Source organism: Mercenaria mercenaria, chromosome 10 (assembly GCF_021730395.1).
Source record: "Mercenaria mercenaria strain notata chromosome 10, MADL_Memer_1, whole genome shotgun sequence".
In the NCBI taxonomy this organism is placed as follows: domain Eukaryota; kingdom Metazoa; phylum Mollusca; class Bivalvia; order Venerida; family Veneridae; genus Mercenaria; species Mercenaria mercenaria.
The window spans coordinates 6,414,725-6,558,903 of NC_069370.1; the positions used below are offsets into that span (position 1 = coordinate 6,414,725).

At 35.8% G+C, this 144,179-nt stretch overlaps 3 protein-coding genes across 3 annotated transcripts; all 3 read right to left on the reverse strand.

Moving 5' to 3' along the window:
* Window positions 1-1,390: 1,390 nt before the first annotated feature.
* LOC128559757 (macrophage mannose receptor 1-like) lies at window positions 1,391-22,483 on the reverse strand. The gene is made up of 19 exons (XM_053552209.1): window positions 21,889-22,483; window positions 21,148-21,362; window positions 20,079-20,188; window positions 19,377-19,432; window positions 18,581-18,748; window positions 16,454-16,498; window positions 15,884-16,056; window positions 15,480-15,544; window positions 12,730-12,827; window positions 11,327-11,467; window positions 8,994-9,110; window positions 7,894-8,057; window positions 7,548-7,647; window positions 6,860-7,092; window positions 6,061-6,205; window positions 4,929-5,234; window positions 3,757-3,927; window positions 3,135-3,245; window positions 1,391-1,856 (listed from the first exon to the last, which is right to left on the reverse strand). Exons 1-19 carry the CDS (start codon window positions 21,914-21,916, stop codon window positions 1,654-1,656), a joined length of 2,649 nt encoding a protein of 882 aa, XP_053408184.1. The 5' UTR covers window positions 21,917-22,483; the 3' UTR covers window positions 1,391-1,653.
* Window positions 22,484-22,681: 198 nt separating this feature from the next.
* On the reverse strand, window positions 22,682-50,724 carry LOC123559962 (secretory phospholipase A2 receptor-like). The gene is made up of 28 exons (XM_053516671.1): window positions 50,543-50,724; window positions 50,056-50,123; window positions 49,603-49,773; window positions 47,985-48,104; window positions 47,230-47,352; window positions 46,398-46,508; window positions 45,833-45,991; window positions 45,329-45,466; window positions 44,639-44,773; window positions 44,031-44,198; window positions 41,721-41,837; window positions 40,697-40,825; window positions 39,215-39,294; window positions 37,862-37,943; window positions 35,181-35,396; window positions 34,423-34,554; window positions 33,900-34,058; window positions 29,906-30,028; window positions 29,084-29,233; window positions 28,759-28,806; window positions 27,154-27,436; window positions 26,010-26,170; window positions 25,619-25,801; window positions 25,219-25,360; window positions 24,293-24,402; window positions 23,385-23,542; window positions 22,943-23,059; window positions 22,682-22,729 (listed from the first exon to the last, which is right to left on the reverse strand). The coding sequence occupies exons 1-28, from the start codon at window positions 50,722-50,724 to the stop codon at window positions 22,682-22,684; spliced, it is 3,813 nt and encodes a 1,270-aa protein (XP_053372646.1).
* A 345-nt stretch (window positions 50,725-51,069) lies between these two features.
* LOC123559963 (uncharacterized) lies at window positions 51,070-107,646 on the reverse strand. The gene is made up of 28 exons (XM_053552208.1): window positions 107,342-107,646; window positions 93,548-93,714; window positions 92,504-92,637; window positions 90,784-90,908; window positions 89,771-89,870; window positions 89,104-89,236; window positions 87,510-87,595; window positions 81,927-82,042; window positions 81,348-81,477; window positions 80,251-80,336; window positions 78,387-78,530; window positions 75,810-75,908; window positions 74,557-74,718; window positions 73,501-73,583; window positions 72,880-73,048; window positions 70,705-70,980; window positions 69,627-69,783; window positions 68,513-68,580; window positions 66,809-66,844; window positions 66,048-66,293; window positions 65,568-65,615; window positions 63,093-63,248; window positions 62,377-62,493; window positions 60,586-60,690; window positions 58,607-59,092; window positions 58,005-58,037; window positions 56,453-56,662; window positions 51,070-51,411 (listed from the first exon to the last, which is right to left on the reverse strand). The coding sequence occupies exons 1-28, from the start codon at window positions 107,385-107,387 to the stop codon at window positions 51,392-51,394; spliced, it is 3,738 nt and encodes a 1,245-aa protein (XP_053408183.1). The 5' UTR covers window positions 107,388-107,646; the 3' UTR covers window positions 51,070-51,391.
* Window positions 107,647-144,179: the final 36,533 nt, after the last annotated feature.

Genomic DNA, 144,179 nt, shown 5'->3' on the forward strand with positions numbered 1-144,179 from the left:
CTAAAGAACTCAAAAAGTGGTAAAAGGAAACGCTGTCTCTGTTACTTTTGAATTCATCGTTACACTTATTCTGCTAGGTTATATTGTATTGAAAGTTTCAGTCATTTTGGGCATAAAAAAAGTTAAAATTATCTACCTTGTTTATATCCGACTCTTGATTGTTGTAAAGTCAGCAATTTCGTAGTTAAAATTTTGTAAAATATTGAAAAAAATGCATTTTTCATTGGCAAGACATTTACATTGGGAACAAATCTTTTTTTATATAAAATCGACATAATTCAATTTAAGTTTTCGAGTTAAAAAAGTCCGGCTAACATCCTATATATATCTTTAAAATGTAAATTACACATGCTTATCCTGCATAACAAAGCCCACATTCAACAAATATACTTAATGTCTTAAACAAATGTCAATAATGGGTGGATTTCATCCATTTTTTATGTTATCGTTCCATGTAGATATGCACAAATGCACAAACATACATGTATAGTTTAGAAATTTCTTCAGTTATGTTATCAATATACATTTTGATTCTTTGGTATGGTTTAAAGGCGTACGCTAGAATTCCCTGTATATGGGATGGGCGAACGTTTTGCTAATGATAGAATTTCTTCAAACTTTGGATATTGAAGGACAATCATCTAAGAAACAAAAATATGCAATAAAAATATTGGGTCACTGATACTGAAAAAAAGAGTTATCTGCCCATGAAAACAGCAGTTATGGGGAACGCCTTTGCGTACACTTTTAAAATGTTGGCGTGAATAAAAATATACTAAAACTTCAAATAAGCAGTTGGCATGTCAACCATTCAAAAATAAAAGACAATTAAAAATTAGCGAATATTTTTTGTGGATTTTTATGAAATACTCATAAATGAGTTTATTTTGTATCAGTGATTTCGTAAGAAGTGAAGTGAAAGCTTCAAGGAAAACATAAGAAGACAAAATCATTAATGAGCCGAGCCATGAGAAAACCAACATAGTGCATTTCCGCGCAGTCTGGTCAGGATTCATGCTGTTCGCTAACAATTTCTCTAATTGTAATAGGCTTTGAAAGCGAACAGCATGGTCCTGACCAGTCTGCGCGGACGCACTATGTTGGTTTTTTCATGGCGCGGCTCATTTGTTAAAATTTCAAGGTTTCAATAAGTACCTTAGGTAAATGATACTTAATTATTTTAGATCGTTTATGATTTTCATTTTATAACGCCATTCTGCATAAATATTCAGTAATCGTAATATAGCTTGAAGCTCAATGTTCTTGAAATTAAGCAGATTTCGACCGGGGACTACAGAGTTTTTGGCCATATTCAAAAGAAAATAGTGTGTTTACTACTGGACAGTTTAGCTATTATCTTTTTCAAATAACAAAAGACATAACAAAGTAATTACATATTTGGTAACAATTTTATTTTGATGTATCTACTCACAATACATGCTACATGCACGTTGTTATTTCGTGTAACAATGCAAACTGACTCCCGCAATAGATTTTGCACGATAAAATTGTTATTTACCTTCAAAATATAAACTAATTGTAACTCACATTTAAGTAACATATGGTATCTTAATAATTTAAGAAAACGGATGTTAGTCTTTGGCTTTTCCAACCTATGGACATTTACTCAGCAGGTGAGGCATCGAAACAACTTCAGTTAATATCGATGGTGTCTTGATTTTTAACAAACAATGCATTGTCAAAGCCAAGTGAAGGAGCTTCAAACGTGTATTCTGGTTTTTTATATTTCCAAGACCTAAGGATATATACCACCACACCAATCATCACCAGGAGGCCTAGCACACCTATAACAACACCAGCAACCTGTCCACCACTCAGACCCTCTTTCTCTGCAACTAAATAAAATAAAATCAAGGTTAACCTTATTACATTTTCAAGATAGGTCCTTCCGAACAATATCAACAATGACACACATAAAATTACTGTATTAAAAAACGTATAGCACTTATTTCAGTCGAAATTGTATATTTATTAAGCAATGTTTTCAGATATTTAAAGTTCGAGCATAGATGTTTTTCCTGACCATGTAGGTAATAAAATGCATAAAACATGCAACATTACAATGGTTTAGATGTTGATCTGGTGAGAGAATATTTGCTCGCGCTTGTTTAACCTTCCGGTTTATTTCGCCTTTGTTACTTTTTTTCGAACGAAAAGCGACTGATAATAATATCTAAATTTAATTCAGGATCATATTTCAAAAACTTTTCCAAAACGTTGTTTTTTATTTTCTTTACTTAAATAGTTATCAATACATAACTGATGAGACATATACGCACAGACACGAATTTTCAATTATGCCCGCACAATTCTCATTATGTTCAACCTTGTGCATTTTAGCAGATTTAACCTTGTATATGAAATTATAGGTAACAAAACAATTTATCACAACTATCATCAAAGCGTGATACGACCATAACAGATTCATTTTTATTAAAACAATGCTTGTCTTATATACCTAACTAATGTAGTTACATTTAGTGGTATACGTGCATGATTTACACAGGATACAAGTGTTCGCAGAGTTATGTCCTCTATCCATAAATATGGAAGCATATCTTTTTCAGATCTATAATATGACCAACTATACTGCTATCAGTTTATGAATTGGAAGCACATAAATATAATAGGGTTATTATAACAGTAGCTGGATCTGGGATGCAGTATTCGGCTCGAGTGGATTTTGCTAGATCGGATCTCACGAGGCGCGCAAGCGCCGAGTGTGATCCGACCTTGCAAAATCCACGAGAGCCGCATACAAAGTCCCAGATCCAGCTACTGTTATAATGACCCTTTTATTATATACATTTACCATTTTGATTCTTGTTTTGTTCTTGAACGAAATCTTCAATGTTTATCGATATTAATTGGAACTTAGTGAAGTTTTTATGTGCGCTATTTATAGAAATGTGTCGTGTCATGCATATTAATGAAAATAGTCCGGCAGCATAAAATACGGAAGGTACAATACGGAATTCAAAAGGTACAATACGGAATTTTTGTCTGTGTGTTCATATTTAATTGTAAAATACAAGCTGATTTTTTACAGAACTTATTTAGGTATATAATAAATATATATATCTTATATATGTGAAATGAAGAGTTGTATATACCTCTTGTCATTTTCTGCCCATGATGAAATGGTGGAAGTTGAAATGTTGTTGATGTTGTGTTTCCATCATACGAATATGTTGTACTTGACGGCGTGAGAGTCGTAACAACATCTTTAATTTCAAAAGCAAAGTAATATTACATTAAGACAGTAGTACAGATAGCATTATTATGGAAACTTAAACTTATTTAAACTACCCTCAATCTTGATTAAGGCGTTTAATTCACCCGTCCCACATTGGTAGAAAGTATCATAAACATTATGTGTGTAACACGAATAGAAAGAGTTATTTTGAAGAGGGGAGAATGGGTGTTAAGGAGAGGGGTTGGAACAGGTGAACAACAAGAGAAAATCAAGGCAAATATGAACACGTTACGGCCAATGCGAGAAAATAGGGCATTTGTTTTCTGTAGAAATTGAGGAAGCCAAAACGGGAGTTGAATAACGAAATAATCAGGAATAACATGATTTTATATCATTCTTTCAATAGTCCTTTGGCAGTGGTATTTGCGCTTGGTCTTAAACCACACTTAGCCAAATAACAAGGCCAACAAAACATCATTTCATTAATAAAATAATTACATTAGTGTACCATAAGACCATATGAAATCTAAACACCATACCCGCACGTCCTTTGCAGACATAGAAATGTTTGTCTGTACATGACACCACTTGCCATTGGCCCGTGAAAAGCATCAAGATAACGCAACCTTGTTTAGTTCCGCCATTGTCTGTATCTATGTTTGAATATACAATGCTACTCCCGTCTGTCCACATATTGACCGGTACGTCACCTATGTATAAAACACGTACATTTTAAGCCACATATGCATAATGTTAAAAAAAAACATTCAAGAAAATAGTATCAAAAGACAGTGCGATGAAAGTGCAATGTCCTACGCACGAATATTCATGTGTTAGAACATTTCATCCTGAACATATTTGTGCGACATATATTCAAGAAAGTTAAGTTTCCACTTTGCTCTATTTTAAAATCACAACACTAATTTATGAAAAGTATTTCATTCTTGCAACTGGTATCCAGACTATTTTGATGAACATCCGTTATTAGAAATTCAATTTGATCTAATATTGTAATTTTTTTTGTAATTCTTGAAGCTCTAAAACTGTCACCTATGCACTAAGACAGAACTCGCGTTGTTATCTCATAAATCTTGTGATATTACACCACAAGACTAGTTTCCATTCAGTTATTCCGCGTAATCATAGTAGTAAATCAGGCGGACTGCGGCACATGAACCGCCTATGACATTAACATGTTAACGTGTTTAATTAATTACGTCAACTTTACTAAAATGAATAGCAAAGTATACTTCAACTGATACTGTTTGGCAAATTTATTCACCATTTAACTGTATTCCAACTTTACGGATATTAATTACCGACGATCGGATCTCTGTACTTCCGAATAAAAATTATCCGAATACAAGTTTGACGAGCCGTAGTCAAGCTTCAAATAGCACAGAAAAATATCCAGTATTCGTTATGTAAATATGACTAATAAACCAATAACGAATGTCCTCCTGAATCCAACTTATTCATTCAATCATTAATTAGGCGTTTAATATTTCTTGATTTTAAAATAACTGAATGGCGGCTCAAGTATTCAAGTTTTGAACTAAGAAAAGATAGTAATGAATTGATATTTAAAAGTGTACACATTCGTTATAAATGTAATGTTAAATTGTAAAAATGGGGTAAGATTTTACAATCCCTTTGTGATACATGTATATAAAATATGTAAAAATGAATTGTTTTTAAAGGAGATATTTACCTGTTTGTAAGGACAGACCAATCCAAAAATAAGGATAAACATTGAGAGAGTTAGACCATCGTTTTTGTAAAATCCAGCTTATAATCTTGAAATTTTCTTTAGCACTATTTATACTGGCCAGATCCATCCCATACTTGGAACACTTTGTATTCGGGAAAGTTTTCATATCAAAAACAGTAGTGTAGCAAAAGCCATTGTAGAGGAGCCAGGAACTGTTGCGACAGGTGAACGTGTGTGTTGTTGCAACCGTTGAACTGAGAGCAGATTTGACAGTTGAAGAAGTAGTTGAAGAGACACTGTCCGACTCTGTAAAAACATAAGATTGGGATATAGATTCTTGTTTTGTGTGATCTGTTGGCAAATAAAACACGGTTTTATGTTTGTATGTGTAGAAATCAAATCAAGAAGGCCGAATGCCTGAGCGATTAATTACGACGTATCTGAATTTGCCAACAAAGCACGCAAAACTATAAATTCTATTTCCATTCTAATACGTTCGAATCACACCAGGAAGGGATACTAATCTGAAATCTTTTTTAGGCGTAAATAGACGCATTACTTCCCTTGACGCTAAAAGTAGGTCATTTAATGAAACGTTTTCTAATCGACAAGACAATACACGGTAATACCCTTCTTTGTTTATATAAAAGAAAATCTTAAAGTGTTAGAATTGGCTAAATGGAGATAAATGGAAAAAACAAGTGACCGAGTACTGCAGTGACAATACAGAAGTCCCCTACCTGTAGAAAACTGTAAGTGTAAACGGCAGCAGACTTATTATTCTGAAACACGAGACAGAGCCAAGCCATTCTGGCATTTTGTACCGGGTTATATTGAAATGCATTCATAAATGACAACGTAACAGACTGGAAATGAAATCCGGCGTACCAACTGATGGACGAACCGTCTATATGCTGCCTCCAAGCGGGATGGGGACATTGACAGTTTACTTAGTGGTTATATGTGGCATTGAAAGTTTACTTAGTGGTTATATGTTGGCTAACACAATTAATAAAAGACATTCCAATGAAAAATGAGACGCAAACGAATACAGTATAAGGAGTAGGGCGATACAGAAACTAGGAACGATAACGTTGTTCTTGAAACTACTGACAAATTTTAAAAAGTTTACCTTTTCTGATCACGCAAATAGATGCACGTGTTTCACTGCAGGGAACACTATACCAATTCGATTCGGAGCTATAAAGACATCCTGACCATACAGAATCTGGGACGGGTAATGGTGACTTTGATCCATCATTCCATTGCACATTACCCTAAAATGAATATAATTGTTTTGTTACAAAATATTTGAAAAGATCCTTTGGATGCATAGATCTCAACCAAGCAACACGATAGTATTATTGCGTCTTCTTGTTAGAAGCAGTGCAATATGCAATGTTCGTCATGCCCCTTAGCAATTCTAGTAATATTTAAAGTACGTGGACACATTTTACAGCCGCAACACGGAAGTTTAAGACTGCTGTTGCGATAGTTTATAAAATTTATGAAAATATTATTTGAAAGCACAGTGCGCAACAAAGCAACACAATAACAGAGTCGGTGTCTTGGGTCTCTTTATGAAATACGTAACACCCCTTGCGAACTCTAGCACCTGTTTGAGCGGACTTACAGTAACAGGATTCGAATGGATCAAAAACACAGTCTAAGTACGGTGAGGCTTTTTACAGCCGTTACACGGCACTTACTCTTTTTTTCTGAACAATAACCGTATGTCAAATGACAAATTTGCCTTCAGTAAACTTCAAGTTCCCCATACGTGTAATTTCGGAGGCGCAGTTTGCTATTCATATTGTGTTTAATATCATCCTGTGGACATTTCCTTCTAAGTTACTAATTAATTACTAGTTCGAGATCTGTATTTTCGAAAGCGCTTTAAAGAAAAAAAAAAGAATTTGACCAATGCATACCTCAAACGCAACGCCTCCAAGCCATACTTCATATTGGTCTATCGAAGCTTGTAGCACTCGAATAATTAACATGTCTGAAAAGTCTAGAAGAGATATCATGTGTCCCCCGTCGGTTGAACATGAGTCTAAACTTTGATTCCATGACTGCTTTGTGGTTACAATCTTGTAACACGATTGTCTCATTAATGTATATCCTTCCGGGCAATCATTGTTCAAAATTGGTCTTGACGAATCTGAAATAATTTTATTTATTTATTTATTTTGTTGGGTTTAATGTCGCACCGGCACAATTATAGGTCATATGGCGACTTTCGAGCTTTGATGATGGAGGAAGACCCCAGGTGCCACTCCGTGCATTATTTCATCACAAGCGAGCACCTGGGTAGAACCACCGACCTACCGTAAGCCCGCTGGATGGCTTCCTGACATGAAGAATTCAATGCCCCAAGTAAGACTCGAACCCATATCGATGATGGGCAAGTGATTTTAAGTCAGCGACCTTAACCACTCGGCTACGGAGGCCCCATCTGAAATAATTTACATTCAAAGGAATATAACTTATGTATAGCGCAATTTTAAAAAAAAACAGTAACACTTTATCACTGATGTTATATAAAGATGTATGATATAGATTTAGGAGATTCATGATGTTCTACAGAATCAACACTGAAATCACTGGTGAAAATACCTTTAAATGCTGAACATATGTAGCCCCTGGAAGCATAACATTTCACATCATTCCAGAATCCAAGAGAAGGTAAATTAGTCAAAATTTCTACACATGGCTCCTGAAAAGAGACCAACCGGATATTCAGGTAATGGGACAACCACTACTTCATCAACGATTATTTTGCAATTATTACAAGAACTATGCTAAAATGCATTATTTGAACATCAAACATTCAGATCCATGTAGCTATTTCCTGAAAAGAGTTGAAATAGGAGTTCATGGTGAAAAGGCGTAAAATATTACATTATTCTACTACTTTTGAAAACAGTTTGATAAAATGAGACTGAGATGTTACTGCTGATACCTTTTCAAAGGTGTCGTACACATTACTAGAAGGTTCGTTCGGAGCCCAGTTGGAATAATCAAGCGGGGAGTTGTCTGACCAATCAAACTGTCTATCATCATCGAGGTCTTGCATGCCTAGCCACATGCCATGGGATATTCCATACACGTTCAACGCTATAAAATCTGAAGCAAGTTTGAAATATGATAATGAGCTTTGTCAATATATATATATATATATATATATATATAAACATATTAAAATGATCACTGTAAACGATTATTGGATGATTGTCTTCTGAAGACCTGGAAATTTTGGAAAAACTGTCTCAATGAAAATCTGAAATTTACGAGGGAGAAAAAGCAGAACTGAATAAATCTCATTAGTGTTCTTGTAAAAACATTAGACACTTGCGTAGAAACAGATGTTTACTATAAACCAACCAAGAACATATTCCGTTTTGTCTTTCACGAAGGATATGTGTCATAGTTTTGAAGACATCCCAGCGTGATAATCGGCTTTCAGATCTTTGAAAGTACCTTATTCTTCATAGATACCTTTTGTCACTTGTTGAAAATGACATTTGAATGGCGCAAAGAATCAGAAAAAGTAAATTACGACAAGTAAAAGAAATAGATGACACTCAAATAATTCCATTCATGTCAATACACAATCCAAGAAATACAGTTGTTTTTAACATCAAAACTAATCTACCAACTTTAAAAACAAAACAGACGAGAAAATGATAGAAAATATAGACAAACACAAGTCAATGAAGAGTGAAAGACGACAACATAATCTAATGAAATTATTAACATTCGCGATGTTTTACGACACAAAACAAGATCACCGAATTAAGAAATGTGGCCGACGGAACTGTTGATTATGCCCTAGTCTTTAGAAGGGAAACACATGACTTTAAAATATCTTACCGGTATGTGAAAAGCTGCTCTGGTTGTTAAACAAAGATTAGATAGGAGAAACAATCAATCTAAGAAACAAGATGCCACTTCATAATCAACATGTAAGACAAGCAGGTAAGTAGACATATAAACTCCAGCTGGGCTACAATAAAATGTTTTGCTATGAATGGTTTAAAATTAGTCCGGAACAATTCTTACCTTTTTCCGGTTTACTGTGAATACTGACAAGGTGCCCTCCTAAAATTCCACACCTGTCCTTAGCAGCGCCCCAATACTCTGTGTTGCCATCAGCGCTAAAGTAGTAGCATTTGTTACCTAAAATATAATAAGCAATACAAATTTTAAGGACTCAAAAAGTTGTTAAAAACTGCCTGATGATATAAGGCATTAATTAATCAGTAAAACTGCAGTTTGACCTTTATAGATACAATTCGATTCTTTTTTTGTATATCACACAGGAGAAATCAAACAATACGACTGACTTTTTCCATGAAAGCGTATTTCAAACAAGCACGTTTCACCTGTGTAAAACAACATAGAGGTCCAGTTAAATGTTATCTTATGTAGTGTAACGTAACGTATTTCAATTATTCATAATTTTAACATGTCCGAGACATTGCGGAATGATACTAAATTCACTTGGGTAATGATTACATTTTACTCGGACTTTATCATAGACTTCTTGTGTGAAATCTCTAACTTTAAACTAAAATCAAACCATTAAATCCATAAAATATTTCGATGAAACATAGAAGTTTCGTAGTTTGTAGCATCAACTGGGGCATGTGCAGTCAAAAATCTAATTTGATTCCGAAATAGTGTGATATTTACTTCTGAAGTCACTATATGTTTTTTGTAAAAATACCTCGTTTTAGGTTATAATGCAGTAATTCGGTCCAAAATGTGCTTCCGTGATGTAGTCGAAAGAAGTTCCTAATAAATAGATCCTAATTTTTCCATTTTCGCGCATTTGCGCGTAAATCGGGGGCCAAATGGGCATTATTTCACTCGTGGAATAAATTTTACATAAAATATGACACGTTTCATGCGAATACTCGCATGTTTTCCAGTTGTTTACTTGAAAACGAAAGTAGGGTGTTTATTCTGCGGACCGCTTTCTGAAATGCGGCAATATGAGGGTACCTGCCTTCAGTTGACTTGCATTTCACTGCATACTATTCAACACCCCTTTTTCTTTTCGTTTTCTCGAAGCAAATGTATTTATATATTGTGGAAAATAGGTCTACGACGGAGTGCCTTTGGAGCCTTTACCAAAGTGGAAACTGGCAGGTACTTGAAAATGCAGCGCTCTGATTGGTCAGTTAAAACTCCTGATGTCATGATAAAGTTATGAATAATCTCCATTTATAAGGAGATTATACTGTAAGGAACAGTCACTGGTTTTACAGAATACCTAATACCTATTACATAAATGTAGCTCATTATGGTGTCATTAACAGCAACGGTGAAAACACCGGAAACTCCTGTCAAGTAGGCAAGAATAAATCCTTTTCCAAGAAACTAAACTTTACATAGTACAAAAAGGGTCATAATTCTAACATGATTAGGAAATCTGTGGTTCTTGGCCTGCATACTCAAAATATAATGATGATAAAGAAACAAGTTTAAAGGTAAATCTTTGTTACTTTTTAAAGCAAAACTGAACCGAAAACAAATAACTTTAATCCAGACATCAATGTTATTTAAAGTGTCAAAATTCTGGTCAAGTGCAAGGACACGTTATAACTTCGAGCAAACTATACGCGTTAACTGTTTATAAATAAGTGTCTCTAATTGTAACGTTAACATTGAACTGAACCGTTGATGAAGACCATGTGGAAACAATGCCATGTTTTTTTTTGTTGTTGTTGGTTTTTTGTTGTTTTTTTTTTAAACAAACAAAACCAAACTGAAGCTACAAAATCTATGCATCCCAATCTTCTAAAATGTGGGACTGAAAGTAAATAAAGAATGCTAGGAATATTGTTAAACTTCATTAGGCCAGAATTTGTGGATGTTTTCTTTAAAAGATTATTTAATTTTACATTTTAACAATTTATTTTTCATTTTGGTGACATTTCTTGAGGAAATATTTCTTGTTTTAGAAAAGACTTACAATGTTTTGCAATGCCAGTACAAATTATATGGCATATAAATTGTTCTCATGTGAACAGCAGTGCCACAAACATGCCAGACAAATGCAGATAATGGTCATCCTCTTAATGTAAATACAATTAATGTCATAGGAAGTAAAGCCCACGTATACAGTATATTTTGTAGCAAGTGTCGACAGTTGCTAAACTGCCATTAAAGGACAACACGTCCGCGCTATTGGCAGTTCTTCTTCACTTGTGAAAAGGTAACGTGAACTGAAGGAATTAGCACTTCCGCTCAGATTATACTACATGTCCTTTGAAAAGACAATTACATACGTTCCTTGAAAAGGGTCGAAATTTAAGAGTGATAATGTACATAGAAGTGTTCATTATTTCCTTTCAAAAATTGTTGAAAGACAATAGAATAAGGTATACCAAAGGTATAATTGAATCCCGATGGACAACCTCCTTTGATGCTTTTTGTTGTTGGTGCAGTAGTTGTCATGGTGTTACCATCTTTTCTTTTCTTGCAAATGAAAGGTTTTCGGTCATTACACGGATAGTCATGCCATGTTCCTGTGTATGAAAATAATACAAAAAGCATTCGTGAAAATACGTTGAATTATCAGAATTATCAAGTAAAGCATGAAACACTAAAATAATTATCAAATGTCTTTGTTTACCGTTGGTTGTATGACAAAAAATATCAAATTTTATTTATTTATTTATTTAAAGTCTCGCCATTTACAAACATATAAAATACACATATAAAATACACAGACATAGAAGTATGTATAAACAATAAAACATGTAAATGGTCATTCAAAGTGAATTATACGAGACTGTATATTCCACATTCTTCAATACTATTCACTATTCTAATATTATAAAACTGTTTCTGTAAAAGATATATGCTCCTTTTGCTCTGTCACATATCAGATCATAACATTAAAGTTTATTCATTACGACTCAATGCAAATTTAATCTACAGGGGCTACTTCCAGCGGATCAAACCCTCAGCAAACCACCCCAACCACCAGGCAAGTAACCGAGGCCTAAGAATAAACATTTCAAGTTTTAGAAAAAAAAAATTCTAAGTTACAAAGGGGCTTAACTCTGTCAAAACACAAATCCGCTATTAAGGGGATTGTTTTCCCTGGTGTTGACCCTAATAGTAAATAATTACCTTAAGTTTTAAGTCTATAGTAGGGACATCTGACTTTATCAAACACTTTTAATATTAAAACAAAAACAAACAAAAAAAACAAAAACAAAAAAATCCGAAGTTAAAAAAGGGCATAAATGACGGCAAGTGCAGCTAAATTTCCTATATTTCACATGAAACATTCTATAGCATGACCTACACTTTTGAAAGTTTGCCTCATATTTTATCATTTAGAGAGGTAGAGTTGATACAAATCTTTCAAAAAGCGCGGAATTACTCAAGATAATTAAATTTTTCACTATGGAAACCTTTTTCGAAATCTATAATATAAATAGAGCAAGATGTCTGGAGAAATTCCATTTTAAAGTAAGTTCAGTAAAATATTACTTTATCAAAACTATTTAAACAATATATTTGTTATGCTTACCCCTCAATCCTATCACATAAATATATTAATATGTGTGTATGAAATGCATATTTTGAAAATAGATATTGTTTAAACCAATATATTTGTAAATTTGGTTTCATCTAAATGAAAATATTGATAACCAAGTATTTTAATTTCATTATGTTTTCATTACAAACAATCATTTATTCTTTAACAAATTCTAAGTCATGTATTATTGAAAATATAAATAGTAAACAAAAGTATCCTATATATTTTTCATTATACCGTCGGTGTAGATAGGAACACACTTCTCGCCGCCCAATATGTCATTAGGCTGTCCGCTAGCCCAGGCTATAAAATCTACGACGGACCCGTCACTCCAGCTAAAAAAGTGTAACATTCGTAATTATGATGATTATCCGCAACATTAAACCCGTCGTTTGCCCTTAATTTTCATAAATATATATTAACAATTAACCAAAAGTTTCTTTTAAAATCAAAGTAATCCTTTTTCATATTTTTCTGTCCGATATTTTAACTTTAGCTGAGAAAACCTGAAATTGGATATTAAGAAACTCATTTTTAATTTTAACTGATAGGAATGTTTATGAATCGTATATTATTTTGATGTAGATGACGAACGTGATATCTATATTGAAAATAAATCATATGAAATATATCTTAACTTACCATTTCACTACCTAAATTACTACATACTTACTTACACATGTACTTACCCTTTTACTACCTTAATTACTACCTACTTAGTTACACATGTACTTCCACTATTACTACCTCAATTACTACCTACACACTTACATATGTACTTACCCTGTTACTACCTTAATTTCTACTTTCTTACACATGTAATTTACAAAACAGAGTTTAAATTACATTATGATAAACTGATATTCGCATTTTTCTGTGCAATTTGTGAAATAAGGAGCTAATATGCAACATGATAAAACAATCTCCAGTAATTTTTTAAGAGTATACAAAAATGCATAAACAAGTCTCTTACCTGGACAAAGTATTGCGTTATGCTATTTCAAATTGATTACTGTGAAATCATTAATATTCGTGGGGGGCTAACTTTCGTGGATTTCGTGATTAAGTAAATCCACGAAATTTAATCCCAACGAACAAATAAAATTCCCATTCAATATATGTTCAAAAGTTGAAATCCACGAATTCATATCCCCACGAAATTGCCGTTTTGACCAAAACCACGAAATTTCATGCCCACGAAATAAAATGATTTTACAGTATTTGGAATTATCTCACTAACACTTTCATCTTTTCGAGTAAAAAATAAATTTCACCTACTCGCATGTAAAGATAACAAGTATTATATATAGAGTAATAATAGTAAACTGATCAGTGAATGACAGAACCTGTTAAAAGCATGACCCTATTTTGGTTGGAAATATTCCTTCTCTTTTGAAGCAATTCAGGTTTATACTCCTTTCACATTTTTTTCAGAACTGTTAAGTAAAGGAATACCGTATTGAATTTTATTATTTTAATCTACAGCAATGGTAAATACAGGAATACAGGCTGGTGCAAACAGAACTGTTATTTGTAAATAAAATGTTATTGTTTTCTGTTTAGCCTAATGTCGCACCAACACCTTTATGGGTCATATGTTGATTTTCAAGATTAAGATTGAGAGGAAGGCCCCAGGTGCCCCGGGTATTGTTCCATCACGGACGAACAGCTGAGTAGAACCACAGATCTATCATAAGCAAGCTTGATGTCCTCCTCGAATAAGATTTCTACGATTCAAGCGAGATTGAAACCAACATCGGTGAGAGGAAAGTGATTTGAAGTCAGATGTCTTAACCACTCGGGCATGGACGCTCAAATAACATAAAGGTAGTTCTGCACGTTAGGATCAATTTTTTTCTACAATGCAGATTTTCAATAAACCCTGATTTTTCAAAACTTCAGAATACACTTAAAAAAGTCGGACAATAAAAAGATAGGGTCGTGTGCACGATTGTTTGGTAGACTGATTTGAAAAATGCGGACCTCGCCCAAGTTTTCGTAATGGAATCTAAAGGAAAATCTCAATTTTGATACCATTTTCACGAACAGAAATGTTTCTACATTTGCTTTATGTAGAGTTTCACGAAACTTTTCACAGTCGTAAATAAGCATATATCCCACAATATGTTAAAATAACATGTCATGTACAGGTCCCTGTGCTTTTTGGGGACGAAATGACCAATTTTGGGGGACGAAATGACCAAATCGGGGACGAGTTGACTGGGGGACGAGTTGACTAGGGGACGAGTTGACTTGATACCGAGTTTTGCCTAGGAGTAAAGAGATCAACATACTTAAAGCTGATTGTAAGAATCTGTTCAGAATATATTTAACTTGTGAAATGCTGATATATCATGTATTTTACATAGGACAAAAAGAAACGTTAACGTTCTGATATATTTTCTCATAGGTTGCAATTTATTCATAAAATGGTTTTTTCATTTCCGTACGCCGAGTCAAGTGCTTATTCTACGTTTTCCGGATAAATGACGTCACGCCATTACTTCCGCTTTATCAAACGTGCAGAACTACACCTAACTTTCAAGGTATGTTTGTTAGATCGTTTGGCTTCGTTCTATGCCTCCAACAGATTTTCTTATACATTTTATCTAATATCCCAACAGCTATATCTAAGTGCCCTGTGGTGACGGTAAAACATCTCCCCGTACGGGAACTCAGTGTTGTTATTTTTTCTGTCCCATTGGGAATGACGGAGCCGGTTAACTGATTTTGAAAAACAGAATGCCCTTGCACAGTTAAACCAGATCTGTGTTTAGTTTGCTAGGTTGTGTTTTCTGTTTCCAAATGATATTCCTTTAGATTTTATAAGTCACAATGTTTTAGATTTTAGACCAGAAAAATGAAACGTGTAACATTGAAATAGGTATGTAATAGCATAAACCCGTGTCAGTCTGATGTAAGAAAAATGTTCTTTTTATAAAACCGTATGATTTTTTTTTTGTCCGAAACTCATCGTGTATACCTACCTAAACCTGTTGTCAAGATCAAGATCGTTAAACCCTATCCAAGAGACATCTCCACTTTTCGAATTCTAAAAGATCAAGAGAGAAAAATGTTACAATCGTATATTAGAATACGCAGCAATTGTATATAACATTAATATTACAATATTTAAAATACGTATTTGAACTAATATGTGAATACATATAACAACTGTGGTTGTGGTCATTTAGGTGTCTCACATACTTAATGCATGAATAAAGTTCAAGTTCATAATGCTTCTTCAACCGATATATGTATTGCACTTTCACAATATAACAATTTGAACTCCAGATCAAGGGCATGATGGCATGACGGCTGTGATTATTCCAATACGACAAACAGTTGTGATTTATAACAGTTTATTAAAACAGAAATAAGGGCTACCAACCAGACCAAATAAAAAGCGCTGCTCTTCTTCAGAGTGAACACTTGCAAGTGTACTCCCTTTGTTTCTGCAATACATTTTGGCAGCGTGCCAAGTAAGTGATTCTTCTTTGCCAAGAAAGTAACAGTATTCCCCGTAAGTTACCCATCCATCATCCGGACTGTTTTCATCACAGGCTAATATATGCAAAAATGAATAAATTGCTTCTGATTTCATTGGTTTTTTAAACAATTTATTCATAAAAAATGACATCATGCATGTTTTTTTTCCGTTTACTTTTCAGAAGAACTGCATATCGCTGTATCAAAATTTCATGGGAATCAGTTACCACATGAATTACCATGAAATTAAGAGTACCATAAAAGAATGTAGAGTCATTATATCATTACTGTTCACACCGAAAGCGTTGAAAAAGTATTGTGTAAAAACCATCGGGGAAAAAATTGTAATTTATATATAGAACCAAACATTTTATCAGGATCTTGGCTCTCACTTGGGAGATATGTCAGTTTTGGGGATTATTGTTCATAATGCCTACCATAGGTTGCTGTATTTAGAAAATGAAGGAAATACCTGGGAAGGAATCAATCGTAGGAAGTACCTCATTAACAGCTTTGCCTAAAATGAAATATGTGACATTCCGTTAAACAATGATGATAATGTTCTTATATTGTAAAAAATCGAAGATCGTTTACTTAACTCAAAATCGTATGTTATAGGCTTAGATACCTCATTTACCGATTGGAAAAAAGTGATTCAGATCGAACGACTATTGTTTACATAATGCAGGACTAGGAATTATTATGCATGGCTTAGAAAGCATTACTGCTTGGTTTCAGGTATCGTGTAAAAATGTAAGTATTAAATATTTGCTGAAGTGAACCTGAACGGGCTGGTACATGTGCCAAGCTCACTTTTTGAATGAATATCGTTCACATGCATTTAACACTGCTTCGACCTACTGCTTTTTGTAATTTAGACAATTCTCTATGTAACAGTCTAGCACCGTACTCTAGACCTAGCACCTTTTCAAAGCATGATAAAAGTCAATTATCTCACTAAGTATTAGATTTTGTTGTGTTATTTGATACATTTCTGTAATGTGTTACATGTTGCATTCAACATGTTTACTTCAGACTGATCTGTTCTTTTATTATTATCACGAATGAGATATTTTTCAATGGCCTGTTAAGTATAGAATTTTACGAGCACGGAATTTAGGTAAGCTATAATAGAAAATGTTAAACAAGACGCTTAAAAATGGATATATTTAAATTCCAGGCTTATACTCGGCAATAATTTATTATATATACCCTTATCATTTCTCCCACATGTCGTCTGTCTGTCAGTCTGCCTATTACAAAATCTGTCCAGGCAACTCTTCCGACATCACAAGGCGGATTTACGTCAAACTTCTCAAAAAGAGATCAATGCAAAGCCTAGTTCTGCATGGCTTCTGCATGTTTAGGTTCCATGATTTTCAGTGGAGTTATGGCCCTTGATTTGTCATATTTTTATCATGATTTGTCCACTTCCCTTATACAGATTTCCACCATACCTTACAGGAGAGATCAGTGCAAAGGCTCCTTGTGCATATTGGCGGCATGTTCCGGTTCGGTGTTTTCGTGGGGGCATTTGCCCTAGATTAGTTGTTTTTTACCTTGTCCACGCAACTGCTCTGATACCACCACCAGAAATTACATCAAGCTTCACCAAAATAATCGCTGCCAAGACTAACTGTGCATATCCAGTTCAGTAATTTTCAGCAAAGTTAAGGCCTCCATGCACGGACTTTTATGATGCTTCGGCCATTTTTCATATATTTTTGGATGGATTTCCCCTAAACCTTACAGAAGTGTCCAGTGCTAAGCCTCATTATGCATACTGTCGGCATGTTCCGGATCTTTGATTTTCAGCGGCGATATTTGATTTGCTGTATTTCACAGGGTCAACACTAATTGACGAATACCATTGGACTAAAGTTCGCCAAACTTCACGGCTGTTTTGTTTTTGTTTTTTTTGGTTTGTTTGTTTTTGATAAGTGTAACGTCGCTACGACTCCATTATAGGTCATATGGCGGCTTTCCAGCTAATCGTGGTAGAAGACGACCCCAGGTGCCCCTCCAGGCAATTTTTCATCACGGGCGGGCACCTGGGTAGAACCAACGACCATCCGTAAGCCAGATGGATGGCTTCCTCACATGAAGAATTCTATGCCCCAAGCGAGGATCGAACCCACATCGATGAAGGGTAAGTAATTGTAAATCAGTGACATTAACTACTCAGCCACGGAGGACCCCAAACTTCACGAGTGATCCGTGTAAAGTGTAGTTGTGCATATCATCTAATGATTTTCAGCGAAGTTATGGCCCTTGATTTGTCAAACTCTATAATGTACGCGTTATTTCTCCTATACCAAAAGCTGGAATTTCACTCAACTTCACAGGAGTAAACAGTGCCAAGTCTAGTTGTATACGTCGTTGGAGTGATATGGTTCAGTGATTTTTATTGGAGATATGACCCTTAATTTGTGGCATTTTACAACGTGGTGGGAGACTTACGTTGTTTTTTTTTTTTTTTTTTGCGAAAAACAATATTTGTTATCATATTAACTTATATGACCTAAAATCTTACGTAAGATGCCCGAGAAATATTTTTCACAATAAACGGAGTAAGGTAAGAAAAATAAAACTTACGTACCTCTTGGTATTTTACAAACGTAACGTTTAGCTCCATAGCAATCTGCATCGTTCCACAGTTTGTTCCCAGTTAAAAGTTCGGTACAGTCCTCGCCATTGTTAGCATTGTTGGGTTCATAAGTATTCCAAGAAAAAAAGTCCATAAGAGAACCGTCTTCCCACTTGAAGACTGAAATTTATATAAAATATGTCCCTTAAATGGACAGAACTATTAATTTTTTAAAGTAGTACTATTCATAATTAGCACAATATTATTTCCATATAATCTACCTCTTTAAAATTAACAATACAATACTGTCAGTTTATTTTGATACTATATAATTACGTGTATATGCAAAAGTTATATATTTCAAATTTCCATTATTAGTCGAATTTCACATAACCGTGTGTACACAAAACTAGCTCTTAGAAATCTGTCAAAATCATCAAGTGTTAACTACGGATCTTCGATACCAGCTGAATAACAAATGATTTGTCACCGTGTACTTTTTAGGAACCCGTATGGAAAATATACTATTCCTGATTTATTGGATCAAACAAAAGTTTAGAATTGCAACTTCTTATTTCATATGTATATTTGTATCTGTATATATTAATATAATTGCACTGAAAGGGAATCAGCTTTATACAGGCTGAAATAAAAATTTATAACTCATAATACTAATGTGAAGTTATATACTTTAACGATAACCAGAATCAGGTGAGACATAATATATCAGCTACATTGTCATATTCAAATGCATGTAAATAAAACTCATCTTGCATCATAGAAAAAGAATAACCATATTTTCATTTACCTCCCTCTATCTCTGTATCATGTAGCCCTATCCAGAACACGTCACTTTGTCCAGCCCTAAATAAGAATCAGACATAATAGGAAATATCTGTAGAGTAATTTCATACTTGTTCTTTTCATAGCGTACAAAAATGTCAACATGTACAGTAGATCATTTTACTTTGAGAAACTTCTAGATTTGGAAATATCTTTTAGCGAATTTCCATATTTAAGAAATACATTTTCCAGCGTATTATTCATAAACCTTGAAACATATTTATTTGAGCAGCGAAAATAACTACGTGAGAAATGCTAAGTGAAGAGTCATTCACAACAATCATTTTGACAAGAAAACGGATAAAAACACTGTTATTCTTCAAGGACCGTTTTAATATTTGTTAATAAATTGTAGTCAAATATATAACGGACGGAGCGGGTAAATCAATGTCCTGACCCTCTAAAAATCTTTAAAAATGATAATGTTGCTCTGATGTCTGATAAGTAATTCCCTTTATGCGTTTATTAATTGAGCTAATTCAACCTTTCTCGTTAACGTTATGTTAAAGCTTAAGTTTAAGCTTTCCGCCCCACCCCACCAAATACCGCACAAAAATAACGTTAAACATGGTGCCTCTCCTACGAGTATAAGCGTCGAATGTTTACGATCATAACAAATTATCAGCAAAGTACATCGCAACAAAGAAAGTGCAAATATAACAGTTACATTTCGGCGACAGCAGTGTTTTCCCCGTTGTCGTGAATGCTGGCCAATGAGCTCCCGTAATGTGTACATATTTGCTGGGCCACGTGCCACTGCTGCGTTTCATCAGCTATCTAAAATAATATCATGAGTGATAGACAAAATAATAGAAACAAATGTTACACCACTGCCACTAAATACATAAAGAGGTCAAAAACTCATTTCAAAATTTAAATACCTGTCAATAGAAAGGTAAAATATTTAACAAATTTCGTTTGTACAAAAATTTAATACAAACCAAATGTAAACATATTTTAACTATAGCACATTTAGAGAACAATAAACAATCATATATTATAACAGTTACATTGTCACAGATAAATGTGATTTTGTTTCTTTTCTAGTTTTGGGTTTACGTTCTTTTTTCAACAGTTTTTCAGATATGTAACGGCGGGCCGTTAAAACGTAACCAGTGTTCCTGGGTTCTGTACCAGTACAAATCATGTTCTCCGCAAGTAACAGCCAACTTCCCTACATGAATCAGAAGGGAAGGAAGAATGATTTCAGACACAATGTCTTTAATCAAATCGTCACGGAGAACATACGCCCCGCTCGGGGATCGAACTCACGGCCCCGCCATCCGCCGTATATCTGCGCTCTCCCTATTGAGTTAAGCGGGTGGGTTAAACAGTTTTATATACGATGGTTATATCAAACTTGTGCTGAGAAAAGGTATATCTATTTACTTCATTGTTATTTTGTTTTATAAAACATACTACAGTGCTACGATTAAATTCTTTAATAAAGAAATAAATTTTTAACTTTTTTTACGGAAATTATGCCAAATATGAAACTACCAAATATGGTCTTGTTACTGAGACTCTATGCCTTACATATGCTTTATATATCAACGCCTAATTTTGAACATAACTGTCCAATAAAATGTAAGTTTTTTTTCCAGATTTTAAAAGTTGTTTCTTTTATGCAGAATGATATTTGCTTTGTACAGAATAAAGGAGGCAACAATTAATAGTGTATATTCTGTCTTACTAACTCAACATCCATTTCATGCTATTGTGATTATAATTCATACCTTATAACAATATTGTCCGTAGGGTTGCCATGTGTCCGCGCATGGAGGAAGAGGGGTTGTAGATGACAAGGTTGTTGTGGGTGACGTGGTAGTGAATCCCTCTCTCGGTATCTGACAAATCGAAGGTAACGTGACAGAACAATCTGGGTACAACTTCCATAACCCAACTGGTTTATGAGTAGACATTGCGAAACAGCCGCCTGTTACTTCATCAACTTAATAACAGAAAAACAACTAGTAAATAATTTAGATAAAACGAAAAATTTTCTTCGTTTGCGTTGATGAATTAAAATTGGAACTTTATTATTTTTATGTCATAGTTAAAACATATTGTCTAAAATTAAATGTCTCAATTCGTTTAACTGTCCTTCGCCACTTATTAATAAGAAGAATATATTAACTACTTATTGTACGTGCAAGTAACGATAATTGTTTTATAACATTATTTAACTTATTCAAAATTTAACTAATTATACTGATTTGATCAAACCATTGATTCTAAAAGTAAACACAAATTTTATACTGTATCAACCTATTATTATCCAAATGAAAAAAGTTTTGCAGCTGAAACTTGCACGATAAATATGTGCTAAACGCAGATATGTAATTGCCAACAACAATATAAAAACAACGAACGAAGAATGTAAATCAGTTCACTACAAATACATTGTAAATGGTGATTCGTCATCTCGTATAAAATCTTATTTCAGGGCGACTATGTAGCAAGTAAAGAATACATACCTTTAATGCTTTTGTCAAAATGTGTCATTGTTAATTTTGATTGTTCTTTACCATCCCAAGTCCAGTTGCCTTTGGTAATGGACAACCCTATCCAATAGTCTTGCAACAGATTTTGTAGCTCGCTAGCCACAAAGGCCTGAGTATATCTGGTTTTCCACACAAAAAAAAAATAAATTATAAGACTCCGAAGCAAATATTATGTATAAAAATTGCAAGGGTCTTGTCGCTTTCATAATGCTAGCCCATAAATATTTTATCAGTGGCAGATGCTGATAAACTCAAACAAGAAGACTATTAAACAAAGCTCCGTCCTTCACCTTACAATAACCAACCAGATGTGGCTATTTATTTAACATAGAACTAATAACAGTGGCCAGGAAAAACACAAGGGCAAGTGTGAAACGAGAAAGTCAAGAAGTATTTTACTGCCATAAAATAAGATATCCATAGTTTTCATTGTCGTTGAATCGGTGACATGGGTAAAGTTTGTTAGTTGTATTAGAGTTTCAGAGTTTCACTTTGCAAGTTAATGTCTATTTTTGAAAAGGACTAGCAAATATGTATTATACCAACTATATTTATTAAAGTATTCTAGTCATATAAAGCAACAAATACGTTACTACCATTAAAATAATATTAATAATTGATATATTCATATGTAAAATAATGCTCTAAATTTTGCATTAACAATACTAACGCCTCGTCCTCTCCAAACAATAAGCTTCAAAAGATATCCGACCTAAGCAATTTACAAACAGTTTTTTCTGTGATACTGTCAGACTAATATTTATTCTCATTTGACAACACTATAGCAATAAGCGCAATTTCCGTAGCCATTCTCCTATTAGAAACTAAGAAACAAAATGCTATTTCCGTTCAAAGAGTTAATATTGCTTAAAATGGTTAACATTTGAATCAAACCATTGTATGTGACCTAACATTTTTATTGCATGTTTGTTTTTAAATTATCCTTCAACAACAGAAACAATATACTAAGGATTAATTTCCTCATTCTTACAGGATACATCTTTAACTATAATAAAACATAACTTACCATTGAGCAACCTATCTCAAAAGGCGATTTAGTTGTAATTGGTATAACCATTTTCGCTTGTTTACATATAAAACCAGAAAGAGGATCTGAGCACCCGCCATCGTTCCATTTTCCATTCTATATATGACATAAACATCGATTATAGTTGACATCTAAGGGCGTTAGATATAAAACGGGCGTATTGCGCGAGAAAATGTAGACATTTAATAACTTAAGGAAAATTTGAGTCCAGTTATTTGCAAGCTGTTTTCAATATTCCTTTTATCTTGTGACTCATAGTTCCATTAAATAAAAAAACATTTCTAGTCGATGATTCAAGCGAATAATTCGGTATTGTTTTAAATTCTATACATTCTAAATATTCGTATAAACATATTCAAAGACTACCGTACTGTGAAGTGCAAATGAAATTTATATTTGTAGTTATTTTAATTATAATTACTTGTAAATACATCGCTACGCAGCTCCGAGGTCGCAGGTTAAACCAAAGCGGTTGGTGACTGTTCCAGTTGGTAAACCTCACATTACTGCGGTCTGACCATCTATAACTCTGATCCATTCCACTACTTTGCAAACCAATCCAGTAACCACGCGTTGGAGCTTGCAATAACAAACATAATGTCTTAGATAACTGTCCAGTAACCACGTGTTGGAGCTTGTAATAACAAACAAAATATCTTAGACTACTGTCCAGTAACCACGTGCTGGAGCTTGCAATAACAAACATAATGTCTTAGATAACTGTCCAGTAACCACGCAATCTTGTAATAACAAACATAATGTGCTAGATAACATGTATAAAACAAGAACAGGTAAACATTAGTGTCTACCTTTTCCGAAAAAAGTTAAATGTATATAAATCCAAAAATTAGTTGCTTTTGAGAAAAGCGCGTGTCTCCCACAACTGCCTAATCATCTAAATAGTAAGTCAGTCTTTATATACTGTTTACTTTATCCACATGTGACTGCGCTTTCTTGACACAAAAAGGACGCCTATACTACAAATAGTATAGGCGTCGGTTTTGGGGTAAAACTGTGCAAGAAATCTGAGTGTTTTTGGTAATTCAAGGGCCATAATTCCGAAGTGCCTGGGCCGATTTGGCTAGTTATCGAACTTGGCCGAGCATTTATTGGTAGACACATTTTGTTGAAGTTTGGTGAAGATCGGATGAGAAATGTTCGACTTAGAGTGCGGACAACCTTTGTGACACACGCACACACACACACACACACAGACTGGAGTAAATCAATATGTCCCCCACACCATTGTGTGGTGGGAGACATAATTACCTAGAATCTACAGCATAATATGCATATATATATTTGCAAAGGTCATACATGTTTATTTACCTCCTTCGCAAACCCCACATGACATTGCACAGTTTGGAATCATCCACTTTGGATTTTTCTCACATTCACCAAGCCTGGTCCATTCTAAACACTTTGTGCTGCTTTGATATCTGAAGTATTTACTTGCATATTTATTTTCGCATTACGGGCATTGTGTCATAATTATATCATAATAATATAATCAAACATGTACGTATTAATGTTTGTGTAATGTAATTCACTTTTTAAACAAGAGTGCCAGACTGTCACAAAATACGCCCGTCTAAATATTCAGTTACGTATCATAAAGGTAATAATGTTAATATTGTATGCCTTGTAAACCCAAAAAAGAGTGAGAAGGAATCAAAGTATTTGTGAGGTTCCATATGGGATAAAATTGACAATAGGATCAAAATTGTTTGAATGGACAAGGCTTATTTCGCAGATTTCGAGTAATTCAAAGGCCATAATCCAAGAATGCCTGGGGCGATTTGGGTGGTTATCGAACTTGGCAAAGATATTATGCCCACAAACATTGTCACCAAGTTTGCTGAAGATCGGATGAAAACTGTTGACTTAGATAGCGGACATGCTTTTGGATGCCGACCGCCTGTCCGCCACGGGTGTTCACATAATACGCCCCGCTCTTTCAGAGACGGGCGTATAAAAACAAATATGTTAGTAAATATGGAAGCACAGAACAAAACAATGCAAAATATTCACAGATTCGATTAAACTGAGTGCCGTATCAAATATAATGTGTTAATAAGAGATAATGAATTGTACATCTGCTGAAGGAAAGGTATACAGTAACACTGAAGAAATTAATTTTTTGCTGGCAAGTTAATTTCGGTTTCCAGTATGTTTCTTCTATAAGTATCGCTACCCCTGTTGAATTTTCGCCCTTGTCTATAAGTCTCAAGAACAAAACTAAAATTACAACTCACTTGTCCCTGCAGTTGTGCATGCAATGTTTGCAAGCGAGGTGACAATGTGTAGCCATCCAGACAGGGTTTCTTTCACACTCCCCACGCTCCGCCCAAATATTACACTTTGTATCATTTTGAAAGGCATTAAAGCAATAACTATCTGTGCAAATATACATAATGTGTAAAGTCAATAGATTTCATATATAATGCATACGCTTGCTACAAGGCGATTCAAATATATTACTAATATTTAATCGACTATATCAGCTGAACCTGTATTCATACTAGAGCACTGATTCGAAAAGTTAAATAAAACGAAAGAAAAAATTATTGCCTTCAGATCGGAACGTTTAGAAAAAATCCATACTTTATATGATGATATCCTATAAGAAAGAAAGAACAGTCCATTTATATTCACCTTGAGGCAGTTGACTGAACAAAAATCTTTGTTCCTGTTCATCTGTAACACTAGCGAGTTCTGCACCTTCTTTATGACAGTAACTATTTGCTTCATTCCAGTCTTTTTTCTCTTCAACAACAAGAAAACACGCATCTCTATATCCCAACCAGCCAGCGCCTGAACATCCGTAATACTTATCACCTTAAATGATCACATGAAGAAAGGTGGAAATATTGTGGTATGTAATATTTCACGTATTTGAATATTAAAAAAATATGACAATTATGGTGACAACTATTTATGTTGCACAATAAGCCACCTTTCACAGTATAAGGTGACGCAATTTTAGTTAAATAATTAAAAGTGTTGTCAAGAGGATTACCCATTAAAGTCCACAGTTTTTTAATACCTTTTGGAATCCTCCAGTAAGCATCTGTATACTGTGCTGTACCTACGGACACGTAATTTATGTCATCGATTTCGCCGCTATAACTGAGAAACACATTACTCCCGGCTTGGTCCGACTTTCCAACTTCGATGGTAGTTTTGTTCCACGATATCCAAAACCACCTTTGAATCAAATGTCATATTTTTACTACTGACAGTCTGCACATGGTATTGTTCGAATAATTATTCAGTACCTTATGATACGTTACTTGTTATCTAGATGTTTGACTGATAAAAATACATAGAACTTGAATTTATAAAGGAATTATTTGAAATAAGACCTTAATGGATTCACTGCGACATCCCTTGAAACAACTCTACAGAGTAACGACCCTTACCAAAATAGATGACGTCGTTTCCAACTTAATTAAATAGCTACTACTATTACCAGATTTCGGACAATTATACGAGAAATCAAAACTAAAAATATGGTAATCTTAACTAAATCCGCTCGGCTTGATTATATTTAATTTCAAATTATTTCATATTCTGTTAAGTACAGAAGTGTAGTTCCGAGCAAGAAAATGCTTTAAAGTTTATCAATTTAGTTTAAAGGCTTTTAAAGTGTTCTTTTGGCATTTTAATAAGTTTTGAAATGGAGACATCCTACTGAAGGTGAATGGTAGTAGTTTACAATCGTCTTCTGACCAAGTAAAAATAGTAAGAAAAGGATTTCGAAATGCATTTTAAAACATCCCACAAGACATCTAAAACCACTGACTGAATAACAAAACTCTGTCACACCAGTTTTAAAAATAATAAGATATTTAAAACATTGCATCATTGTATGACACGAAAGTACCCCGTTCATGCAATAACCTTTTTAAAATTAGAAGAATAAGTATTTCTGCGAAAAATCATCATGCAAGTAAAATATTGCACGTAAAATTGATACGACTTTGTAACTCACCTATACTCATATTGTGACAACAATCATGTTTGTTCGAAACGGACTCGGTGGCTACCATGCTTTATTTGTGACTTAGTCCCATGCCATCCACCAATGGCCACATGGTAAACACTGTCGGTAAAGTCTGTTTTCTTATTTTGCAGTCTATTAAGCTTTTCTGCACTTCATACGATTGTCTGTACAATGTATTACTCACCTATATTCATATTGTGACAACAATCCTGTTTGTTCGTAATAGATAATATCGCTAGCACGGCTTACTGTTGATTTAGTCCCACCCCATCCACCAATGATTACCAAGTAAACATCGTCGGTAAAGTCTGTTTTCTTATTCTGCAGCAATATATGAGCATCATGTTTTGTCTTCACGGAAAACTTAAATGTATCTATAGGTCTTACTCCCATTTCGTACAGATCATGTGATTTGAAATCAGGATTCGTGGCTTCTGGCTTTTGGTGAATTTCTATAAATCCTGTATCTGTAATATACAGAAATAAGCACGCATAACTTCTGTAATCAAATATTCTATGTCCATATTTAGTTTATAAACAAAGCGATAGATGACTAACTGCAAGTCACAGAAAGTAAATTGGTGCCATATATGTACCTAAATGAGAAGGTTAAAAAGCACATTGTACCATATGGAATATGGATGCAGCAACTGACAGATACTAACCTAAAATCTGATCAGCAGTCAATGTTTTAAATTACAGTGTTCTCCAGTCATATCTTGCAGCAGCCTGACTGGAATATAACACCGTAGACATGTGATCCATTTACTTACATTAAGTAGAAACCGGGCTGACCAGTGCTACAACTATCCCCTATATACTGAGAAAACCAAGGGCCCTCCGAACTCGAACCAAGCGCTCTAACACAAGGTCGGTCTGTGATGCTGTATTCGGCTCGAGTGGATTTTTTGCTAGATCGGATCTTACGAGAGTGTGATCCGACTTTGCAAAATCCACGACAGCCCAATACAAAATCCCAGATCTAGCTACTGTTATAATGACCGTTTTTGTTATATACCTCCACCTTTTTGTTTGTAGTTTTGTTTTTGAAAGAAATCTTCAATGTTTATCGATATTAAAATGGAATTACGTGATGTTTTTATGAGCGCTATTTATAGAAGTGTGTCAGGTCATGCATATTAATGAAAGTAGTCTAGCAGCATACAATACGAAAGGTACAATATGGAATTTAAAAGGTACAATACGGAATCTTTGTTTGCCAGTTCATATTTTATTGTTAAATACAAGCCGAATTTTTACAGAATTTATATAGTTATATAATAAAGGAAAATATCGTACATGGTACACTAACTTATCGTTTATCTCTTACTAAAACATACATGTACCGCTAGCGATGTCATGGTGCTTGAGACAGATACCTCAATACTTACAGGTTTTGCAGCGAAAATATTGCGCGGCTTCAGGAGCGCAATATTATTCCGCGAAAGAACAAGTGCATATGTTCTAATGTAAAGCTAATAACCCTTTTATTACATACGTATCTACACATAAATATAATGTAAATATTATCAATTTGTTCAAAAGAATTAATGCAACGGCACACATTAAATGACGCTATGCACCCGATATGAAATTCAGGAGTCAATATGGACAAATATTGACGTTTCTGGTTACATTATAATTTAACATGGAATATAACGAGTATGTAATAAAAGCAATATCGAAGTAGCTGTACACAAATACATGTATGCCTCGCTTTGAAACTCGTGTTATTTCAATCATTCATTTAAGCAACGTTACTAGGAACATCAAAATGAAGTTTTCTTACCTTCAATATCAGGTACAGGTTTTGATGTTGTTTTTACCTCGTTATCGACTGAAAACATAACAAAAATCATAAGTCATAATAGTATGTCAATCCGCAAAATGAAATCACGCCAAGTAAGCAAGTATTTAATTCATTTAATTTAATGGGGTTTTTTGTGGGTTTTTTTTTGGAAAAGATCGAATAGCTGTTTTTGTGAAACTACGAAATATATATGCCCAAGAAATTAAATCGCTTCGCTTCAAAATAATGCTTAAATTTAGAGGCAAGTGATTTACATTAGAGTCTAGCTAAAGGGGAAATCTTTACTAGAAATATTTATATTCACCTTTTCTCTTGCATATGTATCCTCTTTTTCCGGAACAGGGTAGGTCATTCCACTGACCAAAAAGTTGTTTATCAGCAGTAACAATTGCCGCGCAGTCTTCGCCTTCTTCTGTACCAGCACTATTGTCAACTTCATAATAGTTAGGTTCGCCTGTTTCAGATTATATGACATATTAATGGCATGTAATTGTATAAAGTAAATAGTCAAAAATAATATTTCATGCGCAACTGGCGACTGATTGTTGTTATTGTTTATAAAATAGATATACTAGTACCCAACACGAGAATGAAACTTACCTGGCTGGAAACCAGACTCTGGATAAACAGTGGGAAACAAGAAACATACATGTATAAAAACACTGAAATCAATAATATCTAAATTAAGGAAATTTATGCGATGAATTCACTGCCATGCAAGACAAACAAAAGCTAATGTCATTGAATATCGCAATATTAAATTTATATTGTGAAGAACATCTGCTTCAGATCAAATTGCATATATTGTATAATTGTTGACACCATTTTCGCACAGCAACCCAAAACGCCTTGCTCTGCTTAATTAAGTCACGTTTTTTTTTTCGCCCCGTTAAAATCTCCCATGGATGATCAGATTTGTCTGGTCTTACGTACACTAGTACATATATGTCTAATAACAAACCTATTGTTGTTACCTCACTTGGAACGTCAAATTGTGAAATCATCGGTTTCTCTACTGAGCAAAGACGTTAATTTGATAAATCACTGGTAAAAATCTAGTGAGGCAAATGTTACCAATTCGAGGAAACCAATTGGTCAAGACAGATATTTGGTCATAAAATCATACCACGAGCCCAGTTCAGATAGGCAAACGGTTGCCCATCTATCCATTTCCAGCCTGCTTCAAAATCTGTGTCACTTGCACCTATCCACATAGCTTCAGGGAGCATTGTAATGCCTTGTAATCTACCTGAAAATGGTAGCACAATATCCAATGGCAGAGAAAATAGAAATGAAATTATTATATTGTTACATTTATTATAACATACTGGTTTAATGAAACATTTATTTAAATAAACCGTTGAGAATAAAATTAAAACACTGGAAACCTTAAAGCAGCACCACTAAATTAGTGCGACCGCATGTTTAACACCTCGCAGCTAGCACAGTTTAATGACTATCTACACCCCGTGTACGCAAGTAATACGACAGCGCTGACGGTTGACGGCAAAAGCGATAGACATCGGGGTAGGTAATAAATTACATATTTTAAAATATATAATGAATCGTAAGATGTGAAACTTAGAGCCAGTTTTGTGACACCAACCTCTGACCTCACATTTACATTCACATTCACGCGTCTTTATTTTTGTAATATTACCACGTTTGACCAAGTTATATGGATTTTGACTCCGGGATTAGACAATTTGCTCGTAACTTGTCGATATATTTTAAATCTGAGAACACTTGTGGCGTTCTTTTCACAAAAGGAGACCAGTTCAATATACCGGTAGATTAATCATTACCCTACCCATGGTAGCTGTATTTGACTACCGTTAATGAAGTATGAACCCTATATCGCGTACTTTCTGAGAGCAGGGGCATGTTAGTATGGATAAGACTACGGCGGTCTTAAAAATATTTGGATACGGTTATCAGCAAGGCTGGATAAGGTTATCAGTATCTAATTTCTATACATTAAGTCAATTTTAAATTCCTTTTCGGAGTATTATAAGTTGTCTGTTAAGTTGAAGTAAACAAATATACTTAACTTTAATATAAATCGATGAAGTCCGCAAAACTTCCCAATTAAGGTCAAACATTTTATTCTCTATGTAGCGCAGAGATCGAAAAAAAATCCACATGCAGATGAAAATGCTACAGTAATTACGACGTACAAGGTTAAACTAGCATTTTGGAATTCCAGGGACTATAACCGATGCCACTTTGGTTCGAATAAGCCCATCATCGAATTTCACCGAACTCTTGTCACCCTATACATTGTATCAAAGTTTGATTAAAATTGCTTGTGAAATGTGGATGCTATAGTGGTCACAGACTGAAAGACCGGCTATACATTCATCGGCATGTCCATTTATTGATCGAGTGAGCTAAAATTACACAAGCACACACGCACACTCACGCACGCACATTAATTTTGAAAACCAGCAGCGCGTAATTTGTGCAGCAAATAACACGATTACGTGTCCTGCCGTGTAGGTTCATTGTAATTGCAAACTTCAATCATGTTATAAGTTATCAGTTTCAAAGTAAACCTGACAAGCTCGTAGGTCATAAATGCATTACTTATTGAATAATATGAGGGGTGTTCCAAAAATAATGTCATTTGTGTTTTATTTCGCGGAAATCGTGTCATGTGTACACAAAACCACCTCGTGTCGATAGAATGATCATTGAATCGTAACATAGGTAAATATCTCGCTCACACGTTCACTGACCTTGGTACAATATACATTGCTTTATAGCGTATTCATTACACTTTACACAAAATGACTGGGAAAAGAGCTGAAAATGTGCTTGAAATTAGGGCCTACATAAAAGGTAGGTCGCAACTCGGCATGAAGCTTGTAGATATTCACGTTGAGGTGTGCGACATTTATGGGGAGGGTCAAATGTCTCATAGGGCTATTTGTAGGTGGGCAGCTAAAATTAGGACCGGACAGCAGCAACTCAAAGATGCTGCTCGCACAGATCGTCCTGCAACAACTACGTCGAAAGGTAACATCGAAAATATCTTCAATTTGCTAAAAAGGGATGCCCGATTCACCGTAAGACAATTGGCCCAAATGACAAACTTGTCGTTAGCACGAGATCATGGAATTATGAAGAAACACTTAGAAAAATAAATGCAAGATGGATACCACATTGGTTAACAGATGAACAAAAGAGGACCCGTGTAACAATTGCAAAAAAGCTTAAGAACATGTACCCAAATTTCAGCAAAAATGTTTTTGATAATATAGTTACTGGTGATGAAACCTGGGTTTATTATTTTGAACCAAAGCGGAAGTATTCCAACCGAACTTGGGTCACCAAAATTGCGAGACGCCCAAGTATTGCCAAACGAATACGAACGGTAAAGAAGGTTTTGTATGTATTTTTTTCACTCATAAGGGTCCAATCATTCAAATTCCGGTACCAAAAGGCAGTACGGTCACAGGAAAATTCTATAAAAAAAGTTGTTCTAAGAAAATTGAAGAACTACTACAAAAGTCGCCGCCCCAAAACAGGGCATAAGTACCTCCGACTTTTGCATGATAATGCACCCGCTCACAAGGCACGCATTGAGACCGAGATTTTGGAGTCGGAGAAGGTTACCGTCCTTCCACACCCTCCGTTTTCGCCAGACCTGGCCCCCTGCGACTATTTTCTGTATCCCAGACTTAAATATCATCTGTCTGGAAAGAGATACAAATCGAGAAATGCCCCTGGACCTGCTGTTTATCAGTATCTGATGGGTGTTCCCATAGAAGAGTATGAATAATGCTTCCAAAAGAGGACTGACCGGCTCAAAAGGTGTATTCAGGCTGACGGAGAGTATTTTGAAGGGCAAAGCAAGTTAAAATTGTCATAACATTTGCAGTATAGGAGAACCGATGCAAATGACATTACTTTTGGAACACCCCTCGTATGTTTCAATTCATTTTTATCAGTTTGGCATTTCACAGCGTCAAGTTTGAGAAGGGCGTTCTCAAATGCCCGGCTAGGTTTTATTAGATTAGACACGTGTATTTTTAAGAATTAAAAAGTCCTTATTGAACTGTATTGCTTTCCTATTAATTATTTCAAAATACCAACTTTACAGATATATAAATCGAGAAATTACTGGGACAAAATACCACTATGTTGAAACTTGCCTTAAGAGTAAGAAATTCAATGAAAAAATGAGGTAGTTCTCTTTATTTTTCAGCATGTTTGATCATAGACTGGTTCACTGGATCCTTTTTATAGGATAGCTGACGTGAAGGGCCTGTTGATATCGCCTTATAGAGTCCTTCAACCATCAATCTGATCAAAGATGCACTAAACATTATATAAAGTGAACCGCTGACGTACTTATCAACTCTTTTTAACATTGGCTTTCATACTTATCAATGACCGTCGTAGTTATCCATACTAACATGCCCCTGCTCTCAGAAAGTACGCGATATAGGGTTCATACTTCATTAACGGTAGTCAAATACAGCTACCATGGGTAGGGTAATGATTAATTCATATGGAACTGGTCTCTTTTTGTGAAAAGAACGCCACAAGTGTTGTCAGATTTAAAATATACCGACAGATTACGAGCAAATTGTCTAATCCCGGAGTCAAAATCCATATAACTTTGTCAAACGTGGTAATATTACAAAAATAAAGACGCCAATGTGAGGTCAGAGGTTAGTATCATAAAACTGGTTCTAAGTTTCACATCTTACGATTCATTATAAATTTTAAAATCTTCCCCATTGCCTATCGCTTTTGCCGTCAACCGTCGATTACCTTATCCAACCACTGTCGTATTACTTGCGTACACGGGGTGATCTAGTTCACTTAAGGAAACATGAAAAGAGTTTTGCTATTGAAATGGTAGAAATGAAATAAAGTATCTACTTGACTGTATGTACAAATTGATACATAACATAGGGGTATTATTACACGGTCAGTGTTATCAATCATCGGCTGGTTCTTGATTTATAGTGTGTACTGATCTCTTAGTTTGTACATGTAACAGTATCTGAAACAAAAAGCTGTGAAATTTCATGAAATTCATACAGGGAAAGAATGGGGCCGGATTGTATTGCCTATTCCTCATCATTGTATAGTCCAAATCAATTTACCTGCAATGTATGCTTGTTCTTGGTCCGAAATAATGCTTACAAGTTGTCCGGCCTCCTCCAAACATTTCGTCTGTGCTTCAGTCCAGCTTGCATGTTCAATAACAAACTTATAGCATGTTGCAGAAGCAGGGTCTTTGTCCCAGCCAATCCCACACTTTCCTTAAAATGAAATCGAATATAATTGGATTTGTATCGTTGTTTGCGCATTTGTTAGGAATGTTGTGTCACTGCCTTCATATATATAAACAAACTGAGAAATCTAAATTGTTTCTTCCTGTGATAAGATGATAGTTATTCCTTATTTACCAAATTGTGAATAACATAAATGTAATAAAAGTTTCTTCGGTTCGCAGTCGGTTTTCTACTTCAGTAGATGCTTGTTTTACGCTGTCTTTGAGGTCTGCATTCTATTATACATATCAAGCTCCTGAATACTCAAGGTAAATAACCATCATATTTAAACTCAGTTTCTTGTGCTCCTGAATGAACATCATGAGACAAAACCAAGAACCAAAATTGTTACCTGTTTGCGTCGTCTGGGTTATTGTTGTTGAAGTTGAAGTTGGTGTTGGTGATGTTGTTGTCTGTACAGCCAATGTTGTTGATGATGTAACCGACATCGTCGGCTCGGTAAGACCAGCTCCAGATATACTGACTGTGAAAATGAGTGTGCACGTTACTGTCATGTTATGTTAGGAAATGCTATGGATTATCTGTCAGTACTAACTTGTTGTGTGTGATTTTTGGAATGAAAATAAGCCGCGCCATGTGAAAACCAACATAGTGGCTTTGCGACCAGCATGGATCCAGACCAGCCTGCGCATCTGCGCAGACTGGTCAGGATCCATGCTATTCGCTAACGGTTTCTCTAATTGCATTAGGCTTTGAAAGCGAACAGCATGGATCCTGACCAGACTGCGCGGATGCGCAGGCTGGTCTGGATCCATGCTGGTCGCAAAGCCAATATGTAGGTTTTCTCATGGCGCGGCTCAAATGATTTTTTCAGATACATACCGTGTTATCACTGAAATCGACAGAGAGATTGATTTTTTATCCGTGAAATCACATTTGCAACCAATTAATTGGCAGTTTTCCACCTATTGATCAAACTGAGCAAACTCTATAATCAAGACGCTTTTTCTACGTAGGTATACTGATAATTCTCTAAGACGTACAACTTTGTATTACCTTTCGATGTTACGTTAGACAAAACAAAACTTAAAAAAAAAAACAACAACATAAAACTGACATTTTTTATTCAAACATACTTATTATATTTACCCTTTTCGCATATGAAAGGTCCCTTCGTATTAACACAATCATGATGGGAATTCCACAAATAATCTACACTGTCAAGATAGTCCACGCATCCTCTGACTGAGCCAGGTCTACCAGGAGCCCATCCATCAACCGTCACAGCGGAACCGTCTATCCACCGATGTTCACCATATGTGGAATCATAGCGAGCGCCTATCCACATATAAGGCACCTTTAAACCTTTAAATATTCGAATATCAAAATATTTGAAGGTCAAAATAATAATCTGAATTGTTATCAATTCGTTCATTCAAAACCCATTTATTTACGACAATTATTGAATATGGCATTTCAAACTCGACTGCTGACATGAATTTTTATAACCAAAAAGTTCATTTTGTTAGAATTATTTGTGCAATCAAATAATAAAGGAAAAAATATTGAAAAATGAAGTTTTCCAACAGTGAAGCACTTTGAACATAAAAGTATTTAGACCTGTCTCAGATTGCGTCAGCTGTGTCACTGGTCTGTTTTAAAACTACGAGCATCAAACAATTAGAATCTAGAGATTTGACAGTTTTATAGTTTATAATCTCAGATACTCGAAACGAAACGATGTTTGTATACGAAAAATAATAGAAAAGAGAATTCTACATGTCCTTTAAAATACGTTTTTATTATGCATTTTCTTTTATGAAGGTACCAAATTTAAAATCAGATGCCGCTATCCAGTGCCCGTTCGAAGCCTCCATTGGGATGTAAGATTGATTGATCCAGTTGGCTTACGGAAGGTCTGTGGTTCTACCCATTTACCTGGCACCTTATGTCTTCCGTAACCAACAAAAGCAAACCTAAAAAGTCGCCTTACTGCCTACTTCAATCTGCACTCTCATTCATCAGATGTTCGACATGGTACCCGAGACGAACTACCAGGGAATCATGGTAAACATCTGGTATACGAGAATGTACTATTGTCGGTTTGACTTTATTTAATACATCAAGAAAACAAGAGGGCTAAGATAGCCCTAGGTCGCTCACCTGAGAAACACACCATAACAGTGTAAACATGTTTGACCTGGTGATTTCATGGAAACAAATATTCTGACGAATTTTCATTAAAATTGGAACAAAATCATGAATGTAAACAAGTATTTTCTTTGATTTGACCTAGTGACCTAGTTTTTGACTCCAGATGATCCATATTCAATCTTGACCTAGATTTCATCAAGGCTATCATTCTGACCACATTTCATGAAGATCAATTGAAGAATACAGCCTCTATCGCATACACAAGGTTTTTCTTTTATTTGACATAGTGACCTAGTTTTTGACCCCAGATGACACGTATTCGAACTTGACCTAGATTTCATCAAGGCAACTATTCTGACTAAATTTTATGAAAATCCAGTGTAAAATGCAGCCCCTATTGCATACACAAGGTCTTTCCTTGATTTGACGTAATGACCTAGAGTTTTACCCCAGATGACCCATTTTTGCACTTGACCTAGATTTCATCACGGCAACCATTCTGACTAAATTCTATGAAAATCCAGTGTAAAATGCAGCCCCTATTGCATACACAAAGTTTTTCTTTGATTTGAACTAGTGACCTAGTTTTTGACCCCAGATGACCCGTATTCAACCTTGACCTAGATTCCATCAAGGCTATCATTCTGATCAAACTTTATGAATATCCAGTGTAAAATGCAGCCCCTATTGCGTACACAAGGTTTTTCTTTAATTTGACCGGATGACCTAGTTTTTAAACTAGATGACCCACATTCGAAAGTGACCTAGACTTCATCCAGACAAACATTCTGATTAAATTTCAGGAAGATTCGAACTTGACCTAGATTTCATCAAGGCAATCATTCTGATTCAAATTCATGAAGATCAATTGAAAAATACAGAATACACAAGGTTTTTCTTTAATTTGACCTAGTGACCTAGTTTTTGACCCCAGATGACCCATTTACAAAGTTGGACTAGATTTCATCAACTTGAAGGTAATCATTCTGACCAAAATTCACGAAGATCATTGAAAAATACAGCCTCTATCGCATACACAAGGTTTTTCTTTAGATTTGACCTAGTGACCTAGTTTTTGACCCCTGATGACCCATTTTCGAACTCGACCTAGAATTCATCAAGGTAATCATTCTGACCAAAATTCATGAAGATTAATTGAAAAATACAGCCTCTATCGCATACACAATGTTTTTATTTGATTTGACCTAGTGACCTAGCTTTTGACCCCAGATGACTCACTTTCAAACTTGGCCTAGATTTCATCAAGGTTATTATTCTGACAAAATATCATGAAGATCAGTTGAAAAATACAGCCTCTATCGCATACACAAGCTAAATTTTGACAGACGACAGACAGACGCCGGGCATTGAGTGATCACAAAAACTCACCTGAGCATTACTCAGGTGAGCTAAAAACAAGAAATTGTGCTCATGCTCGTCAAAAAAGAAGGTGAAATTAACAGATTAGGTATGGATATTATTTTGTTTCTTAGGACCAAACGTCATCCAAATTTTGTATGTGAAATATCGGAAATAATAGAAATTTTGCTATATTGCGGAACAGCAGGTTGGTTACACTTCCCCACTAAATATATCGGTCATTTCTGAAAATATATTCTTCAATCCAGGGCAGTATTTTCGAGTATTTGATAGGCCTGACATTGATGATAGATTACCTCTAACTTTTTGCCTGAGGTAATTGTTTTCTGTCTCATCCTCGACTATAACAAGGCTTGCTCCCTCAGATTCACAGTACGTCTACAATGTGTACATTATATGCATGCAGATTATTGGATCAACATAATATAATGGTGGATTTCAATAGCCGAAAGCATTTGTTATAAATTGCTTTTTAGAATAATTTTCAACAATATTTTGACAGGTTTAAGTTGACATTATTTTAGCACTTCCCTCGTTATTGCAAAAAAACACAGATACTTTAAAAACTGCTTTTGTTAAAAACAATTCATTAGCTATTGAATTAAAGAGATATGGACGGTATGTCTAAATATTCAATAATGAGCCTCACACATTAACATAAAATCTATATACGGTAAAAGAATAATTCTTTGTTTTTTCTTCTCAATGGTGATGGTAAGGGCGCTAACCACGAATAAAGAGTCACACAAAACATATAAACAATCACTTTCATTTTAACTTAACTTTTATAGATATTAACATTCAAGAATAACTTAGACTGTGGTGTCATATTCTTTCAATGTATATATCAACGAGTTCCGTAAAGGTACGATGAGAGTTGTTGTACGCCTTCTTACCTTTAATCAATTTTACAGACTCAATCATACTAAGTCTGTTATCATGCTAAAGCAACCCGTCTGTAATATTTTTCCGTTACAGCTTCTTTTTGTGGGCCTACTTTGCAAATACGTGGCTTTGATGCTGTATTTGTGGTGCTCTGTGCTTCCGAAAAAAATCTACCCTTACCTATTATCCCTGATGCTTTCTATGCCTCTGAATGATCGTCGTATAAATTTTATTTTAACCCTTAACCTGCTAATTTACTTTAGTGAATTCATCTTGCTTTCAATTTGGACAGCACCATTAACTGTCAAATGGGGTGCTTACCAAAGCGATACTGACTGGATGATGAATAGTGCAGACCATGATCAGACAACACGGATGTGCAGGTTGATGATGATCTGCACTGCAAAGGTAGTATCAATCGTGTCCAGCATGATAAGGGCTAATCAACAACAGTTTTAACCCTTTCTACAAGGAAACTTTTCAAATGAGCCACACCATGAGAAAACCAACATAGTGGGTTTGTGACCAGCATGGAACCAGTCCAGCCTGCGCATCTACGCAGTCTGGTCAGGATTCATGCTGTTCGCTTTCAAAGCCTATTGCAATTAGAGAAACTATTAGCGAACAGCATGGATCCTGACCAGACTACGCGGATGTGCAGGCAGGTCAAGATCCATGCTGGTCGCAAAGCCATCATACTGGTTTTCCCATGGCGCGGCTCAAATGATTTAAAGCGAAAATACAACACATTTTAACATTTTAACCTTTGCGTCTTCCCATCCACGATTTGAGAGCGAAAATAAGTAACAGTTTTCCTCAAACTTTTCCCAGCCTGTTTTACAGTCTGAAATATAGTTGATATAAAATATAAATAATGGAAAAACATTTTCAACAGTTCAGCAGGTAGAGGACAGAAAGGTAGGATCAGCAGGTAGAGGACAGAAAAGTAGGATCAGCAGGTAGAGGACAGAAAAGTAGGATCAGCAGGTAGAGGACAGAAAAGTAGGATCAGCAGGTTGAGGACAGAAAAGTAGGATCAGCAGGTAGAGGACAGAAAAGTAGGATCAGCAGGTTGAGGACAGAAAAGTAGGATCAGCATGTAGAGGACAGAAAAGTAGGATCAGCAGGTAGAGGACAGAAAAGTAGGATCAGCAGGTAGAGGACAGAAAAGTAGGATCAGCAGGTTGAGGACAGAAAAGTAGGATCAGCAGGTAGAGGACAGAAAAGTAGGATCAGCAGGTAGAGGACAGAAAAGTAGGATTAGCAGGTTGAGGACAGAAAAGTAGGATCAGCAGGTAGAGGACAGAAAAGTAGGATCAGCATGTAGAGGACAGAAAAGTAGGATCAGCAGGTAGAGGACAGAAAAGTAAGATCAGCAGGTAGAGGACAAGCAGGTAGAGGACAGAAAAGGAGGATCAGCAGGTAGAGGACAGAAAAGTAGGATTAGCAGGTAGAGGACAGAAAAGTAGGATTAGCAGGTAGAGGACAGAAAAGTAGGATAAGTAGGATCAGCAGGTAGAGGACAGAAAAGTAGGATTAGCAGGTAGAGGACAGAAAAGTAGGATCAGCAGGTTGAGGACAGAAAAGTAGGATCAGCAGGTAGATGACAGAAAAGTAGGATCAGCATGTAGATGACAGAAAAGTAGGATCAGCTGGTAGAGGACAGAAAAGTAAGATCAGCAGGTAGAGGACAAGCAGGTAGAGGACATAAAAGTAGGATCAGCAGGTAGAGGACAGAAAAGTAGGATCAGCAGGTAGGGCGGAACAATAGGATAATATCAGCGTCACTGACTCTTTTCTTAATCAAACGTTAAGGTAATTCTGCACTTCCGGATCAATTTTTTTTTCTACAATGTAGATATTTCTTTTAATTTGAGGCCCTCTTAGGGTAACCCTGTTTATTTTATAGTCAACAATTTATAATTAAACAATGGCACAGAAGTAGTAATTGTACAAATCTTTGTAACATGCCAGGGTAGCAAGGTTTTTAAGGGCTTTATTCTACATCTTTTTTCCGGATAAAAGACGTTACGCTATCACTTCCGGCTTATCAAACGTGCAGAACTACCTTAAATATGGTAAAATGAGCATAAAATGTAGCAAATGACTTTCTTATATATATTTTAAATTTAATGTTGAGAATATTTTATTTTTCGTAATAATATCATACAGATATCTGAAGATATGGAAACTTGGTGGCTGAAATAGCAGCATCAAAATATGATTCCACTGACTGCTATACGTACTTCGTATCGCACATATATACGGGTATTTATCTGCACAAAAATCATCTTGTATCAGGCCAAGCGCATCTGGAATAGCATTTACCACAATCATCGCGCAGTTCTGGTTTCCTTTCCAATTATTTGGTTGATCTACAAAAACAATATAGAAAGAAATATATGAGCCGCGCCATGTGAAAACCAACGTAGTGGCTTTGCGACCAGTATGGATCCAGCGCGCAGTCTGGTCAGGATCCATAGTGTTCGCTAAATGTTTCTCTAATATTAATAGGCTTTGAAAGAAAACAGTATGGGTCCTGACCAGACTGCGCGGATGTGCAGGCTGGTCGCAAATCCATTATGTTGACTTTCTCATCGCACGGCTCATATGTTTCCGTAGAAAGTATTTTATATAGAACAATAAGACATACAGAGTTCCGTTGAAACAAGGTCACGGTTTATTGTTTATTTGTTTTTGAGAGGCATAAATACTAATACATGTTCTGTAAAAGGAAGGTCGATTTTTATAAATATACTCGACAATCGACCGTTATACAAACAAAGATAGCTTCTTACAGAGTATTCTTTAACTTTTAACTTGCTGGTGATTCTGCCTTTGCGGCCAGTGCAGACCAAATTAGCCTGCAGATCCGTGCCGTCTGATTATGTTCTTCATTGTCCGCTATTCAGTCAGTAATATTTCAGTAAACAATAACAAATGGTATATTGCCCAAATTGAATGATGGACTAGTTCATTATAGAAATTTAGCAGGATAATGGTTAAAACAGACCCGTTCAGGATATCGCATAAAAAATTGGCCTACATCATTTTTAAGTACCGGAATAGAATAACGAAAGCCGTAACTTATCTAAATATTAATTTCCATTATTGAAATTTCAACACTGGCATGATAACAAAAACACGTGCTCCTGAAAGCCATGTTAAGGTTAGACCAAAACAATATTTCCAATATGATTTTGGGCGGTGCCTTTCGAAAGAACAGATTCAAACCGCTTTAAACTATTTAAGACAACTACAAATACTTACATGGTGCCCAAAGACCTCGGATCCAGGTTGCTCTATCAATCCATTGAAACAATCCATCTTCCTGCATGTCATGGGCACCAACCCATGCTCCTTTTACATTAGAATCAGTAATAACCGCTACAAATATAACATCAATTAAACATAAACTTCATTCATATTCTTACGACATTTGGCCTGAAATAGTGATTTTCCGCACCAAACAAAAAATACAAACACCCGACTCGAACAGGAGTATTTGAGTCTACTGTAGGAAGAGTTCGAACATGGCACGTAACCTGCACACTGTTCATTACTTCTTTATCAACAGAAGAGATTGAGTCATGAATTTCAAAGTAGCAAAACATTTTACTATTCATGAACTGACAAATCGCATGAAACTGGAAACAATTTATGTCGTATGTTCCTATATCAGTCATGGCAACAAAGATTACGTCAAGCCCTGTTCACATGATCCAAAAAATGTTGACTGGGTAATAACTGATTGTTTCTACGAGAGCGGGAAAGAACACACATCGTAAAAACATATGAATAAGTTACAGGTGTCTAAGTCTAAAGGATAAGTAACCTAAAACTGAATAATAAATTCGAATCCCTTTGAATTTTTCCGTACAAAACAGAACCGGTAAAAGTATATAATTCATTTTGTTACATAACGATATAAATGTTCATGCACAAACGATAAAGCATTCAATGAACAAAACAGATATGTTGATATGTTGAAATTATTTTCAGGTAAGAGGAAAATATGAGTTAATAATTAACGCTCACTTAACGTATAGTTCGAACTATCACTTTAACTAACACAATTATTTAAGATGTATGATAACAAGCTCCGTTAAGCTCGCAGTTCTAGATCAGAGGATGACAGTGTGAGTGTTCGCGGGGTAGAGGATATAATGTGGCAGTGGAGGAGGGGGTGGGGGCTAGTTCGGCAACAGTCGTGGAATACAAAGAAACAAGAAACGTTTCGTGATTTTACGGGGTTGGGTGAATGTGTGTGTGTGGGGGGGGGGGGGGGGGGGGGGATTTGGAGAGGGCAGAGGTTAATGTGCGTGAGTGTGGAAAGGGGAGAGTTATTAGTACCGTTGCACTCTTCAAGTCAATTCATCGCCGCCCACCTTAATTCCAAGTTTAAAGTCAACACCTTGAATAATTTGGAAGTTGTGCTCCAGACATAGAATATGGAGGACATATCTGAAATCAAATTGTGATCTTGACTTTGACCTTCCGACCAAGTGCATGTACTTGAATACCAAGGGAAAATAAAAGTGCAAATGATTTTTGTAGTTAGTGGGGTAGAGGGTGGAGCTCGGGAGTTGAAGTGGGGTGCGGGGGTGGGGGGGGGGTAATATGGATGGCTGCATTCCTCAAATCACGTCATCACCACCCAACTGCATTACAAGTTAAAGTCAAAACCTTGGTTACTATGCTGTTGAAACTAAAAAGTACAGAACTGAATTTAATTTGTGACTTTGACCTTTGACCTACAGACAAAGATCATGCACTTTGCATATCGTCTCATCGCCACCTACCTATATGCTAAGTTTGAAGTCAATATTTTAATTGGTTATCAAATTATCCTCTGGACACAAAATATAACAGACATATTTGACCTTAATGTGATCTTGAACTTTGACCAATAGACCTGGATCATACGCTCTGGACATAGTCATTTGCAAACTACCTATATGCCAAGATTAAAGCCAATACCTTGAATAGATATGCTATAGAACAAATTTGACCTTGGAGGTACATTTGTGGCCTTGACTTTTGACTTTCCAACCTTGTTTATCTGCTCTGCATATTTTCTTATCACCAGCTTACTGTATGCAAAGTTTAGAGTCAATACGTTGTATAGTTATTAAGTAATGCTTCGGAAATGAAATATTGGAGTTAGACTTTACCTTTGAGCTCTTATTGTGACCTTGACCTTTTACCAACAGATTTGATTTCTGCGTTTTGCACATTGTCTTATCGTGTTCTACCAATACGCCAAGTATAACCATCACATAATACGTCCGAACGGGCGTATAAAAAGCTCTTTTCAATTACTAATGTTTACATTTTGATTTCGTTTCTTGTTTCGTCCATTCGAGAAGGAATACAGACTCTATTGTATATTTTATTTAATATATTTTAGAATTTCAGCATAGACTATCATACAGTTGCTTTATCTTTAATAAAAGTTCCGAATTCGGACAAACGAATTTTTTTTCAAACGAAAAAATACTATGCTAATTAATACGTTTAAAAGTTAAAACCTTAAGCTGTGTTGGTTAATGACATATGTGCTTTAATATTTCTTTTCACCTTTCATGAACAGTTGCTCTGATTTACTTGCTATGGTTGCTAGTAAACCACCGTCCTCATTACATTTTTTTCTGGCATCATTCCAAGTTTCAGGAGACTCCAGCTCATATCTATAGCATGTGTCAGTCTCTCCATTGTAAATCCATCCATCTTTACACTTCTTTATGTCTAAAATAAATATTTCAATAATGTTTGTAAAGTTCAATAAAATTTACCTGATTTGTACACATGTTATACAACAATTGATCCACAACATGAGAAAACCAACATAGTGCATTTGCGACCAGTATGGATCCAGACCAGCCTGTGCATCCGCGCAGTCTGGTCAGGATCCATGTTGTTCGCTATCAAAGCCTATTGCAATTAGAGAAACCATTAGCGAACAGCATGGATCCTGACCAGGCTGCGCGGATGCGCAGGCTGGTCTGGATCCATGCTGGTCACAAATGCACAATGTTGGTTTTCTCATGGTGCGGATCAATTTACTTAAGCCTTGCAGACATTATTTCTAACATTTTAATACATCTACATCTAGCAGAGTCTTTGCTGACCTTTTGTTTAAAATGATTATCTAAATCTCAAAATCATATGTTTAGAATGACACTTACTTAAATTGTATTTGCACACATAGCCTTGCACAATATTCAATACATCACATGGCGCATCGTTCAACTCCATTATGTTTCCAGACGATGTACGGATCATAGCACAATTTTCTCCGAGTCCTGAATTACTTGGTTGACCTGTATGTGTGTAAAGCAGGACTTATTAATTGACTGACATACAATATCACAAATATAAACAATGTTTGCCATTAGGATAAAACGTTAATTAATACAATAGGGTTATTAAAACAGTAGCTCGATTTGGGATGCTGTATTCGGCTCCGGTGCATTTTGCCAGATTGGATCTCACGAGGCGCGCAAACGCCGAGTGTGATCCGTCCTTGCAAGATCCACAAGAGCCGAATAGAAAATCCCAGACCTAGCAACTGTTGTAATGACCCTTTTATTATATACCTGTACCTCCATCGTTTTGTTTGTTTATTTGTAATCGAACGAAATCTTAAATGTTTGTTGTTAAAATGAAATGAGTTATGTTTGTGTGTGCGCTATTTACATGTATATCGCGATTCTGTTGACGGTCATTTTAAAAAATTCGGGGAACACGAAATTAAGCATGCAACAGTGGAAAAGAATAGTTAACCTGTGCATATGAATGAATTAAACTCCACATTTGTAGTATAAGACTTTTGTAGGAATATTTCAAACATGTGTGACTATTGTTGCTGTTTTTACCTGGAGACCATTTGATACTCGAATGCCAGTCGATACTGTCCATCAACCATTGCCAGTTTCCTTCTTCATGTTCATCTATACCGGCACACCATAAACCTTCCCATCCCGTACCAACTACATTTTCCTTTTTTATCATCTCTGAAAACATCAGTTTCTTTTTTTCTCACACAGCAGAGTTATACATATCTTTGTTTACAGTAAAAGCTATTCTTTACAGGATTTGCCTAACTTAGACACAAAACACAATAAATATACAAATGAGCCGCATGATGAGAAAACCAACATAATGCGTTTGCGACCAGCATGGATCCAGACCAGCCTGCGCATTCGCGCAGTCTGGTCAGGATCCATGCTGTTCGATTTCAAAGCCTACTGCAATTAGAGAAACGGTTGGCGAACAGCATGGATCCAGACCAGACTTTGCGGATGCGCAGGTTGGTCTGGATCCATGCTGGTCGCAAACGCACTATGTTGGTTTTCACATGACGCGGCGCAACTACATACCAGCAATAAGAAGTTGCTCAATGTTGTTTTCAATGCTCGCTAAGCGGGAGTTACTTTTTATACACTTTCCTGTCGCGCCATAAAAATCTACTGTTCGATCCAGAAAAACTCTTAGACAAGACGATGATACTGGACTGAACACCCATCCAGAATCACATGCTGAAATAGAAAATTTAAACTGTACTGAAGTAGTGTCAATCAGAATTTCTATGTGTGCCAACTCAACTTTTCTCGATAAATGAAACGCAGAAAAAATAGATTAAGCTTACATGTACCCTTCCCGATCTTTAATATTTGTTTTGGTGTTTTTCTATTTAACAAGATTAAGCAGTACATAGATGTCTATCCTGTGTTGGTCGAGAACAAATAAATTGGAAAACATCGAAATATATGAGACTATAACTGTAGATGGTATTAAAAATACTTTAGTTACTAGTAAATGCAACATTCTTTTTAAAGTAACAAGCAATATTAGTTTTGGTGATTCGTGCCAAACATGGAGGAAACAGAATATTATAATACAATTCCGAAAAAAGAAAAAAAACCATGATAACATTTAAAGTACCTCCTTGGGAAATAGTTATCGGGTTTTCAGTGACGGTCGTTGTTGTTGTTATGGCCGTCGTCGTCGTCGTCGTCGACGTTGTTGTTGTCGTTGAAGTTGTTGTTGGTAGTTCTGAAAAGTTTTAACAGGATTAAATATCCACAGGCCTTTCAAATATTAGAAACGTACTAACATCACATGTTGTCTTCATAAAAGGTTTGTATGTATTAGATTTACTTTCTTAGGTATATGACTCAACATGATCGTTATCATCATGTAAGAATGAAAGAGAATAATGCCTTCGAATGAATTATCGTCTGGATTACAAACTGTATCGTTCAGGTATTTGGATATTTAAACATGAGGGCGTAATCTCAACTTGAACCGTTGTCAATCAGACATTAAACAACGTGAAGGCATTTATTATAGTTTTAAAGAATAGCTGCATGACATTGATTACATATACAACTAAATTTTTATGGCTGTGACTAAATGATACGTTGGTCACCATGTGATATATTACAGACTCGAAAATGATTAACTAAATTTGAACAAAAAATCTAATGTATATATTTTGAAACCATAGTGTTCACCCAACCTTTAGTCAGTATTTATGCCATATTATACATAATGCGGCACTGCAAAAAAATGATATTTTTGGTGGTTCATTTGATAATAATTCCGCGCTTGCGCAGAACGGCTGCACCAACTCTGCAATGAGAAACATTCAATTTTTATAGGTTTGGTAAAATGTATTAACGCTTTACTTACACCATGAAATAACAAATATGAGACATTCGAAAAATATATCAGCTAAAATGCCTCTTGACATAATAAAAGTATGATATGATACCCGCTTTTTTGCATACAGCTCTAAAGCTAACGTCACAGTTTTTATCATTCCATCTTCCTGAGTAGGCTGACATGTCCATTCGTAGAGATGCACAGTCTTCGTTACCGATATTGTTCGGTTCATCTGGAATATAAGGCATCATTATTTTTTATTTTTTTTTTTTTGGGTGGGTTTAACGTCGCACCGACACATTTTAGGTCATATGGCGACTTTCCAGCTTTGATGGTGGAGGAAGACCCCAGATGCCCCTCCGTGCATTATTTCATCACGAGCGGGCACCTGGGTAGAACCACCGACCTTCCGTAAGCCAGCTGGATGGCTTCCTCACATGGAGAATTCAACGCCCCGAGTGAGGCTCGAACCCACATCGATGAGGGGCAAGTGATTTGAAGTCAGCGACCATAACCACTCGGCCACGGAGGCCCCTATATAAGGCATATTACGTTTACCTGATGTGTAACACGGATTAAATTATAGCTGAATGACAGAAAACTTACTTTGTAAAAAAGGTGAAATTCGAAACTTAAGGCTATACCAACGTCTTGTAAGAGTTCACAGAATACAAACTGGTGTAATTAAATTCCTCTGAAGTATGTATTCTATCAAAATATAACTGCGATAATGTTTGTGTATTGACTAATAAATAATAGGCTTATTCCATTAGAAATTTGATATGCAGCATGAGAAAAACAAACGGTATATTCTAAATAATCGTAATCCAAAAGGAGGAATCACAGTTAGTTACTTAAACTTACTATTTCCCCAATCGGTGTATACTAGAGGTGATCCATCGTTGGTCACAAACGTGCCCTCAGAATTCATATCATGTAGTCCAAGCCAAACACTCCGAGGTTTAGAAATGGGTAGCGAGAGTTCTTTGAACAGAGTAATGAATTAGTACAATACGTAGTTCATTCATTAATTCACATACCCATCACAAAAGAAACGAGTTCTAATAATATTGTGCTTCATTTTTATGTGATGCGAGATATATTGATTTTCAAACCTATCAGCAGTATACCGTCATATAAAAGAAAAAGACAGAACAAAAATGACGACATTTCTAAACACATGTGAATAACAAATGCTGTTCAATGCATTTATACTTTTGTCAATAGTGATAAAGTACAAGAAATCTGGAAATGAAAGTCCGAAGTTTGATTAAAAAAGTAACACCAAACGCCCATTAAATAGAGGATTTGCAAAATGTTCAAAATGGGGATATATATTGTTGCGGAGACATTGCATATAAATAACTGATTAGGGCAATAGTTTTAATAATTTATATAAATTGTGTTGTTAAGGCTCTGCAGAATCTCTTGATCGTTGTTTATGACTGCTGTAATTTTGTAATTTCAAATGCAATAAAATACGTATAAAATCATATTATGTTATCTAAAATGCTTTATAAGTCAGCTTACATTGTATTCTTTCTTGCAGGTTAATCAGTAATGGTAAATTCAACACAATTTTCTGTAATTATAATGTATCTATTGTTTGCTGGAGCTGAAGTCCTACAGACATCCAGTGCCGTAGTATTTACGCTAGAATATTATGTCTATCAACAAGCATGTCTGTTAGAAGAAGAAAACGACAGCCCCCTCCCCCCCCCCCCCCCCCCCCCCCCGCCCCCCCCCACTCTTATGGCACAAACAGACATCTATGTATGGAACTGACTATCCGTACCTCATTTAAATGGTTTCCTCACAGCAAAGAACACGGCTAGAATTTGTCAAGTTATGACTGGTCCTTAAACATGGTAGTGTTTACATTCTCGTATCAAGAAATCGCTTATTGTGCATGCTCGCGTTCTATGCTTCCAACAGAGGATCTCATGAATTATATTAACTTTGACAAGAACAGATTATAGATATGTGCTGTTGTGCTGTTTAAGCTCCAAATACTTTGACTAAGTGCTGGGTTTTTTGACGTGTTAAGGGTGCTAAAGTCCATTCCATACTTTTAATAATAGAATTCCGCTTAAACCTGTACTAGTAGGATGAAAGTGATGTAGCAAATTATTACCTTTCATGAAAAGATTCAATCAAGCCAGACATATTATTTTGCACCATTTCGTTGTTTTCTTCAAAAAGGTATTTTTGTACACGCTATTTAAAATACAATTGTACGTGTATAACGCGCGGTGTATTCTACAACGGTTAAAGGGCGTGATATGATTAATCATATATATATATATATATATATATATATATATATATATATATATATATATATATATATATATATATATATTTCTTTACATTTATACTAGCAATGTTAATTTTACCTATAACTAGTCATCATTTTGATTAACAATGATTTCCAGAGTTCAATTTAAAATTTGGACTGTTATTAGTAATCTTCTCCAATTACCATACAAAAATAACTGTTCCGCCGGTGTTTTTGGTACAACCATTGCAGAGTTAAAACCGTCACAGAATTCCTTGGCAGTCTTCCAACTCATATCAACTTCACTGAACTGATAACAAGAGGAATCAACCGTATAGTCCAGCCAACCAGGTCCACATCTTGAGGCGCCAAGGTCTACGAAAGAACAACAGACTTTGCTTATAGTATTCACACCATGAAAAAATATTACCTTAATTTGTTTTTGTAGCAACTCGCTTCCAACACTGGGTCAGTAAAAATATTTTTTGAATTAGTGAATGCGTTGGAAGTTTTTCCAAATCAGAACAGTGTGTTTTATACAGCAGTTGCTTAATTCCTAATTGCTGCATTCATATTATCAATATTACAATTAGATATCACATTATGCTGGTACGTGTTGCAAATGTTCAGGTATTAGATATACTATAAGAAGCTTACCTTCGTACACTTCAACTTCCGCTAGTTCTAAAAATTCCTTCCTTTCGGGTATGTCGATTTTTACGTACCTGATATTTATAAAAAGAATGTACCGGTTTAGTGCAAGTCACGAACGTATAATATTATATGATAGGACGAGAAAAAAGCCAAGAAAATCAATATGTACAAAATTTTGTTGACCTCATCAAAGATTATTATAATGACACATCTTTACAATCATCGGTATAATTCAACGTCAATAAGTGAGGCGTGACTTATCCGCTATCCTCCGCGTTTACCACAGTATTGTTAAGAGCTGAAGGTGCAGACACGCCTCGATGCATAAAATTGATCCATAAAAGTGAAATTGTAAACAAACAGAATGTACAAACAAAGGATAAAACTGTCAATTTTACCGTATGTCTTTTGTTAACTAACGTCATTAGCAATTCTATTTTCTTAACGAATGGGCCTGCAAATTATAATTAACAAATTATAATTAACAAACCGTCCGTGTCTTCCTGTTGTCGGAATATTTATAACAAAAGGTGGTTCGTAGTCTTTGCTCTGATAAACAACATCATCTGCAAGTGTTGAATCGCTTAGCATGCTGATGATCAACCGGAAGTACCTCAAACGTTCAGTGCACTGCATATGTACAAGAGCTTCGGAGGACAGCAACGCTCGCATTCAACACTTGTCAATGACAATGAATGAATACGAAGTGCAAAAAAGCATATTTTGTAATGTCAAGAATTGAACCTTGCACTGCATGTCATAGTCTACAGTGAACAAGTGTGTGAAGTTTCAATCCATTCCATTGTGGGTCTAAGTATCAGGCTTACATATAAAAAATTACCAAGCGCTACGTCGAAAAAGGGCATAATTATAATATATTTTAGGTATTTTCATGAATGAAAGTTTAGTTCAATCCATTCATTAGCGAGTACTGAATACAGTTACATACAAAACCTTAACCAAAATTTCTAGTCAAATGGGCATAATTTGTGAAAAAGCAATATAAAATTATGAAACCTATGCTATGTAAGTCAGTTTATCACAGTAAATAAGTGTTTGAAGTTTCAATCCATTCCCACAAATGGTTACTGAGATACCAGCTTACATACAAAACCTGAACCAAAAATTTCTAAGTCGAAAAAGGGGCATAATTTTGTAAAAAAGCAAAACAGAGTTATGGAATCTATGCAATGTAAGTCAGTTTATCACAGCGAATATGTGTGTGAAGTTTCAATCCATTCCCACAAGTGGTTACTGAGATACCAGCTTACATACAAAACCTTAACCAAATCGGGACGCGGACGCGGAGGCCGACGCACGGGCGAGTCCAATAGCTCTACTATTCTATGAAAAGTCGAGCTAAAAACGGTAAAGAAAAATTTTATGAAATCACATATCCCATACAGTGCTTTGCCGTTGAATAAAAACATAGCTTGGAATTCAGATTCAAAGGGATTAGAGGGCACACCCAATCGATATTTTAAAACGCAACTAAACAACAAGCAATGATTTCATTCAAATGCAAAGTACTGTTTGAGATATATATCATTTCGACACCAACACGTTATCAAGGTATAGTATCTACATCTGTTCAAATATTCACCACATTTGCCTGTTCTGCGTGGGTTTCCTTTCCAACGCGCCAATGTGGTGAGTAGTATAGGCGCCGGTTTGGCGCCACGACTGCGCATGCGTGAAATTGACGTCATGCGCAGCGGCCAGTTTGAATTTTATTTTTAGAATGACATCATTTTTCTATTTAAAAATGACTTCACAATGTTATAAATAGAAACAATTGTAATAAATCTATTTTAAGACTGTCATACTGAAAAGTACTTTATGTTCTATGAATAGAAATTTCTCCCGGAAGTATACAGAGCTGACTTGTATACACACTTTAGGGCGTGATCGCGCACATTGAGGGTCAGGTGCTCAGCCCTAGACGGGGAGATAACATGAAAACAAAAAACTATACATTAATTATGTTCAATTAATAATCATATAGATTTATCTATAACATAAATGAATAAATAGAGTGTATGGTAAACAAAGAACTTATTAATAATAAGCAAAGTAATTATTATATTTTTAATTAAAAACATTAAGCTTTATTTAAGATAGTTACGTTAGAAGTAACGTTAACTGAAAATTAAATACTACTTTTTTGCTTACGATGTTTCCTCCTCGGCGTCCACTGACAAAATGACTCCAATCATAAGTGTACTATTCCTAAATGCGCATGCTCGGACCTATTTTTCACAATGATTTCGTATGCTATATTTAGATAAGATCATGAGTGGATCAAACGTGATCATGGTCAGAATGTCTAGCGTGTGCTGATTTAAGGCCGGATGGACGGACAATAAGAAGTAAACATGTCAAAGTTAATCCCTTTAAAGTTGCCATAATGTCTGGCGTGTATTTATTTAAGAGCGGATGCGTTAACAATAGCATATTCAACTGTCAAAGTTAATCCCTTGAAAGTCGCCACAAGGTCTAGCGTCTATTTACTTATGGACGGATGTGTTAACAAAGGCCTATTGATCTGTCCAAGTTAATCCGTGTATTGAGTACGGGAAGGGAGGCGACATCAGGTCTGGGTCACATACGGACCGAGGTGCCTCTTTCATACCATCAATAATATGATGTTAAATAACATTTTGATAGTTTTCTAAAAACATTTGGCACATTTTCAATGACCATCTAGAGTTTTAGAACAAGTAAGGTACTTTTTGAGAAGGTTGCTAAAAATCATCAAAAATAAGACGTTTTAGGGTCCATTTTTACATTTTGGTTATCTGATATTTTTGAAAAGCCTATAGGGTGCACTTTACCATAACCTAGGTGCCCACCGGAAATGAAGTCAATAAATTTCAAAGTCATCGTACAGGCTCAAGACCGGTACCGTTAGAAAGATCTTTTCTAGTAGGTTCCAAAAATATATACAATTATAAGTCTATCTCTATCCGTTTTCCAGATATTAAGGTTTAAACCGGAATCATTCCTCCGGAAAACACCCGGTCTCACGTCTTTACTATTAAAGATAACCTAGGCATGTTGGGTATCTAACCGAAGGTCTCGACGAGTACTATAAGTTGGTACACTCAAACCAGAAGTGAGATCAATCACGCGTAAAATTCACGTTTTCTGTGCGTTCCTAGACTCGAACCTGGTCAAGTGAGGTATCGTAGGAAAGGTCTTGTCAAGAAGATTCGGAAAATGTATACTTTGACAATCGTATTTCCAAAAGGGACCGAAAAAATGAGCCGAAATCACTCAAGCGTTAAAACCCTGCTAACTCCTTCATAATTCAATTAAAGCTAGGCATATAGGGTATCTAACCAAAGGTCTCGATAAGTACTATAAGGCAAGAAACTTAAACCTCATGTGAAATCACTCATGCATAAAATAGAACACTTTGTATAAAAAGAACCATTTGAGAGAAAATGTTTAATAATGATATAATTACGTACTGTCTATGGCTTGATCAATCATTAAAATAAAAAGCATCAAAACAATATGAGAATAATTGATATTCTATTTATAAAATGAAATCATAAGATAAGATATTACCTACTCCTCGATATCTCGCGCTAAAATGAAACCAACACGTGTCTGACACTCTTGATACCTAAAGCAAGTCTGTGCAGGATTGTACAAGACCATACATAAAATTCAACCTTTTTAAATGCCAGCGGACATTAAGTATTAATATTTTTTGACTTGAGATCAGCTTAAGATAATATATGAAAGGGAGCTAGCCAATGTTGACCCTAATACTTCGAAAAGATGCTGAGCATTACTTTTTTCAATGTCCAACTTTTAACGAACAACATAAATCTATTTAGGTTGACACGACATTTTCATCCTTTGAACTTGGACTGTTTGTTATTGGGGAAACATGTGCTGTTACCAGAGGAAAATGAAGAACTATTCATCGAAGTTCAAAATTATATAAAACATACTAATCGTTTTGAATAGTGATTGGATGTGTATCATTAATAGTCCTTAATTACATCCCTCGTGACTCTAAAACTCGTTTTTAATCCTTGTGGAAACTGGCATCAACTTCTTCAATCTGTCCGAGCTATTTTCTTCTTTCTTATAAGGTCTTAAAAAAATCAAAACATAAATGTTGCTCATTTACATTGTATTTTGCTCCTTTAGGTTATGATTGTCAGCCGATCAACTTTTATATGTTTTTTGTTAGGGGAGGGCATTCATTAATGTTGCAAGAACTTGTTGCCCAACCCTTTTTGCTTTACTTCTTTATGCTATGTATATGTTCTGTTATTGTAAATATGTATAGAGCAAATAAAATATGATTAAACTAAAAACTAATACTTTGAAAACTGTAAAAGCGTTTTAAATTTCAGTCAATTTTTTTTTACTTTTAGGAGGAACTTATAGAAACGAGTATTTTGTGTTATAAAACTTTCGTAGTCCTTTAGGATGCTGTCTTAAGTACAGATAGGCTCTAGAAAGCCTATTATGACTATTCTAGGAAATCGCCAAGATTTTCAATGAACAGAAATACAGTTAACATTGAATAATCAGTTTTTCCCATTTCGTGACACACTTTCTATTCATCAATTCTGAGATGTTAATTTCATGTGATAGAATTCATAAAAATCGTTCACTGATGTACGATGACTTTGAAATTTAACGACTTCATTTCCGGTGGGCACCTAGGTTATGGTAAAGAGCACCCTATAGGCTTTTCAAAAATGTCAGATAACCAAAATGTAAAAATGGACCCTAGAACGTCTTATTTTTGATGATTTTTAGCAACCTTCTCAAAAAGTACCTTACTTGTTCTAAAACTCTAGATGGTCATTGAAAATGTTGCCAAATGTTTTTAGAAAACTATCAAAATGTTCTTTAACATCATATTATTGATGGTATAAAAGAGGCACCTCGGTCCGTATGTGAACCAGACCTGATGTCGCCTCCCTTTCCGTACTCAATACACGGATTAACTTGGACAGATCAATAGGCCTTTGTTAATGCATCCGTCCATAAGTAAATAGACGCTAGACCTTGTGGCGACTTTAAAGGGATTAACTTTGACAGTTGAATATGCTATTGTTAACGCATCCGCTCTTAAATAAATACACGCCAGACATTGTGGCAACTTTAAAGGGATTAACTTTGACATGTTGACTTCTTATTGTCCGTCCATCCGGCCTTAAATCAGCACACGCTAGACATTCTGACCATGATCACGTTTGATTCACTCATGATCGTATCTAAATATAGCATATGAAGTCATTGTGAAAAATAGGTCCGAGCATGTGCGCATTTAGGAATAATACACTTATGATTGGAGTCATTTTGTCAGTGGACGCCGAGGAGGAAACATCGTAAGCAAAAAAGTAGTCTTTTATTTTCAGTTAACGTTACTTCTAACGTAGCTATCTTAAATAAAGCTTAATGTTTTTAATTAAAAATATAATAAATACATTTGTATTTTGCTTATTATTAATAAGTTCTTTGTTTACTATACACTCTTTTTATTTATTTACGTTACAGATAAATCTATATCATTACTAATTGAACCTAATTAATGTATTGTTTTTTGTTTTCATGTTATCTCCCCGTCTAGGGCTGAGCACCTGACCCTCAATGTGCGCGACCACGCCCTAAAGTGTGTATACAAGTCAGCTCTATATACTTCCGGGAGAAATTTCTATTCATAGAACATAAAGTACTTTTCAGTATGACAGTCTTAAAATAGATTTATTACAATTGTTTCTATTTATAACATTGTGAAGTCATTCTTTAATTAGAAAAATAATGTCATTCTAAAAATAAAATTCAAAATGGCCGCTGCGCATGACGTCATTTTCACGCATGCGCAGTCGTAGCGCCAAACCAGCGCCTATACTACTGTGGTGCTTGACGCTAGGACGTAATAACTGTGACGTAAAAACTGTGTGTGATACATTATATAATACACATATTTAGTCTTCTATGATAAATAGAGACATAGAGCGGTCCGTGGTAGAATAAATCATATTACCCAAACATTTGTAACATTATCAGGTTTTACTTTTAAACACAGTCAAAAGCCCATGTAAAAAAGCAATCAAGTAGGGTTAACTATGTTAAAAGCAACTACATATACAAACCAAGTGTACTTAATGTTCATGTAAAGAACAATTTCATCTTGAAATCATGCAAGGCTTCGCCTATTAGAGAAACTCTTGATATAGTGTAAATGGCACATGATTCAACTAGGTATATTTTGAAATTAAACTTTGGACATGTGTTCAGGCTACACCCGAAATAAACGAAAGAAACGACAGTTTAGACACTGTGGATAAAATATCTCTTATGACACGTCTAATCCAAACTATTTATCAGTTACATAGTTACAACATATTGTAAATAAACTTACATTCAGGGCCGCGTCTATAAATCACCACCTTACGGATTGGATACACCTTCCCGAGGTCCACCTCCCACCACGGCTCAAAATTTTCACGTGAATGTGTTATACACTGACTGTTGTATGTGTTGCTCTTGCACCCGTCCACGGCTTTCTCAGGCCCGCTGTGATACGAGAAGGTACTGGACTGCTTCGTTGGTTTACCTAAAGCCAGGTTTACTTGAAAAGAAAAAAAGGGCAATTACTTTTCCAATTATAGGATGTCGTTCAATCATTAAACTTGATTACATTTCCTTTGCAAGTGTAAGACTTGCTTAGTTATTACGTGAAAATATTTTTAGTTTAAGAATAATGTTGAATGTCGTTTAATGTTGACACTTAATCTTATTAAGACATTTATTTCTATCTGGATCTGTCACATCACCATGTCAACCGACAACAACTTAACGCGTACATATACAATGTGGCAATAACGAACTCAAATGTTTGTTAGTGCAAAACAAAATTTGGTCCGCACGTGTTCATACATACAAATTATTGCAGCCAAAAACTTTAAGAATTTTTTTCTAATAATAACAGTGTAAATTTAAGCGAAAATGTTAAAGTTTGGTATTAATTTATATATTTTTATTGGGGTTAACGTCACACCGACACAGTTATAAGTCATATGGCGACTTTTCAGCTTTAATTGCGGAAGTAGACCCCAGATGCCCCTCCGTGCATTATTTCAATAATCACGAGAGGGCACCTGGGTAAAACTATCGCCCTTCCTGAAATGAAGAATTCAACGCTTCGGGTGAGGCACGGACCCATCAATACAGGGCAAGTGATTTACAGTCAGGGACCTTGGAAGGGATAAGGACAGAAACACTACTTGGGTAGTTAAACCGTTGCGCCAAGCCCAGCGACGAGAATGACACAAGTTAAAACAAAATGTCATATTTCCAGAATCATTATACATACAATTTCAATTTAGACACATTTTGAGAAGATGATTGAAATGATTGTTTTTTGTGATAAAGCAGTTTCATCAATACTTAAGACCCCACCCCCAACCTCCAACAAAATAACTGTATTTTTTTGTACTTCCAAGATGTCATTTATACATGATTAGGATGAAAAAAAGTTAACAGTACAAGTATCTACTAACAAATATACTGTGATTTATATAAGGCCAAGACAATGTGTTTAATGTCTAAACCTGTTATTGTATTTAATGTAGCATTAAGAACAATATTTAGTATTTTAAACTGACTTATCCACTTTGTTTCTACAGGGTCAGATAGTTATTTATCTATGTTTTATACCTCTACTGTAAAGCGATTGACTGAATTCGATTGTAGATGAAGTTATGAAATTGTCCACATGTCATTATGTAATATAGCTGTATTATACCAGTATTGTAAGAAAGATTTTCAAAAAGTTCTAACTGGAAAAAGTACGTCACAATTTTCCGTCATATGGCGACTTCTACAGTCAATATGAATGAGCCTTGAAATCATTCCGGTAAATGTTGTACAATTAGTAGAGTTTGATAAAAAATACTAACAACAGTACATACCTTCTGCTTTAGCTTGTTCATTTTTCTTACTGGCTGAAACACATAAACACATATTGTATATATTATATTTCCGCTAGTAGTATTGGTCACACACACAGCAGCCACATTTAACTCCTTCAAAGCCTGTTGTCACTGTGTCTGTTCTAACATCTGCCCTCAATCTTTCAAAAGCGATCAGTGAAATAAGTCTTGTAATTATGTAAAATTGACATATGAAGAAATTTAATATGTAAATAAAAACACAATTAAAACTTTATCCGGTGCCTTCACATAAACTTGAATGTAGTAACTAGAAGAAGCAGAATAAAAAGTACACGTATATTTTTTGAAACAGTCTTTTAAACACTTTATTGATAAAAATATTTACCCATTGTTATCTAAAAAGCAAAGTCAAATACATAATGCCTTTAATTAAAGGTAGACATAACAACCTTGTTAATATTTATAACGAATCAGTTTTAACACAATACATATCTGAAGCGTTACTTACAGAAAAAGAATAGCAGTTTGTCCCGCCTGAGAATCAGATGGCTGTTTTCTTTTTGTCTAAAATTAGGGAAAAAATGTTTCTATTCACATAAATGGTCAGTTTAAAATCGTACCTTTCTGAAATCTCCAGTATCCTTGGTACACGGCCGATGTTTTCGTTATTGTAGCAACCGACACAGACGAAGCTGAAATACCGTCTGGATCACTCCATTGCATAAACATATTACGCCCAATATCTGACCCACGACCGACCTCTATCAGGTCTCCATCACTCTTACCGCTTGTCCACCGTATCCAGAATTGCTTGTATTCGTTTTCATCACATAAATTTGGTATGAACGTGGAATGTTCTGGATTATCAGAGCCTTTTTTGGAAATCGACGACTTTGGAGAAATATTACCACCAATATGAATCGTGTATCCATCATTTAACTGTACATCTGTTATTTGATTTAACAACACAGACGCACCATCATATCCCTTGAATTCAAATTTTATTGTAAATGTGGTAATAGAACCATCCTTTATAGTTTCAATTATGCTCTTAGGTACTTGTTTATATAGCTCGTCTGAACTTGTTCGGTATTTGATGAAAGGACCTAAAATATATAAAGATGCAACATTTTATCTTTGATTCTAATTTTGACATAAATTTCTCCTGTTTCTAATTTGCAAGTGTGTTTGTTTTAAGTCATACGTAACAAAGAATGGCTGTATGGTAACGTTCTTGCTCTAACGATGGGAGACTATCCCCAGGAACTCTTCACGAAATCATTTCAGGCAGACATGCCACCAGAGAGGTACAATATAACTCCTTCAAGCACACTTGAGACGTCCTCACTCCAAGAATTCTACTAAATATTTATGTATGGATTACTTAAGGCCCAATACATTCCAGATATTATTTCTTTAAAATACGTTAACTTTGTTTTAATCTATATCAAAGGTTCAACTGCAAATTGCTTAACTAAGCGATTTGGAAAAAAAATACATGAAAATAACAAAACATGAAACAAACTGAAATCAGAAGGTTGAAAAAGCTACATAAATGACTGCTGAATCTGACATTTTGCCAAAACTATGAAAAACGACGTAATGATATTGATTTAGATCTTGCATTTTTTCTGTGTCGACTTCTGGCTAGCACCAGATATATCTACAACAAAATAAAGGACATTGTTATGACTTACAATAAACCAGGAGGCACTGAACGACTTCACTGCCTAGCGATGTATAACTTATTTGTAATAAGAATCTTTACTTCTGATATATTGTCTCCTGACACAGATGCGAAATGTGTCTTTGATACTGACCGATACTCAGTATACGTTCTTTGGTACTCGTTAAAAATCTTTATGAATTTAGGATTCGTGTCCTTGGTTGTAACGACACAAATACACAAGTGCCTAGCACTAACGTTACAAGAACGTCTCAAAATTTAACGACATAGCGATTTGTCTCATAAGTTTTCGCATACCCCTAAATCGCTATGTATTTAAATTTTGAGACGAACCTGTAAATTACAATCTGTAATATTGATTCTTTGTTCGTGCAGCAGAGATTTGTAAGTTTGCTGTTGTGGGCATAATTTTTGATAATAATCGAAGACAGGGTGTTCATGAGGATATCGACCAACACTTACATATGTTCCTTTGTCTTTGGTAATCTGTGCTGCTGGCAACCTTTTGTAGATATCCATGTAATTAATTTTCTTCTTGAAAGTCCTCTCAAATACATACCTGACTTTACACAACTGTACGCGTTCCTCTCAAAAACATACCTGGCTTTACACAAGTGCACGCATTCCTCTCAAATACATACCTGACTTTACACAACTGTATGCGTTCCTCTCAAATACATACCTGACTTTACACAACTGTACGCGTTCCTCTCAAATACATACCTGACTTTGTACGCGTTCCTCTCAAATACATACCTGACTTTACACAACTGTACGCGTTCCTCTCAACTACATACCTGACTTTGTACGCGTTCCTTTCAAATACATATCTGACTTTACACAACTGTACGCGTTCCTCTCAAATACATACCTGACTTTACACAACTGTACGCGTTCCTCTCAAATACATACCTGACTTTACACAACTGTACGCGTTCCTCTCATAGCAGCTTTTTGACTGAATGTTTCCGTAGTTTTCAGCAGTCGCACACATTGTTGTTGACGGTGATGACGTTCCTAAGTTATGGACATTCGTACAATTATTTAAGTGTGATATATAACCTTTTGAAAACTAGACTAAATGTCATTATTTTCAACATCATCATCATGAATATGCAAATCGAAACTTCTTAAGCACGCCCCCTCTCGATATTCATAATTGTAATATATTAATGAAGATTCTTCTACCTTGGACAAATATGAAATTTCAACAAAATCAAATTTAGCAAGCATTTAATTTATTTTACGCCCCCACTCCCCTACAAATTTTTAAAAAGTAACAAAAACATACATAAAAGTAGTACTTGTATAAAAACAAAGAAGCAACTATCCGTTATAAGAACAAACAGAGGTGAATATATTGACTTTTTACTGTTATATTGTCAAATATCAAACCAATTTTAGAATTATTTCCAAATCATTTTTGTAGAACTTGTCTTGCCTTATAATGAAATTCGCTGATTGTATATTGCAGACTTTTATGTGTATTTCGTGACTTTTTAGAATTGGGTTGAGCTCATAGAATACTAATAAATAAAACTGTATCATGTCAATCTCTTGATTTTTGTTTTCATTTTCATTTTTTTTTTTCATAATGAACATATGTTTCTAAATATGTGATATGTTCCAATATGTACTTCAATGGATTCATTGTTGTTATATTTTCTGGTCCTTTGGTATCATGGAATCCATTCAATATCTTTGTAACAGAGTTCCGCTTTTAAAAGCCGGAGCTAGGGGGCGTGAGGGGTGTTGCACTTTCCATTACCTGTCATGAACAGATTCAGTCAAACCGAGTCTGCTATTATTTTGCTTCGTTGCATTTTGTGCTTCCAAAGGATCTTCTTACAGATTTTTTTTTTTTTTTTTTTTTTTTTTTTGGTTGGGTTTAACGTCGCACCGACTCATTTAAGGTCATATGGCGACTTTCCAGCTTTGATACAGATTTTATTATTCAGTAATATGAAATATATCCGCAAAGACACCGAGGGATCGTTAAAAGTTTCGTGAAATGTATAAACAAATAAATAAAATGTATTCCATGCAATACATAGACTACTTCTGGTTTAAAGGCAATCCTTAAATTGATGTGAAACACAGTGTTTATTGGTAACAAATGCTACTTTGTTTCGTTATAGTGAATGTGTCTTCCAATGTATTTGAATATCTATCCATTTGCCAAGATAAGAATATTTGACCTTTACATATTAATTTGGCCTTTGACCTAGAGGTGCCAAAGTATAATGTCAAGTGATTTAAATGAAATGCATGTGTAAAAACGGCAACAAAGAAAAAGACTGCACATTTAACTTAAAAGTACAAAAATTAAAATTGAGGTACGGTCTATCTAGTTATGATGAATATTCGTGCCGAAGCATTCTTAAGTAATAGACTTTTTCTATCAGCTTTGCAATGTTACATGGAACTCATTTTCATTGGTATCAAACTAACTAAAATATCTTAAAATCAATAGTCTCTATATATGAAATGTTTGCTCAGCAAGGCGATGCTATTTCGTTTAACATTTAAAAATATGTCTTATGAAGAAAGGAATACATAAGCACTCTATCGAATCAAAGGTCATGACTTACTTTGTATTTAAAAGGATAGTTAACTCACACTTTGTAAACAAACAGCATTTCCATTTATGGCTATACTGTGTAGCAATAATAGGTTATTTTAAATATGTTTTAAAAACATTACCGAGTTTTTCAAGAATAAAACTTGGTACATCGTCCTTGGCTGACACCCAGCTGCTCTCTACTATCTCATAGTACACATCAAGCCAAAACAACCCACTCTGTTGGTCAAGTAATTTGCCTTCAATTGGGAAAAAATAGTATTATTTTATCAAAACAGAAAGAGGTCCGGAATTTATATATTAATATATTAACCCTTATCATGCTAAACACGACTGATTCTGCCTTTTGCGACCAAAGTAGATCATTACCAGCCTGCACATCCATGCATCCCATCTGTACTAAAATTTTCGTAATTCGAGGGAAATTCTTCATCTGCACTGTTCGCTATTCAGCCAGTATCTTTTTGGTAAGCACACGTTTTAACAGTTAATGGTACTGTCCAAACTGGAAGATGGACAAGTTCATTATAGAAATTTAGCAGAGAAGGTATTAAATAAAACGGCACACATGTTCTTCTTCCTCATGGTCCAAGTGTTGTTTTCTACAGTATTCAACTGATGAATCGCTAAACAATTAACTTCTCGTGTTTGAGTTATGAAACCTGATTCTATGAGATCATTTGGTGATGCTGAATAAAATCTTTCCTTAACAACATTAACGTGCAGTCGGACACCATTTAACTCAGATGCTGCTGAAAACCCTGATTACATGCAAAACTGTCTCCAACATTTCTGCCTGAATAAGCATTAATTCTACATAAAATGATTGAGAACAAACCTGTGAGCAAAGTAATATCTTCTTTACTTTCGGGTAGTGGAAGACTTGCTCCAACGCTTTCACAGACGGATTTTGCGTCTGCCCAAGTTAGTGTTTCATCACCTAACCAATAGCAGTCACCTGTGTTTGGATCTTCCTCCCATCCAAATTTACAGTCTGATGAATATAAAATATTCTCTTACCTTCTTTGCTTAGTATCTTTAACTAAAAGCCGAAAGTATCGAAAACTAGCCCATATCTCAGTCTGCAGAAGATTGTGTTATAAACATTTGTTGCTAAAAGGTATTCATCTGCCAAAGAACGGATACACATAGAGGATAACAGTTTGATTTGTCTTTAGGCGGGGATTAAGAAAGTGCTAAAATTTGAATTTGAAGAAGCTGGTGTTGGCAATATATTTCGTGAACAGCATTTACAGAAAATCCATTGCGTTTTAATAATTGTGAATGTCAACGATTAGACGCTTAATCAGATAAATATGTCGTTGTCTTGGCTGTCAAAGAAAGTTCACGAGTTTTCACAATTCCGTAAATGATTGTTTTCAAGTAAATACAAGAAGCTTTTCGAAAGCTAAAAGACTAAACTGAACAAATTACTGTGAATTCTTAAGCTCCGACAACAACTATCATAGTGACAATGTATACCACTTCGAGGCGTGTTTCACTTATAACGTTCGATACTGATAAATGCTGCTTATCATATGTAATAAATCTTTGCAATCTGGGGAAAATTCTTCACTTTATAGTACTGGAAACTTGAGACGGAAGTAACTCCAGTCTATTAATGTTTTGCTTGGCTGTGTTCTATGATTCAAACTTATCTGCTTTAGTTAATATTTTATTATGGCTCACAACAGCAGCCTTGTTGTACTGTGCGGTGGTCGTTAACGGTCTATCTGTGCTTCGAAACTGGGTTGCTATTTTTTCTGGTTCTATGGGATCATACAGTCCATTTAATGTACAAGTCAAATGGTTTATCGCGGCCAGAAATTTGTACAAACCGGACAGAAGTTGCGAAATTGTCATTTGTGCAGGAAAGAAGCGTTTACCATAATGTCCAGTACTGGACAGGTATAATAATGACTATGCACGGACACAGCCAATTTTCTCAGAGGGGGTCCGATCCCCTGACCCCCTGCCGCCCCCCACCCCCTGGAAATTTTGAAATTTAGCACTTCATTTTTTGCATTCTGTGACAGTTTTATGGACTAACCTGTTAAGTTTGGGAAAAATGATAAAATCAAGCTTTCTTGAAGGTAAAATTCTTAGTTTCTTTTAGATAAATAATATGAATTATGTCGGGGTCGTATGTAGCAGCAACCGCATATACTTTACATGCAGTCCTAATGTTGCCTTTTTCGAAAAATATTTTCTTTCCTTCTTGTCTTCTTTCCTTTTTTTAAAGATTTTCCAGAGGGGGTCCGGACCCCCGGTCCCCATCCCCCCCTCTGGATCCGCGAATGGTGACATATCATGCTTTCTGTTTATGCAGATTTTCCAGAGGGGGTCCGGACCCCCGGTCCCCCCCCCCCCCCTCTGGATCCGCGCATGGTGACATATCATGCTTTCTGTTTATGCAGGTAAACTTGTGTTTGGTTAAATTTCAACAGAGCACAATTGTCTGAACAGTGTACAAACTCATTACTGTTTTTTCAGGCAAGGGTGAAAAAAGTGGTAGAAAATGAAAACAGTAACATTTTTATTAAAAAAAATAAACAATGAGACAAACATTTCCAACATCTTTGGACGGTTCAAAAATCCAATGTTAAACATACGATAAAGCCCGAAACGCGTGAAAATGTTCCGAATGTAAATCGGACGAAGTAAGCGCTCTATGTATGCGTCTGGATTGATTAAACTGGGCGAGTCTACTTACTTATTACCTGAGGATGAAAAAAACGTGTTTTTTAAATGTTGCTCTTAAACAAGGGTGGCGGTTGAACTACTAAAAGTACAACAACAGTTAATTCACAACAAATCGTACGGTATGTTTTATAATCAGTAGAAGCTAGTCGTAATTACGCTTATGAGACCTGTTTCACCCACAAGTAAAGAATTCACAGGTCCATCATGAAATATTTTCCCCAGCGCACATATACTTGTCCTATTCAAAATGATCGCGGCCTCGGCCGCGATCAATCAAATTGAATATAGTCCCGCTTAAGCTGGTGCTCGACAGCGTAAGTCTGCTATCGTGTTGACTGGCTGTGTACCATGTTTGAAAGGACATCGTAAAAGATTTTGAATTTCTGATGTACTTTTTCTATGCTGGCGTTCCAACATTTCAAGCTGCTTAAGGTAAACCTTACAGTTTATGTTTCAGGATAGGTTTTTAAATGATACAATTATTGTATATAAAAGCAAGTACATGCTGGGAGATATTTTCTACTGAAATAAACACATCTTAACAACAAAATATTTTATTCTAAGCATGTTTTATCTTTTGCCTTTGTTTAAACTTTCTTTTTTCACTTACCTGAATCTTTGCCTCCTTCAACTTCCGAGTCAAATGAACCTACTTCACCTGTAAATTAATCAGAAAAGTATCTATTTCTCGGCATTACATCCCACCTATAATACTTCTATAAATCTATCACAAAGTTTAAGTACCTAGTATTGCGTGATAAGTCTATTTTATAAAAGCAGTCTTCGCTAGTGAATTAATCGCTAGTGAATTACTTGTGTATTTACAAATACAAAGCACAAAGCAGTCTCGATGTGTGACCATGTTTGCGCTTGTGAACATCTAAATATATAGTATAAAAACAATCCCAATATATAAACATGGGTCAGCCAGATAACTTATATATTTAACGAGTGTATTGCATAAAAGCAATTTCGATATGAACATGTTTGCCCTTGAGAGCTTATAATGTATAGAGTAAAACTTGTTTAGTTAAGATAACGTGTTTGCGATAGAAGAACTTAACAAATAATACAGAAATTATCGACCTACTTATACAATGAGGCACGGGACAGAATTCCCAACGAACATCCGGGTCGGTTGTATAGCACCAAGGTTGGCCTTCACCTAATGGGTCCCTGCAGAGGTTTTCAGCGTCTTTTTCAGTTCCGTCAGGAAATGTTTTGTCATGGTATCCATGGTTATGAGGTATATTTTCTACCCAGCGTTGACAAGTTCTTCCGCTCACAGTATGCCTGATATCACCAATCCATTTTGTAGAGTCAGTAATACAGTTTGCTACGGATAAAGAAAACAACATTTATGATAAAATCTAACACCTTTACATTTTTTAATTTATGAATTAGAACATATTTTTATTCAAATTAAGGATTGTGTCACATCATAACTTTAAAGGTAAAATCAAATATTGGTGCTTCTATAAACATAGAAGGAACGTATGAAACAAAATGTTCACTTCTAGTGAATTCAACTTATTTCATCCTTATCTAAAATTGATTACGTTGCAAAAAAGAAATGCATTCACATGTGTACATAGTATAGGAATATTTGACAGTTTCCCCTTTCTGACATAAAGCAGTCAGACAGTTGTAATAATTCCCTTTATTATATATACCAATTACTGATTTTAGTGTTTCAAACAACCTAAGAGCCGGAAGAAAAAATCTAAATCTAAATCTTGTAAGTAAGGTTGGTGCTAAATGTAAACAACTCGCAAAACCGAATACTACTCTAAGATTCTTTCTTCTCGATAACTATTTCAAGAACTAACACGAACAGTAGAAGGCACTTACAGTTTGTAGGATCGATGGCTTTCTGTAAACTTTTACCTATAAATAAAAAGGAAAGCATAATGGACATCATCAATTTGCGGAGCGATTTAGTGTTTCATCACGTTCCATGGAGTATCTCTACTGAATTCATGTATTGATTTCTCAAAACAGTGTTTTGACAGATAAAAAGAATGATAAAGCACTTCAGTTCACGTCTTTCCCTTTCTTACTCGTTTTATTATTGCAAATACAGTAAAACCTGCTTTAGTGTTTACCTCTATTAAGCAGCCAACATGTCTTAAACAGCCAGTGTCTCATTTCCCAAAATGGTCATTCATTCTATAAAGCCACCTGCTGTAAGCAGCCACTTTTTCCCACTCCCTTGGCTGGCTGCTTTAGACAGGTTTTACTCTATGCGCAAAAACATTGCAAATAAGGACGTTATAAATATTCTAAATAAAGTTTAAGCAGCAAATCGAACTTTTATAAGGTCTTCATCAAGGTAATTCTTCAAGCAGTTTTAAAATATGTAAGGCTTTTGTTAACTATTTATATAATAATGTTTGTTTGTTTTGGGTTTAACGCCGCTTTTCAACAGTTTTTCAGTTATGTAATGGCGGGCAGTTAACATAACCAGTGTTCCTGGATTCTGTACCAGTACAAACCTGTTCCCCGCAAGTAACTGCCAACTTCCCTACATGAATCAGAGATGGAGGACGAATGATCGTCACGGAGAACATACGCCCCGCCCAGGAATCGAACTCACGACCCCACAATCCGTAAACCAACTTTCTCCCTATTGAGGTAAGCGGACGGGACATTTACATAATAAATTAGTTAATAAACATGTTTAATAATTTTCACTAATTTACAGATTTGTTTTATTTTTCCCGCTCGCTTAGCTCAATAAGAGCGTTGATCTACTGATCGTGGGGTTGTGAGTTCGTTACCATGGCGGGGCGTTTGTTTTCCGTGATGATTTGAAAACAGAATGTGTCTGAAATCATTTTTCCTCAAACTGTGGTTCATGTGGGGAAGTTTGTAATTACTTGCGAAGTACAGGTTAGTACTTGCACATAATTCAGGAACACTGGTTAGGCTAACTGCCCGCTGTTACATACCTGAAAGACTGTTGAAATCCAAAACAAACGAACAAATCAAAATGCAGACTTAACTAAGGAAATAGCCATGTAATCTAGTGCATAGAAAATCTTGCAAGTCTTCGTGTGTAAGCACATACTTATCCTGCTCTAAGTTGTAAGTATGTACAGTTGAAACCCTATGCCTCGAACTCGCTTATCTCAACGAAATATCATTTGAGCCGTGCCATGGGAAAACCAACAAAGTGGCTTTGCGACCAGCATGGATCCAGACCAGCCTGCGCATCCGCGCAGTCTGGTCAGGATCCATGCTATTCGCTAACGGATTCTCTAATTGCAATAGGCTTTGAAAGCGAACAGCATGGATCCTGACCAGACTGCGCGGATGCGTAGGCTGGTCTGGATCCATGCTGGTCGCAAAGCCACTATGTTGGTTTTTTCATGGCGCGGCTCAATTTTTAAGTCGAACCTCTGTTATCTCGAAATAAAACGCTCGATCCCTTAGGATTCGGGGTACCGAGTTTCTACTGTATTGTATAAACCTTATGAAGGTTTCCAAACAAGGTGTTTGTCAATTATATTACCCCGAAGTTGTAAAATAAGCTCGTTTGTTACCGTTACATACCTTCATATATTTTTACTTCGCACAATGCTAATGTTGCCGCTTTTGTTGGTATATCTATTCTTATGTACCTAAAATGAAACATTACGTAATCTTTGTCCTGCAGTTGTGAAAAAAGAAGACGTACATTCTGTGATCTATATATAAAAAGTAAACAATCAATGCATGATAAAGATTAAATGCTTCTACAATTTACAATACGGCCTTCTCTGTAAAAGTACAGAAAGGATAAAAAAGATACATCATACAATACCGCCATCGCCCCCTCCAATGTCGTCCCCTTGCATTTGCGCTCCCTTGCATTTGCACCCCAACCATCCTCCTTTTATAATGAGTAAGTTATCGTGCCCATCATAACTTTGCCCGCCGGCCATCCTTAGGCGGTGCCCGACTGTTGTTTTTCCTAATTGTGCCTGCGTGTGTGTGTCTTGGGCGATGCGCTACAGTGTTGTTTTATCTAACTTGTCTGTTTGTTTGTGTACGTTAGTTGTGTGTGTGTTTTTGTCTTTTGTACGTGGGTGTCTGTGCTACTGTGGTTTACGGTGTAGGGCTACTACGTTTAAGGAACGTGGCTTTCCTCCTAGCTCCACATTCCCCCACCACCGACCCTTTTTCTACCACTTACGCCCGCACCCACCCCCACACCCCTTCCCACCTTCTCTGTATTTTGCATATAATTAAAATGTACTTGTTTGATTTTTAAGCAACCCATTTACAATATTTTCCGTTACAGCTGCTTTTTGTTGTGGGTCTACTTTGCGACGTATGGCTTCATGGCTGTGTCTGGGGTGCTCTGTGCTTTCAGGAAATCTACCCTTACCTTTTATCTTTGTGATTTATACACGGTACAAATAAAGTTTGATCAACAACAACAGAAGTCACATATCAGAAACAAGCGTATAGAGGTTATTGATTATCAAATATTTGTTCGAAAGTAAATAAACATGTCGATTGTGTGATAGGTAAGTGTAGGAAATTCCAAGCTTCGTTGCAGATTGCACCAAGACTTAATGAACACATTTTCTTTTCATGCAGATAACGTGTATTATATTCTATTTTGAAGAAGGTCGTAATTAACTGAAATTGTTTCGAGTTCGAAAGTATGTGAAAATATTACCTTCCAACTGTGACGTTGCTCAGATTTAGAACTATAATAGCAGGTATATGATCCCTTTGTTCCTGATAGACCATGTCTGAATCGTCCGTGCTACTGTCCATAGAAGTATTGCTTATAAACAAACGGAAGTTTTGAAACTGTGCCATACAGTCGGTGCCTGTAAGAAAATGATTTTTCTTCAAATTGAACAGCAGCCGCTTATCAAAGAAATACATTTTTATTCTGAGATATATTTAGCTATTGAGACACAATTGATGATTTCAGTGTAAACTAGGTATCTATGAACACATAAAAATTCAGTCAACAGGATCGTTTAGCTTTGCTCCGATCTAATTTTCAAATATAACATTTTATTTAAGAATTATGTCGGTATAATATTTATGTGCAGATTTCCTATTGATTAATGTAATTATTACTAAAATAATTTTATCATTGTAATTTTTATTAGGCATATTCAAGTTTTTCTCATGAAATTAATCCATGTTTTATTCCCTCAGTTTAAAGGGAAAATAAGGTCGTTTGATCGAATTATATCTTGCTAAAATTTCGGTTTATGGATATATGAGAAGTCGCGGAAATATGTGACGAATCGTCACATAAAGAATCTGTCGGACAATCAAGTTATAATCATCTTACCTACATGTGCAAAAAGTTATTATATTTTGTTACATCTTTCAGTTGTGATCCGAACCTGTTACTAATAGGCCCCGTTAGCAAAATCATGACGTCGAATAAACCTTTACCCTGCTAAATTTTTTAAATGGACTGGTCCATCATTCAATTTTGGCAGTACCATTTATCATTGGAAGGGGTGTTCACTGAAAATTTCCTGACTGAATAGCGAACAATACAGACCATGATCAGCCTGACGGACTTGCAGGCTGATTATGGTCTGCACTGATCGCTAAGGCAGAATCACTTGCTGCCAGCAGGCTAAAGGTTAAGGTTTTACCTATTTTTTTAACTGTGTATGTCAATAAAATGTAATACATGTAGTTATCGTTAACATAATAATTAATATTCGTATATCCCTTTAACATCATCTTTATGAAAAAGATATATATTACAAAGAACTTACAGGTTTCTTCAGACCGGCGATGTATGACGATTTTTCCGACTGGGTAATATGTTCCTAGGTCAAGCATCCACCAAGGGTTATCTTCACTGTCTGTGCGAGCACAACATGCACTGGATTGTACGGAACGGGTAGTGCACTCATCGATTGCTTTATGTGCAACGTCGTTACTATCTTCTGTACCGTAGTCATAAGCATACTCGTAACTAGAGTATCTGTAGATGTCCACTTGACGAATACTTGATTGGGTTGCTATTTTACCAAGAGCTATATTCCACTCTGCAAGGCGGTTAAACATTAACGTATATTTTTTCATTTGGTACCTCTGTCTAATAGACAGCTGTATTAGGCAAAAATACTTGTTTTGATGTAATATCACATGTAAGCTGTTAACGGTATTGACAGAACTTCCTGCTTTAACCCTGAGGAAAGACTCCTTAGTGCATATCTTGTCATTATTTAAGGTTTAAGGGGACATATGGCACAACTACAAACTTTCCGCAAGAAACTAGAAAAATTCAAAGACTTGATTTAAGGTCACGAAGTAAGCTTACCGTATACTTTACAGACACATCAACATATATATTATTGCCAACTCATACCAGTTTTTAAGATTTCCTAGTAAAATTTAGTATGATTTGGGGTTTTTGCAAGAAGGGTAATAGCAGAAAATACTTAATGTAGAGTAACCTACTGTATTGTAGTAGTTTTACCTGCAGGTGTTTGGCAAACAAATCCTGCTTCCGTTATAGTTTTACCTGCAGGTTTCTGACAAACAAATTCTGCTTTAGTTATAGTTTTACAAGTGTTTGATCTGCAGGTGTTTGACAAGCAAATACTGCTTTTATTATAGTTTTACCTGCAGGTGTTTGACAAGCAAATTCTGCTTTTATTATAGTTTTACCTGCAGGTGTTTGACAAACAAATTCTGCTTTAGTTATAGTTTTACCTGCAGGTGTTTGACAAACAAGTCATCCTGCTTTAGTATAGTTTTACCTGCAGGTGTTTGACAAACATATCCTGTTTCAGTTATAGTTTTACCTGCAGGTGTTTGACAAACATATCCTGTTTCAGTTATAGTTTTACCTGCAGGTGTTTGACAAAAGCAAATTCTGCGTTAGTTATAGTTTTACCTGCAGATGTTTGACAAACAAGTCATCCTGCTTTAGTATAGTTTTACCTGCAGGTGTTTGACAAACAAATCCTACTAGAAAATTATTTTACCTGCAGGTGTTTGACAAACAAATCCTGCTTTACTTATAGTTTTACCTGCAGGTGTTTGACAAAAGCAAATTCTGCTTTAGTTATAGTTTTACCTGCAGGTGTTTGACAAACAATCATCCTGCTTTAGTACAGTTTTACCTGCAGGTGTTTGACAAACAAGTCATCCTGCTTTAGTACAGTTTTACCTGCAGGTGTTTGACAAACAAATCCTGCTTTAGTTATAGTTTTACCTGCAGGTGTTTGACAAACAAATCATCCTGCTTTAGTATAGTTTTACCTGCAGGTGTTTGACAAACAAATCATGCTTTAGTTATAGTTTTACCTGCAGGTGTATGACAAGCAAATCCTGCTTTTATTACAGTTTTACCTGCAGGTGTTTAACAAAAAATCCTGCTTTAGTTATAGTTTTACCTGCAGGTGTTTGACAAACAAATCCTGCTTAAGTTATAGTTTTACCTGCAGGTGTTTGACAAAGGCAAATTCTGCTTTAGTTATAGTTTTACCTGCAGGTGTTTGACAAACAATTCATCCTGCTTTAGTATAGTTTTACCTGCAGGTGTTTGACAAACATATCCTGTTTTAGTTATATTTTTACTTGCATGTGTTTGACAAACAAATCCTGCTTTAGTTATAGTTTTACCTGCAGGTTTTTGACAAGCACACCCTACTTTAATTATAGTTTTACCTGCAGGTATGTGTTAAACAAATCTTGCTTAAGTTATAGTTTTACCTGCAGGTGTTTGACAAGCACATCCTACTTTAGTTATAGTTTTACCTGCAGGTGTGTGTTAAACAAATCTTGCTTAAGTTATAGTTTTACCTGCAGGTGTTTGACAAACAAATTCTGTTTTAGTTATAGTTTTACCTGCAGGTGTTTGACAAGCACACCCTTCTTTAGTTATAGTTTTACCTGCAGGTATTTGACAAACAAATCCTACTATAAAATAGTTTTACCTGCAGGTGTTTGACAAACAAATTTTGCTTTATAACTGCAAGGGTAGTCAGACCACTTCCCATGATTCTCCTCACCAGGCAAATAAATCATTGAAACACAATTCTCAGAGTACTGACTTCCTATTTGTACATTATTAGGTTCACTTTCAAGCCAATACTGGTAGTTAACCTGGAAATGGAATAAGACAGAGATAAGTAAGTTTTATTGTAAAACAGAAACTTTTGACATGGCTGCCTGTGACTACTTTTAGCTACCCAGATATATTCATAGAAGTATTTCAAAAGAATTTCACAGTCAATTTTTTTTCTGACTTTTGACTGCTTACATTGAAATAGAGAATTGTATGAAAGATCAAATAAATATCATTCAATTTAACAGATGACTCAAAAAGTCAATACCAAATTTAGCTATAACGTTCGCTCTTTAAAGCAATATGTAATCAAGCTGGTTTAGAGTCACATCGACACGGCGAGAATGTAATGGGATACGTATCATGGTCCTCTATGGCAGTTTCTCTAATATACCGTACAACAAAACCTAGTTTCTCTAATATACCGTACTATTTTGTACGGCAATTATGTATGGCTTTATTCGTACCATTTGAACCCATTATTACAAACCTCAGCAGATGTATCTAACCAGCTGAATAATCCTTCCTTCCGTCGATCATTCAGGCCAATCCAAGTTTCACTCTGTATAAAACCTATGAATGTAAATGTTAGAAACTTCTTTTGCAGAATCAAAGCATGGTCACAGTGTACGCTTAAAATGCCATACAAGATATTTTCCTATTTTTTTCTTTTGGAACTCCTTTCCCGTCAAGATCAGGGAAGCTCACACGCTAGCTGCTTTCAAAAGCCTGCTAAAACCACCTTCTTTGAATAATATTTCGTTAATTGACCAATACATTTTATTCTTTTCATAACACAGCATAGAACAGTATTTTATCCAAGAGTCACTCAATTACTTTTCAATATGTATGTATGTTTGTCTTGTTTTATCTATATGTTTTACATTCATGGTTTTTGTTAAAGTGAAATGCATTTTTTTTGTGTTAAATACGTATTTGTTTGTATTGTTTGCAATTTACAATTATTCTGTATTCACTTTCTAACGTGCACATGTGCATGAAAAGATTGCTATATAAATGTGGTATAATAATAATAATATAATAATATATTTTAAATACCATAAAAAAGATTCGCAAATTTACTGCAAGATCTCACTGTATGTGTATTTGAACGTTTCCTTTTTCAATCATGTCCTTTCATAGAATGCTTACATACCTTTCAATCGAAGTATCTCAATACTTAAAAAGCTTGCTTTTGATGTGTCAGACTCTAGTCGAGTTCTGCATCAACCAAATTAACTTGCTAAATACTTTTATATGTCTCCAGTCAAGATATGAGCCACACCATAAGAAAACCAACATAGTGGCTTTGCGACCAGCATGGATCCAGACCAGCCTTCGCATCCGCAGGTTTATCTAATTGCAATAAACTTTGAAAGCGAACAGCGGATGCGCAGGCTGGACTGGATCTATGCTGGTCGCAAACGTACTATGTTGGTTTTCTCATGGCGCGGCTCATATTTGTTTTCAATAACTGCATCAACAAAATCAACTTGCTTTAGTCTTGTTATATCTTAAATCACAGTGAGATGAATACAGAATGTACTTGACAAATATTGTTGTTCTTCCTCTGACTGTATCGTGACAAGGTCTGCTCCTTCATCTGCACATTTTTCACGTGCAGAATACCAGTCGACAGGATCATCAGGGTTCCAGCGGTAACATTTGATACCATTTAAAGTGTAGCCTTCCGGACATTCGTACTTAGCTGAAGGAAAATAACTGCATTTTAAAACTGGATATCTTTCAAAATTACACATGATATATTACCCTTTAGCCTGCTAAATTTCTAAAATGGATGTGCAGGCTGATCTTGGGTCTGCACTGGTAGCAAAGGCAGAATCACTTTCCGCCAGCAGGCTAAAGTATAAGTTTCAAGACTATTTTCCGGCAATGAAAGACCCTACCTGAAGGGACAGTCATCATATGAGCCGTGCCATGAGAAAACCAACATAGTGGCTTTGCGGCCAGCATGGATCCAGACCAGCCTGCCTATCCGCGCAGTCTGGCCAGGATCCATGCTGTTCGCTTTCAAAGCCTAATGGAATTAGAGAAACTAATATCGAACAGCAAGGATCCTGACCAGACTGCGCTGAAGCGCAGGCTGGTTGGGATCCATGCTGGTCGCAAACCCATTATGTTGGTTTTCCCATGGCACGGCTCATATTTGCAGTCATAGAAACACTTTGTTGAAGAACCTGCATAAATTCCGTATAAAGCCTACAATCAGATTTCATGAAAAGAAATTGTACTTTGAAATTCGACAAAGGAGCTATCTTTTGCGACAGATAGACGGACGAACAAAAGAATAAATTAAGAATATAAAAAGATATGTATATTCAAAAACTGTTTTCTATCTATGTCTCAGGTTTCAAGAAAAAATCCCTTTTATATTAAAATAAGGTCAGGCAGATGTTCGAACGAACAAACAAACGGTGAAAATAATATGACGTACATGTACATCTTTCCTAAATTGCCTTCTACCTATTTATCAAATTTCAAGGGAAAAACTTGTATTTTAAGTTATTGTATATATATATATATATATATATATATATATATATATATATATATGGACTTTTTGTTGCTACTGGAAAAAATGGAAGTGTGTGCGTATTCTCCAGTTATCCATTTAACAAGATTCATGAAAACATATGTTATGCTGCTAATGTTATCAAGGGATCCCGATTTGTATAACTGTATGACAGAATGGCTGCCGAACGGGCGAGGACAAACCACAAGATATCTCTGACAAAGCAAGTGTAGGTTACTAATAACTAACGTCGACGATCTACGTACGTTTCTGTGGTGGAGGTGTAGTCACCGGCTTGTCAACCGGAACTGTGCAAATAGCTCCCCTGCTTTCACTGCAATCTCCAAACTTCCACTGACTTCCGTCTGTAATGATAAAAGAAACATCCCAAAATGAAAAAAAAATCATGATAAACTGTATTAATCAGGGTGATTTTTATAGTAATGATAAAAACTATTTTTGGGAGGGGGAGGAGGGCGGGTTTACCCTCTACCAAAGTTATAAGTGTACTTCTGACAATCATAAAAGCTTTATTTTATTTCTAATCGTATCATAAAGATGTTCATGCGTTACACAAAATAGTTCCACGATGCATTATTAAAAATCAGGCAGTCCTAATTTAACCTGTTTCCATTCACACCGACCACTTATATTATATTCGATCTATCAATGTTAAGGTATTCAAGCCAATGGTTACATCATTGCTTTCCAGCTGGCCATATAGGTAACTTCATGCGAGGTCACGGATAGTTCATCTTAGATTTGAGGCACATTTGTACTTGTTCCTCATACATGTATTTTAAAAGTTTGGCTTTTGCGTTGTTACAAATAGAGTGTTATGAATAGACCACAAGTATATTATTTATAGCGCAATTTATAAGTGAGATATTTTTATAAAGTAAATGTGGTGAATTTTAATATTTCACTGAAGTGTTGATTTAGATTTGTATGCAAACTTGTTTTATAAAGTTACATTTTGTACAGGTGACATATTTTTGACAAGACAAAATGTAAATTCAGGTATTGTCTGCTTCATCCTAGCTGTTAATGAATGTCATTGAAGTACAAAATAGTTGCCATATAAAACAGAAAATAAATCTACCAACACCCGCCACCACCAGGCATCTCAAGGCTTTGATTTCTATTGTACATAAAGAAACTAAAGTGTAACTCACATAAATGATACCTTTCCTACATGACTGACTATGTATATATATTTGTCCGAATAACCCCAACAGTAATATCTGTCTGTCTAATAGATACATTTATAAATAAAGTCTGTCAAAAAGATACATTTAGAAATAAAGTTTGTCTAACAGACACATTTAGGTTTGTCTAATAGATACATTTAGAAATAAGGTTTGTCTAACAGACACATTTAGGTTTTCTAATAGATACATTTAGAAATAAAGTTTGTCTAACAGACACATTTAGATATGTCCAATAGATACATTTAGAAATAAAGTATGTCCAACAGACACATTTAGGTTTGTCTTATAGATACATTTATAAATAAAGTATATCTAATAGATACATTTAAGTCTGTCTAATAGATACATCTATAAATAAAGTCCGTCTATAGATACATGTATAAATAAAGTCTGTCTATTAGACACATTTAGAAATACAACCTATCTATTAGATGCATTTAGAAATAAAGTCTGTCTAATAGATACATTTAAATACAAAGTCAGTATATTAGATACATTTAAATGTTAGATTAGATTTTATTTTCAAAAATCTCGCTGTCTACCTTTCTCATTACCTTTTATTGTTAACTATACTGAATCAAAGAGCTAGCCCGCTATTTGCTATTTTGCAAATAGATTGAAAAGTACATGTTTAAGGGGACTGTCATCTATGAATATTAACATACCAAAACTTCAATAGTAGTAAATTACGCAAAAACATAATATCATTCTATTTACTAACAAAGCCTTTTTCAAAAAAAGTAACAAAAAATCACACACGAAAGATGCGTTATCAAAAAACGAATATATTCAATTTATAGAAATAAGGAAGTGTATATTTTGATCTTTTACTCGGAAATGTTTGTATTTTACACAATTATTAAATGCTCTTTTTGGATACGGCATGACTACGCCATTATTTTGTTTTCTTTTATTTATTTTCTTCCCTCATAACGTTTATCGCTATATGTTTGAGACTTTTCAAAGATGGGTTGAAGTCGTTAAATGGGAGAATTTACACCACAGCATAATTTGAATGTTTTGAAATTGTGAATACTTATCAACAGTTATTATTATTTATTATTATTATTTATTATAGTCTCTTCACTGTACAGTACATCAATATACAACATAGGTTAAAGAAACAATAATACAATGTACAATGTCATTCATATATGAATTATAAGAGACTGAGATAAAATTGATTTCTACTATAAAAAGCCAGACAAAAGTTTTTAAACAAGAGGACCATGATGGTCCTGAATCGCTCACCTCTTCCCACATGACCCAGTTGATAAACATTCAGACCAACTTTCATACAGATCACATGAAAAATATGGCCTCCAGAGAGGTCACAACGTTTTTTCATTATTTGACCTACTGACCTCCTTTTGAAGGCACGTGACCCACTTTCGAACTTGACCTAGATATCATCAAGATGAACATTCTGACCAATTTTCATGAAGATCCATTCATAAATATGGCCTCTAGAGATGTCACAAGGTTTTTCTATTTTTAGACCTACTGACCTAGTTTTTGACAGTACATTGTTATAAGCGTAGACTAAATTTCTAAACTGTACGTTCAGTAATTTTTAAATTACTGGCAAAAGAACTAATGGCGGATTAGCTGTTTTGTTCTGTAAAGATTTACCTGCGGTATTAGTGATCTCACTATTGTCTATAAAGCCACACTGCGTATCCGTTGGAGACAGCTTCAGTTTCCCATTCGACTTTGCTTTCTCAAAATCTCCAGTTTCATCGCCACTGTCCCATTTAAGACTATCGACATCTTTACCTGAAAAGATAAACTAAAGTACTTAAGATAAGACTTGAAAGAAGAAACCGTTTCATTTCTTGTTTAAGGACCTTCACAAAAACAATTAATGAATGTACTTAGAAAGCGATAGACCAGGAAGGTGAAATACGGTGCCCGTATTAGTCGTTCCATGATAGACTTATTCTACCAATTAACACTACAAAAGAATCATTGTGTTAACTTTATTCTTAAAGACAATTAAATTAAACTTTACGTGCCTCATGGGACAAACAACTATTAACTTTACTGTATTCAGAATTTACACAAGTGTGTCTACTCAGGGTTTGATACCTAACTGATATAAATCAAGATTTCTAAAAAATATATTACCAGCTTGATAAATGGTTTAACTTTAAAATAAAGCAAATTATCAAATACAAAATGAAATAAAATATTCAAAATGTTATAAAAAGTAAAATATGCGCATGATAATAAAGGGCATAATTAATTTAAACCTGAATAAGTACACTCTTCAAAGTTTGTTTTCTTTTGACTTTAGGAAAGTAGAATATGTTTTTCAACAACAACAAAAAAAAAGAAAAAAAAAGGAGTAAGTCTAACAAAAGTTGAAAGGAGTCTTATGGGCCCATATAATGCTCCAATCCGAATAATGACCCACAGGAGTTTTATACGGAGGGGATGTGTACTTAATCCGCATAAAGCTCCCAGCTTGAAGAAACAACATAGATAATAATAAAATAAAATAATGATAATAGTTACAATCCGCTTAAGGCAAAGTTTGAATCCAAGTTTGATAAAAAACAAGACAAACAATAATAATTAACGAATAATAATTATGAAGAACGTCATCATCTACTTTTACTTCTACTTATTCGATGTAACACATTGCAGACTTGGAGCGGTCTTCTGCGCATGCCCGAAAGTGATTATCAATTGTAGCACACGGCTAAAATATGCATATTTTTGCATGTCCGCATGCATTTAGTGTACAATATGCATAAAATACTGACTAAAGGTTAGGGTTAGTATCACCATGGTTACAAAATATATACATTTAAGATATTTTCGTTCAAATTTAGTTAATCCGGTATGTACTGGATTCTGTAATTTATACCGGCGCTCCAAGTCTGCATTGAGTCACAGTCCTACTTATTTACGTTGTATATTTACCGGTATAAGAGGCACGAACAAGGTCAAAACCCTTGAAGATATGCTCGGTGGAGTACAAACTTCTGACCGGTCGAGTTTGAACCTTTGTATGAGTCAATTTAATGCTTTTGTTAAGCATATATGAGCCGTGCCATGGGAAAACCAACATAGTGGCTTTGCGACCAGCATGGATCCAGACCAGCCTGCGATTCGCGCATTCTGGTTAGGATCCATGCTGTACGCTTTCAAAGTCTATTACAATTAGAGAAACTGTAAGCGAACAGCATGGATCCTGACCAGACTGCGCGGATGCGCAGGCTGGTCTGGATCCATGCTGGTCGCAAAGCCACTATGTTGGTTTTCTCATGGCGCGGCTCATATGATATCGTGTAAGGTGATCGGTAAGCGGAAAATTATTCCATAATGATGTAACATATGCGCTCTGTTGATGTGACGGGAGATATACTATCTCACTAGCGTTATACTATCTCACAAAGGGATCATCAATATAGTTTGTGGCTGTCTCTTTTGCTTTATATAACTCGAACAGAACATGGCCACAAAAGTGACCGTAAGAACTGTTACATACCGGACAATCCAAGCCAGACGGATTTTATTTCAGTCAAACTGTAATGATTCTTAAGCACCGTCAAAATATAGTACCAGTCATTGTCGCTACAAAGTAAAATAAAACAAGTATGTAGAGAATGTTAAACATTTAATGCAACAGATCTAAAAGCTAAAAGGATGTTAAAGTTGTCCTTACATTCAATTAAATATAAGGTCACTATTGAAAGGTTTTCATTTGTATATTCCATGAAATTGAACAAAACACTCTTAGTTTTACATATTTTATCAATATAATAAACAATATCTTTCTGACAGAGACAAAAAGAAAACAACTATAATATCTTATTACTTATGCATCACGATGTAATGTGCAAAATAGGTATAACTTTTCTATAGGTGTTAATAGGACGAACTTCTTATATAAGGGCTTTCATCTATTATTCGACCTTAGTCCTTCATTAACCTTTAACCTGCTGGCGGCAATTTATTCTAGTGATTCTGCCTTTGCGACCAGAGCAGACCAAGATTACTGTTCGCTATTCAGTCGGTAAATTTTCAGTGAACACGCTTTCGATTAAATAAATGGTATTGCCAAAATTGAATAATGGACCAGTCCATTTTAGAAATTTAGCAGGCCAAGGGTTAATACTGATGCTTTGGATTGAATTGTGTCCTCTTTATAACAAGCCAGTTTCACCTTATGTTACTGAATATCATTAGTCTGCTTCCTATGTCAACTGTCTCACAGGGGTATTTCATGTGATGAAAGATAAGATTTCTACGTAGATAGGCTTATCACCCCTTACCCTGCGAAATTTCTAAAATGGACTTGTACATAATTCAATTTGAGCAGTACCATGCATTATTTGAAGGGTGTTTACTGAAAATTTACTGACTAAATAGCGAACTGTGCTGACCATAATCATCCTGCACGGATGTGCAAGTTGTTCTTGGTCTGCACTGATCGCAAAGGCAGAATCACTTGCCGCCGGCAAGCTAAAGGTTATTAGTATCAGATTTTAGAGTGTTATGATAGGCTGAAGCAATCAAACATTAATAACATTACATAAGATCTAAAAAAAACTGAAAACAAAGAAAATAACTTTGGATAATCACTTCTTAATTTCCAATAACTTGGTTGATCTAAGGTTGCAAAAACCTCTGGCTTCATTCCATGTATGAAAATCCTGTGTATTCAGATTATAACACGTTGCCTTGTGCAGGATGTAGCCATATGGGCACGTACCTGTGGTTAAGTAATAGTTTTATATAGTATTAAGGTATTCTCTCTTAAATAAAAGATATATCAATATTATTCTTCCATCGGCGGTTTCACGAGACTTCAATAAAAAGGACTTGTCTATCAGTTTCAGCGTCTTTGCCACTTAAGAACCGGTTATATGTGTCTTTGCAACTTAAAACGCGATCATATGTGTCTTTGCAACTTATAACGCGATCATATGTGTCTTAGCAACTTAAAACCCGATTATATGTGTCTTTCAACTTAAAACCCGAATATATGTGTCTCTGCAACTTAAAACCCGATTATAGGTCTAAAAATGTGGATAATCAATACAGTATAACCAGCCTTAAAACCTTAACTGTTTCTATGCAATTGTAATAGAATGAAGATAACGAAAAGATCACGTTATATTGCAAAAGGAAAAAAAAAAACAAACAATGGTGGTTTTATACCTAGTGGTTTAGAGCACATAAACGAATTGCTGGTGTCACAATTCGCAGGTTTCCAATTCTTAATGCCGACCGCATTGGTGTCAATTACAGAGCACAACGTATCGTTGTGTGCAATACTAGAACATAACAAAATATATTCATTATAACAACACAAGAATAGATCAAAATGTATTATCATACGCAACTCTAGAATATGTTATAGCATGTTCTACGCTAATATAAGAATTAGAAACTAGAATAGGGCAAATTATATCACTATTTGCAAAACTAGAACAGAGGGCAATGTTTCACTGTGCGCAACACTAGAATAGAGGGATATGTATCACTGTGTGCAACACTAGAATAGAGGGAATATGTGTCACTGTGTGCGACACTAGAATAGAGGGAAATGTATCATTGTGTGCAACACTAGAATAGAGGGAAACACTAGAATAGAGGGAAATATATCACTGTGTGCAACACTAGAATAGAGGGATATGTATCATTGTGTGCAACACTAGAATAGAGGGAAATGTATCATTGTGTGCAACACTAGAATAGAGGGAAATGTGTCATTGTGTGCAACACTAGAAAAGAGGGAAATGTGTCATTGTGTGCAACTCTAGAATAGAGGGAAATGCATCATTGTGTGTAACACTAGAATAGAGGGAAATGTGTCATTGCGTGCAACACTAGAATAGAGGGAAATGTATCATTGCGTGTAATACAAGAATAGAGGGAAATGTATCATTGTGTGCAACACTAGAATAGAGGGAAATGTATCATTGTGTGCAACACTAGAATAGAGGGAAATGTATCATTGTGTGCAACACTAGAATAGAGGGAAACGTTTCATTTTGTGCAACTCTAAAATAGAGGGAAATGTATCATTGTGTGCAAAACTAGAATAGATGGAAATGTATCGTTGTGTGCAACTCTAGAATAGAGGGAGATGTATCATTGTGTGCAACACTAGAATAGAGGGAAATGTATCATCGTGTGCAACACTAGAATAGAGGGAAACGTTTCATTTTGTGCAACTCTAAAATAGTTGTCTTCAACACTAGAATAGAGGGAAATGTATCATTGCGTGTAATACGAGAATAAAGGCTTACCAACATGTGCCATTGCGTGCAACACTAAAATAAAGGAAATGTATCATTGCATGCAACACTAGAATAGAAGGAAATGTATCAATGCGTGCAACACTAGAATAGAGGGAAATGTATCGTTGTGTGCAACACTAGAATACAGGGAAATGTTTTATAGTGTGCAACACAAGAAAAGAAGGAAATGTATCATTGTGTGTAATAGAGGGAGATGTATCATTGTGTGTAACGCTAGAATGGAGGGAAATGTACCACTGTGTGCGACACTAGAATAGATGGAAATGTATCATTATGTGCTACACTAGAATAGAGGGAAATGTATCATTGCGTGTAATACAAGAATAGAGGGAAATGTATCATTGTGTGCAACACTAGAATAGAGGGAAATGTATCATTGTGTGCAACACTAGAATAGAGGGAAACGTTTCATTTTGTGCAACTCTAAAATAGAGGGAAATGTATCATTGTGTGCAAAACTAGAATAGATGGAAATGTATCGTTGTGTGCAACTCTAGAATAGAGGGAGATGTATCATTGTGTGCAACACTAGAATAGAGGGAAATGTATCATCGTGTGCAACACTAGAATAGAGGGAAACGTTTCATTTTGTGCAGCTCTAGAATAGAGGGAGATGTATCATTGTGTGTAACGCTAGAATGGAGGGAAATGTATCACTGTGTCCGACACTAGAATAGACGGAAATGTATCATTATGTGCAACACTAGAATAGAGGGAAATTATCATTGTGTGCAACACTAGACTTAAGGGAAACGTTTCATTTTGTGCAACTCCAAAATAGAGGGAAATGTATCATTGTGTGCAACACTAGAATTGATTGAAATGTATCGTTGTTTGCAACACTGAAATAGAGGGAAATGTATCATTGTTTGCAACACTAGAATAGAGGGAAATGTATCATTGTGTGCAACACTAGAAAAGAGGGAAACGTTTCATTTTGTGCAACTCTAAAATAGTTGTCTTCAACACTAGAATAGAGGGAAATGTATCATTGCGTGTAATACGAGAATAAAGACTTACCAACATGTGCCATTGCGTGCAACACTAAAATAAAGGAAATGTATCATTGCATGCAACACTAGAATAGAAGGAAATGTATCATTGCGTGCAACACTAGAATAGAGGGAAATGTATCGTTGAGTGCAACACTAGAATACAGGGAAATGTATTATTGTGTGCAACACAAGAAAAGAGGGAAATGTATCATTGTGTGTAATAAGAGAATAAAGGGAAATGTGTCATTGTGTGCAACACTAGAATAGAGGGAAATACATCATTGTGTAGAACACTAGAATAGAGGGAAATGTATCATTGTGTGTAACACTAGAATAACAGGAAATGAATCATTGCGTGCAACACTAGAATAGAGGGGAATGTGTCATTGTGTGCAATACTAGAATGGAGGGAAATATGTCATTGTGTGCAACACTAGAATTGAGGGAAATGCATCATTCTGTGCAACACTAGAATGGAGGGAAATGTATCATTGTGTGCAACACTAGAATATATGGAAATGTATCATTGTGTGCAACACTAGAATAGAGGAAAATGTATCATTGTGTGCAACACTAGAATATATGGAAATGTATCATTGTGTGCAACACTAGAATGGAGGGAAATGTATCACTGTGTGCGACACTAGAATAGAGGGAATGCATCATTGGGTGCAACACTAGAATAGAGGGAAATGTATCACTGTGTGCGACACTAGAATAAAGGGAAATGTATCACTGTGTGCGACACTAGAATAGAGGGAAAGGTATCACTGTGTGCAACACTAGAATTGAGAAACATATATCACTGTATGCAACACTAGAATGGAGGGAAATGTATCACTGTGTGCAACACAAGAATAGAAGGAAATATTTCACCGTGTGCAACTCTAGAATAGAGGGAAATGTTTCACAGTGTGCAACACTAGAATAGAGGGAAATGTATCACTTTGTGCAACACTAGAATAGAGGAAAATGTTTCACTGTGTGCAAAACTATAAAATAAAGGGAAATGTATTACTGTGTGCAACACTAAAATAGAGGGAAATGCATCAGAGTGTGCAAAACTAGAATAGAGGTAAATGTATCATTGTGTGTAATACGAGAATAAAGGGAAATGTGTCATTGTGTGCAACACTAGAATAGAGGGAAATGTATCATTGTGTGCAACACTAGAATAGAGGGAAATGTGTCACTGTGTGCAACACTAGAATAGAGGGAAATGTATCATTGTGTGCAACACTAGAATAGAGGAAATATCATTGTGTGAACACTAGAATAGAGGAAATGTATCATTGTGTGCAACACTAGAATAAGGGAAATGATCATTGTGTGCAACACTAGAATAGAGGGAAATTGATCTTGGTGCAACACTAGAATAGAGGGAAATGTCATTGTGTGCAACACTAGAATGAGGGAAATGATCATTGTGTGCAACACTAGAATGGAGGGAAATGTATCATGTGTGCAACACTAGAATAGAGGAAAAATTCATTGTGTGCAACACTAGAATAGAGGGAAATGTATCATTGTGTGAACACTAGAATAAGGGAAATGTATCATTGTGTGCAACACTAGAATAGAGGGAAATGTATCACTGTGTGCAACACTAGAATAGAGGGAAATGTATCATTGTGTGCAACACTAGAATAGAGGGAAATGTATCATTGTGTGCAACACTAGAATAGAGGGAAATATATCATTGTGTGCAACACTAGAATAGAGGGAAATGTATCACTGCGTGCAACACTAGAATGGAGGGAAATATATCACTTTGTGCAACACTAGAATAGAGGTAAATGTATCATTGTGTGCAACAATAGAATAGAGGAAAATGTTTCACTGTCTGGAACACTAGAATGGAGGGAAATGTATCACTGTGTGCGACACTAGAATAGAGGGAAATGTATCATTGTGTGCAACACTAGCATGGAGGGAAATGTATCACTGTGTGCGACACTAGAATAGATGGAAATATATCATTGTGTGCAACACTAGAATAGAGGGAATTGTATCATTTTGTGCAACACTAGAATGGAGGGAAATGTATCACTGTGTGCGACACTAGAAAAGAGGGAAATGTATCACTGTATGAAACACTAGAATAGAGGGACATGTATCATTGTGTGCAGCACTAGAATAGAAGGAAATGTATCACTTAGTGTAACACTAGAATAGAGGGAAATGCATCATTGTGTGCAACACTAGAATAGAGGGAAATATATCATTGTGTGCAACACTAGAATAGAGGGAAAATATCATTGTGTGCAACACTAGAATAGTGAGAAATGTATCATTGTGTGCAACACTAGAATAGAGGGAAATGCATCATTGTGTGCAACAGTAGAATAGAGGGAAATTGCATCGTTGTGAACAACACTAGAATAGAGGGAAATGTGTCATTGCGTGCAACACTAGAATAGAGGGAAATGGGTCATTGTGTGCAACACTAGAATGGAGGGAAATACGTCATTGTGAACAACACTAGAATAGAGGAAAACGTGTCATTGCGTGCAACACTAGAATAGAGGGAAATATGTCATTGTGTGCAACACTAGAATGGAGGGAAATGCATCATTGTGTGCAACACTAGAACAGAGGGAAATGCATTATTGTGTATAACTTTAGAATAGAGGGAAATGCATGATTGTGTGCAACACTAGAATAGAGGGAAATTTATCATTGTGTACAACACTAGAATAGAGGAAAATGTGAATAGAGGGAAATGCATTATTGTGTGCAACACTAGAATAGAGGGAAATGCATCATTGTGTGCAACACTAGAATGGAGGGAAATGTGTCATTGTGTGCAACACTATAATGGAGGGAAATGTATCATTGTGTGCAACAATAGAATAGAGGAAAATGTTTCACTGTCTGGAACACTAGAATAGAGGGAAATGTATCATTGTGTGCAACACTAGAATAGAGGGAAATTGCATCATTGTGTACAACACTAGAATAGAGGGAAATGTATCATTGTGTGCAACACTAGAATAAAGGAAATGTATCATTGTATGCAACACGAAAATTGAAGGAAATGTATTATTGTGTGCAATACTAGTATAGAGGGAAATGTATCACCATAGGGCAGCAGCGTAAGACTATAAGACTAACAGGCAATGCGTACTTACTCGAAATATCGAAAGAAATGTTTTATGTCAACAGGTAGAAAACAAATACACATCAGTTATCCAGTTTACTGTTCAAACAAAACATATAGCAACAGTAACATCTTCAGCCTAAATTATTTTTTAATCAGTGTCATTTCAAAAATCAAAAATTGAGACATTAACAAAAACCCGTCAAGCAAATGTGGGTTAAATGTTACACTGTAGTTTTATATTTGACACGCAGAAAGAGATTCGCATTCTTCATTGCTAAACATTTATTACTTTAGCATGCAGAATTACTTCACATGTTCATAATCGAATATAAACATTGCTAATCCGTTGGTTACCATTAATTAACAAAACAAGGCTTACATTTCAGGGTCTGGAGTACCATCAATCCACCAGTTATTCCTCGCCTCAAACCTCGTGATACGCATGCTCAACCAAGAAGAATGGCTCTGTGAGTGAGCATGAAATAAGCACAATAATCTTCACGAAAAAGTATTCATTCTCATTGGTAATTGTCCTTTGAGACAATGTATTTTAATTTATATCACAGTCTGATAGTACACTATCAATGGGTTTAATTACCCACCAGCAGGAGGCGGCGAGTTTATTGGTATGCTAATTCTTTTTTTTTTTTTTTCGCTTGCGGAACATGGAACAAGTCATGTGTCAGGTTTTTAATCCTGTACAGAATTTTTTATTCGTAGATGTGTGATACACATACTTTATTTTTACATTTCTTCTGTTAGGATTCTGGTTAGGAAAGTGTGGTTAGTTTGCATAAACTATGGATATTAGATTTTTAGAGGATATAATTCAATATATTTAGATTGCCATGACCTGTAGATGACCCTATTGTTTTTAAAATCATCAGCTCATAAAACAATGCCCACAATAAAAAAGACATTTATTATGACTGATCTGAATATAAATTTCTGGCGGCGGAAAAACTTTTGACTTGGTTGTTATTGGTAAAAACACAACCCGAAACTCATGTTCTAAATTGATGTAAGTTATTGGCAAGTTAAACAAAGCAAGAAAACTAATGGAAAACGGGATTGACGCACGGTCTATTGAGAGGGCTTTATGCCGTCACATTTAGAAATCTGGCGTCTTTTCATTACTACACAGAGGGGAGATAAGCATTTTTACCGTAACACGTTTATGAAAATAACTAATATTTTTTTGTGGTTTACTGTTAGAGCTATTAAGGATAATATTTCAAACGTGCAGAAATTAGATCACTAGAGTGAGATAGCTCCGGTTATATATTCGCAAATATGAAAGGAATAATTTGCATAAATTAGCAAAAGGTCTCTACTTAATTCTTTAATATTCATACTTTTTTGTTTGATTCTGTTTTAAAGTAAATGTTTCCGAAATCGAGATAATGAATATCTTTTCGCGATTTGATGTTTCACCAAAGAGGCGCTGCAGTCAGTCCGGTCCGGTCCGGTCCGGTCCGGTCCATCAGGTCAGGTCAGGTCAGGTCAGTTAGTCAGTCAGTCAGTCAGTCACACAAAATGGGGTTCTGTGATTATTTTAAACGTTTAAGACAAGCTTTCACGAAACTTTGCACATAAAAAGATGGCAATACGGGGAAGAATATGCACGTCCTTTATGTTGTTGCAACATAAAGTGCGGTTGCTATGGCAACAAACTAGAACTGATCTGTAGAAGTGGAAAAGTGGAAACATCCGATAACTTAATCCAAAATATGCAGAATTGGACCCTGTGATACTTTCATAAAATTTGATAAATAGTTAGAACACGATGTGGAGGACATGCCTATTTGTCTCTCATTTTTCGGTCCGCTTCTTCTGACAGGCACAAATCGAGGACTGAGCGCGAAACTATTGTATCTTGTTCTTTATTTATATACAGTTACAATAGTTTCGCGCTCAGCCCACGAAATGGTCTTAACACTTTTGTTTAGCCAGTCCCCTTTGGTTAAACTTACCGTGTCGAATAGGTACCCTATCCATACAGTAGTCTTGTCCTTATGATCGAGAAAATCCGTGATTCGTTGTTGAGCACTGTCGTCATTTATCAATACCAAAAATGAATCGTAACCGTCTTCTCTACAAGTTGTCCTGAAAAATAGATTAATAGATAACTTTTAAAAAACTTAACAGCTGTATGTAACCGATAATAAGAAAATGCACAAAATCTTTGTAATATTCCAAATCATTTTTTTTTTTTCGTAGGGGTTTATTGACAAAGACCGGTATCTTAGGTCTGATTTTGATGCGGACCAAATTTATTTTGATTTCTTATCAAATATGATAGTCAAATAGGTTTGAAAAATGAAACTGGATTGAAAATAAAATATAAAATATGCGTTTTTGAGATTAACGCATCAGCATCCATAATGTGAAATGGTTTCTTTTTTTTTCAACCCGTTTTATCTGGAAGATATTTACTGGTGGTGTAAAAGGTAACGTTTCGGTCAAAGCGCAGACTTGACACTTACCTAGTTGCATAAGATATAAGAATATAAGACCTAAAAATACCAGATATGTAATTTGCAAAAATCATATTTAATTTGCATTACAAATTCGCGCAATTTTAACATGTTATTTTTAGTATATGGCAAAATGTGCTGTTTGTGTATAATTGGTACTTACACGGCTTGGGTTTGTGTTACTTTATCGCTGAAGTATTTATAACAGTTATCCAAACCAAGGTCATCCCATCCATTATCTGCGTCACATTTCATGGGCAGATCTGAAATCATACATGATATTCATATATTAGAACATTCTATAACATTATCATTTTCGCCGCACCATGAGAAAACCAACATAGTGCGTTTGCGACCAGCAAGGCTGCGCAGTCTGGATCCGCGCAGTCTGGTCAGGATCCATTCTGTTCGCTGTTTCTCTAATTGCAATAGGCTTTAAAAGGGAACAGCATGGATTCTGAACAGACTGCGAGGATGCGCAGGATGCTGGTCTGGATCCATGCTGGTCTCAAACGCACTATTTTGGTTTTCTCATGGCGCGGCTCATTAATAAACAGGTAACATTTCTGTATTTTCCGTAAGGCGGAAAAGAAAACATACAGTTCTTGTATTGCACCGGAAACATTTGATACCTGGACACCGTTCTTTGGTCGAAAAATTAAAATTCAGCTTTATTTCTCAGGATCAAACACTATGGAAGGCCGGTGCCCCATGCTAATTATCAAATGCTAAATATTTAATGCTAAATACCAATTATATAATGCTAAATTCCAAATACTATATGCCATATACTAAATGCTAAATGCCAAATGATAATTGCTTAATCGCAAAATTCTTTATGAGTTAAGGATCTTTATCATATGAAAGGCCGGTGCATGTCAAACGCTAAATGTCAAATAGCAAATGCTATTTGCTAAATGATGAGTGCTAATCAACTAATACTTTAATTGTATGAGTGAATGGTTTTTATCTCTTAATCTACTGAATGTAACTTTTAATTATTTAAGACATACAATATTCTACCTGTCAGACTTGAAAAAATAACATGATCTGTCGGACATAATAATATAGGACCGAAACTGCCAAAGCATTCTTCAGTTATTGATTGACTGACAACTGTTCTCTGAATTTACCATTTCTAGCAAAGACCCTTTACTCTGAAAATTTTCTCATTACCTTTCGGTCGTTCACAGATAAACTGTAGTGGCTGTTCACAGTTTTTGTCATTCAGAAGGTTGTCCCAAATTTCAGCACAGTCCTCTGAATCGCGGTGATTGTTCGGCTCACCAGATCCCCATTGTCTACGAATATATATGATTAAAATGTATTATTTTGTGTGATAAATGAAGAAGGTTACTTACATTTCCATTTTCATCTGTCTTTTATGGTTTCAACCATTTCTTTTAAAGATGAAGTTCACGGTATGGATATTTAGATAAGAAATGCCATATGGATTAAGTCTTTGATTCAGTCTCCTCGGTATTTTTGGCACCATTTCACAGAGGGGGACATGCATATGTATTTACTACCGGGAAAGAAAGCATCCTTTAATATAAAATTAGGTGTTGCCCATTCCATGGAAAAACACCATCATGTGAGGGTAATTTTTGTCCTTTCCGTGGAAAGCTTATTTCGTTTCTTTTATTTGTAAAAGCTTTTCCGTTTCTGATTATGTCGTTTCCGACAGTTATTGTTAGCATTACGTCATTTCTACTCGGCCGACGTCGTTTTGATAAAAAATTGTCTGAACTGAATGTTTAGCAGAGTTGATACCACCTTTATAAGATTACATAGGATATGTTTTATATGAGGACATTCGTTTGTGTCACTATATGAGATCCAAATTATCTTGCAATAAAACAAATCGCCATATGGCATGATTGTGTCGGTGTGACTCAACCAAAAAATAATTAAAAAAATATTTCACTAATTAATGCTCCAAATATCTAATGATAACGGGCGAAATAAAGTTTTGATGATATTTGCTATCTAATGTCGTAAGCCCAATACTCGCCATTAAGTCAGGGCGGCAAAGTATGGAATATTAACTAAACACATCTAGAACTACATGTATAACCGCATCATACTTGCTGAATAACTTAATTCTTATAGCTTTCACACATTCATTTGGCTGTTTAATAAAATATATTATTACATACTGGTTTCTATTCCCCGTTAAGATACACTGGTACCGGAAACGTCAATATTTTTCCATACACTGACGCCTGAATTTCATATCGGGTGCGTGACGTAATTCACTGAGTGTTGTTGCACTATTTTTTTTTAATTTAGTTCAGTATTGTCAATCCTATTCAAGCTATTGAACATATTTATGATATTTACATAATATTCATACATGTAGATGCGCATGTAATAAAAAGGTTATTATCTTTGCATCGGGAAATATGCACTCGTTCTTCAGCGGAAGAATATTGCGCTCCTAAAGTCGCGCAATATTTCCGCTGAAGAACTCGTGCATATTTCCCGATACAAAGCTAATAACCTATAATTATACAAGGGATAAGGTATTTGTAAGGTAGGCCCTACTGATCTGCATTTTTTTCAGGTCAATTGTTGAACAAATAGTCCTTTCTCGTACTACAGTTATCTGCTTACGTTAACATGACTTTTTTTTTTTAATGTCAAGAACAGTTCTCTCAACTAGAAACATCTAACATTGTCGTTTCGTATAAGAGTCCCATGTATGGGTGTTTTACACATGAGATATTTAAAAAAATCGACTAAGTGCTTGAATTGGACAACAGTTGTTTTTTGTATTATCGTCCTACCTACTAAACTCTTAACAACCTTATGGAGGAGCTGTCCTTGTGGTGACTAAAAATAATTATAGTTAAACACTCGTTTCATTTTTTAATGTATACTCTTAAGAGCTTACATGAAGTTGTCAGTTTCGTTCCTTGAAGTACCATCTGTCCACAGCCAGATACTGTCGTTCCCCGGATGCCTCTGAAGCCCTATCCACCATTCATAATTTACAGGGTACTTTTTAACCTCATTGATTATCCACGCCTGGAAATAAAATAAATCGTATTTCAGCAAGAACAAGTTCAAATAGACCAACCACTCATCAAAAACTGAAGCACGTTTTTTTCTCTATAAAACGCAGTTGTTCGGCCAATAAACATGATTATTTGTGACTTCTCATTGGTTGGTAATTCTATAGAAAGAGATAATCACCACCAATAGTGATATTCCTGGAAACAAATTGCCTTCATACAAATTCACGCGAGGAACTAAATATTCATAATATTTGTTTATTGTAAGGCTAAAAGCGGCCCATTTATTTTGCTAATAAATGACAGAGATCTGTGAAATATACAATTATACTAGTTTATCAGTGACCACTTACGCAAAAGGAAACAGCTTCCATTTAGAAATAGTCTCTTTAGGTTTATATATTGCATTAGCTGGTTCTCCGCTTGCCGATGCAATTAAAATTTCTCGCACAGAAAGACAGGTAAAAAAAAGCTTCCATGGGATTCGAAAGATTCGGTCTTCTACGTTGTTCTTTAAAAAAATCTATTGTAATACCGACCCGTCGAATTGGACTTCTGTATGATGTGTATGCTTTTTTTTTCGATGTTTCTCATTACAGATCTGCTGCAGCCGTTCTGCGCATGCCCATAAGTGATTATCAATTGGAGCGCACGGCAAAAAATACGCAAACTTTTGCATGTCCGCACGCATTTAGTGTATAATATGTATAATATACTGACTAAAGGTTAGGGTTAGTATCACCATGGTTGCAACATATATTCCTTTAAGATACTTTTCGTTCAAATTGCTTGAATCCGGTATATACCGGAGTCTGTAATATATCACAGGCGCACCAGATCTGTTTTTAGTCACAGCCCGTTTGTTTTGCCCGCCAGTTAAAAATGTATGTATATAAAATATGAAAGAAAAGTCTAGTTATTACCTTTTCGTGTTTTGAATTTAACTTAAGTAGATCCCCATCACGTGCTTGACACGTGGCACGAGCCTCTTTCCATGATTTCATTCTAGTTGGCCAGAATCGGTAGCACGAGTTGCCCTCTGGTCGTTCCAGCCAACGAACAGGGCATCTTGTTGATACGTAACTGCAAACTGAATATAGATGTACAACGTAAATATGTATATTTAATCATACTTTGCATTAAAAATTAAATTCTGCAATATTTTCGTCTGAAAATGTGTTTTTCTTTCGAAGATATGGCATTATATATATAAAAAAATGAATATCAGCTAGTCATGGATCGGATCTGTGGTAGATAAAAATGTATGTATAATGACATTGCCTTTTAACCCTTACCCTGCTAAATTTCTATAATGAACTTGTCCGTCTTTCAATTTGGACAGTACCATTGACTGTTAAAAGGGGTGCTTCCCAAAAAGATACTGACTGAATGGCGAACAGAGCAGGTAATGATCAGACTGCATGGATGTGCAGGCTGATCATGATCTAAACTGGTCACAAAGGCAAAAATCAATTGTGTCCAGCATGATAAGGGTTAACTAATTCCAAGTTCTTTGCAGATGTATTTTCTTTCAACACCATTACATGAGCCGTGCCATGAGAAAAACCAACATAGTGGGTTTGCGACCAGCATGGATCCAGACCAGCCTGCGCATCCGCGCAGTCTGGTCAGGATCCATGGTGTTCGCAAACAGTTTCTCTAATTCCAATAGGCTTTGAAAGCGAACAGCATGGATCCTGACCAGACTGCGCGGATGCGCAGGCTGGTCTGGATTCATGCTGGTTGAAAACCCACTATGTTGGTTTTCTCATGGCACGGCTCAGTCATGTATTAAGATTATTTATTGTCGCCACTGGAAACCCAATTGGGCGTTTTCTCCAGAAGACTGTTATTGATCTTAGAAGGATAGTGGAAGATACAGAAGACGCTCAAATTCCTGAATCTTCCAAGGTTTTACATAGCGTTCCAAGTGAACAGCACACATCCAGGGGACTCTTCTCCCAATGTTAGTAACATTAGCCTGGCGGAGCGGAATTTCAAACTACCCGTTTCGTAGTCAGGCAGTGCCAACACATGATCACTGCGACCGCACTTACCGGTATATAAATATATTGGTTGAAAAAATAGCATATAAGCAAATTATCATATTCTAGAAATTTGCCAGCTGTAGAAAATAACAAAAGATCAGTTGTAAGTGTTAATCCTTATGACCAAACCCTTGACATGGTTCTAAGACTATTTTACTGCCTTAAGGTACGGACTGAACATTCTGGTTCCAGGATTATGTTTGGTCCGTTACGAGACTCCTGATTAAAACACCTGATCAAGAAGGTAACAAGGCTCAACGATGCGCGAAGCGAGAGATCACCTTGGCAAAGCGCGAAAATTTCACAATTTCGTGCTTCGCAATCGTGATTTGGAATCATGATGGCGGAGTTCGAAATTAAGATGTATATTGTAAGATATCTGGAAATGTTTAAAATCTATTAGAATAAATTCAGATCCACTTTTTAGGCTGAAAATTATACAATATATGTTTTTGACCATACAGTTAGCTAATTTTTCCTTTTAACTGGTGTCATACAGGTGCATCCAGGATTATTATTTGTGTCTAATACTAAATTTGCATTAGGGTGAGCAGATTGCATTTTCCCTCAAAGCTGGGCTTAAGCAACACAAACTCTTGTGTTATCCAGTGAGTGTATGATCGTAATAACGAAGCATGGGAGACCAGACAAATCTGCAAGATTGACATAAAGTAGAAAAATAATTAAAGGATTGAAGCGACAATTGATATATTTCGAGAAATATCACTTTAACGCAAATTAAATATTTAAATCCTATTACACAGATAGCTCTTATAATTGTAGTGATATCCCTTAAATATATAACACTATTGCAAGGCATTTTCAAAAGATATCTCATTATCTTAAAGTGGTAGCTTCAAAACTTGAAGAGATATCTCTAAGTATTTAAAGAGGTCCCTGAAGAAAAACACAGACGTGTACTTTAAGGCTGTATGACTGCTTTGTTAATAACAGAGTATTTTAAAAGTGCATTTAATCTTACGTTACAATCACATGATGTGCAAAATATAAACAAGAGTATTAATAAATGCATCACTTTTTGAGCCGCGCCATGAGAAAACCAACACAGTGCGTTTGCGACCAGCATGGATCCAGACCAGCCTGCGCATCCGCGCAGTCTGGTCAGGATCCATGCTGTTCGCTAACTTTTTCTCCAATGGCAATAGGCTTTGAAAGCGAACAGCATGGATCCTGACCAGACTGGTCTGGATCCATGCTGGTCGCAAAGCCACTATGTTGGTTTTCTCATGGTGCGGCTTATTTTTTCTTTAAAAGTGCAGATGTGAGTTGTACTTTAAAGAAACTACATTTGATTTACGTCAAAAAACAGTTCGCACTTAAACAGATTAGATGCGAACCCGGATAGGGAGTAAATAAACTTAACCACGTGCCGAAATGCATTCACATGACTGTACTTTTGAATCAGAATCCAAATTTGTACATACAGTCAAACCTGGAGTAAAGAACACTTCCTAACAAAGGCCTATAAAGGCCAATTTTTCCAATTCTCGTTAAAGAAACTAGAATTTGTCTGTAGATCACAGGGTGCGCCTCATCTGGTATATTTGTCACAAATAAGGGGCAATAATTCAATGTTTGCTGTCTTAAGCGGGTATAGCCTCCACGAACATTTTATATAAAGGAATTATTATTCTAGGTCATATACTTCTTGAGCTATGAGCATCACAAACAAAAATCCATTATTTTGGCTATTTCAAGGATCGTAACTCTGTAATTAGCACTAATATTTTAAGAAGAATGCCAAGTGTGTAAGGTTACATCATGATAAAGACTCGTGCACTGTTATATGAATTTACATCAAATACTTTTTCCGCTTGGCACATCATTAGGTAAAACTATTCCAGGGGCAATAACTTTAGAAATAGGGGATGGAGCCAGACAAAATATAGGACGAGCCCAAGTTTATATCATGATAAAGACTCGTGCAAGTTTTCATCAATTTATACCAAATACTTTTTGAGCTAGGCGCGTCACAATATGAAAATGTGCATTTTTGACTATTTCAGGGGCCATAACTCTGGAAACAGGGGGCCGGAGCCAGACGAAAAAGGAGGTGCGCAAGTTCATATTATGAATAATACTCATGCAAGGTTTCAACAATTTACATCAAATACTTTCTGAGCTAGGCGCGTCACAATCTTCGGACGGATGGACGGAAACACGGGCGCATGCACAGGACCAAATCTATAGTGTGTATGCTCCTCCACTCAGTGGTTGGGGCACATAAATAGTGTAAATTGACTTGTTTTGGGGAGACCACTTGTCAACAAAGATCACTTTTACATTTCCCACGAGTGTTGACTGTATGCAATAAGTTATATACACTGAAAAAAAAAATAGAAACGCAACATATATTTATGACAAATATTTGAGCCGCGCCATGAGAAAACCAACATAATGGGTTTGCGACCAGCATGGATCCAGACTAGCCTGCGCATCCGCGCAGTCTGGTCAGGATCCATACTGTTCGCTAACGGTTTCTTTAATTGCAATAGGCTTTAACAGCGAACAGCATGGGTCCTGACCAGACTGCGCGGATGCGCAGGCTGGTCTGGATCCATGCTGGTCGCAAACCCACTATGTTGGTTTTCTCATGGCGCGGCTCATTTTATTCTTGCAACTTGTTTACAAAATACTTTGATAGTCATTCTTTATTACTAAAATCCGGTTAAATTTAGTGAAAATTTGCCGTTGATAACTTTACTTAAGTTTTCAGGATATATGATAAGTACAAAAACTAAGGAAAATCATTCTGGAGAAAATTCTTTCAAAAAAACTTCAATATAAATGAGGCGTTTCTTTTATTTTCTTGAGAGAAGGTACACGTGAGAGCTTACGTAAAACAATCTTTTTAAAACTATATTGTGACTGTCTTTTGCTACCAACTTTAATGCATTAACAAAATGGGTCACAATGAGTAAATTTACTTATGAATAAAGTTTTAATGGTATTCTTAAAACTCAAAAAAGCTCTTTGTATTCAAATACGTACGATGAGAAAACTGCGTGTCGGCGAGTACAGTTTGTTATGCAAGAACAAAGATTATACATAACATCTAAAGACTTATTCTTAATTCATTAGGGAGGATTATTGTCCTCGTATTTTATCTTTGTACAAAATACTTAAACAACATCAGAAAGTTTGCAAGGTACTGTGGAATCATTAATATTCGTGGGGGACTAATTTTCGTGGATTTCGTGGTTGAGTCAATCTACGAAATTTAATCCCAACGAACAAGTAAAATTTCCATTCATTTATGTTCAAAAGTTGAAATCCACGAATTCAAATCCCCATGAAACTGCCGTTTTGACCAAAACCACGAAATTTCATGCGTACGAAATTAAATGATTTTACACTAAGTCACTGTTAAACTTTCTGGCAAGCATTAATTAAAAATTAGTGATTATATAGGAATAATACATTTTTCGTGTATTAACGTCTGCAGATCGAAGACCGTGGGAATGTTTGTGACCGTGACCGAAGGTCGAGGTCACAAACATATCCCAAGGGCTTACAACTGTAGACGTTGATACACAAAACAAACGTGCGTGTATTGTTGCTATTTTTGCATAAAAACAAATGTATTGTTTTCACATGCAAAACTATAGGCTTATTGTGTATACTATTTCGAAGGTTTTTTAGCCTTGTAGAAGGCATAGTTTGAATTATTAAGCCTTGGTTAGTTGTTTGTTGTTTTTTACACACCAATACGAGTCATGCTTTATTTGTGTTACTAATATTATTATTTCCTTTAAATATTTTTATTCTGTGATTATTATCTCATGTTTGTGACCCTTGATTGGCATAAAACAATATTCTTTCATTCTTTCTTTCATGTGATGACTTTACGATGCCGGTACTATTTTTTTTAATGTTTTTTTTTTGGAAACGGTAAACATGTTTTAGATATCCGTAACCAAGGCCTACGAATCAACAACACAACCAAAAGCATGTATGGAAAGTTTTCAAAGATTTTTTCCACAGCGTTTATGTAACAAATCCAAGATCACAGGTAGGACACCGCTTTGGTACAGACTGCAGCTAAAACAACTCTATGCAGTTCAAAAAACTTCTCTCAAGCCACACCATGTTTCAAAGTTAACGTTTTTGTTTCTGTCAATTGAAACCCTTACTTAAAATATTCTACCTAAAGGCACTTTGCAAAACATGCACATATAATTGGGCTATTATAACAGTAGCTCGATCTTGGATGCTGTATCCGGCTCGAGTGGAATTTTGCCAGATCGGATCTTACGTGGCGCGCAAGCGCCGAGTGTGATCCGACCTTGTAAAATCCAAGATAGCCGAATACAAAATCCCAGTTCTAGCTACTGTTATAATGGTCCTTTTATTATATACCTCTACCTTTTTGTATGTTGTTTTGTTATTGAACGATATCTTCAATGTTTATCGATATTAAAATGGAACTAAGTGAAGATTTATAGAACCGTTTATATTAAGGTCATACATATTAATGAAAGTAGTTCGGCAGCATACAATACAAAAATATGGAATTTAAAAGGTACAATACAATTTTTTCCTACCTGTTCATATTTAATTGTGAAATACAAGCCGATTTTTTTTACAGAATTTAAATGGGTATATAATAAAAATATATACCGTTTGAATATGAAATTCAGCAGTTAACAGCCACGGGAACGATGCATATTCCGAAAGTGGCAACGGGAGTAAAAATTAACACCGCACATACAGATTGTTTAAAGCGATATTGTTATGGCGAATTTCTAAAATTTGCAAGCTCATCTCTGGGTATCACCCTAAAAATAGTGAAATTGGATGGTATAGGATGCAAGAACCAGATTTCATGATATTCAAGATGGCGTCCAATATGGCCACCGAAAATTGTTAACTTTCTGTATATGGAGATTTATGGAAATACAGGGCCGCTAAAATGTGTAGATCATACTGGAATACACCAAAATGAATCTTGTGTTTACCAGAGGACAATAAAAGGTACATTTCATAAACATTACTAATATAAAAAAATGGGGTCCAAGATGGCGTCAAACTGATTAAGATTCGTGTTTCAAAACTTCGTAGACAAACTGACTGTTTGTAATTTCTTTGGCAAATAATCATTGCTGTCTTATGGAAATGCATAAACACACTTCACTCTTCGCAAAACATATGGCGTTTATTTCAACAGATAAGCAAAATGGGAGATAACTTGCTAAAGATGGACTTATACATTCAACACTTCACAACTGATTCTATCTTATTCAATCTTCTGTCTCTGACTTTTACGAATGTGTGCTTATAACCGACATTAATGTATATGTATTTACATATTGCATGTTTTGAACATGTAACAATACATGGTTGGACATTATAGAAGCACTTGCATACTTCTGGTTGCACAATTACACCCTTATTATTTTGTCATAAAGGGGCAGCTGCAGATTATGTTAACTTTACAGACTGCAAGCATTTTAGTTCATTATTCAATTGATATCATCTTCTATTCAAGCCACAGGACATAAATATTTTGTCAAGTTTTAAAATTACTAGAGTAACACATGAATTTGTCTCGCTGGAAGTTTTTTCCACAAGAAAAAAACAATATCGCTATACATTTTTTTTATCATCAGATCACCTACAGAAAGCAGCATCGCTAAACTTAGAAAGAAGTTATGTCTCAAAACAAACTAATAGGTTTTTATAACACCGGCTGTCTGCTATGCTATGGAACCATTAATTTGTTTACAAAATATAAGGGTGTGTGCACAATCTTCACAGTGCAACTTCATGTTCCTTTATTTTCTCTTTTGATTCCCGTTGTCTAATAGTTTAACACAGGAATTAAAACACAAGTTACAGGTTACACAAAATAAACTTATACGTTTTGTGTTGAATTTAAATCCCATGTCACACATTGGAATTGAGCATTTTTCACGTCTTAACTGGTTACCAGTTTCAAGTAGAGTTAATCAAATAACTCTCTGTCATGTTTATAAAATAAATTCTAATTTTGCTCCTTCATATTTAAGTGAACACTTTACCCCTATCAATACTGTTCATGATTATCCCACAAGGTTCAGAGCAAAGGCAAATGCCTCCCTACAGGTTTTTCAATGACAGATAGTAAGAGATATGCTCTCCCAGTGGTCAAAGGTTTTGGGAAAAAAAACATTTGCTTATAACGGTTGTTGTTTATGGAACAGTCTGCCACAAAATGTTAGGGATGCCACAACCATGTATTCATTTAAACGTAAGGTTAAGGAACATTTTTTAAGCTTAATATGACTTTTAGTTAGAATGCATTATAGATAGATTTTTGCATTGTGTTTTTTTACTAATCAATCATTTTTTATACTAGTCAATCATTTTTAAGCATAGGATTTTTATACAAACTTATCTTCGGGCATTTGCTGTGTTTATTTTTTTACTGTGATAAATTATTCTTCCTATGTCATACAATACTATATCTTAAGGACCACAATGGAAATAAGAGTTTATTTTAACTCTTTTTTTTGTGTTATCCTTAACATATAATGTTGATTGACATGGCTATATTAATTCATACATGTTTGTTTATTGTTTGATTGTATGTTTTAATTATAAGTCGCCATGTAAATTGTACATTTTATGTTGAAATAAATCTATCTATCTATCTATCTATGTTGTCACTTTGTTTAGGTATAGCTGTGCTTTTGTATAATCATTTTATAAATGTATTGCTACGGAGTTACGATTTTTGGAACTGCATTCCTATTTGATATTTTCTTGATTTGTTTTGCAAAAGTTAGCATTTAAATGACACACAACTGAAGTTAGAGTCTATATTTAATCCGTTACTATTGCTTCATATATAGACTCGATAAGAAGATCTTATGAAAGCACAGAACAAAGCATAATAAAACGTGTGACTGAGTTTTCTCAAGAGGTAATAAAATGTGCAACACGCTTAATATATCTCTCTAAAGCGGGCATCTGTCATGCATAAATATCCTTGATTTAAAAGAAACAAAATATATAAGTGAGAGGAAATTTTTTACAGTCTCAACTATGCACTTTTACAAATATGCTCTTGATTTAAAAGGAACAAAATATGTAATTGAGAGGAAATTTTTTACAGTCTCAACTATGCACTTTTGAAAATATCCTCTTCTAGGTCTGTTCAAGCCTTATACTTAAAGGTCAATTATTGGACAGTTTAGAGACAGATATCACCAAGAAACAACGAAACCAAATTAGAAATTATGTTTAATTCCTGTCTTGAAACATGAAGTGTCAAACGTAAAAACATGCGAACTGCAGCGCCCTAGCCTGAAATGATGCTAAACAATTATAGAAGGAATATAACTTGTTAAAACAAATTAAAATCTGTCTGCAAAAAGAGAAAAGGAATTTAATACAGTACAGCAATAGAGACAAACTAATTAGGGTCTCCATGGTCGAATAGTTAAGGTTACTAAATTCAAATCACTTGTCTCCCCCACGTCTCCACACACCAAACACACACCAAATGTAGGCTCTTCCAAGGGGGACAACTCCTGCAAGCTTATGAAAAGTCGATGGTTGTCTGCTCGTGAATGAAATAATCTACTTTGTGTCGTTGTGACTCTAAACCCTAAATATATTCATATTGAAAAGTCAATAGGTGCCCCACCCCTACCCCCAATTATATGAGCCGTGCCATGGGAAAACCAACATAGTGGGTGTGCGACCAGCATGGATCCAGACCAGCCTGCGCATCCGCGCAGTCTGGTCAGGATCCATGCTGTTTGCTAACAGTTTCTCCAATTCCAATAGGCTTTAAAAGCGAACAGCATGGAGCCTGACCAGACTGCGCGGATGCGCAGGCTGGTCTGGATCCATGCTGGTCGCACACCCACTATGTTGGTTTTCCCATGGCACGGCTCATATATAGGAACGATTCAGAAGACTAATCTCCTGTTGAGATTAAATCATTTAAGGAGTGTTCTCACATTATTAAGCGATTTAAACCAAGAAGAAAATGTACAAAAAGTGACCATCATAGAAAACTTTAACTGCTGCTTCCCCCATGAATATCTCAATATTATAAAGAATATGTAGCACTTGCTCATCGCATACATGTCACATGAGGATGACTACACCTCATTTTGGAAACTGCTATTAATAATACTTTCTATTCTTTTTGGAGAACTATCAGCTATTCTCTCTCCTGCGTTTCTTTGAAAAGAAGATCAGCGGTATGGACCCAGCTTAGATAAAGTTTCTGTGAGTTAATCAGTCAGCTAATGGTATACCAAAACTTAATCGGGAGATACACAATAATTGTACAACAATTCAAGATACTAGTATTAAAATGTGCACGCAAGATCTCCAAGTCAAAGGTTGACACACTGGGATTATGTGAGAACCAGAAAATGCCTATATACTTAAATAAATCAGCAGACCATCTGGTAAATACAGCATCACTAGAAGATGAGAAAAATGGAAGACGAAGCACGTTTATCAGACACACATTGAAACTGAATGTCATTCCATGGACGGAGGAAGGCAACAGTATCAACTAAGACCACTGCTTCATAAAATAGAAGAGAAGAGTTGTTCGGCTATTTGTCTTTTCAAAAGAACGACTTCACCTGTGGATGTATTTTGCATACTGCAGATGCACAGGCTTTGACTAAGTGACTCTCCTTTGAGTCAATTTAGTTAGCCAGTGACAGATGATAATTACCTGCAAGACCATCCATGAAGAAAACTCTTTAAAAAACAAAGCATTCATGCTTCAACGGAGAGATTTCTTGTGACAAACGGAAATCATCTTAAAGATAAAACAAGAGCTGTCCGTAAGACAGCTAAGCTCGACTATTCGAAATATTGTCCCAGAAGCAGGAAAATATTACCCAAAATGTTAAATATCAAAAGAGTTTTAAGTTCAAAAAGGGGACATAATTTGACCAAAATGCATATCAGAGTTATGGGACTTGATGCTATCAACTAGTTTTATAATCCCGAAGGCACATGTGAAGTTTCAATTCAATATCTGCATTAGTTTTGGAGATAGTAACTTGCATGCAAACTTTAACCAGAATTTTCTAAGTCCAAAAGGGGGCATAATTTGCCAAAAATACATGTCAGAGTTATGGGAGTTGACCCAGTGAGGTTGGTAATTGATCTAAAAAAAGAAAAAATAAGTTTGAAATCTATATGCCTTTTGGTAATAGCTGTATGTACTTGCAAGCAAAACTTTAACCAGGATTTTCTAAGTCCAAAAGAGGGCATAATTTGATCAAAATACATACAGAGTTATGGAACTTGACCCAGAGAGGTTGGTTATTGATCTAGAAACAGAAAAAATAAGTTTTCAAGCTATATGTCGTTAAATGATAGCTGTATGTATTTGCATGCAAAAACTTAACCAAAGTGTGACACCGACGCCGACGCCAGGGTGAGTAGAATAGCTAAACTATTCTTCGAATAGTCGAGCTTATAAGACCAATTTTAGTTGATGTCCTTGACAAATTTGTCCTGATAACTGAGAGATGCGTGTGAAGCCGTTAGAATCCCATGTTGAGCAAATTTCCCGAGCGTTTCTTAGTTTTTGCAAATTTTCTAAAGGGCTTATAACGTACCTTTAGTACCTTTAAACATTTAAGACAGTTTGGCTCTCAGTTCGAAAGAAAAAATGTTCAAAAGCTTTTATAAATCTTTAAATATGTAACCACTCATTTACAAATACGGGAAAATGGAACAAAGCCCTCCCAGACTTGGGAATTTTAACAACAATGCCTCTGGGCCTAACTAAACTAAAGGAACCAGCGTGGGAGCCATCTGGTCTAGTCGCGTAATGGCTGCCAGGTATTTGAACACTAATTTTTCACTTGGCATGGCAACAGAGATCTAAATTGAGGCTAGTTTTTGTTTAAATTTCATTGTGGATGTATTGTTGACATTTTGGCAGGAAAAATGGGAGAGCAGGTTGTATTTGGTGAAGTCAAGCTCCATTTTAGTATGAGTAGTACTTTCAGGTCACAGCAGTGTGATTTTGATGTCAGTTTACAGTAAGTAAATGTGACCAGAGAAATCTTTCTTAGAAGATACATGACCCCTACTTTTCTCTTCATTTTATATCAGTTTTATCATAACTCTTTAAAATGAGGTAAGGATTTGTTCTCTGAAATGGGTCTAGCTATGTTTGGTAGCTCTTTGAAAAAGGTCAGTTTTATATAGAATATATAGGGGAAACTATTTAGGCTATTGTGACCTATAAGTGTACTTAAATTTCTAAGTTAGTTTGCAAATGTCTTATACTAGTATTTGACTTGCATTTGTACTTCGTATTAGGTTGTATAGATTTAATTGACTGAAAATGGTGGGGTTCTTGTTTATTTTCATCCGGCCAGTTTTGTATGAAAGTCATCTCAAAATAAACATACGCACATTACAGCTTAAAACATTTCCTTTACAAGAAATTATTTATGCGCTTAATACTAAACGGTTGTTTTCGTTCTGAGATTTTCATATGGCGAAATCTGTAACAATGTAAAGAACTTTGAAAACTACAAGGATAAATAACCAGCCGGGAAAGTAAATATGTATATGCACCAAGAAATCAATTTAATGTTAAAGAAATATTAATTAAAGGGACAAGTATCTATTTATGCAATAGGGAATACATATAAAGCAAAATCAGTAGGAAACTGTTATGAAATGTAATACTAGTATATCTGTCTGTATTTGGCCTTAGTTTGCTTAAAATAATTATAGTACTGTTTGTTTCTTTTCATTACATTACTGCAATTATCTAATTTACATCTTTGATCCAGCCAGTACCAGCTTCATAACATAATACATGCTAACGTTTTACACAGAAAAAGCAAACAGATGTAAACATACCAATTTTGGCGGCCATATTGAATATCGGTAGTCTACCACAGAAACTGCAACTGCATCAAGCAGTTCTATAATCTACAGTTCCTTACGAACATTTTGCTATATAAAAACCTTTGTTTACAGGTGTAGACCGGTTACCTCCTTAAGTAAGGAGGCATTATATTGCCTATCATTTGCACTACTATAATTTGTTTTGATACTTGACCATAGATCAGTAAAAAGTTCATTTCCAAACCTCTTTATCATTAATGCAATTTCCTCGATTTGTAAAAGCGCTTCTTTTATGTGTATTTCGTAAAACCCGATTTATTTTCCTTATTAAACAAAGAAGGCTGAAAAACAGAGTGTGTGTTATTACACAACAATTTTTTTTCTGACGTCACAATCATTACGTCATAGCGTAAACGGCATAGCGGCACGCTGGAAAAGAAACCAACAGAAAACGGGCGATGTCTTCAAGGATGTAGGCCTACTTAAAAATCCGTTGTAATGTGGGGCTGGCGTAATGTGTTACAATCGAAATATGTTAATATATCTCATTTAGTGATTTGCTCTTGACTAAAATTATTATTTGTCGTTCAGATGCGTAGATTCTATTATTATATCACTTGGGCTGCACTCTCGTGAAATAATTTCTTCGCATCTGAACTCCGAACGATTATGATATCATTCAATGGCAAATCACAAAATGAGAATGTGTAGTGATCGCAAAATTAGTGAAAAAATGTCTCTGCACGACTCGATTTTGTTGAAATTTTTATATGATTTTAATAACAAATTTGTCTAAAATGTATGAGAAGTTTGCATCCGCGCAGTCTGGTCAGGATCCATGCTGTTCGCTAACGGTTTCTGTAATTGCAATAGGCTTTGGAAGTGAACAGCATAGATCTTGACCAGACTGCGCGGATGCGCAGGCTGGTCTGGATCCATCCTGGTCGCAAACGCACTATAATGGTTTTCACACGGCGCGGCTCATATGTTTTTTCATTCATCATCAATTCAACAAGTACTTTATCCTTACTGATGAATCTTTCTCCGCACAATCATGTGTTTGAAGAGTTTCGTGGTGTGCTGCATCTCAACATGCAAATGAGCATCACGGGTACCGTATTTCGTGGTGGCCTACTTATTTCCTTGCAAACTCGCCCCAAGGGTATAGTGCTCCAAACATACAGCATGAAAGGCTTCGTGGTGTGCTACATCTTTCCATCAGAACACACGCATCAAGAGCCTCGTGTCGTGTTGCACTTTTCGAAGTATTTCTGGATTTGTGCCTTGCACTACCGTCCATACTTCAAAATAATCTTGCACACATTGTAAATAGGATTTAAACTGCTGGATGTCAAACACGGTGCCATTCTTCTTAACTTTGAAGCCAGATGATGTTGTTATATACATTTATTCTGTCGCTTATTGCTATGTATAGTGCGGCATATGTACAGTGTTATGTTATCAATTATATAATGCATAATTTAAAGCTGTACATATGCAAAAACAGAACACATTTGAAAATATTAACAATATAGTAATACTGTCAAAGTATGTAAATGAAACCACATCACTATATTGATTATTGTAGTGAGTGAGTGAGTGGTTGAGTTAGGTTTTACGACGAATCGATGAACATTGTAGTGTGACGGTCTAACGCTACGAGTTAACATATCGTTTTACTCCTTAATAATTGTATAATTATAACGAGTAAGGAAATCGATAAGACTACAAAAAACAACAACATTGAAATGACGTTTAAATCAAGTCAAACAAACAAAACAAAAAATATACTGATTTTGTTAAACATCTTACCTATTCTTCGTAAGAAGAAAAGGAAAATAAAATATCCAATTTTCATCTTTCCCGGCTCCGGTAAATTTGGAAGAAAAATCAACAACAACAACAACTAACTCATAAAAAACTAGAGGCTGCTAAATGACAAGTGGTATTTGAATATTAGATGCAATTTCACCAAGGATGTGAATTTTCTGTGCGGCCAATTATATAGTATAACTTCCACTGAACCATAAAGGCACTTGTAACTTCGTAATTAACTCAAGTGGTACTGTCGCTAGCTTTCATATTAACCTTTACAATAACAGTTGTGTCAGTCCCGACTTAAAAATAAAGTCAAAAACGTCCATCCTTCTGAAAGGCGTTTGATGAAAAACAACAATTAGCAATTCATGATGATTTTATGCTTGTTTGAACAAAGATATTCTCTAGTATACTACTTAAGGATTATTTTTGTGGCGGATGTGAAAATGACTACTTATTATTAGAACATGTACTTTGGACATACATCATTTAATTGCCATTCTGTCATATTTTTGTTTTCCGGATGGGTTTGGCACGCTTAAGGTGCAACATTAATTAAACTCTTTCTTTAAATATACTTTATATTGTTTTCTGACAAAGGACGGGATATGATAATATATGAGAAAGTAGTGTGATAATATCAAAACACTGTAACTAAATTTTTAACTGTTTAAACAGAAGATAATATCATAGTCGTTAAAACTATGACTTAAAATTCAAAACCAAATTATTTGTATGACATTGATTTTTGAATTAGATCCCCTCAATGTCCACAATTTTTACCGTTATTACACGCATTTTATACACTACATGCCTGCCGAACCTGGTGTCAAGCCGAACCTTTGCTGGGTAAAAAAAGCTTACTTTAGAAAAAGTCAGCTTGACACCATTCAAGTTCCGGCTCATGCTGAATTTAAACGTTTTTTTTTCGCAATGTTTAGTCGCACTATTCTTTGAATGAAACATCATAACGCGCGCATTTCTAAGCAGCCGAGCATCAAATAAATACGCTGGAGTTTTGTTTTAATTATGAGTCATATAACTTAGATGTATAAGAATTTTATTTTTTTTAGAGTTTAGAGCCAAGTCAAATGTAAAAGCGAAACTGAAAGTAGACTTCCTGTTTTTACAGGAGAATTGCGTTTCGACATTATATATTTAAAGCAAAAATTGCACTTCTTTTATTTGACGTAGATATTCACGTATGTTGTCTCAAAGTCTAAATACAGATTTGTTTTAAGGACTGTCAATCTCTGATTTAATTAATTAACTGCCTGTCTTCTATTGGAACTGAAATGCAGCTGAATGAAATTGTGTTTCGTTTAACTGTTATAAATCGCAACAGGTTACACAATTGTACTTTAAAATATCTAGCATGTTGAAAGACGCGCTATATTATTTTCTAGCTAACTGAATGAACATATATATAGGTTACAACACACTAAATAGATGTTCTTCTTTATTCTGTATCTTTTCTGCTATCGTAACGTAGTAGAACGTATAAGCGTCTGATGACCCTTTCACGCTTCCGTAGAATCAACACTGGCGAGATTGCATAAAAAAATGTGCCGGTAGTCCTAAGAATATAGAATTGACAAATTTCCAATGACCGCAGCACACATCTGGGCAAATTTTAAATGTTTGTAACATATTTTGTTTTGAAAAATATTATCAGTGATTAAAAAAAAAATCAAAAGAAAAGTGAAGGTCATGTTTGATGCAAGAAAAATATTTACCGTCAGTTTCCATGACAAATTCTGTAATGTGCAGGCTGATCTTGGTCTGCACTGGTCGAAAAGGCAACAACACTTGCCGCAAGCAGGCTAAGGGTTGATTGTTGTTTGTCCGTTCTTTATCACTGCAGCCGTTTCGTTTTCGAATCTAGAAAGCTGAAGTATAAGATATTGAACTCGGGTAACGGAAAGGCAGGGACCTGAGGGTGTTGCACATTTCATTAACCTCTCCGGGACTGACTCTGTAAAGCCGAGTCTGTTGTTGTGTTGCTTGGCAAATCCCAAATATTTAAGCTTTCGGCCTAGAGGTTTTAGACAATAATAATTCTTAAGTTTTTCCTATTTAGGTCTACGTAAAACAGGTGAAACCCTGGTCGGGACTAGTTTGACCCCAATGGCATGATTTGGTAGAGAATGCTACAAACAAAATATAGGCGCTCTTGGCATTGCAATATCGGAGAAGACTTTTTCCCCATTTTGGTTGCCATTGCAGGAAGAACGATGTACGGAATGGACTCCTTTGAACAACTGTAGTTGAGGACCATTCAAAGACCGTCCAGTCCAAGTTTCATCAGTTTCCAGCAAATTGTTTCAGGACATGTCGTTAGGACAGCGTGGATTGAAGGACGACGGACATTGAGTGATCACAATAGCTTACTCGGACATGTAGTGTTCAGGTGAACTAAAAGGTCTAATCCGTGCTTGTGGAAGTAAAAGTTAGGACGCCTGTGACCATGGCCTTTGCAAAAATGCTCTGGCTTTTGCGTGCGACTGTTTTATTTATGCAAATATTCCTAACCGGCTGAAATGGGCCAAAGTCAACGCCCTTTTCACCTTGCATCTGACCAAGTTATGTGAACGTCCATTAAGCAGTTCATTAAAATAGTTTTAAACGTTAGGCACTCAGTAGGATTTGAACCGCAACCCAAAGATCTCCCAAGCCAAACGCTCTGGACCACTTAGCCACAGAGAAACTTTCAACCTCAGCAGCTTAATTAAATTATCTCATTCCAAATTAGAGCTTTAACGTGGAAACCATTTTTCTTAATTAGTGACCTTAGCCCTGGCCCGAGCGACCCCTAAATTCATTCCCAACCTCCGCGTCTACACACCAAGCTTTTCCTTTGATTTAACCTGGTGACCTAGTTTTTGACCCCACCTGACCCAGATTGAATATCTGACCTAAAGATCTTCAAGATAAACATTCTGACCAAGTTTCATTAAGATATGGTTATGAATGTGACCTTTAGAGTGTTAACTAGCTTTTCCTTTGATTTAACCTGGTGACCTAGTTTTTGAGCCCACCTGACCCAGATTTAAACTTGACCTAAAGATCATCAAGGTTAACATTCTGACCAAGTTTTAAGAAGAAACAATCATAAATGTGGCTTCTAGAGTGTTAACAAGCTTCTCGTTTGATTTGACTCGGTGACCTAGTTTTTGACCCCACCCGACCCAGATTCAAAACTGACCTAAAGATCACCAAAATTGACATTCTAATCAACTTTCATTAAGATACAGTGATAAATGTGGCTTATAGAGTGTTAACTAGCTTTTCCTTTGATTTGATCCAGTGACCTAGTTTTTGACCCAACCTAACCCAGATTTGAACTTGACCTAAAGATCATCAAGATTAACATTCTGACCAAGTTGCATGAAGATATATCATAAATGTGGCCTCTAAAGTGTTAACAAGCTTTTACTTTGATTTGACCTAGTGACCTACTTTTTGACCCCACAAGATCCAATATCGAAACTGTCCAAGATTTTACTAAAGGGTAACATTCTGACCAAGTTTCATTAAGATTGGGCCAAAATTGTGACCTCCAGAGTGTTAACAAGCTTTTCCTTTGATTTGACCTGGTGACCTAGTTTTTTAACCTAGATGACCCAATATCGAACTCGTCCAAGATTTTATTGAGGGTAACATTCTGATCAAGTTTCCTCAAGATTGGGCCAAAATTGTGACCTCTAAAGTGTTAAAAAGCTTTTCCTTTGATTTGACCTTGTGACCTAGTTTTTGACCCCAGATGACCCAATATCGATCTCGTCCAAGATTTTATTGAGGGTAACATTCTGACCAAGTTTCATTAAGATTGTGAGGTGAGCTAAAAATAGTTGGGGCTCCGTGGAATCTGAACCGCGACCCATCCTTTAAACAGCACAAATGTAACTTTGGCCCAACGCTCTAGACCGCTCCGCCACGGCTGAATTGCTGACCTTGAACTTGACCCCACTGACACCATAAACAATGCTAACGTTTGTTTTTTCTATAAGCTACCTATAGGTAAATTGTAATTTCAGTACATCAATGCAAACTAGTTATTGGGCGGGAAATATTTTTCCATTTGAACAATTGATGTTACTGACAAATTTGATGAATATCCATCAAATAACTTGACGAGAAGCAATTTTATTCATAGCTCCAGTGCCCCGAAAACAGGCTACGCGTTCCATTTTGTACAAAATGAAGAGACAACCTTAAAACGATACTTCAGATCAGGTTTGCTGAATATCTATAATGTAGTCCATCGTAAGTCAAAAAGAATTTCTATCTTTAGCGCTAGCCGCCCCTCAGAGGGGCCAAGCCCCCTAACTTAACATATTTGGGATAGGATTTTATAGTGATGCTGTAGACTAAGTTATTAAGTTTTTTTTTTTTTTTTAGATCTAGTAATTTCTAGAAGGGGACTAGCATCGAACTACGAACAAAGCTTGGAGAAGAACATACTACGATAATACAGACCTAGTTTGATGGAGATCCATCCAGCACTTCATGAAAAGAAGGTATTTCTTTTTCTTTGCTCTGGCGGCCCCTATAAGGATCCCATTTGAACTACTTTTAATAACGCTACAAATTAAGACTAATGAAGGTCGATAAAGCAATTTATTAAAAGAAGTTGTTCAAACTACTTTTCTATGCATAACTTTTGCGGCCCCTAATTGCTCCTTTAAAGCAAACAAGCTCTTCAACTGGGGTTAGCTATACATAGTCAAAGTAGCATCACTGTTGACACTTTCTGTGAAGTCACGAATGGAAACAGTTTGTAATGGCAACAGAGAAGCCAACACAACTCGAATAATGCTATCTAACAACTTTATTCAAATAATACAAACAATGATTTTATTTTCATTTTGGCACACATAACATAAACAACTACACAAAATAATGCTATTTCTAAGCATGCTGGATAATGAGCATATACTTGTTGCATGTGAACTGAAAACACAATAACATAATTATAACATGTAAGTTAATATTCAGATCTAAGCCTCACAATTTTATCTAGTTTAACACAAACAACAAATATATGTTGACAAGTAAAATGTTGCAAAACCTATCAAACAAACTCATAACATTTACATAAACAACAAGAAGCTGCGTTCAATAAACGCTTGATGGCCCCGGTGGCATCCTTGTCGATACAAAGCAACCTAAGTCTAAAAGGAGGTCAAGTTCAAGGTCAAACTGAGGTCAGGTGATGTCTGAAGATGAGGAATGGTCACAGGTTACATCTGCATTAGTATCAAGTCATTCTAGTAAGGGGTATTGATGCTAGACGAAACGGTCCCATTTGGCTAACCTCGTACGGACGGACAGGACTATCACTATATGCCTACCACATCAGTAGATACCGGGGGCGTAATAAAATAGCAGGTGTTCGTGAAAACTCAGCATAATTCAGCACAAAAATACTTGTTTACAAAATAAACAGTCATATACATAAAGCTAAGTCACATCATTATTTTTTAATAAATACTTCTTAAACAATATTAACAGCGTGTGTTTCTAGACAATTAAAGCAAGAAAACAAAACTTCAAACATTAACTGATTACTTTTATATTCAAACAAAAGAACTTCATATTTGAAAGTATCAGACATCATGTGTTTCATGAACAAGTGAAATTCAGCAAGACAAAAATAATATAAATAACAACTGTATTTCGAATTTGCTACCCACTTCGTATTTCAATCTGTCAAAGACAAGTATCTTTTAGCTCTGGCAGCATCTAAAGGGGTCTAGTGTTCTCATTTGAAAACACTGGAGAAAGGAACTTGCCAGAATGCTACAAACCAGCTTTGGTATAATTATTACCAGCAGTTTAGAAGTTGTTTATATAAATTGTAGCTAAGCGTGAAAACTGGTTCGGATGTGACAAAATGAGACTGCTAGGAGACTATGATCTGTATGCAGTGCAGTCGATCCTTTCCTCCTCTTGCTGATAACGCTTATCCTGACATTGTAAACTTTTAAACTGAAGCAGTGCAAATTTAGTGGACCAAATGAAGGCATGCGAATCTTTCGAAGCGGACAACCAATATTTATGCAACTAGGTTTCAGATATTCGTCGTAGAGTGTCAAGTGTCTCAAATGATTGCCATAATGATTAGAGATCACATGATGTTATTTTCTAAAATCAATCTAATGACTAAAAACATAGAAAAATAAAAAGACTGCACTGCAAGATATGGACAGTCTGTAAGTTCAGCCATCTGTGCCACAGCCCTAATTCGGCAAAGTTAGAGTACTGGCATCTAAGATGAGTTTTACCAACGACCGGGAGACTCGGCAACTGACAGTCCAGTCCCTAAGAACACCAGCTACGGGCACAACCAACACCGACATTAACAGTATGAGGCCAGAGGACACAAATGAAGAGTTGATAAATAAATGTAAGAAAGTAAAAAAAAACAACAAAAAACAAACAAACGGAGAGCTAAAATGACCTTAATTCAAAAACTGGTAAGTGAAAATTCCGCTAAGATGAAATTCTACGGAACTTTGTGCAGATAATTGAAAACGAAGATGTAGCAGCTGCTTATCAGGACAGGTGGTTTCGTGTAATTGTTTTACCTGTTTTTACGAAAAGAAAATTATTGCTTGTTTGTTTGTTTTGGGTTTAACACCGTTTTTGAACAGTATTCAGTTATGTAACGGCAGACGACAAAATATAAAATTATTGGTACCCGCAAAGAACGCTAGTCATTTTAGCTGACCAAGTAGAGGAGACATTCAAACCGAGTTGTAAAATCTATAGTACCCGCTGGGAAAGCTATACATTTTAGTTGGCCAAGTAGAGAAGACAATCAAATTGTGATGTAAAATTTATGGTACCCGCAATACAATCAAATTGTGTTGTAAAATTTATGGTACTGTTGTAATCATAAACAGCAATATGAGATAATGTCCAAAGGTAAAAGATGAAGACAGAAAGATGATCTTCGAAAGTTTTTGTGAAAATATGGATTGGAAACAGAAAACTTTACGTACTAAGTCATGTGGAAGAACTGACGTCATCAAAAGAACCACAGAAACCGGGTACATCTAGTACTGGTAGAAGAAACTTTTCATACAAATATTATTGAAGAAAAGAAGTGAAATAATCCAACTTTGTAAGAGTGTGATTACTTCAACATTGAGCATAGAAGAAAAAAAAAACGATTTATTACTCAGTCAACGATTCTAAAATTGGCATTCCGAATAGTCGAAAAAAAATAATAGGTGTACTAATGGAGAATACATGAGGCGTGAAGAGTCAGCCAGAGACTACCTTACGACAATTCCAAAAATAATTTCACACTCCTGTAGGGCGTCGTGTCAGAAAAAGTACTGAGAACCATTGTTTTAAAGTAAGAATCATGTGTATCGTGAATAAGCAAGTGCCATGATGACATGAACAGCGAAGGAAAAACACCATACAATAACACTAAATTCTTCGAATGTTCAAACTAATAACGTGTCTTTACAACAACCAAAAAAAAAAAAAAAAGACCAATGTGATAATTGTTCTGAACACATAGCAGGGAACCTCGACGATTAAGAGTATCAGAATCATATAAAGAAGAAAGATGAAGCTAGAGATAGTAAAACTTTAGATAATGAAAAGGATGATCCTAGTATTAAAGTGTCCTGTATGGATTAACAGAGCTTGTTGATTTGTTCATGTTTAGAAACTAGTTATCTTTATTACAAAATGAAACTATTGTGTCATAATTTAACCTTTTATGATCTAGTTACCCATGAAGGCGAGAGCTATTTTTGGCACGAAGGCGAAGGGAAATAAAATGCAAACAAAAATACCCTGTTCAGAATGCAGTTTAAATGTGCTTTAAAACGGGTTTATTTTTAACCCAGTTTGCTCCACACACAATGCGTAGTAGAATGTCGATTAAAAATACTGTAACACTAATTAAAACTACCTCCAGAGATAGTTTTCATGTTACATTAATATGTAATCTACACTATTTTTACAAGTTTGAACACACATGTGGAATATTACGGTTAAAAATCTATTTATGGCTTTCCCACAAAATCCGACATTTTGGCGAAAGAATACCGTATGGTTATTTTTACTTTTTAATAACAATTCTGAGAACTCATGCAGCAGAAATAACTAGAGTGTTGATGAAACAAAAGCATTAACTGCAATATAAGGGCCATGTCAATGTGCAAAGTTAACTTGATTGGATCTACAGAAACGCAGAGATATTTAAAGACGTGTCCAAATATGCATAAAAATTGGCTCAAGGTGTAAGCTGCAGTGCAGAAAAAAAAATAAGCAGCCGAAATGTGATAACAAAAAGATAAAAGACTGCAATTCAAAATCTGGCACTGCAAGGAAAACAAACAAATATTTGGTAAGTCATTTAGTATTCTAGGACATCGTCCGGTGTTTTGTCAACCACTGAAACAAACATCGTCCGGTTGACACAACCTCGACCACCGAAACAGACATCGTCCGGTGTTTTATCAACCTCGACAACAGAAACTTCATATCAGTGTAGATACTTTCGAAATATATTATTGTGCATACAATTCATGTACGCTGCACTCTATCATAGCCTTTGGGACCGGGGTTGGCACAGATCGGCCATTGTGAAGTTCATTGAAAATTACTGACAATTTATAGTAAGTAGAGTACACCCTGGTGAGGTTGTACAATCTGTGTCTACACTGGAGACCAAACCTACCATGTCAGTTGCATGCATGTCCGGTAATTAAGGATATCCTTTGGCTATATATATATATAATTATTGATTAGAAACTTGTTTAGAATTATTCATTTTAGTTTATGTCAAGAGGCATACTCATAACTAAAATATTTTTTTTTTAATTGCTGTAAAAACAGTTAATATATTTTTGTTTATAGAGTATGAATAATAATTGATGATGATGATGATGATGATAATGAAAATGAACTGCCCCTAATATACAGGAACCTGTTTCGAGAACTACGGAATTTTAAGGCTGGATTGTCTGACATAAATGGTAAAAAATGGCAGTGCTGCATCTCAGATCTGTTGCTAAATACGTCATTAAACATTCCAACAAGTATGCAATATGCATTAAGTGTATTGGGTGAAATAACAGAAACCATCTTTGGCTGTCAAAATAATAAGAGCTGTCCGTAAAACAACGCACTCCACTATTTAGCGATTTGACAATAAAATGAATATATGTCTCAATTTAAACAAGAGGGTTGTGATGACCCTGGATCGCTCACCTGAGTAATATGAGCTACATGTTTCAAATGTCAAACTGATGATTTTTAGAATTTTTTTGGAAGATTTTCCGATGTACAATCAAGTAAGCCTTGGGGCGGGGCCAATTTTACCCCAGGGGTCATGATTTGAACAATGTTTGTAGAAGTCTACTAGGCAGTGTAACATATCAAATATCTAAGACCTAGGCCTTCTGGTTTATTTTTAGCAAATTTATGAAGATTTCCCCACGTACAATCAAGTAACCCCTGGGGCTGGGTCAATTTGACCCATGGGGGTCAAGACCTGAATTTTTTTTGTAGAGGTCCACTAGGCAACGCTACATGTTAAATATCTAAGCTCTAGGCCTTCTGGTTTATTTTTAGAAAAAATTGAAGATTTTTCTATGTACAATCAAGTAACCACATGGGGCGGGGTTAATTTGACCCCGGGGGTCATGATTTGAACAGAGTTTGTAGAGGTCCACTAGGCAATGATACATATTAAATATCTAAGCTCTAGGCCTTCTGGTTTTTTGTTTTTTTTTTTGAAGATTTTCCTATAGAAATCTATGTAAAATCAAGTGAACCCTGGGGCGGGGTCAATTTTGTCCCCGGGGTCATGATTTGAATAATTTTAGTAGAGGTCTACCAGGCAATGCTACATGTCAAATATCTAAGCTGTAGGCTTCTGTTTTTTGAGAGGAAGATTTTTGAAGATTTTCCTATGTAAAATCATATGGCCCCTCGGGCGGGGTCAATTTTGAACCCAGGGTCAAGATTTAAACAATCTTGGTAGAGGTCCACTAGGCAATGCTTCACACGAATTATCTAAGCTCTAGGGCTTCTGGTTTTTGAGAAGAAGATTTTTAAAGTTTTTCCTTTCGGTTGCCATGGCAACCAGAGTTCTGCATGGAATTCAATTTTTTGAACAATTTTTAAAGGGGACCATCAAAGGATCATTCCTGTGAAGTTTGGTGTAATTCTGCCAAGTGGTTTTCAAGACGAAGAGTTTTTTAGGAAATGCTGACGGACGGACGACGCACGACGCAAGCCGGACATTGAGCGGTCACAAAAGCTCACCATGAGCCTTTGGCTCAGATGAGCTAAAAATAAATTTAAGTATGAACGGGGCATAAATTGGTCAAAAATACAAATCAAAGTTATGGGCATTGTTACAACACATGCAGATGATAAAGATACATTTTAAGTTTCAAGTCATTACCTTATATTGTACTAAAGTTATATCCAGAAAGCGAAGACTGCTGAAAAACTTTTAAGTATGAAAGGGGAATAATTCTGTCAAAAATAAAATAACAGTTATGGGAATTGTAACCAGACATGCAGATGATGGTTATAAAGAAATATTTTTAATTTCAAGTAATTATCTTTTAGAGTACCAACGATATGTCTATAAATGAAGCTTTTGAAAAACATTAACATGAAAATAAGTATAACAACTTGGTGACCTTGACCTTGGGTATAATTGGCCCAGCCCCTGCACATACTTTGTTTGTATGCTTAAACTTACAGTAAGATACAAGCAAGAGTAACAAAAGTAGACACATAGACAAGACGAAACATACACACAAAGAGAACAAAGATATGGCAGAAAAAACAAAATTAACCTTAATAAAAACAACTTTACATTTTCTGTTAAAATTAAATCTTTTTCTTGCCAATTTCAGTAAATACAATGACTTAACAGATGCTAGAACCTGATGACCGACCTCTATGGCCTGGACTGGGGATGGAATGCCCTGTACCACACTGTTCGGTAGGGAAGTTCTTCAATAGATACGACAGGTTTAGCGAGCATCAGGCGAGAGTACATCTGCCTATTGTCAGTATATTTAAGTGCATTAAGTGTAATACAATGGTTTTCCGTGGTACAGATTGCAGACAACATACTAGACGCAGTGGCTCTCAGCATTTATGCGAGACTACCAGGATAGCTAATCCTAAGTACATTAACCCTTCAGGGATAAGTAAACCACGCTATCCTTCATTTCAATAAAGGAAGGACACTGAAAAGGAAAAGGAACTAAAGGAAATGGAAGATGAGAGGGAGAAGGAGCTGAGGGAAGAACAAGACAGGGAAGCATGAAGGAACGTGCAACAGGTTGAACTATTTGGACTGAATTCTATGTCCCCAGTAAGTCCTTAAGGATGGACGGATAACTCAGTGGCTTGCACACTGGCCTTCCAATCCTGAGGTCAGGGGTTCGATCCCCGGCAGCTACTCAGGAATTTTTAGAAACGCTTTTCAGTGTTTCCCACCAACATAGAGGTGTACTGGTCAGGAACCCAGGCAATCCTTGCGTGTATCAGTGCTATACATTGGGCACGTTAAAGAACCAGTCTGTCTATTCGCAACGAGCTAGGCTAAGTTAGCCGGACAAGCCTTTATCTGATTTCTGATCTCTCCGTCTTGTGGGGCTTTGTCTCACTTTGTCCCTCTGGTCAGATCGCTCTGTGCCTGTAGTCTGTACTAGTAGAGGATGAATTATGCGCCCTGTTTGGCTGCATTTGAACTATGTAAAGCGCATTTGAACGTGAAATTGATCATGAAAAGGGCGCTATATAAATCTGGTATAATAATAATAATAAAAAAATGTCACTGGTAGAAGTGTTGTTTTTTTTAGTCAGTTAAAGAGCTACAGTTTTATGTTTTCAAGTATAATATTTTGTTAATTGTTTTGGTCTTATTTTCATAGTGGATTTTCTATCCATTTAATTTTGTTACATAAAGAATCTATAGATATGAAAGTCATTACTCTACTGTTTTATAATTTGAGAGTTATATGTTAAATGAGTAGGTTTTAAAATAAAATGATCAAGTCCATTATAGATATTTTCTTGTGGACTGCTTGTTCTTTACATTTTTGGTTTTGATTCTGATTTAAGTAACTCTTTAACTTAAGACTTAAGTCTGCTATAAATTTAGATCTCGTACTTAAATTCTTTACTCACATAGATTTTTGCATTATATACCTTGTATTAAAATATGTTTCAATATTTTAATTTATTTAAGGAGAAAGGAAAATAATAGGTCAGTTTTATACGTAAAATCTATTTTCTAGCTATTCTTGTTTACTTGCCGTAATTCATGGGCGCCGCCATATTGTCTTCGCCGAATGTATTTTAATATGTATCATTCTATTGGTTAATAATATTGTTTCAAGTATTTTCATTGGTTAAGTCCAATTATTAATTGTTTATATCTGTCATGTGACTATGCGAGTGAAATTTCATTTATATATCCGCGCATAGAACTTTGTGATTTAGATAGGCTGTACCGGGTAACCGTTACGTCACCGAAGCCTAAGCGCTCCATTTATTTAATTGAAAACATCTCATATAATTCTTGCTTTTAGCAAAACTCTAAACTAAAACGTCAATGCATTTCACTTTTTCTCTTTTGATAATAAATAATTTTAGTTTCCTTTTTAATTTTCTTTATTTATTTAAATTAAATAAATACTGGAATTATTAAATAAATATATATAGATATATTCTATAAATAAAACAGTAGCACTGAGTTGTTGGCTCTGTTTCCACTGTAGATCTGGTGTAGGAAGTTCCCCAGTAATATATCGGCCATAGATTAATCAGTTCTAACACCACTATACGATCACTAGATTAGAAACTTATATATCGATCTATTCTCCAGCTGAGACTCGAGCCAGCCCAACTAGAGCCTGGTACATATTAAAAAATGCTGACTTTGAACTATGGTGTGAGGCGCAGCTTGAACACGTAGATATCAGAGAAAGTTCTACATTGTATAAAGATTACAGAACATCTTTACTGAAGATGAATGGAAAAATGTGTTACTTTGAGTTTCATTTTGAAAAAAAATCTTATCAGAAGGTATGAAGACGAGTACATGAGAAGCTTAATTACTTGAATAACATTCAATGTTCCAAAGTAATAGCAGATAACTCTCTGGAAAGATGTGAAAAAGTGTTACTTATAAACCAGCTTAGGAAGTAAGCTGCAGAACAGATTCACGGGCAAAACTGTGTTCATAATGAAGTCACACTCTTATACGTTTAAGTAACTACAGTTATGTATCAAAGTATTACATGTTTCTTTTTCCTAACTTCAGAGCTGAAAAAGGACAAAATTTTGATAATTAACTGATAAATTATCAGGTTTTTAATCTGAGTTACACTTAAATCTATATGACAAGTTTTAAGCTACTAGTACTTTTCTGTATGCCAACCTAGTTAAAAGCTTGGCAATGTTTTAGATGAGTATACACCATGCGGGAGACATATTAACAAGGGCTGTTATGTTAAGAATATGACAGTTGTTCTGTGCAGTATTGGTTGTTGGGGTGAAACTGCTATCCATTTACTCAAATCTTCGTGACAGGTATAAATTACTACTAAATATGGACTATTTTTCAAAGAGAACATCGAATATATCAGTCTGAAATTTTAATGAAGTAGACTTCAAACCGGAAAGATCTTCTGGAGCGTAACTGGATACCAAAATCATTTTGTGCCACTTAATAGTTTATACCGCGGTGTGCAGATTCAGAACTAACGACTGACTTTGAAGAGGAAGGTGCTGAGGGAGACTACAACAGGACTTTTCCAACTTGTCTTAACGGAGCCGAATATCGGCCCCATTCTCAATGCCAAACATGCTCCATATTCCTATATTTGAAAAAAAAAATCCTAATCAAAAGAAGAAATTTTCAACTGAAATAGAAGTTTGATTATTCAAAGAAAACTCTTGAATAATAGGTTTTGTTTAGCTATTGAAATCACGCATCAATTCGTTTCTATCTTAGTAACATGACATTCTGCACCTCGACAAAAATTAAATACTTGATTTCTGATACTTGATACTTGAAAAGTCTATAGATGCTTTGTAGGTAAAGAACACAAAATCATAAATATATATAAATCTATCAATGAACAGTGTAAGGCCAGACCTAGACTGCCAATACCATGGCAGATACTAGTTTTCCATATATCTGTTGTGGCTTCGATGATTCCTACAGGATTATGCGTGTGATGTCTGTAAGCGCTGGCAGCATCGGAAATGCAATACTGGTAACATTAAGTTATTATTATTTATATAAAATATAAAACAGGGTGGCCACCAAAAATCTGAAGTAAATTTCCCTGATAATTCCCTGAATTTTCCCTGACAGGATAGTCAGTTTCCCTGATACTTTGTTCAGCGTAGCAACAATTGTGAATATAAATAATGTAGTAATATTATGGCCTCCATCCTCCCCTTCTAGCCATACTTTCTCCACCAATAAACTTGTTTATTTTACATCTATTTTATATACATATGAAATTATATTTATTTATTATATTTTGAAAATATTCTCATTATTTATTTTATTTTCAGAATCCTGTTTGAATAATCAATTATATAGGTAATTTAAGATCTCATTGATCAACTTCAGTAAGAGTAGTAAGCGTGGTAAGTAACAACCCAAAACAGCTCAAAAAAGAAAACTACAATACTTCAGCAGCAATGACTTACATTTCACATACATGCACATACCATTATTTATTTTGTAACTTGTTGTGATACTAATTCCAGTGTCTTTTATTGCCTATAACACTGATTATTCAAATTAACAATGTGATTACAGCTTTAATCAGTTATCATGTTTTAATGTAAATGAACTGAGCCTGATATTTAACATTCTCCTTAACAATGCCACAAAGACACTACAATCTTCATAATCTTCATAATCATACTGCATATTAAAGCAGAAGGTTACAAATAAGCCTTTAAGCATTACAAATATAGAACTTTCTAAACATTATCAATGTTCTACATCACAAACATTCTAGCAATTCAGGTTTCTAACAAGCCAACTCACAAAACTACCAGTAACTGCAGTTTTCACTTTGAATTTAAAACACTATTAATGTTAGTACAACTATGTAAATCAAAACAGGATGTTACATATACACATAAACAATCCAGCACTTTAGTTACTAATATGAGGCAGTGGGAAATAACTTTTCCTGCAGTTTTAACTTTTAACTTAAAAAGAAAAATATTAAATCTAGACGAATGGTCTTCAAAAATTGACATAAAAGTTTCCTCAAAAATAAATTAGTCACTAAATTAGCATACAACTGTCAACACCTCCTTGCATTCATAACAACAATTCATCTTTCTGGTAAACTGAGTTTAAAACTCAAGTCATGACATGGGACCCCAGCATAATGACTTTGTGGCCAGTATGGATTAAAAAGCCTGTACTCTGATCAGGAACCATCCTGTTCATTTTAATTTTATAGACCTATGGCTGTTACAGTTAATGTGCACAAACAAACAACATGGATCCTGATCAGACTACACAAAATGTACAGGCTAGTCTTGATTCCATTACTGGTTTCAAAGCCAAAGAGTTTTCTCATGAAGTTGCTAATCTTACGGTTTTTAAAAATACATTTCATAACTATGCTATTCAAGACCAATGCTAATGTTTGTTAATAACTAGCAAAAGTCTAACAAGCAACTTCTATCAATACACAGGTGCTTCTAATGCATGATTCAAATGTTGGTATACATTTTGTTAATGTCAGTAATGTACTGACACTCAATTCATTTTAGTCTTTAGTTGTGTAATAACTTCTGCTTGCTTTCAAAGTACAATATATTAGTATTTGAGCTCTGGGGCAATGGTTGCTCAATTCCATTTTAACTTCACTCCATTTTAGAAACAAAAACATATCTCTTATAGTTGATGAATAACAGTTTTAGAATCATCAAACAGTGAGTGCATTTGCTAAGTGTAGTATTCTGTATTACGGTAAATAAAATAAATGTAACTATTATGAAGAGAAACCACCAGTAGCCAAGACATAATTATACAGTCTTTTAAATTTTTTATTTCAATTTTTGAAAAATTCCCTGATAATTCCCTGATATTTTCAAAATTTTCAAATTCCCTGAATTTTCCATGCAGGGAATTTTTTTTAGCCTTTTTCCCTGTTTTCCCTGTTTTCCAGAGTCGGTGGCCACCCTGTAAAAATATACGTTTTACATGAAAAAATAAGAAAAAAATGTATTAAAATGTATGTAATTTATTGCAGAATTTGAGTTGAGAGTTAATCTCTAAAATTAACTGTTATTTATTAATAAATTTATTATATTACATCAATTATCATGAATGTATCATATCATACCATTCATATGAATGAATTTATGATTTTTTTCAAAAACATTTGCAGGTATAACCCACAACAAGTATCACCAGAGCTTCAGCGACAGAAGACTGGTCTTCCTTGGTCTTGCGAGCAGTGTAAGACGATCCCCACTGATGTTGCCATCGACGCTGCCGACAACATCGCCTACGAAGCAGCCGACAAAATTCCTGATCAGATCGTTCAGTGTTCTAGTCCGATTCAAGAAAGACCTCACATACTTGACGAGTAAGTTTTTTTATCACTGTTAATCAACATATCGTCAACCATTCTCGCAATATTATTGATACGTAGATCCAATGCAAACGGAAAACTCCAGAATTACAGCAAAGCCACATACCAGGTCTTATTCATTCTGTTCATCCGAAACAATGGTAATTACCAGCAGTCATAAGCGTGATACCCTAAAGTGAACTCGCGAACTCACACCAACTGGACTATAGTCTATTCAGTTAATTTCACCTAAGTTATATCGTATATTGTATTTCTAGTTCTGTTGTATTTCTTTTCAGGTAGTAGTCCCGACAGGCCATCCAACACGACCGTCATATATGAGGTCATCCACGGAGCTACTCGCAAAGTTGTTCGCATACTTCTTTGGAGCGACGGCTACTAGTATACCTACACTGTAAAAGTAAGTTGTTAACATGTTTCTATTGATATATTTTACGCATGGGTTATTGTCATTTGTCAGTCTTGTAATTAAACAAACCACATATTGAATATGTTTTTTTTTTCCTATTTTCAGTGGATCAAACCTGCGACAGGCTTCAATATTGGGCACGCAGTGTAAGATCTACCGCTTAGCACTATTCTGCCTAGGTAAAGAGGTCCGGTGAGGATCGTGTGACAGGTCCTGTCTCTCACAACCTTCCTACTGACCTGACAAAGCCAGGAAGCTGAAATGCTGTCTTGCAATATATCTGAGTTGGAAGCTCTGAACGTCCCAGTCCGAGTCCACGGAACTTAACCAAGGCCATCAACAACCACCACCGTAAAGGTATGCGACCAACGTAACCACTTCCAGATGGTCTGGAGTTTGAAGTAAGTTTGAGTTCAATATATATATTATATATATTTTTTGAAGGACTCGCTTTACAACAATGACTGAACCAATTTTTTTTTGTGCTAGAAAGCTAGAGGATAACGAATGGAAAAGGAAAAACAAGACCAAAATTAAATATCTAAGTGACATCTGTGGACATGAATGTACAACAAAACAACAGAAATACAGACACACTAAAAACAACATAAAGACCATGACATAAGATACAAATGTTCATGGTGCGAAAAACTCTATGTTAAAAAAGATGTTAGAAAAGATAGTCTAAAGCACCACTCAACCAGTATATACGGATTTGAAGAAAGAGAATGAAGGTACCCATGAACAAACAAGATAAAGAGATAACATTCCCAAGATTTGAGTATAATGCAGGCACCCATATTCAGAATCATGCTCGGAAAGACCTGAATGTCTTACGTCACACTAACACCCAAACCTAGCAGAAAAATAAAAAAAGAACTAGAGATGCTTTTGAGAAAAGCGCATGTCTCCCACACTTGCCTAATCATCTAAATAGTAAGTCAGTCTTTATATACTGTTTACTTAGAGCACATGTGCATGCACTTTTTTGGCACCAATAGGACTCCTATACTACTTTTAAAAGTAGTATAGGTGCCGGTTTGAGGTCAAAAATGCGCAAGAAATCTGAGTGTTTTTTTGGTAATGCAAGGGCCATAATTCCGAAGTGCCTAGGTCGAACTTGGCCGAGCACTTACTTATTGGCAAACACATTTTGTTCAAGTCTGGTGATCGGATGAGAAATGTTCGACTGAAAGAGTGCGGACACACAGACTGGGGTAAATCAATATGTCTCCCACACCACTGTGTGGTTGGAGACGTAACTGCAAACTGAAACATTAACATTCATGTACCAGCACCTATATCACTTATCCCACCAACAATCTCCTCTAGCAAGGACACTTTATGCCAGGACGAGTATGTAATGTTTAATCATAAGAATAAACAATTAATTTGTGTCAACGGTGTATGGAATTTTCACTAAAGATTAATACTTTTCAATAAGAACAGTAACACAACCAAACTTCTTTGAATATATTTCACAGTTAATATTGGATTCGTGCCAACATTTCTGGTCAGTTAACAAAATCATTCTATCCTCGGTAACATATACTTATCAATTTAGCTATGTCGTCAACATTGTGTATACTTAAGAGGTAAAATTTCGTTCGATTTTATCCTGATGAAGGTCATTATATGACCGAAACCGGTAGATACATATTTAATTAGTAAAAAATATACCCGATGTTTTATATGTCGTTCCTATAAACAGTATATATTTTTAATGTCGATTGTTGAAATGAAAATAAATAAATGTAAAGTACTTCGGTAATTCAAATATTTTGCAATATTTATTTCTTATATATCTTATATTCATATATTCGTATTCGTACCTTATATTTATATGTTACAGGAAGTAGCAGGAAAACGATAATTGCTATAGTGGAATGCTTCTTGGGAGCGATGGTCCATCATATGTGTATGCTAGAAACCGGATTTATTTTGCATTTTAGGTAAGATGACTTGCTGAATTAAACCGTAGATATCCATTTACAAGACAACATTCTTATCCACTAAATTAAGACTTAAATCAAGAAAATTGACTTAAAATACAGATTTGTAATTACTAGTACTAAGTAAAGAATATTTAGTAAGTTTTTATGTTGTTTATTTTATGTAGAAATTGACTATCCTCTAACTAATCTCATTGTGGTTTTTTTCTAGATCGACAGGCAGTACATAGTCTGAAGACTTTCTTTTGGAAAATCAGTAGTTTGATGCTGCTCGCTACGTGCTCTTCGCCACGCCACTTCAAATCCAGCTTCTACATGCCAAGTGCTGGTTCATCGACGGGACATTCAAGGTTGTCAGTCGTCGTTTAAACCAACTTCTGACGATCCATGCATTCATTAAGAAGCACGAAAGTGCAACATACTCACTATTTCACTATTCCACATACCAGTTCCGGAAGATTCTGACACTACCCTTCCTTCATTCCGAACACATACCGGTAACTTTCGCCCAGCTGCAGACCCTCACCAACCATAAGCGGAGCAAGTTAACCGACATGTTCAATATGTGAAATATACCTGAATCAACGGAAGCATGTGGGGATCCAATAACTGTTGTGTTTAAAGAAACTGTGCGAACGAACAATGATGTAGAGGGCTAGCGCAGAGGCATTAATAGTAGAGTCAGCTCCCGTTCTTGTGTTGTGATCTCATTGGGTTTTTTTTTCTTTTCCAGATCGACAGGCAGTACACTGCGTCTGAAGACTTCCTTCTGTAAGATCTGTAGCTTGATGGTGCTCGCCAAGTGCTCTTCGCCACGCCACTTCAGCTTCTGCAACTTGCCAAGCGCTGAATCATCGACGGGACAATCAACGTTGTCAATCGTCCTTTTTACCAACTTAAGACGATCCTTGCATTCATTAAGAAGGACGACAGTTCAACATACTCACGCGGAGCTGCAGATCATCATAAACCAAGGAGCGAAGCAAGTCAACCGACTTGATGAATATGTGAATTCTACCTGGATCAACGGAAATATGCGGGGCCCCAATAACTGGCGTGTGTTTCGAGAAAGTGTGCGAACGAACAATGATGTAGAGGGGTGGCACAGGGGCTACGTGTTGGTGCCTCTGCTGCGATCTGAGTCCAACGACGTCACCATTACTGTCAGGTTAGTTTCAGAGCATATCGCCACCAAGAACCGAGAAATACAAGATGATCCCTAGCCAGCTCTTTAACATGGGGACAAATATAAGAACCGAGACGATTACTCAACGTCACAACTTTGTCGAGAGCCCAGCCACCTCGTCGTTATTGGACCGATACCAGCTTCCGTTGACGACCACAGCGACAAGTGTTTTGAAAGTGTTTCCGAAGAAATGTGACTTTATAGTGATTTGTGTTAAATGCATGTATGTATGATTTGTAATGTTTGTAATATGTACTATGTTGTGACTGTATTTTTTAAGTACTGACTTTCTCGCGGAAATTTACTGATTTCACGCACTATAAATTGGGGGTATCTCAAAAGTTAAGTAGTTTCAGTCGCGGTTAAGTTATGCCTAAAAAAGACTCTGTGATTTGAAGAAAGCTGCCATTCCTGCTGAACGAACGGTCGCCACAACTACAAAATACGAGTATTCTTTCGGTGGATTTATTTATTTATTTTGTTGGGTTTAACGTCGCACCGACACAATTTTAGGTCATATGGCGACTTTCCAGCTTTAATGGTGGAGGAAGACCCCGGGTGCCCCTCCGTGCACAATTTCATCACGAGCGGGCACCTGGATAGAACCACCGACCTTCCGTAAGCTAGCTGGATGGCTTCCTCACGTGAACAATTCTACGCCCCAAATGAGGTTTCGAACCCACATCGATGAGGGGCAAATGGTTTGAAGTCAACGACTCTAACTGGAATACCAGGCCGTAGACACGTGGCATGATACCCCACCCAGTTACATTATACTGACACCGGGCTGACCAATCCTAGCACTACCCTCTTAATGCTGAGCGCCAAGGGAGGAAGCTACTAGTACCATTTTTTACGTCTTTGGTATGACGCGGCCGGGGATCGAGCCCACGACCTCCCGCACTCGAAGAGGACGCTCTACCACTAGGCTACCGAGGCGGTTTCTGATATAGTAGTGCTGGTCGTTGGTACCGTAGATATTTATTCTTCTAGTGCGTCACTAGGAAGTGTTTCAGCAAATATTTTGAAATTGGTAAACACCTTGTTGTTTGTTACAGAGGTCCCAAAAGTGATTGTGTTACAAACATTACACAAGAATACACCTTCCGTTCCTGTTAAATATCCGGTAGATACTGTCTGGTACAACATACGCGTTGATCAAATGAAATATATTTTGTCAGAACCCTTGAACAATTCTTACCACCGTCGTTTATATTTCTGGAGACTAAAAGGGTTCTGGTCGACGTCATCAAAAGAAACTAACTTCACAGCTGATGGATGCCATTTGTCTGATGCTGGCCAGTTGCACATTATCTACAATGTTCGAGCTTCAGTGGTCGCCGCCTTGAGACGGTCCATCTGGTGTTAGTTCAAGATAGGTATATATTTTTAGTCTATGTTTGGTATATACATAAACACAAGAATCTTTGTGACAGGAGTATATTACAGTGTTTTGGCTAATTTTAACGGAAAACATTGGACCGTACATCTTATTGTTGCACATATGTGAACACATTTACATTAGTATATAGTTTCAGTTTGTGATATGTGGGCACGTTAAGTTAATACACAGTTTCTATGTGTGAAAGACAGTTATTGTCTGTAGCGTGTACATCTTATGTACATTTTATGGCTGAATTTTGTCTTGTTACACAAAATCCTATTACCACGTATTTGACTGGATTGTATGCATGCTTGACTGGTTTCAGGGTCTTATTTTAGCCTTCACACAAGCTAGAGTTTATCGCCATATTTGTAGCCAGGCTGATCATGCATTTAAGCCCATTATTATTGTACGGTGTGTCTTATGAGTTATATACGGGTGAACTTCGTTAACGTCCGGACCAGCTAACATCAAAGAGTTGCCAGTAGTCAAGGTCACTGAACTATACTGGGCGTCATTGAAAAGTTACCACTTAATATATACATCTTTATTTTTTGTACAATATCGACGTCACTTTTTCATGGCCTAGGCGCTGTCTATTACTCATAGACTCTGCTGATCATGTCTCCTAACCCATTTCATGACAGTCAGGTGAGAACAGCCCATACGACGTGCAATTTCACGACATAAAAATTCGGCGTCAACCATGACAATGGCCTTATGGCGTTGATCATGACTTAACCGTGGCATTCTTAGCAAAGATATTCTGTTTTTTTAACGTTTTACTTTTAGTCTGTCGACTAACTTTCTAGTGCGATGAATGATTTGCGATAGAATTTTCGCACATGTCGACATTGCTGAAAAAAGTCGTTTTGCACGTGCAGCCCGTACCTCAAATGGAGTTCATCGAATTAACCTGTATATTCCTCTCTTTGCAGAGCCTCTCCATAGCTGTTCACAGCTGGTTTTTTTTTTATTATATAATGCAGCTCTACTTTTGTGTCAAAGTTAGGATTTTTCCTATAGCTAAGCTTGTACATCGCGTCATCGCTCTGCTTTTTATCTACGGCTCTTGCCTTTGCTTTTGACACCCATTTTTCAGTGGTTTATAGACGTTTTGTAGCTACCAACTACTACTTTCACTACATAACTGTGCTTTTATTTTGGTATGCTTTGGAAGTAATGGTTTCTTCGAAATAACATGTCTATTTGTTTTGCAGATGATACCTCCAAGACGGCTCAAGAAAGCCGCTGCATCACCAGGCTGTGACTGTTGCTGTATAACATCTAAAAAGCAAAAGTCTGATAACACTTCGCAAAAAAGAACTTCGAAGGTTTCTAAAAACAAAGTTACAAGTACTCTCCTAGATCAGGGATCTGGTCACTATATGAACACTCAAGTTTCTGATACAAATCCTGCCAATACGGCTCAGTTTAACAGAGTGCAATTGCCACTCGTACCAGATTTTACAGACAATCAAACTTTGTCCGATGACATAGACGACGGGTCAGTCAGTCCACCACCAGTACCACCACGTATGCCAATAAATCAAAGAAATCCGCCAATCGAGGCTCAACTGACTCAGGGAAACGCCATGCAGGGTTTGGCTGACGATGTCGAGGACACTGGTTCCTCATCAGGTTCTAAGGAGGATATACAAATTTTTCATGAAGCAGTGAATAACCACGCCAATGATCTCACAAGCATGCTAGGAGGCAATATCATTTAGTTTGATACACCAATTGCTACACCCATCCTAAGTCAAGTAAAAAAGCCTATAAGTAAAGCAATTTGGAAGAATAAGTATGTTGACCTGGCTAATATGCTGCCATCAACAAGCTCCACTCAAGATGCTCAACATTACACACTCCAAATGGACAAACACTCTAAGCTATCTCTTACTCCATCAGCGAGGTCCCGCAAAATCACATCAATTGAAACTTGGACATCCGCCTTCCTCCGTTTCGCCGCAATTTATGTCACTTATGTGGAGAAATTCCCACTTGAAACACCCCAGCTTAAATACGCAGAAATAGTGCGTGACATTGCTACTCGTCGTCCAGGCTTAGGGTTTATTTATTATGACACCCAATTCCGGATGTTAAGAGAATCCGTCCTTATACCGTGGCACCGCATCCACACGGAATTCTGGTTGATGGCCTGTACATCCACACAGTCGAACCAGTCCTTTCGTTATCAACGCCAACCACAACGATTCTACTCAAACCAGCGAACAAAACGTTTCCTCGATAACACATGCTGGCCATACAATATAAGACAATGTAGAAACCCGAAATGCAACCGCCCTCATGTCTGCGGCTTCTGTCGAGGCCCCCCAGCAGCATACAACTGTTATTCAAGTGGCAGAGACCAAAGCACAAATGTCCATCAAAGTTCAAAACAAACAGCCCAAGCGAAATCAACAAAATTACCCCAATTAATGTGTCTATCCTTGCATCATATTTACAATGTTCCAAATACCCACTAGCAGAGCATTTGATTCAGGGTTTCTCACAAGGTTTTAAACTAGGTTATGTAGGGCCCCGTGTTGCAACTTCCTATCTGGTTCAATTGGCACAAGGCAGCAGATCCATGATTTATCAATTTCCCATGGTAAATTACGGTCGTTTTTAACTGAATGATATTAGTTGTTACGTCTTGTTTTGTTATATTTTGTTAAGGTACAGAACAAACAGCAAAAAGCAGCATATTTGCCCAAGTTGGGTATTTTTTCTCAGGACAAGCCATATGTAATTGTACTTATTAATTAGTTCACATCTAAGTCACCGCTCAATGATTGACACAATCTATAATTATCAGCATTTGTCTACTGTTGTAAATATGATTTTGCTATAAAACTTATTTTGATACATTAATATTTTACATTAAGGTCAAAAGGCTTTTTTCGTTTTTTGTGTGTCTACATTAGGTTGTTATAATTCACTACAATATGTTGTTCACTACTATATATGTTTGTTCACTATGTCACTATGTAAGCATCGCGCACTAGATACATGTAAAGTTTTTATCATTTCATTTACATCATTTGTATCCACATCTAATTGGAGTGTGTTCAAGCACACTGCACTTACTGTTTTGTATAAAACCTTCCATTATAGCATGTATCTCATATATTATTATGCTGATAACATTTTACTTTTTATACATGTTTATACCCTTTGTCTTCCTTGTGATGGCGATTAAACTAAGTCTATAGCACATTTATCACATATGGTACCTTATTTTTCACCTAGAATTTAACTTTCTTTTTCATTAGTCTCAGTCTAAGCCAACATCCACATTTCGTCACAGTCTGTCTCTCTGGGCGGCGGTTTCCCCTTATAGCAGTTTTTTGGCCGCCCAGATATTACAATTCGGAAATTTATTAGTCTTGTATTGCTTTGTAATAATTGCACTGCTTTAATGTTAAATCTTGCCTTTTTATGGCATTTTATTAAATGCCCATATTTCATTCAAATCAACTGTGTTTTGTGTTTTTTCCTCATCTCCATATAAGTTCGCCTGGCCTGTGACTTTTCTCACACGACAACCCTGACCCTGGACAATACATAAATAAAGTTTTATGGATGCATAAATTTTTTCATTGAACAGTAACATCATTCGTAAATCTTTTAGCCTTTCGCGTATAATTATTGTTTAACCAATCAATAGCGCCCGCTTGGTCACGTGGTCGCTCTCGGCAAATCATTATTTTTCTAGGCATTGTTCTTTGTTTAATCGGCGAGGAAAGATCCCTCGCCAAATTTTGTTACATGAAAAACCTCCACCACCTCTTCGTCCTTTTACTTGACTTAACATTGATGATCAGGGTTGCTTTATTGCATATAATGTATATAATGGACAATTTGTTTGCTTTAAATTCTTGTTTCTCCAGTCATGTTTTAAATCGTTTTGTTGTTTTAATTTTCATACATGTACAATGATCTTTAGAATTTCTTTTTTAATGTATTTACATTTCCTAGTCGGTTATATGGGCGGCGGTTTTTTGGTCGCCCAAATATTACAATTCGGAAATGTATTAGTCTTGTATTGCTTTGTAATGATTGTACTACTTTAATGTTTAATCTTGCCTTTTTATGGCATTTTACAGTTTTTTGGTCGCCCAGATATTACTATTCGGAAATGTATTAGTCTTGTATTGCTTTGTAATGACTGTACTGCTTTAATGTTAAATCATGCCTTTTATGGCATTTTATTAAATGCCCATATTTCATTCAAATCAACTGTGTTTTGTGTTTTTTTCCTCATATCCATACAAGTTCGCCTAGCCTGTGACTTTTCTCACACGACAACATTGACCCTGGACAATACTTAAATGATGAATATTTACGCGAGGATTAATTTTCGCGGGATGTAGGATCTCGCGAATATAGCGAAAATTGCTGCTTTTACAGTAAGTTGTGTGTAAATGCTCCATCAGACATTTCAAGAATTGATCAAGAAGAATTTAACTTGGTTATGTTTTATATGAAAGTTAGGTATATGTATATTTAGCCTGGGAATTCAGTCTGACAATTTCTAACCTTTTATTTACCTGCAAATTGACAGTCAGAAGCTCGATGAATGCCAATTAACACTAATTTGCGCAAATTAAGTAGCATCTTTAATGCATAGGTATTGGGTATGATTTCTTCTGACAAAGCACAAATATTATCAACGGCTTCCCAGGATAATGTATATTCAATACTTGTGTAGGCATTCATATCAATAAAACAGTGTTTAAGTCATTAGCTTACCTTTTCAAATAAAAAAGATAACTACATTCTGCAAGCGTCTAGTTGAAAGTTTTGCTCAGTATGTGTATTTCAGCACTATGAGCATTATAGCTGGTTTTCCTCCAAGAGAAAGTCGTATTTGTTAGTAAGATATCATTATTGATTATTAATACATTTAAGTCTGAAGTACATTAAGCACTTAATCATGCTTACAAATTTATTATGCGACTTGACCCTTGATCTCAGCATTTTTAAAACTCCCATCAAATTTTGGGATATGCGCTGTACAAGGAACAGTCGTTAGTGTCTTTCAAAAACTTACAGGATTAAATATAAGTCTTACAAATCCATTTTGTGTCTTAGCTGTAAGGTTTAGCATGGGCCAAGTAAGTTTGACCCCCGCCCCCTCCCGTTTTGTTTTAAAGGCTTAAAATATTTTTTTCCATGGAAATTTGTCAGAAGTACTGTTGATGAGACAATTCTGCGAGCTGCAGAAGATACCGTAGAAGAAGGCAACTCTTTGAAAATCGTCATTTTAAACATGATGAGAGACTTAGGTTGTCAAGGGCACCAGAGCAAATACAGCGAGACCGAGACACAGCTTGAGAAAGGATGAAACGCTTGTGCCAAAAGAGGGCCGACGAAAAAAATGTTTGGTCAACCATCTACTAGTGGTATTACATCGAAACCAGTCATAACAAGGCACAGCGACTCAAGTGGAGAGAGGCCAAGAGAAAGTACAGGTATAATGTTTGAATAAAGATTGGGGCCCTCACAACTCAAGACACAGGAATTGGGTATCAGCTGGTGGGTAGATTTATCTCCCAAATTTTTCTAGCCTAAAGCAATTTTGCACAGACACATGCCATATATGTCAGATTTCTTTAAATTATTTGGTTTGTTTTCATTTTTGTTCTCACCAACTGGAATGGAAAACAAGAGGACCATGATGGTCCTGAATCGCTCACCTGCCCCACATGACCCAATTTTGAACTGAGTATGACGTCGTTTTTTCTATTATTTGACAAAGTGACCTAGTTTTTGAGCTCATGTGACCCAGTTTTAAACCTGACCTAGATATCAAGATAAAAATTCTGACCAATTTTCATGATGCTCCATTGAAAAATATCGCCTCTAGAGAGGTCACAAGTTTTTTTATTATTTAACCTACTGACCTAGTTATTGAAGGCACATGACCCAGTTTCGAATTTGACCTAGATATCATCAAGGTGAACATTCTGACCAATTTTCATGAAAATCCATTCAAAAGTATGGCCTCTAGAGAGGTCACAAGGTTTTTCTATTTTTAGACCTACTGACCTAGTTTTTTGACCGCAGCTGACTCAGTTTCAAACTTGACCTAGATATCATCAAGATGAACATTCAGACCAACTTTCATACAGATCCCATGAAAAATATGGCCTCTAGAGAGGTCACAAGTTTTTTTTATTATTTGACCTACTGACCTAGTTTTTGACGGCACGTGACCCAGTTTCGAACTTGACCTAGATATCATCAAGGAGAACATTCTGACCAATTTTCATTAAGATCCATTCGAAAGTATGGCCTCTAGAGAGGTCACAAGGTTTTTCTATTTTTAGACCTACTGACCTAGTTTTTGACCACAGTTGACCAAGTTTCAAACCTGACCTAGATATCATCAAGGTAAACATTCAGACCAATTTTCATACAGATCCCTGAAAAATACGGCCTCTAGAGAGGTCACAAGTTTTTTTTATTATTTGATCTACTGACCTAGTTATTAAAGGCACGTGACCCAGTTTCAAACTTGACCTAGATATCATCAAGGTGAACATTCTGACCAATTTTCATGAAGATCCATTCAAAAGTACGACCTCTAGAGAGGTCACAAGGTTTTTCTACTTTTAGACCTACTGACCTTGTTTTTGACCGCACGTGACCCAGTTTCAATCTTGATCTAGATATCATCACGGTCAACATTCAGACCAACTTTCATACAGATCCCATGAATAATATGGCCTCTAGAGAGGTCACAAGGTTTTTCTATTATTTGACCTAGTGACCTAGTTTTTGATGGCATGTGACTCAGTTTCAAACTTGACCTAGATATCATCAAGGTGAACATTCTGACAAATTTTCATGAAGATCCTTGAAAAATATGGCCTCTAGTGAGGTCACAAGGTTTTTCTATTTTTAGACCTACTGACCTAGTTTTTGACCGCACGTGAACCAGTTTCGACCTTGAACTAGATATCATCAAGGTGAACATTTTGACCAATTTTCATGAAGATCTTGTGAAAAATATGGCCTCTAGAGAGGTCACAAGGTTTTTCTATTTTTAGACCTACTGACCTAGTTTTTGACCGCACGTGACCCAGTTTCGAACTTGACCTAGATATCATCAAGGTGAACATTCTGACCAATTTTCATGAAGATCTTGTGAAAAATATGGCCTATAGAGAGGTCACAAGGTTTTTCTATTTTTAGACCTACTGACCTAGTTTTTGACCGCACATGACCCAGTTTCGAACTTGACCTAGATATCAAGGTGAACATTCTGACCAATTTTCATAAAGACCCCATGAAAAATGTGACCTCTAGAGTGGTCACAAGCAAAAGTTTACGGACGGACTAACGCACTAACGGACGGACGCACGGACGACGGACGCTGCTCGATCACAATTTGTGACAGGTGAGCTAAAAATTGTTATAAGTCCCCTTCGGGTTTCATCTACTATAGTATTAAAAATAGGATCATGTAACAGTATGTTAGTAGAGGGCAACATTGAGAATATGCAAAGCATATTTTCCTCTATTGGACCATAAATATGGTCGACGTGGCAATTGAAATGGTGAAGAAGAGTGTTGGTCAAAATATATGAAAAAGTTTTGTGGAAAAATGACTTTCTAAAACAAAATCAATTTCTTTTTAATTTTTTGTTTATTTTTCTCTTCCACAAAGTAAGTTTCGTCAAAATTGATATATTTCATTAACTATGCCATTTCTCATTACATATCATTCATACATATTAGAACGTGTTTTGATATATCCGTGACTAAAATATTTAAACGGCAACCTTGCCTAAAGTGGTATTCTGGATCCTTAAATAATAATTAAATTAAATTATAAATACATTTCAAGAGTTGCCCTAAAAACTACCCTCTATGACTAAATACACTTTCAGGACTAAATACACTTTCAAGTTTTGCGATCAACTCTTGTAATATCAACAAGTATGTGCATTCATACAAGGATGAATTAGTGGCAAGGGACATAGCTTTCATTTTCACTGCTTTCATTTATTCAGGATTAAAAATGCATTGCGTTTTTGCCCTTCTGCAGTGACACGAGGAAAGCGGCACAGCAGTGCTTGGATGTGGCAACAAATTACTTTCAGAACTTAACTTCTATGCTCCAAGCTACTAACAATCTCAGCAAGAGAAGGAAGCAGAGGAGATGGTAGTGTACAACTTCTCCAAGTTTCTGAGGAAAGTTGAGCGCAAGTATTTATTGTCACAATAGAGATGGCCTTGCAAGTATGCTACAGACGAAATTTGGTGTAAATCTAACCAGTATTATAAGACAAGAGGGTCATGATGACCCTGGATCGCTCACCTGAGTAATATGAGCCACATTTTTCAAATGGCAAACTGATGCTAAAATATAAAGAAAGTAGGTCAGTGGGTCACATTCATGCAAGTCAGTTTTAAGATCTGTGGGCTTATCATCCAAATTTCAATGTTGTATCTTAAAAAAAAACAAAAAAGTACGTCAGAAGGTCAAGGTCACAGTCAGGTGACCCCTAATCACTTTGGGTCATCAAGTAATTATAATTAACACAGTCTAGGAACTATGATCTAATAACTTGTAAGTACTTTTTCCTATATAACTAATATAACAAGTGACCCCAGGGTAGGGCCTCTTTTTATCCAGGGTAAAATTTGAACAATATTGTAAGAGATCCACTAGGCAATGCTACACACAAAATATCAAAGGCCTGAGCCTTCAACTTTAGGACAAGAAGATTTTTAACTTTTTCCCAATATAAGTGTGTGTTAAACTTGGGACCCCCAGGGCAGGGCCTCTTTTCACCCCATGGGCATAATTTGAATAATTTTGGTAGAGGAATACTAGGCAAGGCAATATACTAAATATCAAAAGCCTAGGCCTTGCAGTTTCAAGCACGAAGATTATTTAGGTGTTTTCCTATATAATTCTATGTTAAACCTTAGAACCCCCGGGGCAGGGTCTCTATTCACGTCAGGGGCATAATTTGAACAAAAAATTCTATTTAAGTCTATGTAAAACATGAGACCCTTGAGATTTTTAAATTTTTTCTTTTGAGTTCTGCATAGAATTCAATTCTTTGAACAAATTTGAAAAAGGGACCATCCAAGGATCAGTCCTGTGCAGTTTGGTGTAATTCTGCCCAGTGTTTTTCAAGTATAATATTTTTTTTAGAAATTGTTGACGGACGGACGACGCACGACTGACTACGCACTACGGACGACGGACATTGAGCGGTCACAAAAGCTCACCATGAGCCTTTGGCTCAAGTGAGCTAAAAATAAGACGTTAATATAAAATATGGACAATGGACACCAGACTATCAATCTATACTAATAGCTCACCCTGAACCTGGTTCCGGTAAGCTAATAACAACATAGAATATATCTCCTTAAATCCAGAAAGGTTAAGGTGTCTATGAACATAGAATATATCTCCTTAAATGCAGAAAGGTTAAGGTGAACTTAAAAAGGGAAGGCCGACAGAAGACATGTACTGTCAAAACCATGATGATGTTGGATGTGGTCCTTGTATAGCAGTAGATCACAGGTCAGATACCAACTGACTAAGTTCTTACACGTATACATAAACCTCCAGACAAAAATTTGTTTTAGCACTCTTATGCGCAATTGAATGCGCGGGCACGCACCCATCAGTGCGTCAGACATCGCCTTTTATGAGTGTAAGACAGCGCGCTCGACTTTTCTCAGTGCTTGACTCTGAATTAGAGCTTTGCCAGTAAAAATATCCAAGTTAAAATGGGACATAACTCTGTCAAAATTCAAATCAGAGTTATGGGAATTGTGTCTCCTGGTGTAGATTTTGATAGTAAATACACGAAACTCTTTAGAGTTTCAAGTCAAAAGCTTTAATAATAACAGAGATGTTTGACTTTTACAAATTTTAACAATTATTTTCTAAGTTAAAAAGGGGCATAATTCTGTCAAAATTCAAATCAGAGTTACGGGGATTGTTTCTTCTGGTGTAGACTTTGATGGTAAATAAGTATTTTAAGTTCCAAGTCAATAGCTTTGATAGTAACAGAGATATTTGACTTTATCAAAAACTTTAACAAAAAATTCAATGTTAAAAAGGGGCATAATTCTGTCAAAATTCAAACAGAGTTATGGGGATTGTTTCTTCTGGTGTAGACTTTGATGGTAAATAACTATTTTAAGTTTCAAGTCAATAGCTTTGATAGTAACAGAGATATTTGACTTTATCAAAAACTTTAACCAACGGCGACGCCGGCACCGAGGCGAGTACAATAGCTCTACATTTTTTTCGAAAAGTCGAGCTAAAAAGGGAAGGTCGACAGAAGACATGTACTGTCAAAACCATGATGATATTGGATGTGGTCCTTGCATAGCAGTAGATCACAGGTCAGATACCAACTGACTAAGTTTTTACACGTATGTATAAACCTCCAGACAAAAAATTGTTTTAGCACTCTTATGCGCAACTGAATGCGCGGGCACGCACCCATCAGTGCGTCAGACATTGCCTTTTATGAGTGTAAGACAGCGCGCTCGACTTTTCTCAGTGCTTGACTCTGAATTAGAGCTTTGCCAGTAAAAAAAAATCCAAGTTAAAATGGGACATAACTCTGTCAAAATTCAAATCAGAGTTATGGGAATTGTGTCTCCTGGTGTAGATTTTGATAGTAAATATATGTAACTCTTTAGAGTTTCAAGTCAAAAGTTTTAATAATAACATAGATGTTTGACTTTATCAAAAATTTTAACAATTATTTTCTAAGTTACAAAAGGGGCATAATTCTGTCAAAATTCAAATCAGAGTTACGGGGATTGTTTCTTCTGGTGTAGACTTTGGTGGTAAATAAGTATTTTAAGTTCCAAGTCAATAGCTTTGATAGTAACAGAGATATTTGACTTTATCAAAAACTTTAACAAAAAATTCCAAGTTAAAAAGGGGCATAATTCTGTCAAAATTCAAACAGAGTTATTGGAATTGTGTCTCCTGGTGTAGATTTTGAAAGTAAATACATGTAACTCTTTAGAGTTTCAAGTCAAAAGCTTTAATATTAACAGAGATGTTTGACTTTATCAAAAATTTTAACAATTATTTTCTAAGTTAAAGAGGGACATAATTCTGTCAAAATTCAAATCAGAGTTACGGGATTGTTTCTTCTGGTGTAGACTTTGGTGATAAATAAGTATTTTAAGTTCCAAGTCAATAGCTTTGATAGTAACAGAGATATTTGACTTTATCAAAAACTTTAACAAAAAATTCCAAGTTAAAAAGGGGCATAATTCTGTCAAAATTCAAACAGAGTTATGGGGATTGTTTCTTCTGGTGTAGACTTTGATGGTAAAATAACTATTTTAAGTTTCAAGTCAATAGCTTTGATAGTAACAGAAATATTTGACTTTATCAAAAATAACCAACGGCGACGCCGGCACCGGGGCGAGTACAATAGCTCTACATTTTCTTCGAAAAGTCGAGCTAAAAAGGGAAGGTCGACAGAAGACATGTACTGTCAAAACCATGATGATGTTGGATGTGGTCCTTGCATAGCAGTAGATCACAGGTCAGATACCAACTGACTAAGTTCTTACACGTATACATAAACCTCCAGACAAAAATTTGTTTTAGCACTCTTATGCGCAACTGAATGCGCGGGCACGCACCCATCAGTGCGTCAGACATTGCCTTTTATGAGTGTAAGACAGCGCGCTCGACTTTTCTCAGTGCTTGACTCTGAATTAGAGCTTTGCCAGTAAAAAAAAATCCAAGTTAAAATGGGACATAACTCTGTCAAAATTCAAATCAGAGTTATGGGAATTGTGTCTCCTGGTGTAGATTTTGATAGTAAATATATGTAACTCTTTAGAGTTTCAAGTCAAAAGTTTTAATAATAACATAGATGTTTGACTTTATCAAAAATTTTAACAATTATTTTCTAAGTTAAAAAGGGGCATAATTCTGTCAAAATTCAAATCAGAGTTACGGGGATTGTTTCTTCTGGTGTAGACTTTGGTGGTAAATAAGTATTTTAAGTTCCAAGTCAATAGCTTTGATAGTAACAGAGATATTTGACTTTATCAAAAACTTTAACAAAAAATTCCAAGTTAAAAAGGGGCATAATTCTGTCAAAATTCAAACAGAGTTATTGGAATTGTGTCTCCTGGTGTAGATTTTGAAAGTAAATACATGTAACTCTTTAGAGTTTCAAGTCAAAAGCTTTAATATTAACAGAGATGTTTGACTTTATCAAAAATTTTAACAATTATTTTCTAAGTTAAAGAGGGACATAATTCTGTCAAAATTCAAATCAGAGTTACGGGGATTGTTTCTTCTGGTGTAGACTTTGGTGATAAATAAGTATTTTAAGTTCCAAGTCAATAGCTTTGATAGTAACAGAGATATTTGACTTTATCAAAAACTTTAACAAAAAATTCAATGTTAAAAAGGGGCATAATTCTGTCAAAATTCAAACAGAGTTATGGAGATTGTTTCTTCTGGTGTAGACTTTGATGGTAAATAACTATTTTAAGTTTCAAGTCAATAGCTTTGATAGTAACAGAGATATTTGACTTTATCAAAAACTTTAACCAACGGCGACGCCGGCACCGGGGCGAGTACAATAGCTCTACATTTTCTTCGAAAAGTCGAGCTAAAAAGGGAAGGTCGACAGAAGACATGTACTGTCAAAACCATGATGATGTTGGATGTGGTCCTTGCAAAGCAGTAGATCACAGGTCAGATACCAACTGACTAAGTTCTTACACGTATGCATAAACCTCCAGACAAAAATTTGTTTTAGCACTCTTATGCGCAACTGAATGAGCGGGCACGCACCCATCAGTGCGTCAGACATTGCCTTTTATGAGTGTAAGACAGCGCGCTCGACTTTTCTCAGTGCTTGACTCTGAATTAGAGCTTTGCCAGTAAAAAAAATCCAAGTTAAAAAGGGGCATTACTCTGTCAAAATTCAAATCAGAGTTATGGGAATTGTGTCTCCTGGTGTAGATTTTGATAGTAAATACATGTTACTCTTTAGAGTATCAAGTCAAAAGCTTTAATAACTAGAAAATGCTTTGTAAAAAAGCGCATGTCTCCCCCAATGCAAAGTCCTATAGGCAAGAAGTCAATAGGGGTCAGGAGCGAAAGTCAAAGAGACACTGATGGTTAGCTGCAATAGGGATCATCTACTTGGCATGTTCAGTCATCCCGCTAAATTTCAACACTCTTGGCCTAGTGGTTCTCAAGTCACTGTTCAGGCTCCTGTGACCTTGACCTTTGATAGACTGACCCCAAAATCCATAGGGATCATCTACTCTGCATGTCCAATCATCCTATGAAGTTTCAACATTCTGGGTCAAGTTTTTCTCAAGTTATTGATCGGAACTGGTTTTCCATGTTCAGGCCCCTGTGGCTTTGACCTTTAACAGAGTGACCCTAAAATTGTTAGGGGGTATCTACTCTGCATGACCAATCATCCTATGAAGTTTCATCATTCTGGGTCAAGTGGTTCTCAAGTTACTGACCGGAAATGGTTTTCAATGTTCAGCCCCTGTGACCTTGACCTTTCACAGAGTGACCTCAAAATCGTTAGGGGTCATCTACTCTGCATGACCAATCATCCTATTAAGTTTCAACATTCTGGGTCAAGTGGTTCTCAAGTAACTGACCAGAAATGGTTTTCAATGTTCAGGCCCCTGTGACCTTGACCTTTGATGGAGTGACCCCAAAATCAATAGGGGTCATCTATTCTTTATGACCAATCATCCTATGAAGTTTCAACATTCTGGGTCAAGTGGTTCTCTAGTTATTGATCGGCAATGGTTTTCCATGTTTAGGCCCCTGTGACCTTGACCTTTGATGGAGTGACCCCAAAATCAATAGGGGTCATCTATTCTTTATGACCAATCATCCTATGAAGTTTCAACATTCTGGGTCAAGTGGTTCTCTAGTTATTGATCGGAAATGGTTTTCAATGTTCAGGCCCCTTTGACCTTGACCTTTGAATGAGTGACCCCAAAATCAATAGGGGTCATCTACTTTTCATGACCAATCATCCTATGAAGTTTCAACATTGTGGGTCAAGTGGTTCTCTAGTAATTGATCGAAAATGGTTTTCAATGTTCAGGCCCCTGTGACCTTGACCTTTGACGGAGTGACCCCAAAAACAATAGGGGTCGTCTACTCCAGGAGCCCTATAACCCTACGAAGTTTGAAGGTTCTAGGTGAAATGGTTCTCCAGTTATTGCTCGGAAATGAAGTGTGACGTACGGACGGACAAGGCAAAAACAATATGTCTCCTGGGGAAGACATAATAACAGAGATGTTTGACTTTATCAAAAATTTTAACAATTATTTTCTAAGTTAAAAAGGGGCATAATTCTGTCAAAATTCAAATCAGAGTTACGGGGATTGTTTCTTCTGGTGTAGACTTTGGTGGTAAATAAGTATTTTAAGTTCCAAGTCAATAACTTTGATAGTAACAGAGATATTTGACTTTATCAAAAACTTTAACAAAAAATTCAATGTTAAAAAGGGGCATAATTCTGTCAAAATTCAAACAGAGTTATGGGGATTGTTTCTTCTGGTGTAGACTTTGATGGTAAATAACTATTTTAAGTTTCAAGTCAATAGCTTTGTTAGTAACAAAGATATTTGACTTTATCAAAAACTTTAACCAACGGCGACGCCGACGCCGGGGCGAGTACAATAGCTCTACATTTTCTTCGAAAAGTCGAGCTAAAAAGGGAAGGTCGACAGAAGACATGTACTGTCAGAACCATGATAATGTTGGATGTGGTCCTTGTATAGCAGTAGATCACAGGTCAGATACCAACTGACTAAGTTCTTACACTTATGCATAAACCTCCAGACAAAAATTTGTTTTAGCACTCTTATGCGCAACTGAATGCGCGGGCACGCACCCATCAGTGCGTCAGACATTGCCTTTTAAGAGTGCAAAACGTATGCAATTAGCCAAAAATGTGTCTCAGTGTTAGAGGACAAAAATACGTACTGTTACAAAATATTGTTTGCAAAGAGTAAAGTAACAAGCGAGCAGCTCAAAGGTGAGTCACTGCAGAGTAAGAGTGTCAGCCTCTGACCACAGAAAGATATGCATCTGCCTAACCAGCACGCACACTGTACAGCTTTATGGAAGTATAAGCAATGGTTTATTTCCAATGAAACTGAAAACAAACTATATGCATTTATGGAAAACAAGTTGCAAAGAAATCTAAAGAGCAAACTTTTGAGGTTTGTTC

Bases quoted from the DNA above. Each gene is read 5' to 3' on its own strand.
- LOC123559963 (XM_053552208.1), bottom strand. From the start codon at position 107,387: ATGAAAATTGGATATTTTATTTTCCTTTTCTTCTTACGAAGAATAG. The intron at 87,596-89,103 runs GTAAGTTTAACC...GCTCACTCACAG, and splicing joins TAGGGTACCTATTCGACACG to AGCCATTCTTCTTGGTTGAG. The intron at 51,412-56,452 runs GTAAGTTTATTT...TACCGTTTTTAG, and splicing joins TTATAGACGCGGCCCTGAAT to CTCGACTTTTCATAGAATAG.
- LOC123559962 (XM_053516671.1), bottom strand. From the start codon at position 50,724: ATGCGAGCGTTGCTGTCCTCCGAAGCTCTTGTACATATGCAGTGCACT. The intron at 49,774-50,055 runs GTAAGCTTCTTA...GTTCTTTCGTAG, and splicing joins GGAAGTTGAAGTGTACGAAG to ACCTTGGCGCCTCAAGATGT. The intron at 44,199-44,638 runs GTAAGTGTCATT...TATTTATTTTAG, and splicing joins TGTGTGCAAATACAATTTAA to ACATAAAGAAGTGTAAAGAT.
- LOC128559757 (XM_053552209.1), bottom strand. From the start codon at position 21,916: ATGACACATTTTGACAAAAGCATTAAAG. The intron at 19,433-20,078 runs GTAACTGTTATA...ATTCTTATTTAG, and splicing joins AACACTGCTGTCGCCGAAAT to GGCTGGACAAAGTGACGTGT. The intron at 7,093-7,547 runs GTATTTTCACCA...AAATTATTTCAG, and splicing joins CATATGTTCAGCATTTAAAG to ATTCGTCAAGACCAATTTTG.